The following is a 119037-nucleotide window of genomic DNA, read 5'->3' on the forward strand; positions in this document are numbered from 1 at the left end:
CCATTTATCACTGTTATTACTTTTCTTTGGTTTTCTGTTAGAGATTTTTAGATTTGATAGGGAAGCTGAGAGGTCAAATATACTGTTTAGGTTTTCTACTGCCAAGTTTACACCTTCACTATTACAGTGGAACGTTTTGTCCAGGAAGTTGTCTAGAATGGATTGAATTTGTTGTTTCCTAATTGTTTTTTGGTAGGTTTCAACACTACTTTCCTTCCATCTATAGCATTTCTTAATATTATTCAGTTCTTTTGGCTTTGATGCCTCATGATTGAGTATTGCTCTGTTCAAGTAGACTGTGATTTTGCTGTGGTCTGATAGGGGTGTCAGTGGGCTGACTGTGAACGCTCTGAGAGACTCTGGGTTGAGGTCAGTGATAAAGTAGTCTACAGTACTACTGCCAAGAGATGAGCTATAGGTGTACCTACCATAGGAGTCCCCTCGAAGCCTACCATTGACTATGTACATACCCAGTGTGCGACAGAGCTGCAGGAGTCGTGACCCATTTTTGTTGGTTATGTTGTCGTAGTTGTGCCTAGGGGGGCATATGGGGGAGGGAATGCTGTCACCTCCAGGTAGGTGTTTGTCCCCCTGTGTGCTGAGGGTGTCAGGTTCTTGTCCAGTTCTGGCATTTAGGTCGCCACAGACTAGTACATGTCCCTGGGTCTGGAAATTATTGATTTCCCCCTCCAGGATGGAGAAACTGTCTTCATTAAAGTATGGGGATTCTAGTGGGGGGATATAGGTAGCACACAGGAGGACATTTTTCTCAGTTGAGATAATTTCCTTTTGAATTTCTAACCAAATGTAAAATGTTCCTGTTTTGATTAATTTAATAGAGTGAGTTAGGTCTGCTCTATACCAAATTAGCATCTCTCTCTCTCTCTCTCTCTCTCTCTCTCTCTCTCTCTCTCTCTCTCTCTCTCTCTCTCTATCTATCTCCTTCACTCCCGCCCTCTCTCTCTCTCTCTCTGTCTGTCTCTCTCTCTCGGTATCTCTCTCTCGCTCTCTCGCTCTCCCTCACACACACACCTCGGTTTGTGTGTGCCTGTGCACCCTCGTGCGTAAAGTGTGCGTTAATTTGTACTTGCACAATGATTGTTCTGTTTTTTTATGATTAAAACATGACAAATAGACTATGTGTCATGAATTATTATGTATAATTTATAGCAAATAAAATGGCAGGCGTTTTCTCAATTACAGTTAATATAAACCGGTTCCTTTTATGGATGTGAAGTTAAACTAATGGCATCTGAACTCAGATAAACACATTTGATTAATTAAATAGGAAATAATACAAAGACCTTTTATTCCAAAATAATATTGATTCTTTTTTATCTATCGTCCTTTCCTGAAAAGTGCATCATAGATTTTACAGTAAGCAAAATTCATATAAGACATGAATACATCCGCGCTACATTCACAATCATAATTTTGGACAGTGTGCCGCACAGGAGGAAACTTCTTGCAAGCAAATGTATAAAAATTATTTATATTCAGATGAAAAGGGGAGGTCTTGGGCAATATTGTTCCTTCAGGTGAGTTCTTGGTCAGTTGCTCTTTATTGCTTAACCAATACAGCGAACTCTGCAAAAGAAAAGAAAAAACATGAACCCTTTCCAGTGTCTTACAACATTAGTTTACTTTCCTAGCTTAGGCCTTAAAATTGATTGACACCAGGTCCTAAACATCGTTATTAATATGCAAGTAACATTGATTAACGCATTGATTAACCCATGTATGCTATGTTTCGTACCATCAATTCCAATCATGCCATCACCATCCGCATCACCAGCCGTGAGGAAAGCCTTTGTCTCGGCGTCGGTAAGTACCCTGGCATTGGGGCAAAAGTTCTGAAGGAACAGCCTGGAGACACAGACACAAATATTGGTTTAGTTTCATTCGAATGTATGCAGGCCAATGCACTAATGCACACTTACATTTAGAATGCATGCGCACCGATACAGTGACAGTCTCCTGCATTGATTTAATCTATTGTCTGTTATTTGTCCTGTAATGGTGCATGGCTCTTACTTCAGCTCCTCCACCTCAATAAAGCCACTTGCATCCTGGTCAATGATCTTGAAAGCCTTCTTGACGTCGTCGGCGGACTTCGCAGCAAAGCCAATCGTATGGAAGAAGGTCTTGAAGTTGAAGGAGTCGGCGGCTGTAACGCAAATATGAAGGATATATGCCTACTGTATAACCTGCAAGTAAACACATAATGCAACTACAGACTAGAGAGGTAATCGTGTGTTCATATAGCTAATTTGACGTTTATCATACCACATAGTTGGGTTAAAAAGGCTTTTTAGGTGGAGGAAAAAGTAAACAAACTAGAGTCTACCTTTGCACGCTTCCAATGCGGTTTTGATGTCAGCCTCCTTGCACAGATGGGCACAGGCCATTTTGAGCTGAATGTTGAAAAAAGGGAGAAATTGTTACTTGAATTCAACTCTGATTTAGCGTGTCAACGTTCAGTATTGAGCACTGCATTGAATCTGCATCATGTTTTGAGAGGTTATTACCAGGTAAGTACTAAGTTATTATTCTATTGTGCAATACCAGGGCACAAACATAATGCTAAAAAAGATGAACAAATCACCAAACACTCCGACTTTCTACCAGCCAAAATGTCAGCACGACTCAACCCATCTTATTACATTTATAATAGATTATCCACTGCATTACGCAGGATGTCAAACAAATATTTAAAATCGACCAGCCACTGTTTACTAGCATTTGGCTGGTGGTCTTTTGATAATAGCGGAGCCCCCTGCGCCATCCATGTTATTATAATGAAATTGGACAGATCAAATCGAATGTGTCAAGCGGCCCTCAAATGTTTCTGTCTCAACCAATGGGTGTAATTTGGGAATTCATATCAAATCCAATTGAAACGTTTTTAGTGGTTCCCAAAAGGAAAGCCCCGATAGGCCATGGTTAAGGCAGCCCACTGCACATGTGGGTATTTGATAAGGATGTTGATGTTGCATTCCAAACGTTCCATCTGAGAAACTGATTTGCAATTGTCGAAATCCATCCCGCTCCGGTGTGCGTCCAAATAAAGCCAAAAAGTACAGAAACAAAATCTCAGTCTTTGGGTGTTTTGAATGACACAACGGCTTGCAGTCCCACGTTTAAGGTAAATTGTAAAGTGCGCATAGGATAAAATGTACAGCAAAAGCCTGGATGTTGTTGCAACCTTTCTGGATCCTGGGTTATTGTACGTCCTTCGCACCGCACGGAAACTCACCTCTGATGTCTTTGGTGAACGGTTGATAGAGAAGACTTCAGGCGACTGCAGCGAGTGATGTTCCCATCGATACTGCTGACCTTATATACTTTCAGTCAACCGAAATTCGAGGCATAACGTAACCGACACCGGTCGGGGGGGGTATAATTGTCCACTGGCAAGAGACCCGATCTATTTTAAGTTTCATAAATGAAGATGCTTAAAAGGTGCGTTTGAAAAAAGTCCATAATATCCCCCAATGCTAAGAATATATTCTGCTGAGTGATAGGGAAGGAGTCGACGGTTGCTAAAAAGATTCCGACCGTTTATATTGAGAGGTTCATGTAGCCTATGGATATCAACGCGGTCATTGACGAGGTTTCTAAGGAGGGTTGTAGTTTTCATGTAATATGCACACATATGCTGGACTTGAGAGGTCTGTTTAAAACGATTTTGTGTTACTCTGAATGTCTTTGTCAGAGTTTCCAGTCATCCATTGCATTAAGGTGAAGTATTGGATGTGCGTAAACCGTGTGTAAATATAATGGTTTTCTAAATGATTTACAGAAGATATGATGCTTTTATGATTCAATATTTTGATATTATAAGATATGAGGCTACACTAAAGTTGTAATATTTTACATGAAAGTAATTTACTTGCAACATGCTTATGGTTGCCTAGATTTTATTATGCAATGTCTCGTGAAAGCAAATGTGATCCTAATCTTCCACATCCGTTGGTGTATACCGGACTAATTGTGCATAGCCAAAAAGTGTCTGCGGCTTCTGTAAGTCTATACAGTTAATGTGATCATGGGGATTAGCCTACAGTAAACTGTACTATACTTCATATCTAGCCTATACTGCACGCTCAAGTCCTTTGTATTTGTATATTTTTGTTGCCCTTTATATCGCTCAGAGTACTTGGGAAATAAACGAAATTATGACCCAAAACAAAAGTCGAAGTACTGATAATTGCTTTCACATGGTTTGGCTATTGGGTAGAAAACAATGCACCATTCCACCATAATGTTTAACTGTTCGTTAAGCAATTTTACAGCAAACGTTGTTTTTTTTTTACTTGTGGTCAAATACATGCTAAAATTTATAGCGAACATAGTATTTTTTTCCTGCAGGTGGCATCACTGTCCTATCTCTGACGGGGGGTATACTATCACAACATATTTTTCTGTTAGGAAAATTAATTGATTGCGGCATGCTTATGTCACAAAAGTGTTGCGTGTTGTATTACGGATATATTGCTTAGTTGGGTAGTTACTATGTTGCACCAATGGGGTCAATGATACACTGATTGGCGGCAGGTAGCTTAGTGGGTAAGAGCATTGTGCCAGTAACCGAAAGGTCGCTGGTTCTAATCCCAGCCGACTAGGTGAAAAATCTGTCGATGTGCTCTTAAGCAAGGCACTTAACCCTAAATGCTCCTGTAAGTCGCTCTTAGCGTCTGCTAAATGTACGTGTTTTGACTGTGGAATTATCTCAGAAAAGATATAATAGGATCATTGTTAGTTAGCTACTGTAAATTATTTACTGTAAGTAACTTTTAAGTATATGTAAAATAAACAGCCTACAAATACATTGCAAGATGTGCCACAAGTTTTCACAAATGATACAGATAAACACAATCTTACATGACTGAAAATACCACAATCTCCTTAAGTATTTATAAAGGAACCCTACACACTCTGCTTACACTGTATTTAACATGTATTTAAAATGTCCTGCTGACTCAACATAATGCCACAAGGCTATTCTTGGCCATTCTGTTGCAGTGTCAGTTTGCTCCAGCACTTTGTCTCGTTGACCAAAGAGGAAGTGCCATCCAGAGAGTGAGAATCCATGAGGGGGCAGCAGGCGGGCAGACCTGCAAGGCTCTATTAGAGTAATGTGAAATATATCCTCTTCAAATCCCTTAGGAAGTATCCCAGTGATGCCCAAGGACTTCCCCCACACTACAAGCATGCCAGGACCTGGCCCAAATCCTACAGGACTCCCATCTGGGCATTATTAAAACAGGTGCACGCACGCACGCTCTCTCTCTCTCTCTCTCTCTCTCTCTCTCTCTCTCTCTCTCTCTCTCTCTCTCTCTCTCTCTCTCTCTCTCTCTCTCTCTCTCTCTCTCTCTCTCTCTCTCTCTCTCTCTCTCTCTCTCTCTCTCTCTCTCTCTCTCTCTCTCTCTCTCTCTCTCTCTCTCTCTCTCTCTCTCTCTCTCTCTCTCTCTCTCTCTCTCCTCATAACCCCTCACACTAGCAATGACCTCATAGATAAACACACAGGATACATTTGAACTCTCCTCAAATGTTCCCCTATAGCCTGAGTCCCAGATCTGTCTTGGTGTGATAGTGACATAGGAGTTCGCAAGACAGCACATGCAGTATACATCTGGAACTCAGGCTTATTTCTCCCCACATTGGTTTCTAAAGCATTGAGAGGCTAAGCTGGAAAGACAACGTTTACACCAAAAAAGTTATTATTACTGGGTTTTCACTATTCCTCGAAAGTGCAGATACGATTGTACAATTTGCACAAGCCATTTTCAGATCATTATAACATATCCAAATAACATTAACAATACACTATAAGGACATTGTGCTCCGTGTTGAGAAATATAGTCTGCAGGCAGTTGATAAATAAGTTAGTGAGTCTTGATAGGAGTTCTGGTTCTGTGAAAAATTGTGGATCTTGGTCAATGGACAATTATGCCTTTATAAGGGCAAGAAACTCTGCGAAAAGTAGTACTGTGCAAAATATGCCGAACCAAGAATATTGACCTTATTGTTCATGTTTGAATAATATGATGTAGTCAACAAATCAAAAAATCAATGTACACGTTCTGCAGTAGTACTGAAATAAAATAAAACCTCTTGCTCTTATACACACAAGGCAGTCAATGTAGCAAATCTCCTCTAGTGTCATTTTTCCTTGTGGTCAGGAAAAACTCTGGGTCCCAGCTATATGTCCAATTTATTTGTTACCAGTACACCGACATATCATCCCTGCAATGTCCCTCAACCATGATGAGCTGGGTTAAGGTTCTCTTAATACCGTCAACTCCAATCTTGCCATCACCATCCTCGTCCCCGGCTACCAGGAAAACCTTGGTCTCTTTGTCTGTGAGTACTCTGGCGCTGGCAGAGAAGTTCTGCAGGAACAGCCTGAGAGAGAGAGGGGATGAAGGGAGAGATGTTGGATTAGTGTAGCTTTTAAAACTTAGACTAATCAGACCATTATTACTGTTCCAGCTGGCTGATAGCCGTTGTTACTTAGTGTAATGCATTGCACAGAGAATTTTCAACAAAACTTTACTTGGCGATACTTCCTCAATTCCAGACTTGGAAGACAACGCATGTCTTCTAAACTTCCATGTCTAGTTGCAGGTGGTTTGTTTGAATTGAGAAAATGCTCCATTATTAAATAAAATAAATGTTTTGCTCCATAAAGTAGTCCAACAAGACGCCATCTTGTCTATTTCAAATCTTCTCTCAGGTGCCGCATGTCGTGAGTGCGACTCAGAAATCAAGCGTTGCGTTGAATGACACTCCCCTGTCTTGATCAATGAGAAGATTTGAAATAGACAAGATGGCGGCGCACACATTGTTGGATTACTTCATGGGAGAATTGTATTTATTTATTTTTATTTAAGAACAGATCCAAATTTCTGGGACGCGTACAGAGCCACCCCCCGCCCCCACTTCGGCCAATCAGATCACGTCTCCCTGTTTCTACTCCCTGCATACAAAAACCTACTGCAGAGGGACCCACCAACAGACAGAATAGTGAGACAAAGGATGGATGGAGCAGACTCAATACTCCAGGACTGTTTTGAAAACAGCTGCAGGACCAGATGGCATCCCCGACCACGTCCTCAGAGCATGCGCTGACCAACTGGCAGGCGTCTTCACAGACATCTTCAACATGTCCCTGTCTCAGGCTGTAGTCACCACATGCTTCAAGTCAACCACCATCATTCCAGTGCCCAAGAAAACTTAAGGTGACATGCCTAAATGACTACCATCCTGTTGCACTCACCCCATCATGATGAAGTGTATCGAGAAGTTGGTCATGGCCCACATAAAGGCCAGCATGCCCGGCACACTGGACCCACTCCAATTTGCCTACTGATCCAATAGATCCACGGAAGATGACATTGCTATCCATACGGCCCTATCACACCTGGACAAAAGGAACACCTACAGTATGTGAGAATGCTGTTCATTGACTACAGTTCAGCATTCAACACCATTGTTCCCTCCAAGCTCATCACCAAGCTCAAGGCCCTGGGTCTGGAAACCACCTTCTGCAACTGGATCCTGTAAGGTCTGGTATGGAAACTGCCCCGCTCTCGACTGCAATGCCATCCAGCGGGTGGTGAAGACGGCCCAGTACATCACAGGTACCGTGCTCCCACCCATACAGGACATCTACTCCAAGCGATACCTGAGGAAGGCCCGCAACATCATCAAGGACCCCTCACACTCCAGCCATAGACTATTAACTCTGTTACTGTCTGGCAGACAGTATCAGAGCATCGAGTCTCGATCCACCAGGCTCAGAGACAGTTTCTATCCACAAGCCATCAGACCTCTGAACTCTTGAACTCTGACTTTATACACCTTACCACACATGCACTCACTCACACACACCTACACATAGACCCAAACACACACACACACACGCACACGCACACACACACACACACACACTCCCACTCACACACACGCTCACACACACATCCACACTACAAACACACTCCACGGCTGCTGCTACTGGACTCCTATTTATTATACTGAACAATGTCTGCTATTATTGCACATTCTATTGCACACTTCCACGGCACATGTTGTAAATATCTGTCTTAATTCATTGAGTGCCTTGTTGTATTATATTCTGATTTATAAACTGGGTGGTTCGAGCCCTGAATTCTGATTGGCTGAAAGCCGTGGTATATCAGAGTGATTACCAGGGGTATGACAAAACAGTCATTTTTACTGCTGTAATTACGTTGGTAGCTAGTTTATAATAGCAATAAGTCACCTCGGGGGTTTGTGGTATATTTCCAATATACCATGGCTAAGGGCTGCATCCAAGCACTCCACATTGCATCGTGCATAAGAACAGCCCTTAGCCGTGGTATATAGGGCCATATACCACACCCCCTTGGGCCTTATTGCTTAATTAAATTATTACTAAATTACTATTCTGTTTTTACAGCATAGAGTTTTGTAAATATTTCTATGACTGTTTCTTTAGCCATTTACTTTCTTCTATGTTTGCTGCACTGTCGATAGGTGAACCTGCAAGTAAGCACCCAAACGAGGGCATTGCGTTCATCCACCTCTGGCCTGCTGGCCCCCCTACCTCTGCGGAAGCACAGTTCCCGCTCAGCCCAGTCAAAACTTTTCGCTGCTCTGGCACCCCAATGGTGGAACAAGCTCCCTCACGACGCCAGGACAGCGGAGTCACTCAACACCTTCCGGAGACACTTGAAACCCCACCTATTTAAGGAATACATGGGATAGGATAAAGTAATGATTCTACCCCACCCCAAAGAAAGAAAAAAAAAAAAGAACAAAAACATATTGTAAAGTGGTTATCCCACTGGCTATGTGAATGCACCAATTTGTAAGTCGGATAAGAGCGTCTGCTAAATGACGTAAATGTAAATGTAAGCTTGTAGCAGTTAACCAGGGCATAAGTGATATGTGACTCTGTTTCTTATAGGGGTTCTCTCAGAATGTCAGTAGCCTAACTTTGACTGAGTTTCCAATATGAGCTAATTATTCACAATAATCTTGGCCACAGATTAATTGGATTGTCCTTCCTTCTGTATCTTATTGACTACTATTTCCATATCTGCCTATGCTGGTGATATATTGAAGATATGCACATGTACATATTTTCTGGCTCTATTATGCACTGTAGAATGTAGTATACTATACAACGAGTACTTTGTGAAACACACAAGTGAAACACAATCTGACGTAGTAGGTTTGCAGTGGAGAAAAATTGGACCTGCTGATTTCCGTTGACAAACTGGTGTAGTCTTCTTCACTGAGTAAGCAGCCAGAGCTGCGGTCACATCTGCCGCAGCGAGAAGTGCACCGACGGCCACTGTTTCTTTCTGAAAAAAGGAATAGATAGAATATCAAATACAGTGATTTGCAAATTTATGGAGAGATCTTGTATTCGCTGTCAAATTATAATGTTCTTACATTTAAGTGTTAGTACTGTTAACATTATAGGGATCACATTTAGACCATGTTATGTTATTTTCAAGAGTGAATAACCCACGAGGTTACAATAAGGTTAAAATTAAGATGAATAGAAAGACAAGATACTGAATTTTAACGTTTTAAATTAGTTTTTATTATATTTTATTTGCCACTGGGGAGAAGAAACAGATGCCAACTCTGTAAATCGATCCGAACGTGTGCGTTATGCGCACAACTCCAACTTGGCGCAAACCATGCAGTGCTAGTTACCCTCGCTTCACAGTCAATTCGGCCACAGATTTGGTTTGACTAAACACCAATTTCTCAATTTTTTCAGCGTGTAGAAGCACTTATAATGTAAACGTATTATTTTTTTCCATCATCACTTTGCCAAATTAGTGACGTGGGGAAATAATGTGTTTAAGGATACATTACATTGTAGCCCTTTACACTCATACCTATATTGGTTGAACATTTGAAATTTGGAAAGCAGTGGCTGTACAACATGCTATACATGACGTCAAAGCTCTGGCTCTGCGCTTCACAGCACTGTATGCTATTTTTATTTTTTTACTGAGAGCTGTTCTGAACTTGAGCACATAATGCGACAAGAAGTTGCCGCCTGGCCCCATCCCTCCTGCTAATTGGGCAACTTTTGCAAAGGTTTTGTTGTCTGAGTGAGGAAGATGCTGTAATTAAGAAGACTCTATGTCTTTTTGAAAGATGAGACGTTGAGTATTATAATAAATACCGCTTTGATGTCATACAAGCAAGCCAAACACCCATGAGTCCAAATGTGCACTACATTTCCATATCATAAAACCCATGTCATATACAGTGTCAACGTTTATGATTACTATGTTTGATGATGAGATGCCGTCTTACTCTGGGTTGTTCTGAACAGAATCAGCGTGAACTGAATTGCCTTGTGAAAGCCTAACTCTGAAAGACCGTATTTTATAACTTAGTCATGTCGGTAACAGAACAGGCTTTTAAATGATGCCCACCTGACCCAGATTGCGATGTATAATGGACCATTTTTGGATTGCATAAACAACAACAGTAATTGTGTGATGGCAGTGATGCAGGGTTGTGTTCCTAACAAAATAACTATAAGTGTACTTGCTCTAGGAGAGCTCAAACAAGCACCTTATAGTTGAAGACTCTTCTTTGAGTCATAAAAGTGAATTGAAATGACTTAGGAACTGTGCACACTTTGGAGAGGTGTGTGGCCGCTAAGAGACACTAGTTAGTCCTCTCACTCAAACCCTTGTCATTTATTTGTCTTATTTTGCACCTACCCCGCATTTTCCAGGAATATTCGTGTCATGTTACTGAATATATCCAGAGTATTTTCAGATTTCGTTATCAACAAATGCGGCGAGATGTACATTAAATGTAAAATGCACATAAAATCAACGATGTAATGTTTGGATTCAGTCTTGTGTCAGGTGAACCGTTGTGTCCTCACCTTTGGTCTAATCATTGTCCCATAATTTCCAAACTGTTCCCTTTCAATTGCTACCATTGTTATGCATATGTTTTTCATATTTCTTCTGTAAGAAACATTTCAATTTAGCCCAGAAACATTTCAATTTAGCCCTATCCATATCAGCCAATTTCCACGAGTGTAAAGAGTTAAATACACTATTTAAAACAATTATAGGCCTACTGTTTATGTGGTAAATATAGGCTACTGTTTTCATTTTCTGTTTGTAATACGAGTGTATGATAGGATTCAGTAAATGTATATTAATTGCATCTGTAACAGAATCACCCTGTCTTTCACGCTTATCAGAGGCAGCTAGACAATAACCCCCATCTCAGGAAACCCAACTTAAAAAAATAAAAAATAAAAATAAACTCTCCATGCAAGCTGCACGTGTACTTTTCTTTTATCTTCTAATTATCATCATCGTATTGTTTATCAAATAAATACAATGAAATAAAGAGGAGAACAAATCAGTGACTGTATTCTAATTTCTCTTTTCTAATTGTTATCCACATTCACAACTGCTGTCCATCAAAAAAATGATAATTCATGATCAAGTTTGCCTCAGCTGAAAATTGTCCCTAAAATGTTTTACATCCATTTTCACTGAGAGGTCCGGTGCTCCATGTAAGATTTTGGTTCCATATTCACTATTCTGATGTATTCCAATTCAATGCCTCCATCTGAGATCCCTTTGCACACTGAAGTTCCTCTGGAGGCGAGTGAAAAGCTGTGTATAACTCGAATTGGCTGACCCTAACCCCTTTCCTTCTGTTTTATATACCCGTGACCCGGTGACCCACACCATTTATAGGAGTTTGAGTCCCAGTTACTATATCAGCATCGGTTTTGCAAAAAAATTGCAGAAGTAATCGTGTGCTATTTTTAAGGTAACAAATGAGGATGCTCAGGGGCCCTGAGTGTGAGGGCCCAAAGACGTGGCAAGGTCATAAGCGCATTGAAACCAAAGTAGGCTAGGGAGTGACTTCATTTACCAACTATTCAAGCATCTGGGCAGATAAAAGAAAATCAGTTGTTTGGGGATATCAAATCTCAGTCTCAGGCCAACCCTATTGATACAATGTACAAATATTTTAAGCACATAGGTCACTGACCTCATAAAGTTACAAAATATTAGGTTTCTGTTTCCAGGGTAGAATGTCAATATCATTATAGCCTATATATGTAAGATATGTTGCTAAGGGTAGACCCAAAGCTATAAATGGTGGAAAGGAATACTTCAGCTCTTCATGACTTCATGCTTTTTCGTGATTGATCTGATTTATTAATTAATTGACACAAACACTACTAGGCATATTACGCACTAAATCTTTGATATACTGTAATAGCATTCTGACCCTTCTGCGACTCCCCTGCATAGAGGACCCCTAACAATCCAATGCGGGTTAACTGTTCACAGGTTCAGTCAAATTCAGTAAAATTAAGCCTCTTATCACCCGATCCTTCTTCTTTATAGACAATGAGTTTAAATAACGGCGGCAACCTTTACGTTCGTGTGTGAACTAGGCCTGGCTACATAGGTTGAATGCTATGCTCCTACACCAGCTATATAGCCCACTCCAATATGGGGGCTTGCGCTGCACTGCTTTGTGCAATGTTCGCACAACAGGAGCAGTTTATTAGCTCTCAAACAACTTCACCATGACATTGTGTTTACACCTGGATGGAATGGTAGAAAGAACGCCTTCCTTTCTCAATGCGACACTGCACTAATGGGAATAGCATGTCACCTGTGTGGTGTTGGATATAGAGTGTCGGCCAGTCAGTCAGTTGGGAGATGGAGACGGATAGAGAGGGTATGAATGGAATTCGACGTCAGTGTCCTCTGTCACCTTTTACCGCCTGGGAAAGAAAATCCTTCGATCAATACAACTATTTACGAAACTGGGATGCCATGCAGAGCCATCCCACAGGACACAGACATCAGTTAAACGTCTAGTTTCGATTTATATTTGGTTGAGTTGTCAACTAACGTGTATTGAACGTGAAATCAACAGCAAATGTCACCATGTCATTGGATTTAGGTTAACAGTTGAATGAAAATAAAGACGAAATTCCGTTACCTTGATGACTTTTATCAAATCCAATCAGTTTTCCAACTGATTCAATATCATCACATTGCATTTTATTTTGTTGAAATTATGTGGACACAACGTTGATTCAACCAGTTTTTGCCTAGTGGGATGTGGCTGCAGGGTCAGGGATAGGCCTATAGCGACGCAGAGGCTTACGCTTTTAACCTACGCATAAATTTCAGGCAAGTTTAGCCTATAGGTCAGGGATCATCAATTATATAGATTCTTCCACCTGGCCGATTTTTTCTTGAATGGATGGTCAGGGGTCCGGAGCATAATTACAAATAATTTGTAGACTGCAAATTGACCGCAATAAGCACAAACAGATATAATATTTGACTAAAACATAATAATTGAAAACCTTGCTTACATTTGTATACAATCACATTTATCTCTCGATTATGTGTGGGAATACTTTGGAACAAATTTCGGCCCGCGGGAAGCCAGTTGGGGAACACTGCTATAGGTTATAGCCTACCCAAATTACTTTATGTAGGCTATAAGTGTAGCCTATAGGCTATAGCCTACCCAAACATTACGCATAATTGTATGCATATATCAAAATGAATGCTCTCGGCTTTTTCGTTTAAAATAAATAATGAAATGTTATATTTTATTCACATGATTCTTCATGGGCAAAGGCAATCCCACCACATGTTAACCCATCTATCAAAATAGTCATTTTTAGGTCTGAAAATTATTAATTTGAATTCACTCCAGAAGAAGGCGGTGTTAGCCCTGATATGGACATGCACATTTTTCAGAAATATTTTATTTTGCCCACATCTAACCATATTTAACCTGTCTGGCCTCATTGCAGACTGACGTATCGCTGTCAGTACAGTATAAGTAAATTAAGATTGATTTAATTGATGCTTACAATAGGCTATTCATCTCACTGTCTTGATGAATGATCGCTCTCGTCGTCAGCTACTCAAGAGGTTACCATCACTCTGTGATGTACTGCAGTTGGCATCCTCCGGGCTCCGGGTCTTGTCCATGGTTGCGTGCTGAACTGTAGGCACGCAGCCTCTCGCTTGCCTGTTACCGCATCGGAAATGCAGCCTGTACAAGCCGTGGGCACTTTGCTTATATCATCACATTTAGAGCTGCGTTGTCTCTTGTAGGCCCATGCAGAGCACACAATTAAAATGCACTGGGGAAATCAGGCTAATAGCTTACGCTTTGAACAAACCGACTGTGTCATTGCGTTTTGATACACCAGAAGTAAGTTAATTTCCAATGGAACGCTGCGTTTGTCTTGCAGCATTGCGTGCAAGAGGTAGTTGCAGTGCGTTCTGTGTGGTGCATACATTGATTTTATCGAACGTATGCGTCAAACTGTACGCGTTAACAGCAATGGTAGCAGAAGGTGAATGTTGCACTTTTGTTGCACACATATCTAGATGATGCTGCATACTATTTTGCGCAATGAGACAGTTAGTGTGTTCAAAGCGTTAGACCCAAATACGCACTGAAACACCAACATAACCTGCGGGACTGTAGTAAGACACACGGACATCATATCTACGTTTTAAATCCTTTATTAAACCATACCAGTTACCCAATGGATAGACAGACACTCACATCTAATATCCCCGTTTATCTGGATGTCCGGCTACCAACTTATGTGCCAAGATGCACCATCAACCGGGGAGAGTGGCAGCAGGCATTTAAATAGAGTCGCTGAGGTGGGCATTTCCTTCCAGACATGTTGAAGCTGGGCGTTTTGGGTTCCAGACGTTGTAAAAAGTACCAAGAGAAAGCAAAAAAAGAGACAGCCCTTATGAGGAGTAAAAGCTTCATTTCAGCAAAGCGCAGAACTCTGCAAGAGAAGAGAGAAACAGAGAGATGAGAAAGAGATATAGTGATCACCTGATGTGTGACCTCACAGCCAAGTCACAGTGAATATTGCATAAGTTGAAAAAGCTTGCATTTATTTACTGTTTCTTCCACTTTGCCTTTGCAGTATTCCTTCCTTCCTTCCTTCCTTCCTTCCTTCCTTCCTTCCTTCCTTCCTTCCTTCCTTCCTTCCTTCCTTCCTTCCTTCCTTATTTACTTCCTTCAGATTCAATATCCCCTATCATCTGGAATAATATAAAATATAATGATATGAAACTGATGAAGATGAAACTATTATCAAGATGATATTTAGGCCTAAATTATGTCAGCATTGGACAGTCCCTCTCTTGCTCTCCTGTCAGGTGTGTGTAGTGCTGATGTGAGTGTACTGTAACCTGTACCTTCCATCCCTATCTTGCCATCTCCGTCTCCGTCTCCTGCCGCCAGGAGAGTTCTGGTCTCAGCATCAGTCAGCTCCCTGGCCCCCGAGGAGAAATTCTGCAGGAATAGTCTGGGGATAGACAAACAAAGAGAGGAGAGATGAGTGAAGAACTACATGTACATGTCATGTGTCAATGCTGCTTTATTGTATTGATATGTAATGTATAGTTTGTTTCAGCTTGAATACATCAGGCTCTTTCTATGTGCATGACAAACACACACACACACATACACAAATACACTGAACAAAAATATAAACGCAACATGCAACAATTTCAGTTCTTATAAGGAAATCAGTCAACTGAAATGAATTCATTAAGCCTTAATCTATGGATTTCACATGACTGGGAATACAGATATGCATCTGTTGGTCACAGATACCTTAAAAATAAAGGTAGGGGTGAGGATCAGAAAACCCCTCCCGAGTGGCGCAGTGGTCTAAGGCACTGCATCTCAGTGCTTGAGGCATCACTACAGACCCCCTGGTTTGATTCCAGGCTGTATCACAACCGGCCGTGATTGGGAGTCCCATAGGGCGGCGCACAATTGGCCCAGCATCGTCCGGGTTTGGCCGGTGTAGGCCGTCATTGTAAATAAGAATTTGTTCTTAACTAACTTGCCTAGTTAAGTAAAGGTTAAATATAAAATAAAATCTGGTATGACCACCATTTGCCTCATGCAGCATGACACATCTCCTTCGCATAGAGGTGATCAGGCTGTTGATTGTGGCCTGTGGAATGTTGTCCCACTCCTCTTCAATGGCTGTGCGAAGTTGCTGGATATTGGGAAGAACTGGAACACGCTGTCGTACACGTCGATCCAGAGCATCCCAAACATGCTCAATGGGTGACATATCTGGTGAGTATGTAGGCTATTGAAGAACTGGGACATTTTCAGCTTCCAGGAATTGTGTACAGATCCTTGCGACATGGGGCCATGCATTATCATGCTGAAACATGAGGTGATGGCGGCGGATGAATGGCATGACAATGGGCCTCATGATCTCGTCACGGTATCTCTGTGCATTCAAATTGCCATCGATAAAATGCAATTGTGTTCGTTGCCCATAGCTTATGCCTGCCCATACCATAACCCCACCGCCACCATGGGGCATTACATTCTCTGGCAACAGCTCTGGTGGACATTCCTGCAGTCAGCATGCCAATTGCACGCTCCCTCAAAACTTGAGACATCTGTGGTATTGTGTTGTGTGACAAAACTGCACATTTTAGAGTGGCCTTTTATTGTCCCCAGCACGAGGTGCACCTGTCTAATGATACTGCTGTTTAATCAGCTTCTTGATATGCCACACCTGTCAGGTGGATGGATTATCTTGGCAAAGAAGAAATGCTCACTAACAGGGATGTAAACATATTTGTGCACAAAATTTGAGCTAAATAAGCTTTTTGTGCATATGGAACATTTCTGGGACCACTAGTGTACATACTATGGGGCAACCCCTTCACGTGCACCTCCCTCCCTCCCTCCCTCCCTCCCTCCCTCCCTCCCTCCCTCCCTCCCTCCCTCCCTCCACACACAGCCACCCCCCCCAACTCATATCATACTTCAGCTCCTCCTCCTCTATGTATCCACTCTGGTCTTGGTCCAGGACTCTGAACACCCGTTGGCCCTCTGCCTCTGGCTTGCCGGTCAGTCCCACTTGTGCAAAGAACAACTTGAAGTTGAATGTGCCTGGAGCTAATGGAGAGATGGGGGAAGCGATCAAGAGAAATGCGGAGAGATGTCGAGAGGAAGTGAGAGAGTGTGAGGCAAGAGAGATCCGACAGCATGACAAGGAGAGAGAATGGAGAGGGGGATGAATAGAGAGATTACTTTCATTTGACTACTGCTGACATTCACAATTACAAACACAGACCCTCTAGCATTTTAATGCCACTGAGCCCTGACAATAATACGCTAGTTAAGGACATTATACAATCTAAACACACAGATTCACAGAACACCTCAGGGAACCCATTGTAATGTGAGTGTGTGACCATATGCAACAGATCAAATGTTTAAATCAATACATTTTTATTCACAGTTTATGCAATTACAGAGAGTCACTTAGGTCATTAGGAAAACCAAATGACTTATAAAGAACAGAGAAAGAGAATGATGAATCAAGTCTGTTTTGAATAATATATTATATACCACAAACAGTTATGCTGATGATATACTGAAAGTATGTTATGCTGAAAGTAATCCTTCTACCCCCCTTACCCCACCCCAAAGAGAAAAAAAATATAATAATAAATAAATAAATAACATATTGTAAAGTGGTTGTCCCACTGGCTATCATAAGGTGAATGCACCAATTTGTAAGTCGCACTGGATAAGAGCCTCTGCTAAATGACGTAAATGGAAATGTAATACTGAAAAGTGAGTATACAAGCATTTACATGTGGGTGTATTCTGGATGGTGTGCTTTTGTCTGCCCTCTGAAGCAGATGTAATGTGTAGCTAAATAATTAAATGCTGGTGGGCTGCGAATGAAGCCTGCATGACTGGCGTGTTTTAGTCTTCTCTTCAATGCTCAGCATTAACACTCTGGTATCTGGGTGGTAACTGCTCTGCTTCTCCCCAGCCCCCTGGCTGCCTGGTTACCAGGATCCACCCTCCAACCTTCCCCCAATATAGGACCACCCTTGGGAGTGTAGGCTATTGGGCGTGTGTGTGTATGTGTGCGCAATTGTGTGTGTTCACATGTGTTTGTGTTTGTGTGTGTGTGTGTGTGTTTGTTTGACTCACCTTGACAAGCCTTGACGGCAGCCCTGATGTCCTCCTCTCGCAGCAACCCTGTAAACGCCATGGTTCTCTGTGCCTGAGGGACACGTGCTCTCAAGAGGGAAACACATCACAATAAATGAAAGTGGCACAATGTGTTTTGCTGGCACAAACAGTCAGGGTGTGTTTTTTAAAAGCATCAGACAAATTCCTCATCAGCCTATCCACCTTTAGCTTCAAGGTACTATCTAGCTACTGTTTCTATGGCATTTATTCAATGACAATTGCTTGACTTTTCTATGAATAAAACAATAAATACATTTAGCTAAACATTTACAAATTTGTCCAAAGTCTTGACAATGCAACTTTAAGGACAATTTTTTTTGTCTCCAAGCAAAACCTTGAGAGGTCTGCTTCTTCACATAACCAATTTTTTGTTGCATTATACCAAACTACATTTGATCACCTTAATACTTTGTCAAAAACCCTGAGATGCACAAAAACACAAATGAATACACAGAAAGATACATACATCTCTACAGAACTGCATAAAAAACTATCAATGCATGGTATATCTCTAAAGCCTGGCTGGAACTAACCGTTATCTGGGTGAGGTGGTGTCCGCTCTGTGAGCCAGTGATGTGCAGCTCTCTGCCTCTCTTGATTTTTGCCTATTATCCAACACCACTCTCCTCCTGCAGCTTTGTGATCCAGAGAGCAAACATGATGTCTCTCTGTCCTCAAACCCTGGGAGATACAACGGAACTCCTCCTCCCCCCTCATTAGTTAATCAGAGCAGAACATTTCTCACAACTATTGTCACCTAACTTGCAGGGGGTAGAGCTTACAACCCAGCCAGTTAATTGGCTTGATAGGAATAAACAATGCAAAACTATCCCATATTCCATTATTGCATAATGGGGGTTTTCCATGTAAAAATATTTAGGGTTGACAATGATGCACAATGATGAGCAAAGATGGCAGGATATATTCGGCTCTTTGGGGAGATAAAAGTCCCAGTCAGAATTTCACATTTTCTACAGATGTGAATGGACAGAACCTGGGTGACTGCAGAGTACAGTCCTCTGCAGAGTCAACATCTACTCCATGTTATGCATTTTGTGTGGATTATAAATAACCACAAATGGTACATCTGAGAGAGCGTAAAGTAACAGACATGACATGGAATGAAAACACAGCAATAATATTAGGTTCTTCAAATACGTACTTAATGTGTACAGTCCATAAACCAACCTGTACACTGAATACTGTCAACACAGCATGTGTCATTAATAACTGATTTTAAAACTCACACCACACCCTCTTACTATAGGCTATATAAGCAGAGTTTCTAAGGTACAGTCAAAAGTAATCAATGTTATCCCTTTGCTTGGGTAAGAAGGATGTGTCCAACTCCTTACCTGGCTCCCCCTGCCATATTTGACATAGATGCAAAACAAATTGATATGAAAACATAATGGAGGCCTATAGGTCTACTTAGCTATATCGTGGCCTATGTGCCATCTTATCTCATGTCAATTGGTTTCAGTTAAAATTGTTGGTATTGGGACTATTTACATTGACCCCCTTTATGATTTATTTATTTATCGTATTTTTTTTGTTACACTGGCTCTATGCACACTCACTTCACTCTACCCACGCACTCACACATACTACACTGACACTCCAACACACATACACACACATACTAAATAAGCTCACACACACAAAAAACACACACGCATGATGATGACATACACTCACACATAGGACACACTTTCACACTCTTCACATACACTGCTGCTACGCTGTTTATTATATATCCTGATTGCCTTGTCACTTTTATCACTACATACTGTATTACCTCAATTACCTCAACTACCTCATACCCCTGCACATTGACTCGGTACTGGTACTCCTTGTATATAGCCTTATTGTTATTTTATTGTGTTACTATTTCCTTTTTTATTTAGCAAATATTTTTCTTACTTTTTAAATCTGCATTGTTAGGTACAGGCTCGTAAGTAAGCATTTCACTGTAAAGTCCACACCTGTTGTATTCGGCGCATGTGACCAATAACATTTGATTTGATAGGCATACCTTTCCAAGACCTTTGCACCCCCCAAGAAAGAACAATTCTAGGGGGAAACACGTATAGCCTACAAGTCCATTAAATCAGACAGGTTGAGTAGTTCATCTTTCACAAAGCACTGGAACATTGCTTGCTTACCTCACATGTCAAATTACTGGTCTAAAAACACATCTAGCTTTACGTTTGACACAAAGCAACGGATGTGGATGGGGAATACGAAGAAGGATAGTGATTGGTCGTATCTGTACGTTAATACAGATTAATGGGTTGTGATTCACTATTGTATATGTAAATCTATCGTGTCAATATACACGCCTCCATGCTATGACGTTGTAGGAACATGGCGCCTCGGAGAATAGCCTGACAGTTTGGACTATTGATAAAATATTACGTTTGAATAAATGTAGAGCATTGCCGGTGAAGCGTATTTATCTAAACGTGATTGTTCAAGAAAGGTAATATACCTTTTCTATTTTTCATTGATAATGAAACGGCATTGTTTGAGGCATTGATAGCTCACGTTAGCTTGTCGTTGCTATTGATGCTAGCTAGACCTGCGAGCATTTTTATTTAGCCTGTAGATATAGCTATATATTTAACTTATTATCAATGAATTAAAAATTGTATTTGGTTTATTAGTATTTAGTTGTAATTTTGGACGACGATTCTCATTAGCTAGTTAGCTAGCTAAGCTAAAAAGGATGGGGAACCGTCATGGATTTGTGTTGTTGCTGGCGACTGGAATTCTTCTGTCGGCATTATTTCTGGTCAAAGGTGCTCCGCTTCCGTATTCTGACACAGCAGGTAAGATTACTCTAAATTGTTTACCATGTCATTGAATGAACTGTTACCACCAGTTATTTCCAATTAGTTTCAGGCCAATGCCATTATGCTAGCAAGTTAGTTAGCAAGAGGAATAGCGTAACAACAAGCTAGCTGACTAGTAAGCCATTTCAGCTAGTTGACTAGCCCGGCTATATCAGGCTACAACAGGCTCAACAAGCCAGGGCCAGTAAGAAAGGCAGCTATTTAGATAACTAGCTAGTTAGCTTGCCAATGCTAACTAACATACAACATAGCCAAACAACAACAGCTGAGGGAAGAGCGACACGAAGGGGGTATTTTGTTACTTGTTATAGATTGGAGACGCATTGAGTTAACGTTAGCATGCCAATGCAATGTAGATGGGCTATTTTATCTGACTTGCTAGATTTGAAGAGTAGTACACTCAGCACTGACCATACACCTGGCCAGTCCATTTACAACAACAGTTAGTTTTATCCAGTGCAGTTGTGCTTAGTAGTAGTATCAGTTCTTAACGCTATTTGCCTTCAACAGTTCACTCCTTGCTTTGATAATATGACAACAGTAACACTTGTTCTGATGAAGTGATTCACGTAATGTCAATGTGTGTTGACAACCATAACATCTGAAGTTTTCCTGGAACACCATTTAAAGTTATGTCTGATGAACCAAACTAGCCTAATCAAAGAAATGCAGTGCATTCGGAAAGTATTCAGACCCCTTGACTTTTTCCATATTTTGTTACATTACAGCCTTATTCTAAAATGGATTTAAAAAATGTTTTCCCCCATCAATCTACACACAATACCCCATAATGACGAAGCGAAAACAACAGGTGTTTAGAAATTGTTGCACATTTATTAAAAATAAAAAACAGATACCTTATTTACATAAGTATTCAGAGCCTTTGCTATGAGACTCGAAATTGAACTCAGATGCATCCTGTTTCCATTGATCATCGTTGAGATGTTTCTACAACTGGATTGGAGTCCACCTGTGGTAAATTCAATTGATTGGACATGATTTGGAAAGGCACACACCTGTCTATATAAAGGTCCCACAGTTGACAGTGCATGTCAGAGCAAAAACCAAGCCATGAGGTCGAAGGAATTGTCCATAGAGCTCAGAGACAGGATTGTGTCGAGGCACAGATCTGGGGAAGGGTACCAAAAAATGTCTGCAGCATTGATGGTCCCCAAGAACACAGTGGCCTCCATCATTCTTAAATGGAAGAAGTTTGGAACCACCAATACTTTTCCTAGAGCTGCTCCAGAGCGCTCAGGACCTCAGACTGGGGCGAAGGTTCACCTTCCAACAGGACAATGACCCTAAGCACACAGCCAAGACAATGCAGGAGTGGCTTCGGGACAAGTCTCTGAATGTCCTTGAGTGGCCCAGCCAGAGCCCGGACTTGAACCCGATCAAACATCTCTGGAGAGACCTGAAAAAAGCTGTGCAGCGATGCTCCCCATCCAACCTGACAGAGCTTGAGAACATCTGCAGCGAAGAATGGGAGAAACTCCCCAAATACAGGTGTGCCAAGCTTGTAGCGTCATACCCAAGAAGATAATAGTATAAAAGTAATCCTTCTTCCCCCACCCCCCCATAAAAAAGAAAGAAAGTTGTTGTCCCACTGGCTATCATAAGTTGAATGCACCAAGTCGGATAAGAGCGTCTGCTAAATGACGTAAATGTAAAAAGACTCAATGCCAAAGGTGTTTCAACAAAGTACTGAGTATGTAAATGTAATATTTCAGTTTTTTTATTTTTAATACGTTTGCAAACATTTCTAAAAACCAGTTTTTGCTTTGTCATTATGGGGTATTGTGTAGATTGTTTAGGGAAAAATACAATTTAATCAATTTTAGAATAAGGCTGTAACATAACAAAATGTAAAAAGTCAAGGGGTCTGAATACTTTCCGAATGCACTGTAAGGGCTGGGGTCATTGTTATGGGATATATTGACTGATGAACGAGCAGAGTCAGTGTCATTACCAGTGTTTGACTTGGGCAGGAGCTCACCGGAGCTGAATACCAGCACCTCAAATGTTCTACTGCTTGAGCTCCTGTTCCTCTTATAGAATATTAGCTCAAAAGTATGGTGGAGCTCTTGCACTTAAATGTAAACAGTACCGGCACTTATTTCAGTCCAAGTCAAGCACTGGTCATTACCATCTGATACAGGCCTTTATCATTCACACACATAGACTCCCAATAGCCTACACCCCAAACACAGGTTTCAGTAGGTGAGGCTTTGATAGGAATCACTATGTTCTCTATCTATCCATGTTTTCATTGACTAGGCCTAACTGAAAATAGGCTTTAATATTGATAGAGGTTTTGTTGTTTTGTCTAAAGCAGGGTATTCGTTTAACCGATCACCAGACAAGACTTTGTTGACCTATGGCTTGGGAGTTCACCTGGGCTTTAGCCACCCAATATAGTAGTGTCTATTGTCATGGGTGAGCTCTGTGACAGGTGACTATTTGGCACAGGGAGTCTTTAATTGATTTTATTGAGTAGGTTACATTGGCTACATTGGCCATTGACGTGCCTCTTCTGCACAGTTTTCCGTAGGGATTTGCTTAGTAGCATGTTTTAACTGAACACACAACTTCTGCTCTGTCATGCAAGCGCCATTTAGACTGGATACTTTGATTGGTTTGACTGTCCTTGACAATGAAGAAAGCAATACTTTGAAATAAATAGTAGGGCTGCGCGATTAATCGAATTCAGATCAAAATTGTGATATTGTCATGTTCCATATCGCAAGAGGCTGTGATTTTCTCCTTTCTTTGACACTCCATTATTACACCAACTAGACTACGATACCTCCTCCAATGAGGCGCTAGACTCATTCACTCTTTATATGCACAGAGGATGCTGACCAATCACAAGCAGGCTTTCTCACTCTCTGCATGGCATGCACGTTGGCCAATCACAAGCGTCCCCGCTTAGAGCACACAGTTAGATGCTGGTGAGGAGAGAAAGGGCTTTACCAAAGACGGTACAGTATGAGGTTTAGAAACTCTGTGGCTTTATCTCAGCATGTGTGTCAGAAACATGAGTGCTGCTAGTGCTAACGAGAATGTCGATTTGGTGCCAAAGAAGGGCGCATCTTCAGTGGTATGGAAGTATTTCGGCTACAGGCAAACCGATGTTAATCAAATGCAAGTGTTGTGCAAAAAGTGCCTTAGAGTTGTGGCGACAACAAAGGCAACATGACACATTTATTAAATCATTTAAAGAATAGCCAACCCCTACTTTACGGCGATTGCATGGTAACAAAAAGCGCCCGACAGCAGCAAAGCCCCTCAGTCACAACCAGCCACCTATGTTAAAAAGGCATTGATTGCTGATGTGTTTTCAAATGTAATGCCCTACGAAAAAACAACCACCGCAGACACACAGAATTCAGAAGCTATCACCTATCACATAGCCAAAGACATGCTTCCTATTTACACAGTCAGCAAAGACGGCTTCAAGAAGAGGATAAACAAGCTGGACTGGAGATACAAAATTCCATCTCGCACATATTTCTCCCAAGTTGCCATCCCAACACTCTATAACAAAATTAAGGGAGAAGTTGGAACATGTCGAGTTAAATGACTGTACCGGACTCCAATGATTTGGACACAGGCTGCACCTTGCAATCGGTAGGCTACGTGTTACATGTTTTTAAGGCACTTTAACTTATAATTTAAATTAGAATAATGATTCAACCTACTTATACATAATTACACAATCATACGCTTTCTATTCCATCTGCAGCCTATGGCTGCCTGAATAAATCATTAACTTAGGTTATTTAAGAACTCATAATGGTGAAATAGGAACTCATAATGTTATTCTTTAATAAATAAGTGCTGCGCTTATAGCGCACTACTTTGTTAATATGTACAGTACCAGTCAAACGTTTGGACACACCTACTCATTCAATGGTTTTTCTTTATTTTTACTATTTTCTACATTGTAGAATAATAGTGAAGACATCAAAACTATGAAATAAAACATATGGAATCATGTAGTAACCAAAAAAGTGTTAAAATATATTTTGATTTGTTTATATTTTAGTTTCTTCAAATAGCCACCCGTTGCCTTGATGACAGCTTTGCACACTCTTGGCATTCTCTCAACCAGCTTCATGAGGAATGCTTTTCCAACAGTCTTGAAGGAGTTCCCACATATGCTGAGCACTTGTTGGCTGCTTTTCCTTCACTCTGCAGTCTAACTCATCCCAAACCATCTCAATTGGGTTGAGGTCGGGTGATTGTGGAGGCCAGGTCATCTGATGCAGCACTCCATCACTCTCTTTCTTGGTCAAATAGCCCTTACACAGCCTGGAGGTGTGTTTTGTGTCATTGTCCTGTTGAAAAACAAATTATAGTCCCACTAAGCGCAAACCAGATGGAATGGCATATCGCTGCAGAATGCTGTGGTAGTCATGCTGGTTAAGTATGTAACTCTGTTGTTTTTATCGCACTGCTTTGCTTTATCTTGGCCAGGTCGCAGTTGTAAATGAGAACTTGTTCTCAACTGGCTTACCTGGTTAAATAAAGGTGAAATAAATAAAATAAAATAAGTGTGCCTTGAATTCTAAATACATCACAGACAGTGTCACCAGCAAAGCACGATCACACCTCCTCCTCCATGCTTCACGATGGGAACCACACATGTGGAGATCATCCGTTCACCTACTCTGCGTCTCACAAAGACACAGCGGTTGGAACCAAAAAGCTCTAATTTGGACTCATCAGACCAAAGGACAGATTTCCACTGGTCTAATGTCCATTGCTCGTGTTTCTTGGCCCAAGCAAGTCTCTTCTTTATTATTGGTGTCCTTTAGTAGTGGTTTCTTTGCAGCAATTCGACCATGAAGGCCTGATTCATTCAGTCTCCTCTGAACAGTTGATGTTGAGATGTGTCTGTTACTTGAACTCTGAAGCATTTATTTGGGCTGCAATCTGAGGTGCAGTTAACTCTAATGAACTTATCCTCTGCAGCAGAGGTAACTCTGGGTCTTCCTTTCCTGTGGCGATCCTCATGAGAGCCAGTTTCATCATAGCGCTTGATGGTTTTTGCGACTGCACTTGAAGAAACTTTTAAAGTTGTTGAAATTTTCCGTATTGACTGACCTTCATGTCTTCAAGTAATGATGGACTGTCGTTTCTCTTTGCTTATTTGAGCTGTTCTTGCCATAATATGGACTTGGTATTTTACCAAATAGGGCTATCTTCTGTATACCACCCCTACCTTGTCATAAGACAACTGATAGGCTCAAACGCATTAAGAAGGAAAGAAATTCCACAAATTAACTTTTAAGAAGGCACACCTATTAATTGAAATGTGTTCCAGGTGACTACCTCATGAAGCTGGTTGAGAGAATGCCAAGAGTGTGCAAAGCTGTCATCAAGGCAAAGGGTGGCTACTTTGAAGAATCTCAAATATAAAATATATTTTGATTTGTTTAACACTTTTTTGGTTACTACGATTCCATATGTGTTATTTCATAGTTCTGATAACTTCACTATTATTCTACAATGTAGAAAATAGTACAAATAAAGATAATACCTTGAGTGAGTAGGTGTGTCAACTTTTGACTGGTACTGTAGGTGTAATAATCCTATATAACATTTGTTTTATTTGGTTTTGTATTCAGTTAGCACCGTATGTATTCATTTATTCATATGATCTCATTTTAGAGGTGATGTTCTCTACCCTGACACTTGTTTTAACCATGCCTGATGGAATTACCAAGTTTTCACCCAAGTGTTTGAAAATTGCGATTCATAATTGCAATATCTGGCCCAAAAAATGACAATTAGATATTTTTTCGAAGCATGCAGTCCTAATTAAATATGCTAAACTATTGACATTTGAACAACCATTAGGCCTAACAATGTAGTAACAAATCATTGTAATTATTGATCACTTGTGTTCTGATGGCATATTGGTAATGTCCATTGTTGCGTTTGGTTGTAAAGAATTCACACAATTCACTTGGTGACGTAAGAATTCAACAGTGGAGTGCTTGTGGTGTTGTACTTGTAGGCTATGTAGCAGCACAATATACATTAGCACTGCTTGTGCATTTATGACATAACCGAGTTAGAGTGGTATGGACGTGGTTAACAACCATTCAAAGGACAGCGGAAGAATGGCCTCACTGTTTTAGACCTTTCCTAGAGCACTGGACTGACAATGACTGGGCTATGAGTAGCCATATGGGAAAAGGTGAATGGTGTGTGCATTGCATTCTAGTGATGGCTATGTAGGCTAATATGTAACCTCACACATTCCATTCTTATCAGCACAGGTGAATCATTTACCTTGAGGTTGATGTTTTAGTTTTATTACAGTTCACACACACACAACGTACAGTAAGATGTGGAGCAACACTGGCTGCAGCATTGGCTTTACTGATGATGGAGACAAGGAAACTGCTATGGTTTGCACAAAACAATTTAAGCAACAGGGATCTTGATCCAGGAGGAGATTGAATGTCTCTGCTCTAACCAAGAAGCTTGATCTTGACATCTAGACACTTAATTGACCAATTAGCAAACCAAATGCATAGCTGGAGCCCTGAGCTAGAGGTCTTCACGGCTCCAAAAAGTTGGACCCATTCCGAAATGGACCTGGGGCTTTCCCACCCGGACCCGATATGCATAAATATATTTTTTAAATATAGAGACCCATTCCGAATGGACCCAAGGACAACTAGACCCGTTCCTTATAGACCTGGTCGAATCCAGACCTGGTTCGATCCGTTCTGAGTGAGGGAAGCAGCAGAAAAGTATATTTAAAAAAAACGACTTTATTAACCAGAGTTGATAAAGTGCGAGAGGGAGAGAGAAGTGCTGCTCTAGCAGGCGGGGGAGGGGCCGTACTCTGAGGGAGTGAAGCAGAGAGGATGGACACGAGATAATTCGGGTACAGGTGGATCCGTGAAGACCTCTACCCTGAGCTGGATATCATTTATTTGATACATCTTAGATGTATTATAGTTATACTTAAAGTTATAAGCAGTGGCATAGCACGCACCCCCGCAGCCCACATGAAGCGAGGATGCCCCCCATACCGTCGTTATTTCGAAATACCTCGGTATACGGTATGAAGGGTATATCGCCCAAGCCTATATCGTTCATGGCTATTCAACAGTCCAGGGTACCCAGCACACCATGCCACATTCAGCATCTGAACATTTCCTCTATCACAGGGGTGTGGGTGGGGGCCACAAGTAATCTGAACCCCCCTCCCTCCCCACTTGTGAGCAAAACATTTCAACTGCCCCTCTGTTGACAGCAGAGAGAGAAACTTTTACATTTTAGAGTTCATTTCCAGCAATTCTACACCTTTTTACCATGGGGTGTAGAGAACATATTACAGTTTTAAAGCAAGTTTGTTGCAGTTCTACACATTTTGCCATGGGGCAGAGGGAACATTTTGCAAATTGATTGAAAAAAAAAACCATGTTATTCTACTATTTCTTCCATGGGGCAGAGAGAAAAATGAGCAGTTTTAAAGCTAATTTCCTTCAATTCTACACATTTTGCCCTGACTTATTACATGTTAAAGGTGCAAAATGCTGGAATCGCACCACCATTTCCTGGATGCAAAAATTTGAATAGTTTGTGACAAAACAAGTAGTAATTGTGTAGAGAATTATTGTACCATCTAAACTGCTGTGTAATATATTTTCCATAACCAAAAATATTGTATTTTCAGCTGTTTGAAGCTGATGTACAGAACCGAAAGTAAACGACTAAAAAACACTAAACATAAGAACGGGAAGCATAGAAATAGCGCACATAGAACAGATCTACCGCTTCTTAGACTTGCTTTCAATGAGAATGACAGATCTATATCTCACATTTCTATGTGGATTTGGTTGGGTCGCCCAAAAAGTTACATATTGCAGCTTTAATATATCTGAGTGAGTGAAAACAAAATCAATGGGGCCCCCCGGTTGGTAATTCGACCATGATTACTAAAAGTTTTTTTACCCAAATAAAAATGTTTGCCCTACATGGGCTAATTGAGTGACTGTCAGTGACTGACTTAAAAAGAGGAAAACTGCTGATGCACAACCAAATTTCGAAATTGCACTTTGTGTACTATTCTAACTTAATAATAATAATAATAATAATAATATGCCATTTAGCAGACGCTTTTATCCAAAGCGGCATACATTTTTGTGTATGGGTGGTCCCGGGGATCGAACCCACTACCTTGGCGTTAGAAGCGCCGTACTCTACCAGCTGAGCTACAGAGGACCACAACTTTCAACAGTAAGTTGGGACCCCGACTGAGCCCCCCCCCCCAAAAAAATATGTACACATTTTGTCTTTTTTTGGGGGGGTTGATCCACAGGCCTACTAAAGGGCTGCCTTTTGCCCATCCCTGCTCTATCACAATCAGAAATGGTCTCCCTGTAGGCCTAGTACTGTGGCCGTGCTGGCCATGCCCTTCCACCCCACTGAGCACTGATTCACTGCCCATAGATAACCTGGGGTGCTAGGGGGACGCTACATCTGCCTTTACCATTATCCTCTACTCCCCAATGTCTCTGGAGCTACGCCTAAGGTTTTAATCAGGCTTTGCTCAACTGCTACAATGTCACAGCCGTTTAAAATCGAGATATGCTTACATTTCACTTTAGTTTACAACCAATTACATGGGGTGACCAGAGTAGGTTACATTTAAGAGCTACTGAAATGGTCCCTGCACAACACTGAACAGCTTAACAAAGCTACACGTTTAAAGTGGTGTGTTAATTTGTTATAGATTGTTAGTGTGTCAATGTTTTCAGCTTGGCTGGCAGGTTGGTATGTGCTGTAGCCAACCATGTGATTGCAATCGTTGTCATGCCATAGCCTACATGTTACATGTTTCTTTGTTGCCAATTAAATGTGCCAGAGCAGACTACCACACAAACACACAGCAAATGTTTTCTTTAATGGGAGTTGGCTAGGGCTAGGCCTGTTTTGCACCAGTGAAATTGTACATAGAGATGCCCCACCTGCACTGAGTCATGCTTCCTTGTATCTAGTTGGGAGAGGATCACCCCACCAATCTCTCTGTGCAACACACCGGTCTCTCATTTATGACCAATAGGACACAGGGCTGGGCGATATGGCCAAAATATCATATCACAATATATTTCAATTTTATGATTGTATTTGATGGTATTTTATTGTTTTTTAATAAGAAAAGTTCTAAATTCGCTTTATAGGTAGTGTGACCCTAGGGTGGCAACACATACATTCTAAGTGATTTCAACAGGACTTTCTCCATTCTTTCTGCATTTCCTGCACTCATTTGCGATCATTTCCACACTGTCACGTAGGGCTGCATGATATAGGCAACACATCTAGGCCAAATTTGTAACCAAATATTGCAGTTGCGTTTTGACTTACGATTTAGATCAAAACATTTGGGTGAACTGTTGGAAATCTGTTGGAAATATGATTATTCTAATTCTATAGTTAGAATATAATAGTGGGCACTTTGAATAAAGCATTGTTTGACATGACAATAAATTAAAAAGCCAGGAAGGAGTTATTGTGACAGGGTAGGAACCAAAGTTTTGGTCTGTTTCCTAAGGGACCCTATAACCTTTGGCTACATGTAGCTAACATATTCATGCTTCGCCTATTCCTCTTTGAGTTAGAAGGCCTACACCATCACTGGTATCATGCTGTATTAGCTAGCTATGTGTGCTCTGACTCAGTACATTTATTAGCTAGCTAGCAGCTAACTAACGATTAGCATTAGCGGCCACAACTTGCTAAGAAAAGACAAACTAGCTGTTTGCAGACAATAAAAACACAAACTAATAGTGTAATTGTATAACACTTGTGGATTTCTATTAAGAAGCAAAGTGGAAACAGCATCGTTGTCATCAACATTGTTGCATGTGCTGCATTCACCATGCAGACTGAACGCAAGTGGTCTCGTGGTGGAGCAACAACAACTGCGCTCCTTGATTGACGGGGTGGGGCTAGGTCTGTGTAGAGAGAGAGAGAAATGGGGAGCGGAGAGAGACCACTCAAGTAGCGGAGTGAACTATAAAAATGGACGTTACGCACGGCAGAGTAGTGTATCACATTTAACAAACCAAACATTGTAACACTGTTATAGAATGTAAAGTAAAAACCCAAACCGGTCCGTGCAGCAATACCGGTATATAGTAAAATACAGTAGACCGCCCAGCCCTAATAGGCAACAGGTGTCAAAGTCTTGGTCTCACTAGTCTTTTGCAATTCTTTATTTAGGCATAGCCTATCCATATTGTCTATGCAGTACAAATAGGACGCATACGGGAAAATTAGATAGAGATTGAGCCTAAAACATGTGTATAATGAATGGTCCTATTTACAGTCTTGATGTTACAATGGAGGTTATTATAAGCATGTGGTGCCCTCCTTCCAAACAAATGATCATATTTGTACCATGATGATATCAGCACTTAGCAGGGGAGCTGTCATCAAGGGAGATGTCATTTGTTGTGAAGCAAATCTGGTCTAAATGGGAAAAGGCCTAGGTTAACATCATGCATGCTCTGGTGGTCACACTAACCTAAGTAAGTGGTTTGATGCTTTGCCCTGTAGTGCAGTACGTCACATGACAATAGTTGGGTTGGGCTACTTCACCGTAGACTCTTTGCGATGTAGGCCTAAAGCAGACATAACCATCCTCCTCTTTAGTGCAGGAGCCCAAATCATGCTGCGTTATCAGCTGTAGGGACTGAGTGCATGGGAGAGATATACCCCTTGTGAAAATGGGTCAGCCCCTCTGTGTGAACAAAGATCACTGAAATATGCAGGGAACCGAAATAAGATCTGGCAGCTCCCTGCGTACGGGACTACGGGCTCTGCTGAGAACCGGTTTAATTTGGTGGTGCTGCCAAGTCATAATATAAACCCATGCCTCTAAGGTTAACGGAGGGAGAGCTGATCCCTATGCTGCTGCCAGTGTAGTGCTGCCCGGGCTCGCTCTCTGCTCCGCAGTCCTCACACGCGTACAGCAGGCCAGGGAGACATGCGCTGCCTGGAACCCCCTAAAGCGTGCGTGTTTGGTGGGTGGTTGCACTGACTGCACCCTGGCTGTAGTTTGCGGGTGAAACCGTGACACACCACACCAAACATGCTCAGCATAAGATTTTGCGATAGTGGATTAGACATGGGGGAAGACATTTTATGGGCTAATATGAAACAAGCCGTACTTGGACTTCCAATAACGTAATCACACTTTGAACCTTGAGTCAAGGTGTAGGCCCCTGACTCTGATTTGGATAGACTATAAACCAGGAAGGAGAAAATAGTTAGTGAAAAATTCCTTGACACATTAAAATGTTTTTGTTCTGGTTTATCATTAACCAACGTGGTGTTTTAAAGGGGAAAAATACCGTGCATTCGGAAAGTATTCAGACCCCTTTACTTTTTCCACATTTTGTTACGTTACAGCCTTATTCTAAAATGGATTCAATTGTTTTTTCCTCCTCATCAATCTACACACAATACCCCATAATAACTAAGCAAAAACAGGTTTTTAGAAATTTTAGCAAATGTATAAAAAACTAAACAGAAATATCACATTTACATAAGTATTCAGACCCTTTACTCAGTACTTTGTTGAAGCACCTTTGGCAGCGATTAGACTCAATTCTTCTTGTGTATGACGCTACAAGCTTGGCACACCTGTATTTAGGGATTTCTCCCATTCTTCGCTGCAGATCCTCTCAAGCTCTGTCAGGTTGGATGGGGAGCGTCGCTGCACAGCTATTTTCAGGTCAAAAGATGTTTGATCGGGTTCATGTCCGGGCTCTGGCTGGGCCACTCAAGGACATTCAGAGACTTGTCCCAAAGCCACTCCTGCATTGTGTTGGCTGTGTGCTTAGTGTCGTTGTCCTGTTGGAAGGTGAACCTTGCCCCAGTCTGAGGTCCTGAGGTCTCTGGAGCAGGTTTTCATCAAGGATCTCTCTGTACTTTGCTCTGTTCATCTTTCCCTCGATCCTGACTCCCAGTCCCTGCCGCTGAAAACCATCCCCGCAGCATGATGCTGCCAGCACCATGCTTCACTGTAGGGATGGTGCCAGGTTTCCTCCAGACGTGACGCTTGGCATTCAGGCCAAGGAGTTCAATCTTGGTTTCATCAGACCAGAGAATCTTGTTTCTCATGGTCTGAGAGTCCAATAGGTGCCTTTTGGCAAACTCCAAGTGGGCTGTCATGTGGCTTTTACTGAGGAGTGGCTTCCGTCTGGCCACTCTACCATAAAGGCCTGATTGGTGGAGTGCTGCAGAGATGGTTGTCCTTCTGGAAGGTTCTCCCATCTCCACAGAGGAACTCTGGAGCTCTGTCAGAGTGACCATCGGGTTCTTGGTCACCTCCCTGACCAAGGCCCTTCTCCCCCGATTGCTCAGTTTGACCGGGCGGCCAGCTCTAGAAAGAGTCTTGGTGATTCCAAACTTCTTCCATTTAAGAATGATTGAGGCCACTGTTCTTGGGGACCTTCAATGCTGCATAAATGTTTTGGTACGCTTCCCCAAATCTGTGCCTCGACACAATCCTGTCTCGGAGCTCTATGGACAATTCCTTTGACCTCATGGCTTGGTTTTTGCTCTGACATGCACTGTCAACTGTGGGACCTTTATATAGACAGGTGTGTGCCTTTCCAAATCATGTCCAATCAATTGAATTTACCACAGGTGGACTCCAATCAAGTTGCAGAAACATCTCAAAGATCAATGGAAAAGGTTTTATTGAATCCATTTTAGAATAAGGCTGTAATGTAACAAAATGTGGAAAAAGTGAAGGTCTGAATACTTTCCAAATGCACTGTATATTCAACTGCTAGTCAGCACCTCTCGTGAAACGGCAACATTTAGTCAAGCCTAGAAAACTGACTATGGTTACTGTCAGAGAAACTTCACATTCTTGATGAGGAAAACATCAGGCAGACAGCCAAATGCTGGCGTTTTCAAAGTCAAAGGCCTAAGTCTCAAATTAAATAGCAACAAACACTCTAAAAGCTAGATCAACCAACAAAGCTGAACTTTCTCTTCATTCAGTCATCAATTCTAGTCACTGATTTGCGCAAGCAAAGTATAGCCTGGTCCCAGATCTGTTTGTGCTATCATATCAACCCCTTCACTCATTGTCATTCCACTGGAGTTGACATGATAGCGCAAACAGATCTGGGACCAGCTAAGAAAAGGTCAGAATCACCTTTTACAGATTACAAACCACTCTTCTGCAGCACCCCTCTCCTCCAGGCCTGGCAGCTAGGCTACACCTGTTCACCTCACCTCACTAGCCTACAGACTGTATTTGTCAGGTGGGGGAAACACTTGTGTTGTTGACCTATACTCAGGATGTATGTAGCTCTAGAGCAACATCACTAGGGCCACTGTTTGGATGGCAGGCCCCTGAATCTTTTATTCACCCCTCATAAATGTTTCACTGCACACTGCTTCCTCGTGGCTGTCTTTAGCACTGTACCATAAACATGTCTTTCTCTCTGTGGATTATATAATACACTAAGACGTATTAAATTGTTTAGTGCAGTGTGGAAAATCACTGTCACTGACCGACAGAGTGGTGTTCTTCTGTAAGCTATTTTGCATGTAGCTACGACTCAACTCAGGTGGGACCGCTGGGATTGGGACCGGAGTGTAGCCTCTTGTTTCTGTGACCTATAAAGTTGAGGTGAGGTTAGATAAGAAGGGGCTGTGTTAGTTGATAGGCCTGTGTGCAGTCGTGCACTACTTCCTGTGCCTGGCTCATGCCATGCTAGATCTGAGAGGAAATGATCAATAGACACTGCCCAGGAGGTCTATGACTAGGTGGTGTCAGTGGTCTGTGGCTCACTCAATGTCCTTGTCACTTGCAAGGAGAGGAAACAAGGAAAGGAAGCCACTCAAGACAGCATGTGTAGACGGATTGGTACCTGACCCCTGCCGCCGCCTCTTTCATTCACCAACACAGTGGTTCTCCAACTGGGGTGCCGGCACAACACAACAAGCTGAATCCGAAGCTTAAACCAATCTATTGTCGATAGCTTTGTAACTGAGATGCCTTTGCCTTTTCATGTCCTTTCATTTTTTACATTACATTTTTACATTTTAGTCATTTAGCAGACGCTCTTATCCAGAGCGACTTACACTTAGTGAGGGCATACATTATTGTTAAAAAAAAATTTCATACTGGCCCCCCGTGGGAATCGAACCCACAACCCTGGCGTTGCAAACGCCATGCTCTACCAACTGAGCTACATCCCTGCCGGCCATTCCCTCCCATACCCTGGACGATGCTGGGCCAATTGTGCGCCGCCCCATGGTCTCCCGGTCGCGGCCGGCTACGACAGAGCCTGGATACGAACCAGGATCTCTAGTGGCACAGCTAGCACTGCGATGCAGTGCCTTAGACCACTGCGCCACTCGGGAGACCCATGGGGCGGCGCACAATGGAAAGTTTGGTAAACAAGATTGCACATGTACTAGAAGTGAAGTTATGTAATTTCTATTAGCAAAGTATACTGAACAAAAATATAAACTCAACATGCAACAATGTAAAATATTTTACTGAGTTACAGTTCATATAAGGAAATCAGTCAATTGAAATCAAGTCATTAAGCCCTAATCTATGGATTTCACATGACTGGGAATACAGATATGCATCTGTTGGTCAAAGATACCTTAAAGAAAGTAGGGTTGTGGATCAGAAAACCAGTCAGTATCTGGTGTGAACATTTGCCTCATGCAGCGCAACATCTCCTTCGCATAGAGTTGATCAGGCTGTTGATTGTGGCTTTTGGAATGTTGTCCCACTCCTCTTCAATGGCTGTGAAGTTGCTGGATATTGGCCGGAACTGGAACACGCTTCTTTGCTCTTATTTCAGCTCATTAAACATGGGACCAACTCTTTACATGTTGCATTTATATATTTTTTCATTATAAACGCTCCACTTTCTGACTGTTTGCCAAATAAGCTTACACAGTCGCTTCAGAGCGGAAGGACACAGTAAACAAACAACATTGGTTGATTTGCGTAGAACTCACGCCCCAGTGTTTGCATGTTTCTGTTTTGCCTGTGGTTTAGGCAACTTGCATTGATACAAGGTGCCCTTAATACATGCCTGTAGGCCTACTGGGCAATTACACGGTAACTGAATTATGCTTTGACTCAGATTTTTCACTTTAAAATCTATCTCAAACAAAAACCATTTGATTTCAAAGTTTAACAAACCATACATCTCTATGCACAAGGACTACTTTCAACAATTGACACAGAACATTTCACAAAAATACTGCAAGAACTGTGCAGATGCAAAGTTTGGTAAAAAATTTATCCGACCACGTTTTCCAAAAAACTCTGTTAAATATCTGCTCCGAATTAAGATTCAAAGATGTCTGCAGAAAGAATGGGGTGTCAGCTATGATATGACACCTTGAGTTTGAAAACTTGTATATTGGTTATTGAAGAAGTAGATTTACATCTGGTAGGAATTACATCATGGGTCCCTGATCTGTATTATACAGAAATGCATAATTATGGATATATCATTCTCTTCATGGTTGATGTATCCTGAATAGGTACACAAAGGTAGAAATATGTATTTGGGTATTATTCTACACACTGGCTATTATTGTAATGAGCTCCTCCCCCAAACAAGACCACATTTGGTTGGTCCACACTAGACCAAATCTGAAACAATCATAGACCTCTGTTTCATAAGTTTGGACAGCACAGTACAGCACAGTAGAGCTCAGTATATTTCAGTACAGTAAAGTAGATATGTATAGTATAATACAGTACATTATACTGTACTCTATTCCTAGTGTGCTTTACTGTACTGAACTGTACAGTACTGTACTGTTATCTACTGTGCTGTCCAAAATGTTGAAACATCGACATCTATGATTGCTTCAGATTTGGTCCGGCCAGGGTGGACTGACCAAATTTCAACTACTTTTCAAAGTCCATGGACGGTCGGTGCTCAGTGGGTGAGGATGCTTGTTACAGGAAATGGAAACGGCGTAGCTGGTAGATGTCAGTAAGAGCCGGGAGAGGTGACATTAACTGGGGAGAGAGACGAGGGAGGGTGAGAGGGAGGGGTTGTCCAGACTGTTTTCAGTCTTGCTTTAATCACCAGACGACAGAAAGAGGGAAACAATGTACTTATGAGCTGAACATAACAGTATGCCAGTGGAAGGGAGGACAGTAGCTGGTGACCCAACTGTGGTTTGTGACTACTATGATTTCCCATTGTAGCCAATTGAATTGCAGTAATTCCATTACTGATATTTTGGTAATTCCATTACCGATTTGGTACCAGAATTAGGAATTATTAAACAAACTTGATATCAGTAAAACAGTAATTGATAGGTCTACTTTTACTTGTTATTTCTGTGAACTTTCATTATCCAGAAAGATATGTGGGCTTTTGTAACAAAGGCACAAGGCAATTATTTTAAACTTACAGAAGGAAACTAATTTGTCCAAAACTAAATATGTCTTTAATATTATTTGGCAGGGGTCTTTAATTCACCATTTATTGTGTTTTGATGTATTTCTAATACCTTCTAAGACTTTTTCTGGTAGATGTTGTCTAAGACTCATTTTCTATCTGTTCGACCAGAAATCAAAGCCTTTGCTAATTCCTAATTCTCCTATGAACTTCACATGTTGGTGCTCATGGGTCCTAACGTGGAAATGCTCTTCTACTACACTCTCTGCCAACATAAGCCGTTCAGTAGATGTGGGTTAGGCCTACCTTTGAAATCACTAATTGTAGTAGGCTAGTCTTATTTGATTGGAATTCTTCTGAAAAGGCTACTGTTGGTGCAGATAGATGGAGGTGGTATATATTGGTTTCCACTGAGACTGGCTGCTGCTAGTGCGAGTAGCCTATAGCTAAGCCTACTGTACCATCAGTTGCAGCACGGTGAAGCGAACCAAACATTATGGCTGACACATTGAATCATATCTAATGCTCCCCAGGGCGCTGCACTGATGAGGCTGACTGGCCTGATTGAGTGCTCTGTGTACGGCAGCACCAGTTGTTTGACCACAGTGATGCTACTAGGGTTTCTGTTGGCGCGCTCTCCCACGCTATTTCCTCTAAGGCTTATTAAAGCTCTAGGGCTCACTTCATTTAAAAGAGTAGTGTGTAGTTAAACACAGAACCAAGACAATCGTAGCTAAACTGAGTGCATAGGCTATCCATGGTCCAACGTGTTCCCTTCCTCATCTATACAGAACAAAAATATAAACGCAACATGCAACAATTTCTAACATTTTACTGAGTTACAGTTCAAATAAATAAATCGGTCAATTGAAATAAATTAAATGGGCCCTAATCTATGGATTTCACATGCACATTTTAAAGTGGCCTTTTATTGTCCCCAGCACAACGTGCACATGTGTAATGATCATGCTGTTTAATCAGCTTCTTGATATGCCACACCAGTCAGGTTAATGGATTATCTTGGAAAAGGAGAAATCCTCACTAACAGGGATGTAAACAAATGTGTACACCAAATTTGAGAGAAGTAAGCTTATTGTGCATATGGTGAATTTCTGGGATTTGTTTTGTTTCAGCTCATGAAACATGGGACCAACACTTTACATGTTGCGTTTTATATTTTTGTTCAGTGTAATTTCCTTCATCTACTGATGTAAAAGGATTTGACAGGTGAAGGGAAAAAAAACCAACAGTAGGCATCCTTCATATTGCTTTCACCTGTCCTGTCTATATAGACCTATATCATCATGGCAGATGACAGGTAGGCGATGAGGAAGCCACTTCAGGCTATTGATATACAGTGAGAAAGGAGTATCCGACACAGGGCTGGGGCAGCAGTCAGTCAGACAGAGGGTAGCCTATGTTCCACACAGAATAATCAGATTACTGGTATAGAATCATTAGTTTATATCCTGTATCATGCTGGTGTGGTACTGGTTACTGAGATTGTAAACACTTCTCCATGTTATATGATCATCTACACAGACCTGCACTGAATTTGTGTATCAGGCCTAGATGATGTGCAGCAGAGTGGTTTGTTGTGTAAACATGTGTTTTGGGAGGAGGAGGATGGTGGTGATGGGGTCAGTCAGTACATCCACTGTTGATAGGGCTGTGGTGAGGGGGTGGAGAGAGGATCCTGTCAGCACACTTGACATCTGAACTGCTGGCCCAGCATCTTCAGCATCCAACACGTTTTACTGTTCTATGTGGACCCTGTCAGCCAGTTGATGTACTAATGGGAGGGGAGGGGGGTTTGAGATGGCAATGAAATGATAAAAAATAAATTGACCTCATTCCTCAGCTTGTTCTGGCCTCTGAGTTGTTGTAGAACGTGACACCAGAAACAGGATATGATCATCATAAGGAAACACCTAGGCCTATATGAATACTAGTCATGACAATTGAATGTACATTTAGCTTTATTTGTGGAAATGTCTATTACTGGCGAGGAACACTAGCCAATTAAATAGAGGCACATCTGTGCTTGCAGCTCTGCATAACACCCTTTCACTGTCCCAGTGTCATGTAGCATACTTGTTCTTGATACAGCTTGACTTTTGAGCTCTTCAGCATAACGCTGTATGGTGGAACTAATATTCTTTGTCCTCCTGTCTGTTTTCAGGGGAGACTGCAGGGGGCCAGGCATCTGTCTCTCTACACCTCTCTGTGGTTGTGTCGCTGACTGCCCTGGTGGCCTTGGTGGCCCTGCTGGTGAACTGTGTGACCTGCTGTAAGGAGCAGGAGGTCAATTTCAAGGTGAGAGACTCGCAGGCACCTGACAACAACAACACGTATTAGGCTTAAGTCACTGTCGGGACATTCTGTGCGTATCTAATTTGCTCCAAAGGGAAGCTAAATAAAGTCATGGTATCATTTGGTGACGTACATTACACAGACCTGTCTTGCAGTACTCTGTAGGTCGTTGAATGACCCATGATTTTAGAACCCTTGCTTTGAGATATTGGCTATGATTAATGTAATGAGTTAAAGGGATAGTTCACCCAAATTAAAAAATGACATTGGTTTCTTAAGCAGTATGGACAAAGTATGACAGCAATCAATGCTTTGGTTTAGTTTCCCTGGCACTGTTTCCAAATGCTAATGTTTTAGCATTTGTGGCACAAATCCAAATCCCATTCAAGTCATGGGACCGATATTAGCATTTTTCTTGCGTCATGTCCAAATCATCCGAAAGTATCTAAAATTGATTTTGAAGTCACTTATAGATGATTTCAACATGATGTGCGAAAAAAGTTAAAGGACCCGGATGTATTGTTGCCATATTAACTTCCCATTAAACATGTTAACTTGACTCATCTCTCACGCATATGTAACACACATACAAGTATAAGGTACGCTGGTGTCTGAAGTGGTATCCCTGTGTATGGTGAACACCGTTGTACCATTGTTTTTCCAGGAGTTTGAGGACAATTTTGAGGATGAGATTGACTTCACCCCTCCAGCTGAAGACACCCCCTCTATGCAGTCCCCTGCTGAGGTGTACACCCTGGCAGTGCCCCCCGTGGCCCTGCCCGGACCGCCCCACCTGGAGACACCCCCCCGCATCTCAGGTCAGGGTCAGGGGTCAGACGCACTCCTACTTTCCTTAGATGCATGGTCCTGCCAGCACACTACACATAGGGCCTAGATTTTTATCCTGACCCTTTGCCTTAACTTGGCACAAAATAGACTGAAACAGGGAGCGATAACCTGGAAACGCACAGAAGAAATCCACATCTTTCATTTCCTGTTGCGAAACAGTTTCAAATGTTTTCTGTTGCGTGCCGGAATTAATGTGACCCAGCTCTGTTACTGTATCAGTCAGGTGGAGTTTACCGTCATCATACCCTTTGGACTTGCTCCTCTCTGCTTTTTGCAGGTTGATGTTGATTGGGATGAGTCTTGTCCTGGAGGCAGAGATAAGCAGTTTCCGCTACTGTAGATGGACCAGCCGCAAAGTCAAAATTGGCTAAATCTTGAAATCATGAACACAAAAATGTATCTTAATATAAGGTTAGCAGTGTGGTTAAGGTTAGGTTTAATCACACTTTATGACTTTGTGGCTGTGCCAGCTAGTGACCACCCTGCAGAGCTGCCTCGAGTACATGAGTCATCCCAGTAAATGCCAACCTGCCTGCTTTTTATACTTTATTTGGGGCACTGTCATGCGCTGCCTAGGGACAACAACACATCTGATGATCTAGCAGCCTATAGCGCTGGGTTTACTACTCTCTCCTCACATGACCAAGACCTCTGGTTCTACTGTAGCATTATATCAGCCCTGCTGCCAGTCAGTGACTTTATAGTGGGTTTATAGTCTGGAAACATTGTCACAGGCTCCTTTTGAAGTAGACATAAAAACGAAACATTTATGGCCTCCATCAGACGTTCAGTATTTGTCATTCTCTTAGTTGGAGTGTTTTCTCTGCTTCCCGTATGCAGTGTGATAGCTGTTGAGCTGTTCCAGTCAGTCATTGCATAACAGGGCTGTGCTATATTCTCAGTAGCTCCCCCTTGGGGTGTGGACAGGTGCTAGTCTCCAAACGCTCCCGGATGCTGTTGTATCAGGCACAAACAATGTTGTGAGAGCAAATCATTCGCTTTTGGTTCATTGCATAGGGGCGTGGCTTATGTCTTTTGTGCTTTTTATGGATTTCTGACTTAATTTGATGGCTAGATGTGATCACTCATTTAAAGGAGTGCCAGGCTGATTATCATAGGGGCCCTTTGAAAAAGAAAACGTTCAGCCCACACTAAGATCAAGATTAGGTCCACAACTGATGCCCTGTGTAGCTCAGTTGGTAGAGCATGGCGCTTGCAATGCCAGGGTTGTGGGTTCGATTCCCACGGGGGGCCAGTATGAAAATGTATGCACTCACTAACTGTAAGTCGCTCTGGATAAGAGCGTCTGCTAAATGACTAAAATGTAAAAAAATTATGCAAAAACATGACTGCATTATCACACAAAGGCTGTTTGTCTGGGGAGTAGGTAAAATGTTAGAAATTGATTTGCATTTTAATGAGGGAAATAAGTATTTGACCCCTCTGCAAAACATGACTTAGTACTTGGTGGCAAAACCCTTGTTGGCAATCACAGAGGTCAGACGTTTCTTGTAGTTGGCCACCAGGTTTGCACACATCTCAGGAGGGATTTTGTTCCACTCCTCTTTGCAGATCTTCTCCAAGTCATTAAGGTTTCGAGGCTGACGTTTGGCAAGTCAAACCTTCAGCTCCCTTCACAGATTTTCTATGGGATTAAGGTCTGGAGACTGGCTAGGCCACTCCAGGACCTTAATGTGCTTCTTCTTGAGCCACTCCTTTGTTGCCTTGGCCGTGTTTTTTGGGTCATTGTCATGCTCGAATACCCATCCACAACCCATTTTCAATGCCCTGGCTGAGGGAAGGAGGTTCTCACCCAAGATTTGACGGTACATGGCCCCGTCCATCGTCCCTTTGATGCGGTGAAGTTGTCCTGTCCCCTTAGCAGAAAAACACCCCCAAAGCATAATGTTTCCACCTCCATGTTTGACTGTGGGGATGGTGTTCTTGGGGTCATAGGCAGCATTCCTCCTCCTCCAAGCACGGCGAGTTGAGTTGATGCCAAAGAGCTCGATTTTGGTCTCATCTAACCACAACACTTTCACCCAGTTCTCCTCTGAACCATTCAGATGTTCATTGGCAAACTTCAGACGGCCCTGTATATGTGCTTTCTTGAGCAGGGGGACCTTGCGGGCGCTGCAGGATTTCAGTCCTTCACGGCATAGTGTGTTACCAATTTTTTATTGGTGACTAAGGTCCCAGTTGCCTTGAGATAATTGACAAGATCCTCCCGTGTAGTTCTGGGCTGATTCCTCACTGTTCTCATGATCATGTGGTCCTCTGTAGCTCAGCTGGTAGAGCACGGCGCTTGTAACGCCAAGGTAGTGGGTTCGATCCCCGGGACCACCCATACACAAAAATGTATGCACGCATGACTGTCCACAGTCGCTTTGGATAAAAGCGTCTGCTAAATGGCATATTATTATTATCATTGTACCTCCACGAGGTGAGATCTTGCATGGAGCCCCAGGCCGAGGGAGATTGACAGTTATTTTGTGTTTCTTCCATTTGCGAATAATCGCACCAACTGTTGTCACCTTCTCACCAAGCTGCTTGGCGATGGTCTTGTAGCCCATTCCAGCCTTGTGTAGGTGTACAATCTTGTCCCTGACATCCTTGGAGAGCTCTTTGGTCTTGGCCATGGTGGAGAGTTTGGAATTTGATTGATTGATTGCTTCTGTGGACAGGTGTCTTTTATACAGGTAACAAACTGAGATTAGGAGCACTCCCTTTAAGAGTGTGCTCCTAATCTCAGCTCGTTACCTGTATAAAAGACACATGGGAGCCAAAAATCTTTCTGATTGAGAGGGGGTCAAATACTTATTTCCCTCATTAAAATGCAAATCAATTTATAATATTTTTGACATGCATTTTTCTGGATTTTGTTGTTGTTATTCTGTCTCTCACTGTTCAAATAAACCTACCATTAAAATTATAGACTGATCATGTCTTTGTCAGTGGGCAAACGTACAAAATCAGCAGGGGATCAAATACTTTTTTCCCCTCACTGTAGGCCTAGAGTTTATATTCCACTTCCTGGTCCGTAATACGTTCAGTGCTCTAAATTAATATGTTTCATTGGTAGCAGTGGTGCTCTCAATTTAAAAAAGTTAGGAGCACCACATTACATTTAGGAGCACCAGAAAATATGATTTTTTTTATTGATTGAGAGACAGCGTATATTGGGCCTATTATGAATTCTAGCAGCTTTTGAAGCACATGTTGTGCACTAGAAACTCATATGTAACACTGTAAAGACATTAGTTTATTAAAAAATATAAAATGTTGATGAATACCTGTCATTGAAATTACAAAGTCATTTGTGGAATATTAGGTTTTTCTACATTGTGAAAAGCACTATTTTCATATTGAGATGCATTACATTGAAAATTGTACACTGTCTCTTTAAAAATGTTCAGTTTGTGATGATGACATGCAAGAGGATCTGTCATTCATTCATTGGTATGAAGAAGCTATCCCCTTTTCTTTCTGTGCCCCAAAGTGTTCGGATATACTGGTAGTTACCAGGTTGTTAGCTAGCTAGCCAATGAGGTGACATGACTGAACAAAGTACACTGCTCAAAAAAATAAAGGGAACACTAAAATAACACATCCTAGATCTGAATGAATGAAATAATCTTATTAAATACTTTTTTCTTTACATAGTTGAATGTGCTGACAACAAAATCACACAAAAATTATCAATGGAAATCAAATTTATCAACCCATGGAGGTCTGGATTTGGAGTCACCCTCAAAATTAAAGTGGAAAACCACACTACAGGCTGATCCAACTTTGATGTAATGTTCTTAAAACAAGTCAAAATGAGGCTCAGTAGTGTGTGTGGCCTCCACGTGCCTGTATGACCTCCCTACAACGCCTGGGCATGCTCCTGATGAGGTGGCGGATGGTCTCCTGAGGGATCTCCTCCCAGACCTGGACTAAAGCATCCGCCAACTCCTGGACAGTCTGTGGTGCAACGTGGCATTGGTGGATGGAGCGAGACATGATGTCCCAGATGTGCTCAATTGGATTCAGGTCTGGGGAACGGGTGGGCCAGTCCATAGCATCAATGCCTTCCTCTTGCAGGAACTGCTGACACACTCCAGCCACATGAGGTCTAGCATTGTCTTGCATTAGGAGGAACCCAGGGCCAACCGCACCAGCATATGGTCTCACAAGGGGTCTGAGGATCTCATCTTGGTACCTAATGGCAGTCAGGCTACCTCTGGTGAGCACATGGGGGGCTGTGCGGCCCCCCAAAGAAATGCCACCCCACACCATGACTGACCCACCGCCAAACCGGTCATGCTGGAGGATGTTGCAGGCAGCAGAACGTTCTCCACGGCGTCTCCAGACTCTGTCACGTCTGTCACATGTGCTCAGTGTGAACCTGCTTTCATCTGTGAAGAGCACAGAGCGCCAGTGGCGAATTTGCCAATCTTGGTGTTCTCTGGCAAATGCCAAACGTCCTGCACGGTGTTGGGCTGTAAGCACAACCCCCACCTGTGGACGTCGGGCCCTCATACCACCCTCATGGAGTCTGTTTCTGACCGTTTGAGCAGACACATGCACATTTGTGGCCTGCTGGAGGTCATTTTGCAGGGCTCTGGCAGTGCTCCTCCTGCTCCTCCTTGCACAAAAGCGGAGGTAGCAGTCCTGCTGCTGGGTTGTTGCCCTCCTACGGCCTCCTCCACGTCTCCTAATGTACTGGCCTGTCTCCTGGTAGAGCCATCCTGGATGAGGTGCACTACCTGAGCCACTTGTGTGGGTTGTAGACTCCGTCTCATGCTACCACTAGAGTGAAAGCACCACCAGCATTCAAAAGTGACCAAAACATCAGCCAGGAAGCATAGGAACTGAGAAGTGGTCTGGGGTGTCTTGCTAATTGCCTATAATTTCCACCTGTTGTCTATTCCATTTGCACAACAGCATGTGAAATGTATTGTCAATCCGTGTTGCTTCCTAAGTGGACAGTTTGATTTCACAGAAGTGTGATGGACTTGGAGTTACATTGTGTTGTTTAAGTTTTCCCTTTATTTTTTTGAGCAGTGTATAAACAAATGGTTAGCGAGTAGTTTTACAATGGCATGGTTTGAATGTAAAATATGGTCCCCGCTATAGGAAGATAAAAATGTTTTGCCGGTAATATGGGTCAGATCATTTGACCTGGTTGGGCTACAAGCAAGCAGTTTTTTCTGTAGTAATGGTGCAACCATGACGCTATCAAATCAGATTTTTTTCTCTAGGGCACTCGGAAACAACATTACAGCGAAGCCTTATCATTAGGCTACAACAATTATCTGGGAGATCTTTTCCTAGTCGCACAGTGCTGCCAAAATAACATCTTTGGTTGCACAAAAAGTATTTTGTCGCATATGCAACCAAATTGGTTGCACTTTAGAGCTCTGAATACATTTGATGTTAAGTCCCCTACACAAGGTTTGTTGATCTGATTGTGTGGGCAATCAATTGGCTAACTTGGTTTAGTGAGGCCACATCTGCGGGCTGTTTTCCTCATGTACTGTAAGACATTTCTAAGTAGATTAAGTGGTGTGTGACAGAAATACTGACCCTTGGATATTTCCTTCTGTACTAGTTCCAAATGGGCCCTATGTAAGGTCGAAGGTTAGCCACGGTTTACATGCTCAGGCTACATATGGGAAGGAACTAGATTAACATCTTTATCTATGAAGCTTTTGGTTAAACACTCCTGTACCATTTTCCTGGGATTCCATAATGTCTAACCCTACCATTGTTTTGCCATGAGTAAATACAGCTATAACATCATGCCCTGAGCATCTGATCTGAATATAATCCTGGTACTGTGTTTGGATAACTGACAACAGAACTGCTCCAGTAGTCTGTATTGATTGAACTATCTCTTCAGAGAGGAAAAACCATACACATCACAGATTAACATTGTTTTCATGCAACAGGTCTCATTGTGTCTCCATGGTTTGGTCTGGGACCAGAATGCTGTGTACTACGACATCCCTGCAGATCACACACACTAACTCTGGGTTATTTTGTTGTTGGCCACCGCAGAGGGATCCACTGGCTCTCAGGTGGTCCGTCACAGTCTCAGCTACATCCAGGAGATTGGAAACGGCTGGTTTGGCAAGGTAAGAGATTTCCTCCTGACCAGGGTCACAAAATTCTGCTACCTTTCCCAAAATTCCAACCCTACTCCAGATGATTTAGTCAGTTGTCTCCAGTAGCCTGTACAGTGTGTTTGAGAGGGAGCGAGTGACAATGTGTTGTTAATGTGTACCTGAATTTGTCTATTTCTTTTTCCTAAGTTTGATGAATTTCACCCGGTGTTGAATTTGGGTGTACGTAATAACAAAAGCAGACAGCTGCTCACTTAGTCACGCATGAACCTCATCCTTAATGTTTTAACATGCTAAATATGACCAGAGTAGCCCCTCGACCTCTGGTCCTACACCACCTGGCAGTGTTCTATGTTGTGATTCCTCTGCTGTCTCTCCATGGCTCCCCTGGCCTTGACCCATCCCCCTTCCACCCCCTAGCTACATCCCCGCTATCCTGCCCTTGTTTTCAGGAAGAGCTGCCTTCCTGCCCTGCCTTTCTGCCGACTTCCAGTGTTTCGGCTCGACCCATAACTGACATCTCCCATGCTTCCTGTGTGTTTCCTTCCCCTCACTCTAACCTGTGTGTGTGTGTTCAGGTCCTCCTCAGTGAGATCTACACAGACCCTGGTGGGGCCAGGGTGGTGGTCAAGGAGCTGAAGGCTAACGCAAGTGCCACGGAGCAGAATGACTTCCTGCAGCACGGAGACCCTTACAGGTGAGCTACTGGCATGTCTGCTGGGAGAGGCCAAAAAGGAGGGGCATTTTGGCCATTTTTCTTTGTCATGGCAATTTCAGGGTAATTTTCTGATTTTCAGGACAATTTGCCAAAGGCCCAGTTCTAACAATAGGCTAAACGGAACACACAAGATTAATTTAGAAAATGCATTATAGCAAGAATCTAAATAACAGAAGAACAGATCTGTCAGTATTTGAATAAAGTAACAAAGTTATTAATTGACAGCTACGCCTCAGTTGTTCTAGTGGAGCAGCACCCTCTACCTTCTACCTAGGACACTGCAGAGTGTTCTTTAATAACAGAAAGGGACTGGAAGAGATGCCAGCTGTAGTCCTCCAGCAATAACATCAGTGATAAAGCCTACAGTAGATTTTCTTAACCAGAGTTTCTTCTCTTCATAGAGTTCTGGTGCACCCTAACATCCTGCAGTGTCTGGGCCAGTGTGTGGAGGCGATCCCCTTCCTGCTGGTCTTTGAGTACTGCGAGCTGGTGAGTGTCCTCATTTACTGTGCAACCCAAAGTTTACTATCATTTATGATAGTATGAGTCAATATACAGTACCTATTATAGTTTATCCGTGAAGCCTTTTAAAAGTGAAAACATCAAAACATATTTTTGACGGATCCCACAGCTGCCACCAAATGATATGTCAACATGCCAGGCATTTTTCATAACTCATGATCAGTGTTGATGCATTGTGAAAGTGGATAATTAGATCATCCCTGTCTCTTTGTCGGTCTGACTGTGGTAAGCTCAGCTTGTGGGAAGCTTAGACTCCAGTTCCAACGCCATCCAATAAGTAGACATAATTTAGCCTCCCTATCACCTGGCATTACAAGCTCCCCAGTTTAGCCGTGCATCTTAAATTAGCTGGCCGTCTTGGGTTATTGGGGAGCCGCTCTCCGTCAATGCAGTCCATCATGGCCTGATTTATCCAGTGTGTTTCTTTATCTATTCTGGGCCCTTCTTGCCCCTGTGCCTGCCAAGGGCCAGAGAGCCGCATAGCAGCAGGCTTCATCAGGGACCTGTCTCAGCTCACATTCCCCCCCTCAACCAGCAAAGCAACAGGTTCCGTTTACCCCCCATCAGCCCACTGAGCCCGGTCCTAGTCCCACATCTTGCTGTGTTTGTGCATTTTCTCTCCACACCGGCAATATGTTTGTCCTAATAGTGCTTTTTTGTCAACTCGCGCTGTGTGTGTAGGTGTGTGTGTGTGTGTGTGTGTGCATGTGTGTGTCAGAGAGAAAGTTCAGTGTTGGTAGAATATAACATTACCCTGTTGATTAGTTCCTGCCTGTCTTTAAGGATTAGCTGGGAGTTTCAGAGGTATTTATTTCGATGTGTTTCCATTCCCCCTCTTGGGGTTAGTGTTTCGGCTGAGTCTGTTTCTGGATGACAGGCTGGAAGTCAGGCATGTGGATGGTATGTTCTGATTCAGTTCGGCCAGAGCTCATTTTTCAGTGCATCTGAAATGCTCTTACCCGCAGTGGCATCAACCCGCAGTTTAGTGTGTGTGCTTGTGTGTAAGAGGGGCATGGGTGGGTGTGTGCGTGTGTCATGTGCATGCTTGTGTGTGTGTTTGATATGGTGTACGTGTGTGTGTGTGTCTTGAATGTGTTTACTGTTGGGTTTCATGTTTGTTTGCATAGATGGTGTTTTATTTTGTATGTGTGGGTCAGACTGTGTGTGCATGTGTGTCAGACTGTGTGTGAGTTTGTCAGACTGTGTGTGTGTGTTTGTCAGACTGTGTGTGTGTGTTTGTCAGACTGTGTGTGTGTGTTTGTCAGACTGTGTGTGTGTGTTTGTCAGACTGTGTGTGTGTGTTTGTCAGACTGTGTGTGTGTGTGTGTGTTTGTCAGACTGTGTGTGTGTGTGTTTGTCAGACTGTGTGTGAGTTTGTCAGACTGTGTGTGTGTGTTTGTCAGACTGTGTGTGTGTGTGTGTGTTTGTCAGACTGTGTGTGTGTGTGTTTGTCAGACTGTGTGTGAGTTTGTCAGACTGTGTGTGTGTGTTTGTCAGACTGTGTGTGTGTGTGTGTGTGTGTTTGTCAGACTGTGTGTGTGTGTGTGTTTGTCAGACTGTGTGTGTGTGTTTGTCAGACTGTGTGTGTGTGTGTGTGTTTGTCAGACTGTGTGTGTGTGTGTGTTTGTCAGACTGTGTGTGTGTGTGTTTGTCAGACTGTGTGTGTGTGTGTGTGTTTGTCAGACTGTGTGTGTGTGTGTTTGTCAGACTGTGTGTGTGTGTGTTTGTCAGACTGTGTGTGTGTTTGTCAGACTGTGTGTGTGTGTGTTTGTCAGACTGTGTGTGTGTGTGTTTGTCAGACTGTGTGTGTGTGTGTTTGTCAGACTGTGTGTGTGTGTGTGTGTTTGTCAGACTGTGTGTGTGTGTTTGTCAGACTGTGTGTGTGTGTGTTTGTCAGACTGTGTGTGTGTGTGTTTGTCAGACTGTGTGTGTGTGTGTTTGTCAGACTGTGTGTGTGTGTCAGACTGTGTGTGTCAGACTGTGTGTGTGTGTCAGACTGTGTGTGTCAGACTGTGTGCACTGTGTAGGCTACATCTTGTGTGTTTGTATGTCTTTGTGTGTTCATAAGTGGGAGCCCTCAAGTGACCCTAACCCAGATCTAGCCTCTACAAATCAGACCCTAACCCAGATCTAGCCTCTATAAATCAGACCCTAACCCAGATCTAGCCTCTACAAATCAGACCCTAACCCAGATCTAGCCTCTACAAATCAGACCCTAACCCAGATCTAGCCTCTATAAATCAGACCCTAACCCAGATCTAGCCTCTACAAATCAGACCCTAACCCAGATCTAGCCTCTATAAATCAGACCCTAACCCAGATCTAGCCTCTATAATTCAGACCCTAACCCAGATCTAGCCTCTACAAATCAGACCCTAACCCAGATCTAGCCTCTATAATTCAGACCCTAACCCAACCTCTATAAAGGGAGGAGAGATGATCCCCCCCATACCTCTGACAGAGCTCTCTCTCTGTCTTCAATTCAATTTGCTTTATTGGCATGACGTAACAATGTACATATTGCCAAAGCTTACTTTGGATATTTACAATATTAACATAATTCAGATTATAATAATCAATATTGTCAACGGGACAACAGTAACAACAATAACCAAGGGTCAAAATAACCATTGAACAATAACAATATATGTGCAGGTTGGTTGGTCTGTCAGACACTGTCCCTCATCTTATGGCAGGCAGCAATGAAGTGCGCTGCCAACCCACAGCTCTCTGCGTCCTCCCCCAACAGGATGGGTAGCCTATCCTCATCAGAGAGGTCTTTGAAACCTTGAATAAGGGTTTCAAAATTGGGAAACTCTCTAATTGTTTTATATTTTTTACATTTTATCAGGAAATGCAGCTCTGTCTCAGGTTCTGCTGTGGTGCAGTGGTTGCACAGCCTTTCCACTACAGGGAGCCAGGTTTTCCTGTGTATACCTTTCTCAATGGCAAGGCTGTGCTCACTGAGCCTGTACTTTGTCAAGGTTTTTCTAAGGTTTTGATCAGTAACCATGGTCAAATAGTTAGCCACTGTGTACTGTCGATTTAGGGCCAGATAGCACTGCATTTTACTTTGGGATTGTGCTTGTGTTTCCCAATAAGCAATGTAGTTTTGTTTTGACTGTGTTGTAATTTGTTTTATTCTGATTGATTGGATGTTCTGGTCCTGAGGCTTCAGTGTGTTAGTAGAACATATTTGTGAACTCAGCCCCAGGACCAGCTGGATGAGGGGACTCTTTTCTTTGCTCAGCTCTTGGCATTGCAGGGCTTGGTAATGATTTGAGAGGGGGTCACTGTATTTCAGATGTTTCCAAAACTTAATTGCTATTTTTTGAATTTGTATTATTAGTGGATATTGGCCTAATTCTGACCTGCATGCATTGTTTGTAGTTTTCCTCTGGACATGTAGGAGAATCTTACAGAACTCTGCATGCAGGGTTTCAATGGGGTGTTTGTCCCATTTGGTGAAATCTTGTTTTGCAAGTGGACCCCACACCTGGCTGCCATAAAGTGCAATTGGTTCAATAACACATTCAATTAGTTTTAGCCAAATTTTAATAGGTATTTCAATTTGAATTTGTTTTTTTAATGGCGTAGAATGCCCTGCGTGCTTTCTCTCTCAGTTCATTCACTGCATCATTAAGGTGTCCAGTTGAGCTTATTTTTAAACCTAAGTAATTGTGGTGTGTGCTGTACTCTAGATATTTATTTATATATACTTTTTATATATATTCTCGGTCTCTCTGTGTGTTTGCCTGTCTGCATGGTTCTCTGGTACTGTGCCTTGTGACCGACTGGCCGCTACTATAGCAGATGCCTCTAACTGGTTGTAGAGGACGGAGATGGGGTTGGGCTAATGACTTAATGTTATTGTGGTTGTTAAACAACTTCAGGCTGGAGAGGAGGGTGTGAGTGGACGTTGTAACGGAGTGGGTCATCTTGGCCGGAGGTGTTAACTTGATGAGGTAGCTCAGCTCGGATGTCTCTGCAACAGTTGTTGCATCTGGTCTATGGAGGAGCTTTGAGGAACCCTACAGACATTTTATTTTGTGTCATTCACCCTATGGAACGGTATGGTTGGGGTGTTTTGCACCTTTTTTATGGTCAAATTCTTTTAGGTGACATTGTATTTGTATGGAAAAGTAAAGTAAAACTTTTTTTAAACTAAAACTCAAAAAGCTTAGCGTCAAAATTATGTACACCCCTGTTTTCAATACATTTTAATACCTCACCAGTCTAGCATAACGGCACTTAGCCTTTTTCAAAAATGTTTTATGAGTTGGAGAAGACATTGGCAGGGATCTTAGACCATTCCTCCCTACAGAATTCTTCCATATCCTTGATATCCTTTCTCGAACCACAGGTTTTAAATGGGTTTAAAGTCCGGAGACTGAGATGGCCATTACAAAATGTTGATTTTGTAGCCAATTAACCATTTCTTTGTGGATTTTAATGTGTGCTTGGGGTTATTGTGTTGCTGGAAGATCCATTTGCGGCCAAGTTTCAGCCTCCTGACAGAGGCAACCAGATTTTGGGCTAAAATATCCTGCTACTGGTCAAATTCATGATGACATTGACCTTAACAAGGGCCCCAGTGGAAGCAAAATAGCCCCTAACATCAAAGATCCACCACTATATTTGACAGTAGGTATGGGGTTATTTTTTCTCATACATTCTGGTACATGGCCAAAGAGCTCTATTGTCAAGTCATCTGACCACAGCACCAGTTCCAATCCAAGTGCCGATGCCGTTTAGCAAACTCCAGGCGTTTACATCTGTTGGATGACATGAAAATAGAGCTCTTTGGCCACACACACTAGTGGTGGGTTTGACGTCGAAATGAGAATGTATGAGCAGAAAAGAACCCCATACCTACTGTCAGTGTTTCCTCTGGGAAAAAGTTGTAGCAGTGGGGGAAAAAGTTGCGGAGGGGGTCTATATTTTTTATATAGAAGGACTGAGAAGCTAAGTTCTGGTGACTTTTTAAAAGGACATTCTATTCCAAAATGAATGAAAAATAAATTAATGCTCACACCATCTAATATATAATTTCCGTCTCCAGAAATGAGCCCAATAACATACTGGTAAAATTATTTTAACATATTGGACCTATGCATGGTCCATATTTTTTTAGGCATGCTATTAGCAATAAGCATCATCACGTGTAGCCCAACTGAAAGCAGCATAGTGGCTATAAATAGGCTGAAGCTTGGGGTTGCTTATCTGCATTTACCCTTTTGAGGTAATCATTAGCTAGATCCCAAATGTGCACTTTTAATTAGTTAGTATCATATTGATGAATTTGATGTCCCAAAAAACATGCATAAGCACAGTGAATATTATGTAGGCCTGCCTGCCTACCTGTTAGGGTAACTTTGGGTCATACGCCACATGGGGTAAAACGCCCCTTGCCTGCACTTCTCACAGAAACCACTTCATATCACCATTTCCCCCCCAACGCTATCCCTGGTTGCCACTACTCTTACTCAACTAAAAATGTAATCTGTCTCATCACAATTTAAGTCACTCCAAAAAAAGTATCTTGCGGTAGGGAAGTGTGTTACCCCAAGTTACCCGACAATTGACCCGTGTTACATTCTGCCCCACACTAATGTGCTCAACCATGCCGCTGCTAAAAACTCTGGGTTTAAAATGGTGCAGTTCACGCATATTTTGGACATGAGAAAGAAATAAAGTAGGAATGGAAAGCTGGGATCCCCCTCTTTTTAACAAATGCTATTAACTGCTGTTTCCCCCCCGATTGCATTATGAATTGTTATACATTGACTGCTTGTCCCTTCCTATGGCACTCGCAACTTGAATGCACCTTGAGAGGAATATTTATCTTGCATAGAACACACAAAAACAAGCCGACTAGGTAAATAGATAAAATATTCTACTATGGGGTTGTCTGGTTTTTCTAGTCATTACTCATTTTGTTTGCAGAGAAAAAGTAAATGTGGACTGTTATAGCATCTTCAAAGTGCGCCTCGGCAGAAAGATGCTATATTTTTTGGTCGTAGCGGCAATGATTTTGCTGTGGCGCTGTGCAGAAGCTAAATAATTGCAGCGGAAACACTGCCTACTATCAATTATGATGGTGGATCTTAATGTTATGGGGCAATTTTGCTTCCACTGGTCCTGGGGGCCCTTGTTAAGGTCAACGCTCAACGGCATCATGAACTTTACCCAGTACCAGGATATTTTTGCCAAAAACCTGGTTGCCTCTGCAAGGAGGCTGAAACTTGGCCGCAAGTGGTCTTCCAGCAAGACAATAACCCCAAGTACAGCCTTCGGAGGAATTGTCTAAGATCACTACCAATGTGTTGTCCAACTAATAAAACATTTTAGAAAAAGGCTCAGTGCCATTATCCTCGCAAGGTGAGGTATTGAAAACAGGGGTTTCAATAAATTTGATCCCTACCTTTTTGAGAAAGAAATTACTTTTTATTAGTATAAAATAATTTCCCAATTTTTTGGAGCATACAATAGAGTTTATAGAATTTATTTTATAGTCATTTTTGCTCATCTTTATCAAGGGTGTCAATCATTTCAGACCTCACTGTATCTCATGCAATGGATGCTTTAAACAAGCACTTAACTTCCTCATTCAATTCTAAATGACTGACAAGCTCTCACAATTCTGTGAAAGACATTTGCACGGAAGGAATTCATTAATTTACAATACGATATCATAGTAAAACCCATAGGGACTTTTATTAGCCCTCATCAATTGGCACAGTTAATGCCCAACACCTCTGTACATGTAACAGTAAACTGCCCTGGATCAGCCGTAACCCTGACTGACTCCTGACTCATTGCATTTCGGACACCCAAATATCACTACGTCGTGGTGCGCAACTGGAGCAGGGTCCCACAGATTGCCAGTTGCTGTGTGAGTGAATGAGTCTCTCCTGCAGGGAGTCTTCAGTATAGTCCAGCCACCTGCCCTAGCTGGACTGGGGTTTAGGAGCAGTGGTTGTAAGACTCGGGGCCTCTAGTGGACATTGAACAGACCACAGGGGCGTTATGGTAACCAAAGGGCATGTCATGCCAAATAATGTCCCCCGGCCAAATAGTGTCCCCCTCTGCGTCACAATGGGATTCGATCAACTATTAGCGTCCGTTGCAATACAACGGTGTGATGACCTAATGATTAGAAATTTGGAGATCAGTACAGCCTAAATTACATTATTTTCATCATCGCTATGCAAACAAGGCTGATTTACACCACAATTTCACTGTTTAAACTAGTTTTGTTTAGCTAATAAAATGAAAACATTACTTCAAACTACTTTTGAGTACCTTGTTAACCGTTACAACATTAAATCCAGACATTAAATGTCTTAAACGTTACTACGTTTGGGAGGTCCTGCCTGTCACTTGTTCTCAACAGGCAGCCAGTCTCGGAAGGGGGACTTGAAGAGGGAGACTGCAAAGTCCAGGCACTGCTGCTCTCATTGTTCAGAGTGTTTGCAGTGCTAGTGTTTTTAGTTAATCTGTGTATCTCACATATTATGTGCCCAGTATGATAGAGCAAGAAACATTTCTTAGCAGATAATGACAACATGATAATAACAGTAGCTGTAGCTCATGTAATGAAAAGTTGGAGGGGGGTTGGTAATGGAGGACATCAGGTGGATCCACGTCTGGGTGTTAGTCAGAACCCCTAGGTCCTGGAGAACAGGAGCACAGTTAAAGGGAACAGGGTAGGAGACAGAGACGTAAACAAGCAAACACACAGGTTACACTTTATTGTGAGAAAATGTGATGGATTAGGGCAGTGTTATAAATGGGAGATATGTATTTTTCAATACTTTTGGAAGGTATAGCCTACCTCAAGCTGGTCCCCCTCCAACTCAGGGCACAGAGAATCAGACCGATCCAAACTTACTGGTTCTGGTGGATGGGATACCCTCTGGGGGGCTCGGACAGTCGATGGTCCTAAAGTCATTTGGAGAGGTAAATTGAATAGGTAAATTTTTATAAACTCAGCATAACTACCATTTCTTGCTTTCTAAAATGTCAACCAAAGCTTAAGATACTTTGTCTATTGGGCTTCACAGAAGTGTAGGGCGTCAGTGCTTTCAGTGGTCGACCGTCCAACTGCTCCAACTGGAGAATATTGTTTGCTTCCACCGAGGTAACCCTAGGAAGACAAAGAGAAAAATATCAGTGTTAGGCAATCTAAAACTAGCTTCAGGTTATTTTGTGTGCAAAAGTTATCTGAGATGTTTTTATATTCACCTTTAACAGATGGTTCCCCAGCTCCGGTAGCTCTCCTTCGGTTTCTCCTGCGCCTTGTCCATGTTCAGTCTAGGGCTGCACCATATGTCGTTTCAGCATCGACATTGCGATGTATGCATCCGCAATAGTCACATCGCAGAACGTGCGATTAAGGTAAACATATATCAGTCTACAATATCTATTTTTTAAATGTTAAACTTGCATTATATCTGTCTGTTATAACGTAATTTACTCCGATTTATGGGTTATTGGATACACAGTTTATTATTATTTTAAACACGGAGTTTGTTGCTGCACGTGGTTGACATGCAGGCTCTGCTTGCGCGTGACGAAATGATGAGCGAGGAACAGGCAAAAATGACCGAAATTGAGAATTTGGTTGCAAAAAGAAATGCATCGTCAATTATATGGAAATATTTCGGCTACAGACAGGATGATGTTGACCAAAAACAGGTACAGTGAGGGAAAAAAGTATTTGATCCCCTGCTGATTTTGTACGTTTACCCACTGACAAAGACATGATCAGTCAAATTTTAATGGTAGGTTTATTTGAACAGTGAGAGACAGAATAACAACAACAAAATCCAGAAAAACGCATGTCAAAAATTTTATCAATTGATTTGCATTTTAATGAAGGAAATAAGTATTTGACCCCTCTGCAAAACATGACTTAGTACTTGGTGGCAAAACCCTTGTTGGCAATCACAGAGCTCAGACGTTTCTTGTAGTTGGCCACCAGGTTTGCACACATCTCAGGAGGGATTTTGTCCCACTCCTCTTTGCAGATCTTCTCCAAGTCATTAATGTTTCGAGGCTGACGTTTGGCAACTCAAACCAAACCTTCAGCTCCCTCCACAGATTTTCTATGGGATTAAGGTCTGGAGACTGGCTAGGCCACTCCAGGACCTTAATGTGCTTCTTCTTGAGCCACTCCTTTGTTGCCTTGGGCGTGTGTTTTGGGTCATTGTCATGCTGGAATACCCATCCACGACCCATTTTCAATGCCTTGGCTCAGGGAAGGAGGTTCTCACCCAAGATTTGACGGTACATGGCCCGTCCGTCGTCCCTTTGATGCGGTGAAGTTGTCCTGTCACCTTAGCAGAAACCCCCCCCCCAAAGCATAATGTTTCCACCTCCATGTTTGACGGTGGGGATGGTGTTCTTGGGGTCATAGGCATCATTCCTCCCCCTCCAAACACGGCGAGTTGAATTGATGCCAAAGAGCTCGATTTTGGTGTCATCTGACCACAACACTTTCACCCAGTTCTCCTCTGAACCATTCAGATGTTCATTGGCAAACTTCAGACGGGCCTGTATATGTGCTTTCTTGAGCAGGGGTCCTTGCGGGCGCTGCAGGATTTCAGTCCTTCACGGCGTAGTATGTTACCAATTGTTTTCTTGGTGACTATGGTTCCAGCTGCCTTGAGATCATTGACAAGATCCTCCCGTGTAGTTCTGGGCTGATTCCTCACCGTTCTCATGATCATTGCAACTCCACGAGGTGAGATTTTGCATGGAGCCCCAGGCCGAGGGAGATTTACAGTTATTTTGTGTTTCTTCCATTTGCGAATAATCGCACCAACTGTTGTCACCTTCTCACCAAGCTGCTTGGCGATGGTCTTGTAGCCCATTCCAGCCTTGTGTAGGTCTACAATCTTGTCCCTGACATCCTTGGAGAGCTCTTTGGTATTGGCCATGGTGGAGAGTTTGGAATCTGATTGATTGATTGCTTCTGTGGACAGGTGTCTTTTTTACAGGTAACAAGCTGAGATTAGGAGCACTCCCTTTAAGAGTGTGCTCCTAATCTCAGCTCGTTACCTGTATAAAAGACACCTGGGAGCCAGAAATCTTTCTGATTGAGAGGGGGTCAAATACTTATTACCCTCATTAAAATGGAAATCAATTTATAACATTTTTGACATGTGTTTTTCTGGATTGTTTTGTTGTTATTCTGTCTCTCACTGTTCAAATAAACCTACCATTAAAATTATAGACTGATCATTTCTTTGTCAGTGGGCAAACGTACAAAATCAGCAGGGGATCAAATATTTTTTTCCCTCACTGTACTTTGTCGAGAGTGCCTTGCAGTTGTTGCCACAACACGAGGCAACACGACCAATTTGTTTGATCATTTAAGGCGGCACCACAAGTCTTCGTATGACCAGTGCAAAGCATCTCAATGCCCTCCAAAGCAAAAATCTATTTCGGATGCCTTTGCCAGTATCACACCATACGAGAAAGGTTCCAAACGGCAGAGAGAAATCACAGATTCAATAACATTTCACATCGCCAAAGACATGGTACCAATTAACACGGTTACCAAAGAGGGTTTTAAAAACATGATCCGGTCGCTTGACAAGCGGTATGTAATGCCATCACGCAACTATTTTTCTCAAGTTGCCATCCCAGAGTTGTATGAGAAATGCAAGGCACAAGTTGAAACAGAGCTGTCACAAGTGGAATATTATACAGCAACAACGGACTTGTGGTCCAGCCGGACAACGGAGCCCTACATAAGTCTGACCGTACACTTTATTAATGAGGACTTCCACCTGAAAAGTCGCTGTTTGCAAACTGCATTTTCCCCAGAGGATCATACATTCATCCTGTATTTTTTCATATCGCAATATATATTGCAGAAAAACAAAATATTGCAATGTCAGTTATTTCCAATATCGTGCAACCCTAGTTCAGTCTCACCTTGATTGATAACAGGAATAAATGCAATTATATTTCATATTACAAATACATTTCTTATATATCTCTTGGAAGGCCAGAAAATAAATTAACAGAGGACCATAATTTTTACCTGGTCAAAAACCTCCACATCATTCTCAGTCCATGCCTGAAGGTGGTCTTCAAAGGTGTTCTGATCTGGTTCGACAACTTCCACCACATCAGACTACAGTATTTGCAATAATTGTATATACAATTGCATTGTTTACCTCCGTCAACAGCTGTGGCTCCCGTCCGTACTCAGTGGAGGCCTGGATGCTGCTGTTGTGTGCAAAGAGAATTACCTTCAGGTTGATCTCCCACCCTTCCTGGTACTCATCAAGGGTCTGGTTGGTCCATTCACCAAACCTAGAGGAGGGGTAGGAAAGCGATATCGATTGACAATGTAAGATATTGAAATATGTCAGATTTATGTACCATGGAAAAACAAAAATAAAACTAACCATTGGTGTTCCAGCGTTCATGACCTCGGTCACTCAAGATGACCTCAGGAGAACCGTGGGTGTTGAAGATGTCCATCATCACCTTGGAGGTGGCCTCGCCAGTCTCATCCTTGATGGGTATCATACAAAACGAAAATCTATTTTTGGTTCCAAGCACCCATTTTAATGGGTTACAGAAGGGAATTTAGAGTTAAGCACATACTCTTCCTTTACTGAACTTAATGGGTTTTGCCTCCACCCACTTGGTAAAGTGATCGGTCGCTGTCAGACACCAGCTGTTGCCATTCCTGGATTTCGTGAAGGGTCCGATGAGGTTCACCCCTAACATTTAAAGTATTAGAGAGAAGTTTACTTTATTGTTACCCATATCTGTCTCATACAGTATGCAGACTTTCATATTTGTAAGGATACTGACACACACACACACACACACACATTCTATAATATTGAACTCTGCTGTGGTCAAATAAAGCAACCATTACAAAACAACTTATTAGGGCAGAATTTGAATTGGGACACTTACCGATCATGTGCCATGGTGAAACAACTTTGACGGGCTTCAACTCCAGCGCCACAGTCTTCGCCCTCTCAAACTTCTGGCTGGCTAGACAGGGTACTGACCTTTAAGCAAAAAGTTACAAATTGAAACGTGTGCTCTCTGATATGACTTTCATTGAAATCATAATAATTTCTGATATAATAGAATGTGATTGATAAACAAAAGGTTATTTCACTTGCCCAGCTGTCCACCTCCTTGACAATTCCCCTTCAGAAGAAGCGTAGGTTGATTTTGGCAATCATGCACTTCACTCCAAAATGGCCAGCATGCATCTTGGTCAGCACGGCCTCTTTCTCCTCCTTAGTAAAAATCACCCTTGTGTGTGGCTGGCCATCCTTGCCCCGTAGGTACATATGATTGCCTAACAAGTTGGAAGAGAAGAGTTGCGGAAATACTCAAGTCTAAGTACATTTGCACTGCTGTCTTTCTCTCTCTGTTTCTCTCTCTCCCTCCCTCACTTTAATATTTTCTTTCTCACCCCCCCTCTGTGTCGGTCTAGCGAAGACACCTCGTTAAGGGCATTTGGATTTACACCTATCCATTTGATTGATCAGGTTTAACTTATAGCTAGATACCTCAATATGACAGACATATAACTATATCAGTGGAGGCTGCTGAGGGGAGGACGGCTCAGAAAATGTCTGGAATGGAGTCAATTGAATGGTATCAACCACATAGAAAACACGTGTTTGATACCATTCCATTTACTCCATTCCAGACATTATTATGAGCCATCCTCCCCTCAGTAGCCTCCACTGAACTATATGTATAGCTAGCAACATGTAGATGACCAACTAGCTAGATGGAAAATGGTTGTTGAAAAATGATTGTACATAGCTAAATCCATCCAGTTATCTAATAGAAGTTAACTGCTTAATGTGTCCCTAAATTGTGAATTTCTCTGAATGTTGTGCCTCTTGTCGATCAGTGGTGCCTTCATAGTACTTCGCCTGGTTGGAAAGATAAAATAACATATCCTCGAGGGATGCCATTAAAGTGCAAGCTACATAGAAACAGAAAGCGACAATAACAGTTACAGTAGTTAGCTAGCTAACGTTAGCTAAATAAAACTGTAGCTGGCTAGCTGACTAGGCAGGCTGAGGTATATAAGTAAAGTTACAGTAGCTAGCAACGTCAATCTAAAAACAGCTTAAATTATTACTATTTAACAATATTTTCTTATATAAAGACAAATATATGGTAAAGAAAGAGTGTTCTCTTTCCAGTCTTTTCGATCCTCTGAAGCAGCAGGTAGTCAGCAGGTTATCACCATCAAAAACACAGTCCTTGGAGAGCAATTCTGAGGTAATAATTTTGCGCGAACTGAGCGAGCGCTTACGAGGTGAAATCGAACTTGAACTGCCCACGTCCTCTTTCCTTCGCTACGAGGTAAAATAGAGCCAAGCAACCAGCATAGCAACGGACGCTTTGGTTCATTATGTAATCCAGTCAGAATGTTGCAAGTTCTAGCAACAGCCCTAGCAACAGAAGCTAGAACTCATCGAATCCCATTGTGACGCGGGGGAGTGGGGGGACACTATTTGGCCGGGGGACACTATTTGGCATGACAGGCCCCAGAGAGTAACATGCTTTATGATGAAGACATGTCATTGTATGCAAGGACTCACTATCAGACATTGAACATGATCAGGGCCTAGAGTTTTTCCGGAACACATTAACTGACCAGGAAACACTTTTTACCCGTACCATGATAACTCACAACCTTTTTTCCTAATTAGTTCGCCGTGGTGTAATTCATATTTGTTTAATTGTTCTCATTAGGTTCAATTGACTACAATTACTTGTCTTGTTAGTAATTCCACTCTGTGCTAATAACTCAATCACCCATTAAGTCGTTAACTAAATGTAATGTGATATAATGAGGACACACTGTTCCATTTGATTCTTTACATTGAGAATGGGAGTTTGGAGAAGACACAGGCTGTCTGTTTCCACCCATCAGGACAGGACAATGGGGAGGACATTTGTCAGGAAGGCAGAACAAGACTCCCACAGTAACACAGACAGTCTTTCCATTACAGGACAATATTGGTTGGTTTTCACATTGACAGTGGTCAAAGCACCTCCGGTTAGAGTTTCCTTCTCAGTAAACCGTGTGTACCTTTTCAGTAGACGACAGTCAGCACGGTTGTTGGCGTTGTTGTTTTCGCATCATCAACAGCATCTCCTTTTTAAAAAATTTTAATTTTTACAAATGTTACTTCTAGTGTGCATGTGAGAAGATCAATTACACTTTATTGATGTCCAAGGTATCACTAACCATAGGTTTAATATATATCTTCTTCTATGGTTCAATATAGGTCTTCTATGAATTGTCTTTCTCACAGAAGGTGGTTGTTTATAGCTGGTATTGGAGAAAAGCAGCTCGACCGTGTCTGTTAGAAACAAGAGTTATGGTGGTTCCGTCAGCAGACTGGTCTAAGCTGCTTGTAGTCAGTAAGGGGACAGAGAGCTCTTAGTAAACAAGGCAGCTCCATTACCCTGAGTCATGTGGATTGACACTTTTACCGAAAGCTGGCCATATATTATATGACCCCGCGGAGTGGCTGTGTTCTCACTACCACATTCCACAGGAATCCTCTTAGCTCCTTGTGACACAGGAGTCACCTTCTCCAGAGCTCCCCCACTGTGGTGAACCTGATCCCCCAGGGCCCCATACCTACCTGGGCCTGCAGTCCTTCTCACTGACTGGCTGTGTATAGAAGGACCTGTTGGAATAGATCCTGTCCTTGTCAAGGACCCAGTTGACCTGACTGGCTTTGTATAAGGGACCTATCAGAATGGATCCTGGCGAAGGACCGCCTGGGGGCTAGAGGGATATCCTGTGGTGTTGTTCTGCAGGGCTCCATATTGGGGCCTCTACTGTTCCTCATATTTGTAGGATAAATGACATGTTAGTAGCAGAGAGATTACCAGAGGGTGTGTGTGATTCTAAAGTCCTTTGACATGATACATTATAATTCCCCCCATCAGTAAAATTCCATCTCGGAATCGTGGCGCAGTGTCAAAATAAGGGTGTGGCGTTGTTTATTGTGGTATTTTGCTCAGAATGTTCTTTCCGTGATTCGTTTTTCACAATACTTTTTTATTTTAATTTTATTTAAAAGTCTTACCCATTTGTTGTGACGGTTTTGCCCTTAAAAGAAGGCTGCACTTTGTTGTTGAGATGTAGATGAGAATGCAAGCCTTTCACTGGCAGTTCTCAGAGCTTTGTAAGCTGCATGCAGGGTGTGAACCACAGCCCCGGTTGACACAATAGTGCGAGGCAAGCCCCTATTACCTCAGGACGAGCCTTGTCAGTGAATCCATCAACTCAGACTTATTAGCCTTGCACTCATGCCACCTCTGTCTATGGACCTCAGCCTAACCCACATAGTGACTGTCTGTACCACTACAATCAGAGGGCTCTGGTGGGTTGGTGGCTGGTTACAATCTGGCATCAGCCTCAGCTGCCCTCCCCAACATCTCAGAGGGGTGGGAATAAAATGTGCCCCCCGACCTATTTCCCCAGACTCTGGGACTCGTTGTTCTCACACACCCCAGGTCGTTCACCTCCTCTCCCAAACAGAGCTTTTGACCGTGGGCACAGAAACGTGACCTGGCCATATAGACCTAGGTTTATTAAACAGCTGGGCCCTTGTTTGGGTCCACTCCCCCATCAGCAGTAAAAACCTGCTGGGCTGGACAGAGCTATGGAGTGGGAGGGAGTCTACTGCCACCGTGTGGATGACAGCTTACAATGCACCTTCAGATAGTCACTCACAAATCCATATTACAGGAGCTTCAAGATGTGTTTTGTCTGTGTGACATTTGATATTAAAATAAAGACTAAGTGAATGCTGTTTTTGGCAGTGAAACTAATACACAGATGTTATCCTGTGCGTGTGCGTGTGTCTCCATTTCAGGGGGACCTCCGGAGCTACCTGTCTCAACAGGATTGGATGTTCCGAAATGCTGAGCTGCTGCAGCTGCAGAAGATGGCCTGTGAAATCGCTGCTGGCGTCACCCACCTCCACAAACACAACTTCCTGCACAGGTAGCACTTCTGCTCCGTCTCCGTTTACACCAGTCAGTCAGTCACAACTAGACATTGCTTTAGCTAAGGGCACAGCCTTCAGATGTCAACCAACAAAGTCACGTTTCAAGGAATTAAGACTTCATCAAACATTTAAATAGTACTGTCTGTTTTTAGATCTTCCAACTTCAAAATGTTGCGTTACGATAGTATCAGACACAAGTGATATTAACGTGTCACAATTACAAGTCTGTCTCTATCTAATCAATTATGTGGTTTTGGCATCCCTCATGGCACCTTGCTCTTATGGATACATCCTGTTTCAGTATATGAAGCTGAAGATGTTTGTAGATGTTTGTTTTTACTCCTACTCCCAAGCCAACACTGGGCCAATCCAAAACAGGGCCACCGGGCCTCCCCAAAAAGGAGAGTGTGTCAAGGGCCCGTTTCTTTTCACCTTTTACCCGGCGAGTGCAGGACATGTAGGTGAGCAGGGCTATGGAGGAGAGGGGGGGGGGTTGTAGGGTAACATGCGTCGCTCAGCTCATCCATGTTTTGCATGCTCAGAATAAACCCAGAGGGCTCCAATTACCCAGCTCCCACGCATTGCCACAGTGTCAACTATCAGCCTGTCAGAAGGATATGATGATTCTGCTGTTTGTGTGTAAATGGATAGCTTCATGTTGGCCATTTATTATCCCGTGTTACAACTCAAAAGGAGCCCTAGTACGAGATTCCACCGTTAACAGGGTCGTAATGACAGTCGTAAAAAATATAGTGCACCGCTTTTCTTTTGGTTGGGTTGCAAAGTTGATTTACTACCAAGGCGTTCTCGCTGGATTCCCCGCCCACAAAGTACCCGATACGGGGGGCTGTGGCTAGCGCTGTGCCGCAAAGCCTTCTGGGACAGGGGCAGTGGCATGAACTGGAACTGTAGCCAAGGCTCAGGGTATGTGGTTTCTGAGCCCAGCTCGTTATTGTGATGGGGCGGCCACAGCGATAAGAAATCAAGCTGGCAGGGCGGTGCAGGAGAATCACTCTAACTGACATTACGTAACAACACTGGGGAGAAATAGCATATGGGGCAGTGGAGGAGAGGGAAGTGTGTACTCCAGTTTTCAACCAGTGTGACAACCGTAGCATTGAAAAGTTTTTTCTTATTTTTTTGGCTTCCAGAACATATTTTAATTTGGTAATTTTACTGAATCTGATAGTTCCACTTGACCTGAAAATAATGTTTAGAATCAGTTGATCTCACTATTTTTGTTGTTGTAAGGTCTTTGTTTTTAACTCGCTAGGTTGCTGAGCTATTCTGATTTTCTGTGGAAGAGGTTAAGAATCTGCTGACGTGTCTACACCAAACAGCCTTCAAGCCATGGCGGTGTCGACCACCCACGCCATTTGCCTTGTAGGGATAGGACGTTGAATCTGATTCTCTCTCCCTGACCCGCCAGCAGTACTGTAATGCACTGTGTTCGCCAACAGCAGGGAACAGCCAGGACAGAAGAGGTTTAAAATATCTCTCCATTTATCTTGCCGAGGTTTCAGTGGGCCTGACAGTAACTCCTGGGGTGTGCGAGCACAGACCACTAGTGTCAGCGATGTCCACAGATAGACGGGGTAAAGAGACGCGCTCTTGGAACGGGTTGGTGGTGAAATGTTGCCAGGGCCAAGGGGAAACCAGAGCCTCTCCCTCCATGAGGGTGCCAGTCTGAATGAGCTACCATCTGTCCACTCGGGCGGCCCAGTCCACCTTTATCGCCCTCCCCTGGCCACCCGCCTCACTGCCACTCTGTGCCCGCCTGTGAGTGTTCTTTCCTGGGAACAATATCCTGGTGCTGTATGAGTGAGTCGGGAAAAGCTCCAGCATCAGTGATTTTGTTACTAGGGGCGGAACAGAAGCGACTGGAGGAGGTTTCCCCTAGTGATACAAGCTATAAGTCCAAATGTGTTTCGGTCACTCAAGAGTCCAGTCTTTGTCTGGCCCTGTCCTGACCTGGGTCTGTGGTGGTTGGTGGTTGGTTGGATTTAGAGGCAGGTTGAAGGGGTCTTTAATCACCTGAGACATGGCATGGCTGGGCAACACATTCAAACAAACGAGGTGGGAAGAGAGGCAGTCACAAGTGTAGAGACACTTAGATGAACAAAGAATGAGTTCTCTATCACCCTGAGGTTGGAAAACAGAATTTAAACAGATATTTGATCCTATTAGGGTGAGGAAAATGTAATTATTCAAAAAAAAGGTCACTGGGATATTAATTATGTAATCCTGTCGTAGGCCTGTACAGTATATTTAAGGCATGCAAATACACTCAGTGGCCAGTTTATTAGGTACACCACCCCGTTCACGAAAACAGTGGGCGTGGCTGGCTATATAAAGCCGGCAGACCGGCATCAGGATATTCAGTTACTGTTCAATTGAACGTTAGAATGGGCAAAACTAGGGACCTATGTGACTTTGAGCATGGTATGATCATCGGTGCCAGGAGCGCCGTTTCAAGTATCTCAGAAACGGCCGGCCTCCTGGGATTTTCACGCACGGCAGTGTCTAGGGTTTACCAAGAAAGGTGCGACAAAAAAAATACAATCCAGTCAGCGGCAGTCCTGTGGGCAAAAACAGCTCGTTGATGAGAGGGGTCGAAGGAGAATGGCAAGAGTCGTGCGAGCTAACAGGCGGGCCACAAACAGGCAAATAACGGCGCAGTACAACAGTGGTGTGGAGAACGGCATCTTGGAACGCACAACTCGTCAATCCTTGTCACAGATGGGCTATTGCAGCAGACGACCACACCGGGTTCCACTGCTATCAGCTAAACAAAAGAAGAAGCGGCTCCAGTGGGCACGCCATCACCAACACTGGATAATTGAGGAATGGAAAAACATTGCCTGGTCTGACGAATCCTGGTTCCTTTTGCGTCATGCTAATGGCAGAGTCAGGATTTGGCGTAAGCAGCATGAGTCCATGGCCCCATCCTGACTGGTGTCAACGGTACAGGCTGGTGGCGATGGTGTGGGGAATGTTTTCCTGGCACACGTTAGGTCCCTTAATACCAATTGAGCAACGTTTGAATGCCACAGCGTATCTGAACATTGTTGCTGACCAGGTGCATCCCTTCATGGCTACAGGGGGGGTCCGACCCGGCACTAGATGGGTGTACCTAATAAACTGAGCATATATTCCACCGTTTCAATTAGTTATTTCCATTGCATGACCACATGCCAATCTAAACGTCTCCTGCAGCAGCACTGAGTTCCATCTTCTCATATGTGTGATGACCAAGAGACGGTTCAGAGGGTTGTTTTATCTTCAGAGACTACAGTTGTGTGTACTGCAGTGTTTGTCCCACACCGCTAACTTGTGTTCAAACTAGGGTTGGGCCAATTATATGATTACATTATTTACATCGAATATTGAATAAATAGCTCTCATTTGTTGGGTCTGAACTAGGGTTGGGCGATACTTGAGAAGACCTCTTCTACGATATGCTACTCCAAATATCACGATATCCGATATAATCGTTTTGCGCTGTTAATGTATGGCTGGTAGACTCAACTGGACCTGTGGGTTGGCACCAGAACAACTGGACCAACCGCCTATTATTTGCAGCCCTGTGATCCATTCACCGTTCTATGACCACACCAGACCGTATTGAACACATATTAAACTCAACCGTTCTATGACCACACCAGACCATATTGAACACACAATGAACTCTGTGTAAATCCTCATGGTGTGAAACAACTGCAGTCTCATGTTGTTTTTGAATCTCTTCTTTAATGGGTTTCCTTCTCCTCCTCTTTTCTCACAGTGACTTAGCCCTGAGGAACTGCTTTCTGACCACAGACCTGACCGTCAAAGTGGGAGACTATGGCATCGGCCCCTACAGATACAAGGTACCAGGACACTTTCCAACTGGTTCTCCTTCAAATGGAATCAGGGGGATTTGGTTTAGTTTTACTTTCAGGTGACAAAAGGAAGTGGCATCTGTATGTGTGCTGTTACAATAGTTTAGGTTCATTAACCTATAACCCTTTCCACACTACTGAGCTGAGCCCAGCTGAACAGAGGTTACGCATCCACCAAAGTTTCAAAGGATGATGTGAAAGAAAATATCAAAGCCAGTACATTATAGTATAGGCTTAGTCCGTATAGTCAACACAATAGTGTGAAAAGTTTTTTTTTTAAGCCTTTACAAAGCAGCAGAGTCCGCAAAGAGAGGGTAAGTGCTTTCCAGTAGGGGGTTTATATACAGTTCTTAGTTTTTGACCCGTCTGGCAGAACTCTGTGAAGCATTAAAACCTTTATACCAAAGTGTAATTCCCTACTGCATTTGGCCCTGGCCTGACTGTGGAGTCACTAAGGCAAGCTCCGCCCGCTGCATTCCTCAAATAATGTTGAGCTCTCTATTTAGCACAGTCAACAAGTGTGGCCAGAGGTGTTTTGGGTGTATTTATGAGCTTGATTAAGTGCTTACTAGGAAGTCGGACAACAACTCTAAGTACAGTAATGTGGGTTAGAACTGAAGGAAAGGTTACCAAACATATCCAAAAGCTTCTTAGAAGCCTTGGCAAAACACATCACTGAATTGATTGGATAAAAGAAGGCGAATGAGAGCCTACTGGTTGTTTGTGGAAGTGGCATTCTGAGATAGACATCCTATTAAATTACACATTTATTTGTTCTGCATGTAATTACATGGATGCTCCATGCTTGACTCTGTCCCTCTCTCATGATGTCACAGGAGGACTACATCATCACGGAGGACGACGAGTCGGCACCCCTGCGCTGGATGGCCCCGGAGCTGGTGGGCGAGCGCCATGGGGGCGTGATCACCCTGGACCAGACCAAGTCTGGCAATGTGTGGTAGGTACCTCCACCTAGTCACTGTGCAATTCGCAGGTGGCACCTTAATTGGGGAGGACAGGCTCATAATAATGGCTGGAATGGAATAAAATGGAATGGTATCAAACACATGGTTTCCATGTCCATGTGTTTGATACCATTCCATTCACTCCATTCCAGCCATTATTATGAGCCGTCCTCCCCTCAGCAGCCTCCTGTGCTGTGCATCTTTACAGGGTGTTGTGCTACAGTATGTTACAGTAGTTGCATTTCTTTTTCTCACTGTGTTGAATAAAATATACTAATTAACACAGTGAGTCAACCTGTGTCCTGTTGGGCTGTTGCTGGCCAGTAGGCCAGGGTCTCCTTTGAAGATGATAGACGATCTCTGATTCTTCTGTCCAGATACCCTCTCTCTCTGAGGCTGTAAATCTTAGCAGCCGCTCAGTCTAGCTGACTTCTAAAGGGAAGAAGACGCTGACCCTGCACTCCAACTCACTCCCACCAGGCAGCACAGCAACACTGTAACCTATCCCTCCTAGTCCCTCCTAGCCCCTCCCCTATGACCTCATGGCTCCGTGCCAGTCTGTGTCACGGCTGTAAATCACAACGTTGCATAAGGAGGCTCTCATTGCAGTACCACATTTACCCCTAAATAAGGATATGTTTAGTTGTCAGAATATGGGTCATTCCACCAATTGAGTGCATTTTGGGTAGTGTAGCGTAAGTGTTCCTATTAAGGCCACCAACGTCGAAGTTACTACATTTCTAACATATACTGCCCTAGTCTCTGTAGGAAAAGTGGAGATAGAATGAAAGATGAATCTCTCATGTGATGTTTTATGATTTAAAATGTATGTGAAAGGTCCGGACTGGGCTTAATGGCTACCGAATGTACCTGTTAAGCCCATGGGTGTTCCAAATAAGCCCACCTCTTAAATACAAAGGGACAGCTGGTGGACCAAAACACGGAATCACCTGGATGAATGAAGGACAACAATATGACAATGCCCCCACCCAAAAGTGCATGAGTAGTCGCCCAATAGTCATCTTCTTGTCCCTCATTTGTTGGCCTTTTTGTCCACCTGATATCCCTCAACCCTGATCCTATTGTTCTCTCTCTGTGTCAATTACTTCCTGTCCACTCCAAATGTCTTGGAGAGTACAGTGGTTTCTAATTGTTTCTAATCTTGGTAAAGGCACCATGGCTAGATGCATAACTGTAATTTGTGTATTTTAATCAACTTAAATCTGAACAAAACCCATATTTATGTTAATTGAATATTAGGAATGTCAGCACACTATCCCTATGTGTTTCAATGCAAACCGGGCTTAATAGGAACCACAGTGATTTATGGTGAAAAACAGAATAGCAACATCAACTCCTAAAATATTTGGAAACGAATGGTTTGGGGTAAAAATATACACTAGAATACAATATTATGCAAAGTTAATATTGATCATATTGAACAATATGTATTTATTGCCATTGTATAGAGGGAGTGCTGAGAGAAATGTCAAATTTACAAAAATTGCATCTATGAATAACAATGCAATTTTTATTTAACAGGAAAATAAGACAAAATTATTTTAAAAATGGAAGCTGTAAATACCTGGTCTATTATAGAGGTTAAACATAAACAATACTATAGTAACTGACAAATAAAGTAGCAGGGTGGACCGTTTAATCTTGAATCGGCCATAAATCCCCATGTGACAGGGGGAATGGAAGCTTGTGCGCAACAGGGAGTGGGAATTGAATGCAAGCTTCACAAAAACATTGAAATTGTAAAAAAAATCTAGCCTATCTATGGGTAACAGGGTTGACGTTATGTTCGACCCGCTTAGTTTTCCACCACAAAACACCAGATAATGGCTAAAAAGAGTAGCACCAGCTCACCTGCTTTTACACTATGATTTGACTATAAGATGTTGAATGTCTGTTTAAAAAAATTATTTTGAAAGGAATAGTTTCATTAATTAAAACGAGAGTTCAGTTCACATAACAGGGTTTACCTTAAAATGAATGACAAACGTAAATGAATCACTAATCACGTGAAATAAATATGAATCCTCAGAAAGCAACAAAGTAACTAGGGCTTTAAAATGATGGTGAAAACTTGGGGACATTTTTGGGTTAAGTGGGTTAAAATCTTCCTAGAAGTTGAAAAAACATGAGATGGGACATGCAGGTTGTTGGCACTTTAGCAAGTCTTTATTCATATAAAAAAATATGTATTGAATGTTCCATGTGGTCTGTATTAAAGGGTACTTCATTTAATATAACATGCTATTAAAATGCAATATTGGTGCACAATGTCTACTTAAAATTTTGAATAGACGCAAAAGGAACCCATATACACGTAGGCCTATATACTGAGTATATTAAACAATAAGAACACCTGCTCTTTCCATGACAGACTGACCAGGTGAATCCAGGTGAAAGCTATGATCTCTTATTGATGTCACTTGTTAAATCCACTTCAATCAGTGTAGATGAAGGAGGAGACAGGTTAAAGAAGGATTTTAAGTCTTGAGACAATTGAGACATGGATTGTGAATTATGTGTGCCATTGAGGGTGAATGGGCAAAACAAAATATTTAAGTGCCTTTGAACAGGGTATGGTACAGTGAGGGAAATAAGTATTTGATCCCCTGCTGATTTTGTACGTTTGCCCACTGACAAAGAAATGATCCATCTATAATTTTAATGGTAGGTTTATTTGAACAGTGAGAGACAGAATAACAACAAAAAAATCCAGAAGAACGCATGTCAAAAATGTTATAAATTGATTTGCATTTTAATAAGGGAAATAAATATTTGACCCCCACTCAATCAGAAAGATTTCTGGCTCCCAGGTGTCTTTTATACAGGTAACGATCTGAGATTAGGAGCACACTCTTAAAGGGAGTGCTCCTAATCTCAGCTTGTTACCTGTAAAAAAGACACCTGTCCAGAGAAGCAATCAATCAATCAGATTCCAAACTCTCCACCATGGCCAAGACCAAAGAGCTCTCCAAGGATGTCAGGGACAAGATTGTAGACCCACATAAGGCTGGAATGGGCTACAAGACCATCGCCAAGCAGCTTGGTGAGAAGGTGACAACAGTTGGTGCGATTATTCGCAAATGGAAGAAACACAAAATAACTGTCAATCTCCCTCGGCCTGGGGCTCCATGCAAAATCTCACCTCGTGTAGTTGCAATGATCATGAGAACGGTGAGGAATCAGCCCAGAACTACACGGGAGGATCTTGTCAATGATCTCAAGGCAGCTGGGACCATAGTCACCAAGAAAACAATTGGTAACACACTACGCCGTGAAGGACTGAAAGCCTGCAGCGCCCGCAAGGTCCCCCTGCTCAAGAAAGCACATATACAGGCCCGTCTGAAGTTTGCCAATGAACATCTGAATGATTCAGAGGAGAACTGGTTGAAAGTGTTGTGGTCAGATGAGACCAAAATCGAGCTCTTTGGCATCAACTCAACTCGCCGTGTTTGAAGGAGGAGGAATGCTGCCTATTACCCCAAGAACACCATCCCCACCGTCAAACATGGAGGTGGAAACATTATGCTTTGGGGGTGTTTTTCTGCTAAGGGGACAGGACAACTTCACCGCATCAAAGGGACGATAGACGGGCCATGTACCGTCAAATCTTGGGTGAAAACCTCCTTCCCTCAGCCAGGGCATTGAAAATGGGTTGTGGATGGGTATTCCAGCATGACACTGACCCAAAACACACGGCCAAGGCAACAAAGGAGTGGCTCAAGAAGAAGCACATTAAGGTCCTGGAGTGGCCTAGCCAGTCTCCAGACCTTAATCCCATAGAAAATCTGTGGCGGGAGCTGAAGGTTCGAGTTGCCAAACGTCAGCCTCGAATCCTTAATGACTTGGAGAAGATCTGCAAAGAGGAGTGGGACAAAATCCCTCCTGAGATGTGTGCAAACCTGGTGGCCAACTACAAGAAACGTCTGACCTCTGTGATTGCCAACAAGGGTTTTGCCACCAAGTACTAAATCATGTTTTGTAGAGGGGTCAAATACTTATTTCCCTCATTAAAATGCAAATCAATTTATAACGTTTTTCTGGATTGTTTTGTTGTTATTCTGTCTCTCACTGTTCAAATAAACCTACCATTAAAATTATAGACTGATCATGTCTTTGTCAGTGGGCAAACGTACAAAATCAGCAGGGGATCAAATACTTATTTCCCTCACTGTAGTAGGTGCCCCGGTTTGTTTCAAGAACTGCAACGCTGCTGGGTTTTTCATGCTCAACCGTTTCCCCTGTGTATCAAGAATTGCCTACCACCCAAAGGACATTAAGCAAACTTGACACAACTGTGGGAAGTATTGGAGTCAACATGGGCCAGCATCACTGTGGAACTCAGTGTAATCTTTCGTTTAAAGGAATATTTATGTTTTGGGACCTGTTTTGATACTTTTATTAAGAACATTATTCATTGCGATGTAAATATGGTTATTATTACGCTGCAATATTTAAATAGTTTTCCTTCATCTCATTGAGCATTTAATCACAGACCAATGTTTCCATCATACATGCAGGGTACAGTAGATTGTGAGTTCTAATTATCCCTCCACTAGTCATAATAAGTGTTTCTGTGATCCCTGCGTTTGCAGGGCCCTGGGGGTGACTCTGTGGGAGCTGTTTGAGAATGCAGCCCAGCCCTACCCAGACCTGTCTGACCGCGAGGTCCTGAACCACGTCATCAGAGACCAGCAGATCAAACTGTTTAAACCACAGCTGGAGCTGCCCTACTCCGACAGATGGTCAGTCCCTCTCTTTCCAACCATACTACACATGATACCAACTGGATCTAGTTGGAGTACATTTTATTTATGGGATGTCTCCTGAATTGTTAAAATACTTGTATACATTATCATAAAGATAGGTGGATCAAGAATTGCATACCTGACATTGAAACGATATGTTATCTTTTGAAGTGAAATTGTATTTAAAAATCCTCTGCTCATGCCATAAAGGATAATACCTCAACTCTCTCCCCTGTGCAGGTATGAGGTGTTACAGTTCTGCTGGCTGGCTCCAGACAAGCGGGCCACGGCCGAGGAGGTCCACCGGCTGCTCACCTACCTGCGTATGCAGGGCCAGAAGGATGTGGAGGACGACTTCCAGCAGCGCTGGGACTCCCTCAAGCCCAACCCTGTCACGCGCCAGACCACCGTCAGCCACTCCTCCTACCCCATTCTGGAGCAGTTTGCAGACGACGCCCTGCGGGCCGAGGTGGACGAGATGCTCACCATCACTGAGACCAGCCGCGGCCTGAGCTTTGAGTACGTGTGGGAAGCGGCCAAGCACGACCATTACGACAGCAGCAGCGGCCATGGCCGCTCGGCCATGGACACCAAGCTCAACTACCACAGCATGTTCTTCCCTGTGCCCAGTGAGGACATTCAGGCCCACTTCCCAGACCCCGTAGCCCCCAGGACGGGGGGCACCGACAGCAGGAACACCCATTCGGCAATCCCTGGGATCCTTCCCGTGTTTGACGCTCACAAACCAGCCAATGGGAACGAGTACTACATCCAGTTGGAGGAGCAGGGGGAGAGCACCGTGGAGGCAAAGGAGAACAGGGGTCCAGAGGTAAACACAGTGTCTGACAGGCAGCAATTTATCACCCTCCAAGATGTCCGCTTGGACGAGTCCAGCACCGACGCAGACTTCTTCCACCGCAGCATAGACTCCAAGGACTCGTACCTCCAGGACAGCCACATCTGGTCATCCAGTGAGCATGACAGCCCCTACCACACCAACATCTTCAGCGAGGGAGACTCCAGACAGGACTCCCATTCCTGGAACAGGGGCTTCATGGAGCTTCCAGAACTCAACGGAAATGGTTTCCAAAGAGGGGAGTCTGTAGAGGGGCAGGCCCAGGGAACAGAAAAGAGCTTTGGGAATTCTTTTTTAGGGGAGCGCCAATCAGAGGTCATCCTCCAGGACTCTTTAGAGGAGGGGGAGGAGGAGGAGGAGGGGGAGGGAACCCCGGATGTGATGAGGCTTCTGAACACTGAGAAACTAGCGGACAACTTCATGTTCCTCAAAGAGAAGAGCCTGATGAAGGAGGGCTCTGGTTTATCAGGGAAAAGTAGTGGGAGTCTACAACCGGACTTCCTCAAACCTGGTCTGACCCACGTTCCAGAGCACAGCTTCAGAATGAACTCTTGGGATGATGTTGATGATGAGACCATAGATGGCTTAAACGTAGCAGAGATCCACATAAAACCTGTAGAGAGCAACATGTCCCCAGCAGAAGAGGAACTTTTTGACTTTATGAGTCCCAGTTTTGTGGATTTCCTGCAACCTCTAGCAGACCCTAAAACACTGGTGCCTTCAAATACACTGGTAACAGAGGACATCTGTAGCAACCAGCTGCCAGTTAGAAATAGCTCTTCCAGCGAAGACTTTGGTCTGCTGCAGCAGTCCTCTGATATGGGGATGGACTCTGCTTTTGACTCTACCTCTGAGAGGGCCGAGGTCCCTGTCATAAGTCCAGCAAATATCCGCCAGTCTCTCACACTCCTCTCTGAAAGTGCCACTACAGACCCCCTGTGCATGGATGCCAAAACCCCCAGCCTTGAAGACCGCCTCGGAGCCCCAGAGGATGACTGTGTTGAATCCATAGGAATCAAAGAGCCGACAGACGACCTGCTAAGCCATGGCTCTCCCCCAGCCTATGTCAGTGAGATTGCTGTTGACAATGGCCTGACCAGCGAAGGCCTGACCAGTGATGATCTGCTGAGCGACCTGGTTGAAGATAATACAGAGGCAGAAATGGACACCGTCCTCTCTGAGCATGAACATGATGACGACGGGACTTTTGAGGTGGAAGACGCGTCTCACGACAGGTCCTCTCTGCTGGTCTCCGGTCCTTCCATGGACCAGATCAGCCAGGACAGCCTACTGGAGGACAGCATCTCCACCACTCTGCCCACTGTGGAGAACTCAGCCGAGACGCCAGACTCTCTGGACTCCCTGGACATCAGCCACAGGCTGGAGGGGTCGGTCGAAGAACTAAACACCCTGGCCGCACCTCACAAGCTCCAGCCCCCGTACAAAACAGCCGACAGCGGCTACGAGACTGAGAACCTGGAGTCTCCAGAGTGGAACTCTCAGCCCATCATCAAAGACCACTTCTCAGAGGAAAACGGTCTGAGGTTGGCCGAAGAAGAAGAAGAAGAGGAGGAGGAGCCAGCAGCTGCTACCACGCTAGTTCCCCCCGAAATCATTGTCTCGGAGGTGGAGAGTGTGATGGATGCTCAGGATGGTGAGGACCAGCAGGCAGAGCCCATCGCCCCTGGCGAGGAACCTTTAATGGGAGGCAACTACAGAGACTCTGCTTACTTCTCCGACAACGATTCCGAGCCTGAGAAGAAGTCTGAAGAAGCCAACTCGCCAACTGGGGACGTCAGTGGCGGTGTTTCTGGAGGTCCATTTGTTCTTCCTGAAGTCACAGAGGAGGAGCATGTAGGGTCTTCTGCTGTGTCACAGTCTGCCATTGCTCGAGAAGCTCTGGTTGATGTTGGAGTAGAGAAGATGAAGCCTCAGCCCTCGGAAGGGACCAGTCTCCCTGTGCTGGTCCTCACCACAGAGGAGGACTGGGAGAAGACGTCACCTGTGTCCATCGACGGCAGTGTGGACGAGACCAGGACACTGGAGTTCTTCCCCGACTTCAGGACTTCTAGTCACTCCGTGTCCAGCGGAACATCCACAGAGGACCTGGAAAAGCCTCAATTGCCTGCTGTTGCTACCTCAGCAAAACCCTTTCCTGAGAACATACCGGTCCACGCTAAGCTAACCAGGACCTACGCCAGTGAGATCACCCCCAAGCTCAAGGAGCCCGACATGGAGGGGAGGTACCTGGGCAGGCGGGACGGCTCCGATGGGGACGGGCAGGAGGACGGAGGGGAGGCGGACGAAGAGGACGATAACAGCGACGACTCGGATGATGACATGCGGGCGTACCGGTTGCACAGCTCCAGCGAGGACAGCGAGGACGACACGGTGCACCCGGTGCCTGTTATAGTCTCGGATGACAGTAGAGCACGGAACCTCAAGAGCCTGCTGAAGCCCACGCCGCTGAATGTCACCCCCAGCGCCAAACCCTCCATGCAATCAGGGGGCTGCGATGCAGACAGTGCCAGTAGAGCTGTGTCGTTCTTCGACGATGTCACGGTTTTCCTTTTCGACCAGGTACAGTACCCACTTGTCATCTTTTGCATGCACACATCAAACAGACATTGTTTCACTTGTATTGAACAATTATATCAAAACAACTCAAAATACAAATTGGACAACGATTATGGCTATGCATTAGAAATGGTTTGAATGTCATGTGATATTGCAGGTTTTTTTGTAACATTCACAGGTTCTAGTCTAAATATTGTCATTAGACTGAACTTTAACATTTGCACTTATTGGTCTCCCCATCTGTAGGAGACCCCCACCAAGGAGCTGGGAGACCATTCGTCAGGTTCCAACAGCCAGGTGTCCGAGTTCAGCAGCCCTGTGCCCTCGGCCAGCTACCTGAATAGGTTCACCAACTCTACAGAGAGCTCCACAGATGAAGAAGGTAACTCATCACGATACGGCCAACATCAATCAGCATTATCAAGGCAGAACCTAAAGGGCTCCATGAATCCTACCTGACTAAATGTTCTTAATCCAAATGAATACAGCATGGTAGCTGTATATGCAGATGTTTATAGTTTGACCATGTACCAAAGATACACCATGGAAGTTAATTTGCTAATTGTTTACGTACATTTTGGTAATTTAGGGGGGCCCCTTTTGGCTAAAGAGCACCTCCCAGTGGCAAAAACGTTCTGTATAGCCACTAATTGTACCAAATCAAGGTATTAAACAGGTGTCTCTCTCCTCAGGCGGTGGGTTTGAGTGGGATGACGACTTCTCGTCCCCAGAGCCCTCAGCGTTCCTCTCCAAGGCAGCTACGGACCTGGTCGTGTCTAAGACCATGTCCCCTTCGTCTACGGCGTCGCACTACTTCTCCCCTCCCCCTCCCGGGGGCCGCGCCCCGGAGCCCAGCTGGAGTAGCTCTAACTCCAACTACTCCCGCTTCTCCATCTCCCCGGCCAGCATCGCCAGCTTCTCCCTCACACACCTCACCGACTCGGACACCGAACAAGGAGGCAAGTGGGAGTGCACTAACACACAACACACTCAAACAAACTACAGAAAACAGACAGGCGTGCGCATGTGCTTGATCTCCCCCATACATAGTAATTGAATAGGATCTCTATGATCTACCCTCTAACTCTATTTGTGTATTTCTGCCCCCCCTCAGGAAGCAGTGAAGAAGGAGAGAAAGACTAAGGTGCACATGGAAGGGACAGTTTCCCCCAACTTCTCTGAGGGGAATGGACCCAGAGCCTCGCACGACGTCAGGTGAATGAAGGAGAGCTCCACATACAGACTAAAGACAGACGGACAGATGACACAGTGTTATGAAGGCTGTGGATGCTTCTCTTCTCAGGCAGAACTGCTCCCCCCCAAGAGGAGTCCATGAAGAGAACTAGAAACAGACTGAGCCGACAGCCAACAACCCCCTCAACAAAATCCCCTTCCTTCCACTGAAAGCCTCTCAGCAAATATGACAGACGAACAGTCGAGGCCCAGTCAGGCCTCTGAGCCATGTTCTCTCCTTCTGCTTTTTCCTCTCTCGTTCTCCTTCTTACCCCCTCCATCAGTGTGTGGTGCCCCCATCAGTGCAATTCAGCAGGAAGAACAGACAACAAAATTGACCTAACTTCTTTGGTTGCTTTAAGACTTGTTGAGCGCATTCCAAGTGTTTGGTTAATGTCCTCATTTCTTGAGGGGATTCTGTTTCACCCAAAAAATACACTTGTATTTTGAAGACCTGAATCATTGACTGAACCACAAACTACAATTGAACCACAGCCCCACTGGCTGCTGGGGCATCTTGTGTCTGCAATCAAATAGGAATAATAAGCTCTTTGCATCAGGCTGACTAAAACACCAAGGCCCTTGGGTGCAACACTGCTCAGTAACATTGTTCAGTAGCACCTTTGCTACAATGTGCGATTATTACAGGAGTTGCCTTTTGGAAACTATTTATTTATTGTCAGGTCTACTCATGAAGTGTGTATGCTTCAACAGGAGATGGTCAAGAGTGGGAGAGGTATATTAGGAATTTAAGGAACAAGTTTTGGTGATCGACTCATTCACCGTCCACACATCCCATCTGTATAATTGGTGTCACTTTCTCAGTCATCTGTTCTAGTGAGAACCATAGAATAAGAATGTGTTCTACGGTGAGAATGGCTTAGTGTTATGGAACAGGAGAGGTCTGACAAAGCCTTACAGTTCAGATTCATATGATTCAGTTGAACACCATCAGTAGAAGTTTGGATAAGGTAACATTGTCACAAGCCATGGTTTGAATTAACAGTATGTGACTTCACGGTTTGTCCAGTTTCTTCACCAATCAATGGGTCTTATCACAGTGCCTATTTCATATTGATTACACTGTATACACAAATATCCTCTCCCCTTTCACTGGAGGAATCACATGATTAAGGAGTCAATACATTTTGTCCTGACACACAAGCCTAGTGACTCTGTGAGTTTGCATCAGGAGACATAGGAGTAAAAAGTTTGTTTGAAATGTAATGTAATACGAATTGTCGAGGTGTTTTGTGAAACAAATGTGCAATGAGTATGTTTTGATGAGATGTGGTTTTTGGGTATGAGTTTAATAGGAGGAGCCAGTTGTGATGTGGTAGCGTCCCAAACGGCACCATAAAGGGAATAGGGTGCTATTTGGGACGCAGATCATTTATCTGGTACTGTGCAGGATCTTACAGGAACTCAACCCCTAGTTGTCATTGGACTGACTACCAAGACAGACATGCCTGTTCTTTGTTTGGTTTACTATGTCAAACCAATTCTACACTCATACTGAGTTTTATTTTCTGCACGGGTTATTCTCCTTAACTACTGCATGTGACACAGCCGAGGTAAAGATTACCTTAAGGATTGTGGACATTGCCATAGCAACCCGGCTGTTATGCGCCACTCAACGGACTGTCTCCAGTATGATTTGTTTTGGTGTGCAGCATGGTTGGGGTCTGTATCACCACATCAATGATGTATAGAAACATAATATTATGATTCAGCTGGAGCAGCAAGGCCAGCTTTTCATGGTCTTTCTGTTCCTGTAGTTCAAACAGTTCTTCCAGACTCAATGGGTTCAACACAGATAATTATATATAGCTCTTGGTTTAGTGACTTGTCAAGGTTCCCGTCATTGGTGACGTCATTTGAACATGTCTTCAGATACGTAGTGGACAGAAACTCTCTCCTCACCTGCAGTATTCCAGACAAGGTTAACCTCTTTACTACCAGCAGCCTGTGTGTTCTTTCAGTTACACTTGAAATGTGTTTTATTCTACAGTATATACATTTGCTTAATCTTGCACATTTTAAAAGGCTAACTTAATGTTGAACTGTACTGATGTATATAAATGTTTAAATTTGTCTGTACATGGGGAATGATGTAATCAAGTCCTAGGTACGAGGTTTCATTTTGTAATTTAAAGCAGCGTTTAAAAAGAGCAACATATCACAGTAAAAAACAAAATGAGGAACGGTTAAATTAAAGGTGCTACACAAGATTTGTTGAAATTTTTCATTGTAATTTCAGAAAATGTCCATATCTGCAGTAACAGTGGAATGATAGTTTCACAGTATTACCTACCCCGCTAGTGATGTGATATCCTACTATTGATTTCTCCCGCCAGAGCGGCATCGGTTGTCAAAATGGGAAAGCTGTTCTGACTGTGGCTGTACCATCTAGTGGAAATCGCTAATTTCCTGGTTGCTAACATTCTATTCTGTTTGCTCAATTTCAGTTTGAGAAAACAAGCACTGAATAGTGTAGAGAATCATTGTACCATCTAAATTGCTGTGAAAAACATTTTCATTAACCAAAAATAGTTTTTACAGCTGTTTGAAGCTGGTGGACCAAAATCTAAAGTTACTTTTGGTTTTGGTCCACCAGCTTCAAAAACGGCTGTAAAAATGTTTTTGAAAAGATGTCACAGCAATTTAGATGGTACAATGATTCTCTACACTATTCACTGCTTTTTTTCTCAAAGTGAGCGAAGTGTAGAATTTTAGCAACCAGGAAATTAGATTTCCACTAGATAACAGCCACAAAGTCAGAACCAATCAATACGAGAAGATCACAACACTGGCAGGTAAGTAATACTATTCCACTATTAGCACCAAATATTATGGACATTTCCTGAAATTACAATGTAAAAATGCCAAAAAATCATAGTGTAGCACCTTTAAAGACAAACAGATAGGAAAATCCATTCTGTCCTTTAAATTTTACAAATTGTAATATTTTTACTTCATATTGATGATGATCATGCTTAGTGTATTTGAATGATGTTTATAATTACACTGTTTAATATGGAAATAAATGTACATTTCCTTCTATAGCTTGTCTGATTGTGCTCAACACCTAGAAGTACCCCATGTGTTACTTACTCAACCAGCCAACCTATTTTGGTAGAACAAAATGTTAAGTGGTGTAACTAAGTTATTTACATAACATGCATTATTAAAAGTTAACACCAACTCCATCTCACACCTGTACAAACATGAAGTATCACTTTAGTGTAGTGAAATTCAACTTTAACTCCCAAGTGATAACACAAGGCCCATACAAAGAGAACACCCAAGGTTGCAGAGCTGTTTTGGAATTTATTTCAGTTGTCTGTCCTTGTAAGAGGACATCCATAACATTCAAACCTGCTGTATTCACAGCTTCAACAGTCAAGGCCACAGCAAACTCAGACAGGAATTCAAACAAAACAGCAGTGCGCAGACATTACGCTGCACTTTTAAAGGTAGTTTACACTTGAGCTGACATCGCCAAACATCCAGGAAATTGCCTTTAAAGTCAAGTGTAGTGTGATGTAGGCACAGTGCTGTTTGTTTGAATCCCGTCTCCGTATCTGCATGGAATACTGAAGTAACAAACACTGAAAACTAATCCACCAGGGATAAGTCAAAACTAGAGCCTGGAGTTTCTGCTGATCATGTGATCTGAGCAGGAAGAACTCCTATTCATAACATTCTGGATGTTAACAATACCTAACACAGCAAATAGATGCTATTCATTCTGAATTCAGGTCCGTATTATTTACTACCCTTGATGTTTTTACCATCTTAGGAAAGAACTGGTGTTAAATTGACAGTGATGTTCTTAAAATAATCCTTGTTGTCATGGAAGCCCAGAGCTATTGCTAGAATTGATATTTTTTGTTCTGAAGAAAAAAAGCTACTTCAACCACTACATTCCAAACATCATGCAGGCCAAAACATGAATAAACCAAGATGACAGCCAAAAAGCTATAAAATAAATAATTCCAAAGCACACAGACCTTGATGAAAAAGTACTGTTTGTCAACTAGGTAAATGAGAAAGCAAAAACAACGACAACAAAACAAAATCATACAAAGCAAGACTATACTGTGAGGTCCAAGGGAGTGGAGTAGGCAGTCAGTGTGTTGGTTGGTACAGAACCCTGGTATGGGACACAGGCATGCCGAGGACTCTGTTCCATTTCTCACCCTAGCAACTTATCCTAGCACCTGCCACTAATGTTCACAGACCTTAATGGACTGGATGAAAACTGACAGAAGCTCTAATACGTCTACTGCTTACAGACATATGAACACTGAAGGGATGGTCTCGGTCAAAGGTGGCCAACTCGCATTGGTAGCACACATTTCAGCCTAGCACTAACTGATTTAAATATCCAACTAAATCATGGTCTTTCCATTTAGACCAACGTTACCATGTTTGTGCTGGGTTGGAGCAAAAATGTGCAACCAGGGTTGGAAATGGAACCAGGCACACACAGGGCTGTGAGTAGAGATGGAGGAACGGGGCGGGTTAGTAGGGGCCCTACAGACCCACAGCGTTCCCGTTCTCCTGTGACAAAGGTATCCTGGCAGGGAGTGGACTACAGGGGGTGGTGTCAGTAAGGGCTGGCCTGGCAGGTAGTGGACTACAGGGGGTTGTGTCAGTAAGGGCTGGCCTGGCAGGGAGTGGGCTACAGGGGGTGGTGTCAGTAAGGGCCGGCCTGGCAGGGAGTGGGCTATGGGGGGTGGTGCCAGTAAGGGCCGGCCTGGCAGGGAGTGGGCTACAGGGGGTGGTATAAGTAAGGGCCGGCCTGGCAGGGAGTGGGCTACGGGGGGTGGTGTCAGTAAGGGCTGGCCTGGCAGGGAGTGGGCTACGGGGGGTGGTGTCAGTAAGGGCAGGGTGGGGGGCACGCAGAACCTCTGTGGAGTTCCCTCTCACACTGATGTGTTCCCATCCTCCCTGAAAGACAGAGTTCCTTACATTAACATGACATCTCTTCCATAACCATCTTCACAACAACGGAGGTATTTCAGATACTGTACAATGTCTGCATCCCAAATGGCACCTTATTCCCTTTGTAGTGCACCATTTGTGACCAGGGCCCATAGGCCTCTGGTCAAAAGTAGTGATTTGAATATGGTGCCATTTTGGACACGGCCAATGTATTTGGAGCGGACATCAAAACCCAGTTGGTAATGACTCACCCCGATGCCATAGTCCCAGGATTGGCCCTTGGGCTGCATGGGTCCCACCCCCAGCCTGTGACAGACAGCTCCATGGACAGACAACTCACTGGGGCAGCCTGGGACCCAGTCTGCTATCACCCACACCTGGACAAAACAACACCACATGACCAGGTGTTGGAAGTAGAAAATAAGTCACTAATAACTTACTCACCACTGTAAAATGAGCTTTAAAAAAAACAGCACTTTTTAAATGTAAAAATGATTTCACTTTTTGGGAGCGTTGTACTAACCTGGTCTAGAGGTCCTACTGAGACTTTAGTCACGTTGTTGGAGATGAGCTCCCAGGCTGAGCCCTGGGGGTAGCTGGGAGTCAGGCCCTGTCTGTACCACAGGTTACCTACACACACAGCAGGGGAGAACAGCGGTCAGGAGAGACTTTCCTAACTATTCCATTAGTTAGGAAACAATGATCTTGCTTGTCGATTCATCCATCTAGGGACTACGTCTGAAAGTGCAGATGGAAATGAGTGTTTTCCTTACCCCGGCACATTTACATTGATGTGGACAAATGTTGATTAATGTGCACTGTCCCTGTCAATTAAATACATTCCTTCATTGACTTATCAGAGAGCTCTCCTGCAAAGCAAGCATCGAAAGAGCTGACCCACAGGTTGTGGATAGTCCTGGGTACTCACTGTTTTCGTCCACAGCGTAGACAGAGGTTCTCCCTACAGACAGCTGTCTGAGGCTCTGTCTGGGCGGGGAAGGGATGTGGTACCAACACTCTCCTGCAGGATGATGACAAAGAACAAAAAAAACGAGTTGACTAAGGTTCAGTATGGGCCAGGAAATGGGAAATACACAGATTAAGCCTAGTCCTGGACTAAAACGTGCTTTCAATTGAAAATCTCCAATGAGGGTTATTTTTTGTCCAGTACTAGTCTTACAGTGATCTGTGTCTAGAAACGGGCCATTATGTGCTTTCAAAAAGAAATGTATTAGCATTCGTTGTGTATTTCAGTCATAGAGCACTGTAGGCCATCCATATATATCCAGCATCTCAGAAGGACCCAGATGTTTGTTTGGTTCCTCCCCAGGGTGTGGGTCTCACCTGCAGGGTTGCTGGCGGACACTGAGCCCCTGTAGAACACGGCTCTGTCCCTGGCGATGGCCCACACCTGGTGACCACCCCCGATGGAGATGGACTTGAAGGGCTGGTCAGTACCCACGTGGAGCCACGAGGAACCCTGGGGTGGTATAGTCAGAGATGGCATGAACAATCAACAGCACAGCACCATAGAATGTAATACAACATATTACATACTTACGGTATTAGCTATGTATATATACATTTTTAAATGTATTACGGTCAGAATTATTTATTTTTTCATTGTCATACACTACATGGCTAAAAGTATGTGGACATCCCTTTAAAATTAGTGGGTTCAGCCACACCTGTTGCAACAGGTGTATAAAATCACACAGCCATCCAATCTCCATAGACAAACAGACAGTAGAATGGCCCGTACTGAAGAGCTCAGTGACTTTCAACGTGGCACCGTCATAGGATGCCACCTTTCCAACAAGTCAGTTCGTCACATTTCTGCCCTGCTAGAGCTGCCCCGGTCAACTGTAAGTGCTGTTATTGTGAAGTGGAAACATCTATGAGCAACAATGGCTCAGCCGTGAAGTGGTATGCCACACAAGCTCACAGAACGGGACCCCCGAGTGCTGAAGCGCGTACAAATCGTCTGTCCTCGGTTGCAACACTCTCTACCGAGTTTCAAACTGCCTCTGGAAGCAAACTCAGCACAAGAACAGTTCACCTGGAGCTTCATGAAATGGGTTTCCATGGCCGAGCAACCACACACAAGCCTAAGATCACAATGCGCAATGCCAAGCGTCGGCTGGAGTGGTATAAAGCTCGCAGCCATTGGACTCTGGAGCAGTGGAAACACGTTCTCTGGAGTGATAAATCCCGCTTTACCATCTGGCAGTCTGATGGACGAATCTTGGTTTGGCGGATGCCAGGAGAACCTGCCCAAATGCATAGTGCCAACTGTAAAGTTTGGTGGAGGAGAAATAATGGTCTGGGGCTGTTTTTCATGGTTCGGGCTAGGCCCCTTAGTTCCAGTGAAGGGAAATCTTAACGCTACAGCATACAATTAAATTCTAGACAATTATGTGCTTCCAACTTTGTGGCAACAGTTTGGGGAAGGCCCTTTCCTGTTTCAGCATGACAATGCCCCCATGCACAAAGCGAGTTCCATACAGAAATGGTTTGTCGAGATCGGTGTGGAAGAACGTGACTGGCCTGTACAGAGCCCTGACCTCAACCCCATCGAACACCTTTGGGATGAATTGGAACGCTGACTGCGAGCCAGGCCTAACCACCCAAAATCAGTGCCCGACCTCACTAATGCTCTTGTGGCTGAATGGAAGCAAGTCCCCGCAGCAATGTTCCAACAGCTAGTGGAAAGCCTTCCCAGAAGAGTGGAGGCCGTTATAGCAGCAAGGGGGGACCAACTCCATATTAATGCCAAAGTGTACGTCCTAGACTCGTAACATATTCACTTGGGAACGGAAGAAAGCTGGATACTGAGGTTTGGTCAGAATTGATTGTAAAAAAAGTCTGACGAAAAGGGGGTGCTGAACTCTGTTATATAGAAGAATAACATTGGAGTGAGCATGTTGTTTGATCATAGTTTAATCAAAGAGGATGTTATTCTGTGATGGTAGTAATGAGTGTCTTTGGTTAAAGTCCCAGGTTGTAGGGTTTGGGGGTGTTCCTCACCGCAGGGTTTTGGGGGGTGACCCCAGGCGACACAGGACGTCCCCCTTGTCACTGAGGCCCCAGACTGGGACCTGCTCCATACTGCTCTGAGCCAGGCACGGCAACACTGTGATGTCACTCAGGGGGATGGGCGGGACTTCCTGCCACGGGGCAGTCAGGGTGATTTTACACTTCCTGTGTGGAAACGAGAAACATCATCATCAAACTCTTCCTACTGAAATGTTTGAGTGTGAGTGAGTGAAAGAGACTATACCTGAACCAGCGCCTACGTCTGACAAAGTCCTTCAGGCTCTTGTTGCCATGAAACGTCCTACATGACGGAGACACAGAACACAGTCAATCAACACAAGACTAAGATAAGTGTAAGCCATGATATAGGGTTGATCAAACATGAATGGACATATGTATTTCTTACACAGGGAAGTCTGCTGCATACTGCCATCCTTCTTTGTCTGTCCCTCCTGAGAAAGCGAAGTCGACTGCCCACTCTGTCACCTGGCATAACAGAGGCATGTTTCATGTTGAGATGGAGGGGGAGACAGAGTACAAGTACAACATTAACAACTCAAGATACAGTTTGAAAAAAATAGAACATTGAACTCTGTGTTAGTTGTAATAAGAGGTTTTAGGGTGTAGGGGGTTTAGGGACTAGGTCTACCTACCCAGCTCCACTGAGGCGAGGGTGGGTGGGTGGTGGACTTGGTGCACTCTGTAAAGCCATTGTCATCACTCCACGGGAACCGGTCTGTGGGGAGAAGCCTGGAAGGGTGGCAAAGTGGATATTACACACACTGACCTATATAGGAGCAGTCGGAAGTGTCTAGAACATATTATTGCAACGCACACACACACACACACACACACACACACACAGTTGCACAGTCGCGTGAGAGAGATGTAGTACTTGTCTGTGTATCCGGTCATGGGATTCCATCGCTGGTTCTCATAGATGTACACAGTCCTTACATCTGTCTGTGTGTGCAGGCTACCCGTGTCTCCTACAAAACAGAGAAAAGTCACAACTCTGCTATAATAAGTCTAATGGTGTAGCAGGACCATGCAAAGTCTATGGTTGCATCCCAAATGGCACCATCTTCCCTTTATAGTGCACTACTTTTGACCAAAGCCCTGGTCAAAAGTATTGCACTATATTAGGGAATAGAGTGCCATTTGAGACGCATACTATGAGTTTATCCCATTGCAACGACTTCAATCATGCTCAGGCAATCACCCACTCAGTTAGCCAAGCAGTAAGTTATTAATAAGTAATAAGGCTATTCACTTTTTTAGTTCTCTAGCTGGAAGGTTCACTAATACAGTACTTTGAATCGTTACTTTATACTTGGCTACAACACTTTGTAATTTGGGTGAACTATTCCTTTAACCATATTGACTGTATAAGCAGGTTGAAGGCTAGGTTGAAAATGACAAAAGGTAAAAACAAGAGGATTCTAATGGGACCAGCTATGCTAGTTAGCAACGGCGCTGGTAGTTAGCAATGGCACTGGTCCCATGAATCGTTTTTTTTTCTAAAAGCTTCCACATGGAATCAAAACTTGTCGTAACCTCCTTTACCTTCAACCTAGGTTGAAGGTAAAGAAGCTTAAAGTGTAAAGATTAAAGAAGCTTACAGGGTGGACTAGTAAAGGCACGGTGTAAGGCAGGGGTGAACAACTTGAGTCCTCAAGAACCGCAGTCACAGTGCTTGCTGGTTTTCATCTTTAATTAAGGTCAATCAATGACTTAATCAGCTAAATGGAAGAAATGATTGAAAACCATCACAGGTGTGTTCATTAGGGCAAAATGTTTTTTTTGCAACGGAAAATGAGTGTTTCTTATTGGACAAGTCCGGGTAGTCCATTTTTGTCTGTTTGGTGCCTAATGAACACAACCCAGGACTGTGGTGGCCTGGAAGACTGAGTTGTGGGGTCATTTATTACCCTGAGGGGGCTCTTCCCCAGCAGCGCTGCCCGAGCCAGAGTAGACCCAGGCGGTGCCGTCACACCCGATCCCCCACACCACACTCAGACTGTTAGACTCTACACAGCGCAGGTGGCCCGGGACCTGCAGCCAAAACCTGCACCAGGACCAGACAGTACAGCTAGTGGTTAGCGGATCTAGTGGTTAGCGCCCAGACAGCGTTAGCATCACAGGAGGCTGGCGAGGGAAGGACGGTTTATAATAATGTCTGGAATGTAGTGGTGTTAAACACATGGAAACCATGTGCTTGATAACATTCCACTTATTCCGTTCCAGCCATTAGTATGAGGCCGTCATCCTCAATTAAGGTGCCACCAACCACCTGTGGTTAGCATCCAGCAAAAGAGGCAGAGAGGCACTAGCACCAATTGCCAACAGTAAGACAGACGTTAGAACTTAGCACTATGCTTAAGATTACCAGAGATAAGACGATCATTGTTTTAGCAGGTTAGTAGTAGCTAATAGATTGAAGTCAGCTGAGTTACGTTAGCCAAACAACAGTGGACATCCCAAGTGTTAGCATGTTAGCTATATGAGTGCAAGAACAGAGAAAATAACAAGGGTACATGGTTGGTTGGCTTCAAGGCAGTGAAGGAACATGCTACAGTGTGTAATAACAGTGCGTGGTATGTTGGTAAAGGTAAAGCTCAATGTGTGGTATGCTGGTAAAGCTCAATGTGTGGTATGGTTGGTAAAGCTCAATGTGTGGTATATTGGTAAAGCTCAATGTGTGGTATATTGGTAAAGCTCAATGTGTGGTATGTTGGTAAAGGTAAAGCTCAATGTGTGATATGTTGGTAAAGGTAAAGCTCAAAATGTGATATGTTGGTAAAGCTCAATGTATGGTATGTTGGTAAAGGTAAAGCTCAATGTGTGATATGTTGGTAAAGGTAAAGCTCAATGTGTGGTATGTTGGTAAAGGTAAAGCTCAATGTGTGGTATGTTGGTAAAGGTAAAGCTCAATGTGTGGTATGTTGGTAAAGCTCAATGTGTGATATGTTGGTAAAGCTCAATGTATGGTATGCTGGTAAAGCTCAATGTGTGGTATGTTGGTAAAGTTCAATGTGTGGTATATTGGTAAAGCTCAATGTACAGTATGTTGGTAAAGCTCAATGTATGGTATGTTGGTAAAGCTCAATGTATGGTATGTTGGTAAAGCTCAATGTATGGTATGTTGGTAAAGGTAAAGCTCAATGTGTGATATGTTGGTAAAGGTAAAGCTCAATGTGTGATATGTTGGTAAAGGTAAAGCTCAATGTGTGATATGTTGGTAAAGGTAAAGCTCAATGTGTGGTATGTTGGTAAAGCTAAAGCTCAATGTATGGTATGCTGGTAAAGCTCAATGTGTGGTATGTTGGTAAAGCTCAATATGTGGTATTTTGGTAAAGCTCAATGTGTGGTATGTTGGTAAAGCTCAATATATGGTATGTTGGTAAAGGTAAAGCTCAATGTGTGATATGTTGGTAAAGGTAAAGCTCAATGTGTGGTATGTTGGTAAAGCTAAAGCTCAATGTATGGTATGCTGGTAAAGCTCAATGTGTGGTATGTTGGTAAAGCTCAATGTGTGGTATATTGGTAAAGCTCAATGTGTGGTATGTTGATAAAGGTAAAGCTCAATGTGTGGTATGTTGGTAAAGGTAAAGCTCAATGTGTGATATGTTGGTAAAGGTAAAGCTCAATGTGTGGTATGTTGGTAAAGGTAAAGCTCAATGTGTGATATGTTGGTAAAGGTAAAGCTCAATGTGTGGTATGTTGGTAAAGCTAAAGCTCAATGTGTGATATGTTGGTACAGCTCAATGTATGGTATGCTGGTGAAGCTCAATCTGTGGTATGTTGGTAAAGTTCAATGTGTGGTATATTGGTAAAGCTCAATGTATGGTATGTTGGTAAAGGTAAAGCTCAATGTGTGATATGTTGGTAAAGGTAAAGCTCAATGTGTGATATGTTGGTAAAGGTAAAGCTCAATGTGTGGTATGTTGGTAAAGCTAAAGCTCAATGTATGGTATGCTGGTAAAGCTCAATGTGTGGTATGTTGGTAAAGCTCACTGTGTGGTATATTGGTAAAGCTCAATGTGTGGTATATTGGTAAAGCTCAATATGTGGTATGTTGGTAAAGGTAAAGCTCAATGTGTGATATGTTGGTAAAGGTAAAGCTCAATATGTGATATGTTGGTAAAGCTCAATGTATGGTATGTTGGTAAAGGTAAAGCTCAATGTGTGATATGTTGGTAAAGGTAAAGCTCAATGTGTGGTATGTTGGTAAAGCTAAAGCTCAATGTGTGATATGTTGGTAAAGGTAAAGCTCAATGTGTGATATGTTGGTAAAGGTAAAGCTCAATGTGTGATATGTTGGTAAAGCTAAAGCTCAATGTGTGATATGTTGGTAAAGGTAAAGCTCAATGTGTGGTATGTTGGTAAAGGTAAAGCTCAATGTGTGGTATGTGGTAAAGGTAAAGCTCAATGTGTGGTATGTTGGTAAAGGTAAAGCTCAATGTATGGTATGTTGGTAAAGGTAAAGCTCAATGTGTGATATGTTGGTAAAGGTAAAGCTCAATGTGTGATATGTTGGTAAAGGTAAAGCTCAATGTATGATATGTTGGTAAAGCTCAATATGTGGTATGTTGGTAAAGGTAAAGCTCAATGTGTGATATGTTGGTAAAGGTAAAGCTCAATGTGTGGTATGTTGGTAAAGGTAAAGCTCAATGTGTGGTATGTGGTAAAGGTAAAGCTCAATATGTGGTATGTTGGTAAAGGTAAAGCTCAATGTGTGATATGTTGGTAAAGGTAAAGCTCAATGTGTGATATGTTGGTAAAGGTAAAGCTCAATGTATGATATGTTGGTAAAGCTCAATGTATGGTATGTTGGTAAAGGTAAAGCTCAATGTGTGATATGTTGGTAAAGGTAAAGCTCAATGTGTGGTATGTTGGTAAAGGTAAAGCTCAATGTGTGGTATGTGGTAAAGGTAAAGCTCAATGTGTGGTATGTTGGTAAAGGTAAAGCTCAATGTGTGGTATGTTGGTAAAGGTAAAGCTCAATGTGTGATATGTTGGTAAAGGTAAAGCTCAATGTGTGATATGTTGGTAAAGGTAAAGCTCAATGTATGATATGTTGGTAAAGCTCAATATGTGGTATGTTGGTAAAGGTAAAGCTCAATGTGTGGTATGTGGTAAAGGTAAAGCTCAAAATGTGATATGTTGGTAAAGCTCAATATGTGGTATGTTGGTAAAGGTAAAGCTCAATGTGTGGTATGTTGGTAAAGGTAAAGCTCAATGTGTGGTATGTTGGTAAAGGTAAAACTCAATGTGTGGTATGTTGGTAAAGGTAAAGCTCAATGTGTGGTATGTTGGTAAAGGTAAAGCTCAATGTGTGATATGTTGGTAAAGGTAAAGCTCAATGTGTGATATGTTGGTAAAGGTAAAGCTCAATGTGTGATATGTTGGTAAAGGTAAAGCTCAATGTATGATATGTTGGTAAAGGTAAAGCTCAATGTGTGATATGTTGGTAAAGGTAAAGCTCAATGTGTGGTATGTTGGTAAAGGTAAAGCTCAATATGTGATATGTTGGTAAAGCTCAATGTATGGTATGTTGGTAAAGGTAAAGCTCAATGTGTGATATGTTGGTAAAGGTAAAGCTCAATGTGTGGTATGTTGGTAAAGGTAAAGCTCAATATGTGATATGTTGGTAAAGCTCAATGTATGGTATGTTGGTAAAGGTAAAGCTCAATGTGTAATATGTTGGTAAAGGTAAAGCTCAATGTATGATATGTTGGTAAAGGTAAAGCTCAATGTGTGATATGTTGGTAAAGGTAAAGCTCAATGTATGATATGTTGGTAAAGGTAAAGCTCAATGTGTGATATGTTGGTAAAGGTAAAGCTCAATGTATGATACAGTGGGGAAAAAAAGTATTTAGTCAGCCACCAATTGTGCAAGTTCTCCCACTTAAAAATATGAGAGAGGCCTGTAATTTTCATCATAGGTACACGTCAACTATGACAGAGAAAATGAGGAAAAAAAATCCAGAAAATCACATTGTAGGATTTTTTATGAATTTATTTGCAAATTATGGTGGAAAATAAGTATTTGGTCAATAACAAAAGTTTCTCAATACTTTGTTATATACCCTTTGTTGGCAATGACACAGGTCAAACGTTTTCTGTAAGTCTTCACAAGGTTTTCACACACTGTTGCTGGTATTTTGGCCCATTCCTCCATGCAGATCTCCTCTAGAGCAGTGATGTTTTGGGGCTGTCGCTGGCAATACGGACTTTCAACTCCCCGCCAAAGATTTTCTATGGGGTTGAGATCTGGAGACTGGCTAGGCCACTCCAGGACCTTGAAATGCTTCTTACGAAGCCACTCCTTCGTTGCCCGGGCGGTGTGTTTGGGATCATTGTCATGCTGAAAGACCCAGCCACGTTTCATCTTCAATGCCCTTGCTGATGGAAGGAGGTTTTCACTCAAAATCTCATGATACATGGCCCCATTCATTCTTTCCTTTACACGGATCAGTCGTCCTGGTCCCTTTGCAGAAAAACAGCCCCAAAGCATGATGTTTCCACCCCCATGCTTCACAGTAGGTATGGTGTTCTTTGGATGCAACTCAGCATTCTTTGTCCTCCAAACACGACGAGTTGAGTTTTTACCAAAAAATTATATTTTGGTTTCATCTGACATTCTCCCAATCCTCTTCTGGATCATCCAAATGCACTCTAGCAAACTTCAGACGGGCCTGGACATGTACTGGCTTAAGCAGGGGGACACGTCTTGTACTGCAGGTTTTGAGTCCCTGGCAGCGTAGTGTGTTACTGATGGTAGGCTTTGTTACTTTGGTCCCAGCTCTCTGCAGGTCATTCACTAGGTCCCCCTGTGTGGTTCTGGGATTTTTGCTCACCGTTCTTGTGATCATTTTGACCCCACAGGGTGAGATCTTGCGTGGAGCCCCAGATCGAGGGAGATTATCAGTGGTCTTGTATGTCTTCCATTTCCTAATAATTGCTCCCACAGTTGATTTCTTCAAACCAAGCTGCTTACCTATTGCAGATTCAGTCTTCCCAGCCTGGTGCAGGTCTACAATTTTGTTTCTGGTGTCCTTTGACAGCTCTTTGGTCTTGGCCATAGTGGAGTTTGGAGTGTGACTGTTTGAGGTTGTGAACAGGTGTCTTTTATACTGATAACAAGTTCAAACAGGTGCCATTAATACAGGTAACGAGTGGAGGACAGAGGAGCCTCTTAAAGAAGAAGTTACAGGTCTGTGAGAGCCAGAAATCTTGCTTGTTTGTAGGTGACCAAATACTTATTTTCCACCATAATTTGCAAATAAATTCATTAAAAATCCTACAATGTGATTTTCTGGATTTTTTTTTCTCATTTTGTCTGTCATAGTTGACGTGTACCTATGATGAAAATTACAGGCCTCTCTCATCTTTTTAAGTGGAAGAACTTGCACAATTGGTGGCTGACTAAATACTTTTTTTCCCCACTGTATGTTGGTAAAGGTAAAGCTCAATGTGTGGTATGTTGGTAAAGGTAAAGCTCAATGTGTGGTATGTTGGTAATGGTAAAGCTCAATGTATGATATGTTGGTAAAGCTCAATATGTGGTATGTTGGTAAAGGTAAAGCTCAATGTGTGGTATGTTGGTAAAGGTAAAGCTCAATGTGTGGTATGTTGGTAAAGGTAAAGCTCAATGTGTGGTATGTTGGTAATGCTCAATGTGTGGTATGTTGGTAAAGGTAAAGCTCAATGTGTGATATGTTGGTAAAGGTAAAGCTCAATGTGTGGTATGTTATAATAATAATAAATAAATAATAATATGCCATTTAGCAGACGCTTTTATCCAAAGCGACTTACAGTCATGTGTGCATACATTTTTACGTATGGGTGGTCCCGGGGATCGAACCCACTACCCTGGCGTTACAAGCGCCATGCTCTACCAATTGAGCTACAGAGGACCACAATGTTGGTAAAGGTAAAGCTCAATGTGTGATATGTTGGTAAAAGGTCAAGCTCAATGTATGGTATGTTGGTAATGCTCAATGTGTGGTATGTTGGTAAAAGGTCAAGCTCACATCATGTCACAGGGCAAGGTGTGTGCCGGGGCCTCCAGAAAGGGAGAGGGCTCATGTACCATCACGTCCCCCTTGGAGGTGACTGACCACAGGGCCTGTCGGGAGGGAGTTCCCCTGATCCCTCTGGCCTCACAGCAGCACCCAGCCAACAGGGACAGCTGCATAGGAAACACAGACACCCCTTCAGCGATATGGCCAATGGTACAGTCCGGATGGATAATAGTAATAATACTGGACTACATTTACACAGCAGGTGGACAACATTGAAACATAAACTTTCTAGAGAGTATTTGGTATCCTCTCTTATGATAAGTACTGAGGCAGCGCCCCACATGGCACCCTATTCCCTATGTACAGTTGAAGTCGGAAGTTTACATACACCTTAGCCAAATACATTTAAACTCAGTTTTTCACAATTCCTGACATTTAATCCTAGTATAAATTCCCTTTCTTAGGTCAGTTAGGATCACCACTTTATTTTAAGAATGTGAAATGTCAGAATAATAGTAGAGAGAATAATTTATTTCAGCTTTTATTTATTTCATCACATTCCCAGTGGGTCAGAAGTTTACATACACTCAATTAGTATTTGGTAGCATTGCCTTTAAATTGTTTAACTTGTGTCAAACGTTTTGGGTAGCCTTCCACAAGCTTCCCACAATAAATTGGGTGAATTTTGGCCCATTCCTCCTGACAGAGCTGGTGTAACTGAGTCAGGTTTGTAGGCCTCCTTGCTCGCGCACGCTTTTTCAGTTTTTCCCACAAATGTTCTATAGGATTGAGGTCAGGGCTTTGTGATGGCCACTCCAATACCTTGACTTTGTTGTCCTTAAGCCATTTTGCCACAACTTTGGAAGTATGCTTGGGGTCATTGTCCATTTGGAAGACCCATTTGCGACCAAGCTTTAACTTCCTGACTGATGTCTTGAGATGTTGCTTCAATATATCCACATCATTTTCCTTCCCCATGATGCCATCTATTTTGTGAAGTGCACCAGTCCCTCCTGCAGCAAAGCACCCCCACAGCATGATGCTGCCACCCGCGTGCTTCACAGTTGGGATGGTGTTCTTCGGCTTGCAAGCACCCCTTTTTCCTCCAAACATAATGATGGTCATTATGGCCAAATAGTTATATTTTTGTTTCATCAGACCAGAGGATATTTCTCCAAAAGGAACAATCTTTGTCCCCATGTGCAGTTGCAAACTGTAGTCTGGCTTTTCTATGGCGGTTTTGGAGCAGTGGCTTCTTCCTTGCTGAGCAGCCTTTCAGGTTATGTCAATATAGGACTCGTTTTACTGTGGATATAGATACTTTTGTACCTGTTTCCTCCAGCATCTTCACAAGGTCCTTTGCTGTTGTTCTGGGATTGATTTGCACTTTTCGCACCAAAGTATGTTAATATCTAGGAGACAGAACGCGTCTCCTTCCTGAGCGGTATGACGGCTGCGTGGTCCCATGGTGTTTATACTTGCATACTATTGTTTGTACAGATGGACGTGGTACCTTCAGGCATTTGGAAATTGCTCCCAAGGATAGACCAGACTTGTGGAGGTCTACAATTATTTTTCTGAGGTCTTTGCTGGTTTCTTTTGATTTTCCCATGATGTCAAGCAAAGAGGCACTGAGTTTGAAGGTAGTCCTTGAAATACATCCACAGGTACACCTCCAATTGACTCAAATGATGTCAATTAGCCTATCAGAAGCTTCTAAAGCCATGACATCATTTTCAGGAACTTTCCAAGCTGTTTAAAGGCACAGTCAACTTAGTGTATGTAAACTTCTGACCCACTGGAATTGTGATACAGTGAATTATAAGTGAAATAATCTGTCTGGAAACAATTGTTGGAAAAATTACATGTGTCATGCACAAAGTAGATGTCCTAACCGACTTGCCAAAACTATAGTTTGTTAACAAGAAATTTGTGGAGTGGTTGAAAAATGAGTTTTAATGACTCCAACCTAAGTGTATGTAAACTTCCGACTTCAACTGTAGTGCAATACTTCTGACCAGGGCACTTAGGGTGCCATTTGGGACAAATCCCTAAACTCTTATCTCTGGCAAGGCTACTTTAATTGGGAAGTTAACTTGAGGGCTGTTGTAACCTGTGCCGAATTTGGATTTTTAAAATGTAGGTCCCCCCCAAAAATGGGCATTACAATATCTATCCATTCTCTATTCAAAACATTAGATATGCTGTTTCTATCTGAATGGAGGCCAACCCAGACCTACCCAGTCAGCCATGTCCTTCTCGGTTTGTGCAGCCAGGACCAGCGGCCATCTTTGTTTCGTACTATCTGACGTGTACACCGCAAAGGCATGATGGGAGCTTTCCCTGAGCACAGGAACCAGCACTGTCACGTCACTTATAAACACATGGAGGTACTGAGAAAGATAGAGAAACAGAGGGAGAGAGGGAGATGTGACAACCAATCTAGAAATGTAGATGATTGAACAATTCAAAGCAGTACAGTAGCATAGCGGTACATTATGAGTAGTAGGTGTCTACTCATTCGATTCTGTACGTGAGAAAGACATTGGCCCGTTCAAATTCCTGATTGGACAGGTAAATGATTTCTAATCAGTGATTACTTCAAGGAAGAGAGGCAGGAAGGATGGATGTTTAAGGAATTTGAGTGTGATTGAGTCTCCCTCACCTTCTTCTCGTCATACTGGGTGAAGTAGATGAAGAAGATGGCATCCCTCTTGCCGTTGCCGTTGGTGGATTGCTCCAGGGCCACGCCCACATCCACCCAGCGATAGGGCTTCCAGTCCCTCCACCAGCGCATGCTGCCCTTCCTCACCCACACAGACTGACCCGTACACAGTGTCTATTAGACAACTCTCCATTTAAAATCACGGTTCCTACTTCTAGCACCCCCTCAGCAAAATCATTATTTTTATGAATCATCAGTGACGTTAAACTATTAACAGTCTGTCACAAGACTAAACCTGAGAAAGTGAAACTAGCTTGTATTGTGTGTGTTAATCTTACCGTGCTCCTCTCCACTGGCTCCTTGCTGGTGGTGGTGTTCTCTGCCTTCCTAGCCGTGGAGGCTTCTGGTTCAACAGGGGCGATGGACAGGGCAGTGGAGCATGGGTCTGGTGCACACACAGTTAGATAACAGACAGCATATACAAATTATAAAAGAGTTCGATAGAGATATCAGGACAAGGATTTTTCCCTAACCATGTGACCCCACCAGGAAAAAGTCCAGGTACTAGAAATAGCCTGTTTAATTAGTTCAGTAAAGTTAAAGCTCAGACACACCGGTAGCATTGTTAAACGTTTGCCAGTGTCGGCAGTCAATCTCTTTTAGTGTTCACACAGCAGACCTTGGAAGTTGTAAGCCACTCTGCCTTGTTAAAATACTCCTAACCAGGGGGTGGCAGTAGCGTTGTTTGGCAATGCATATCTGTGTGTATTGTTTATGGTCTACATTCCAAGCTATCTGCTCTAATGTTGCTATTTTGTAGAACGCCCTCGATGATACTAGCCAGATGGCCACAGCTAGATAACTACCTAGCAAGATGATGAAGAAACAAGCTCCTACAAAACATTGCCGGTTTTAGACATTTATCACGCTGAATAGCCACCACTAGTCAGCTAGCGGCTCATCCGTGGATGTACAGAGAAAATGCCTTCTTTTTTCATTTTTTGGTTGTTGGCTCCCCCACGTGGAGGTTCGTGCTCTCTGATTGGCTCAAAGCCAAGTTGTTGGCCACTGACGAGCATTGCGATTCTACAGGTAGAATTGGTAGGTTCGTCGCTACCAGGTCAGCATGCAGCAGGTACCGCTTTTGTTCTAGCAAGAGAAGGAACGGCCTCCCACTGCAATAAGTACCTATCAGCAGTGAGACTTGTGTGTTTCATGCTTTAGGTAGTAGTCTGAAAATGGTGAGGCTGGTGAGTGTTCCTACGTACCTGCAGGGCTGAGCCAGCTCATCTGAGCTGTATGGTCCACATCGCAGCCTCCGCCAGAGATCCAGGCCCATACTGGCCCGTCCTCCTCCCCCAAACCCAGAGAGGGCTCCAGACCCAGGGGGTAGGTGGCCACCGAGGTGGAGGGTCCCACATCCCCTGCCCTGCCTAGAGAAGATGCCTCTCCCTGGGGGCTCTGAGCTGCCTCCAGGTCCACATTGCACATGGGGGCTGGGGTGGCCTCGCCGTCCTTCCCCTGGGGTGGCTTTTTGGGGGTGGGTGTGGGGGTTCTCAGGGGCTCGCGGTCAGCCACCAGGCTGGAGATAAAGCTGTCGCTGGTGGGGATGAAGGGTTTGGGGGTGTCCCGTGGCCCTGGGGTGGTGGTGAGGAGGGGCTCTGTGTCCCCTGAGTCCTCGCAGGTCAGAACAGAGCCCTGGGAAGCCTTGGTCACCTGTCCCCCATACTCACAGCCAGCACTGGACAACCGAGACAAAGCAGAGGGAAAACTCCATAAGGACACTCATATTATGTGTATAAATATGCCACTTAAAGACACACATACAGTATGTTTGTGACAGCCAAAGAGTTCAGTAAATCAGTTGGTAACATGACAGACAACTATCAAAATAAAACTGCATCTCTATCTTCTATACAGTAATTGTTAAGCCTAAATGTAGTCTTAGGAACATATACACCAGCGTTCCCCAACTGGCGGCCTGCGGGTGGTTTTATTTGGCTCCCCAAGTTCTGAGAAAAAATAAAATAATAATAATATTTATTGTTGGACAGAGACAAAAAATACCAGGAAATCAGCTCCAAGTGATTTTAACTGAAGAAATCGGTTCCTAAGTATTCCCTCGCATAATAGAGAGAAACGTGATCATATAGAAATGTAAGCAAGGTTTGAAATGATTATATTTTAGTCAAACATTATATCTGTTTGGGCTTCTTGCGGTCAATTTGCCGTCTACAAATTATTTGTAATTATGTTTCCGGCCCCCTGACCATCCGCTCAAAATGTTTTATTAAATATTAAAAATATTAAAAGAAAACGGCCCACGGCTGAATCTAGTTGATGATCCCTGATATACACACTGAATGCAGGTTGGATGAGAATCTGACCACTTACTAAACGTATCACATAGACACCTAATCACCACCCAAACATTCTGGTCCACCCAATATGGTCCATCTACAGTTGAAGTCTGAAGTTTACATACACTTAGGTTGGAGTCATTAAAACTCGTTTTTCAACCACTCCACACATTTCTTGTTAAAAAAATATAGTTTTGGCAAGTCGGTCAGGACATCTACTTTGTGCATGACACAAGTAATTTTTCCAACAATTGTTTACAGACAGATTATTTCACTTATAATTCACTGTATCACAATTCCAGTGGGTCAGAAGTTTACATACACTAAGTTGACTGTGCCTTTAAACAGCTTGGAAAATTCCAGAAAATTATGTCATGGCTTTAGAAGCTTCTGATAGGCTAATTGACATCATTTGAGTCAATTGGAGGTGTACCTGTGGATGTATTTCAAGGCCTACCTTCAAACTCAGTGTCTCTTTGCTTGACATCATGGAAAAATCTAAAGAAATCTGCCAAGTCCTCAGAAAAACAATTGTAGACCTCCACAAGTATGGTTCATCCTTGGGAGCAATTTCCAAACGCCTGAAGGTACCACGTTCATCTGTACAAACAATAGTACGCAAGTATAAAGACCATGAGACCACGCAGCCGTCATACCACTTAGGAAGGAGACGCGTTCTGTCTCCTAGAGATGAATGTACTTTGGTGCGGAAAGTGCAAATCAATCCCAGAACAACAGCAAAGGACCTTGTGAAGATGCTGGAGGAAACAGGTACAAAAGTATCTATATCCACAGTAAAACGAGTCCTATATCGACATAACCTGAAAGGCCTCTCAGCAAGGAAGAAGCCACTGCTCCAAAACCGCCATAGAAAAGCCAGACTACGGTTTGCAACTGCACATGGGGACAAAGATCGTACTTTTAGGAGAAATGTCCTCTGGTCTGATGAAACAAAAATAGAACTGTTTGGTCATAATGACCATTGTTATGTTTGGAGGAAAAAGGGGGTACCTTGCAAGCCGAAGAACACCATCCCAACCGTGAAGCACGGGGGTGGCAGCATCATGCTGTGGGGGTGCTTTGCTGCAGGAGGGACTGGTGCACTTCCCAAAAATAGATGGCATCATAAGGAAGGAAAATTATGTGGATATATTGAAGCAACATCTCAAGACATCAGTCAGGAAGTTAAAGCTTGGTCGCAAATGGGTCTTCCAAATGGACAATGACCCCAAGCATACTTCCAAAGTTGTGGCAAAATGGCTTAAGGACAACAAAGTCAAGGTATTGGAGTGGCCATCACAAAGCCCTGACCTCAATCCTATAGAAAATCTGTGGGCAGAACTGAAAAAGCGTGTGCGAGCAAGGAGGCCTACAAACCTGACTCAGTTACACCAGCTCTGTCAGGAGGAATGGGCCAAAATTCACCCAACTTATTGTGGGAAGCTTGTGGAAGGCTACCCAAAATGTTTGACCCAAGTTAAACAATTTAAAGGCAATGCTACCAAATACTAATTGAGTGTATGTAAACTTCTGACCCACTGGGAATGTGATGAAATAAATAAAAGCTGAAATAAATCATTTTCTCTACTATTATTCTGACATTTCACATTCTTAAAATAAAGTGGTGATCCTACTGACCTAAGACAGGGAAGTTTTACTAGGATTAAATGTCAGGAAATGTGAAAACTGAGTTTAAATGTATTTGGCTAAGGTGTATCTAAACTTCCCGACTTCAACTGTAGCTGGTCTAACCACCACCGTTGTATATTGCTTTGAAATGCATGTCTGTTTATGAAATTGAAGGAGTGTCCAGGTATTTACAATAAGATATGCCTATTTACATGGAAATACATTTTGTGATGTCACCATACAAAATACATGCAATCAATACACTATAAAACTATCTAATACAATGCAAAAACACTGGAAATTGAGCATTCTCTGTGTGTACTCTACATGTAACTGACCTGGGTTGGACCATCTCTTTGCTATGACCCCATTTGGCAGAAACAGGTATCCAGCCCCTCCCACTGGGCTCCGATGGGGTGACACCCTTCCTGAAGTACAGCCCACGGTCCTCTCCAACTCCCCACACCTTAATTAATTAAGCATTTATGAACATTTATAATGGCTTATTCATAAACATAGTGTTATCCTAAACATCACACCCCCCACTGTGGCTGGACTACATATTAATTCTTTAAAAAGTATATTTTTGTTGGCACAAAACTACCTCCATACTCCCATTCATTTGTATGGGTTACCTTTAGACGAGACCCGTGACACCATCGTGTTCGTGAGAGTCTCCCATTTCTATAGAGTGGTGATATTAGTTTATAGGCCAAACCGTTCGGATGCTACAGACATTTTCTTGAGAAGACCGATTTTCAGGATGTCTCCTGGTCTGACAAACAGCGCTGTAGCTCTGCCACTTTCCACCACAAATACGGAAGGGCGACAGGCGGATGCGGTGGATTGAGACACAGCACATGCAGATATCTCTTGCTTAAACTGACAGATTTTGATGGGGATTTAAAAAAAAATGTGTTACTTCGATTGACGCAACGATGCGTCAATACACTCTAGGGGTCTGAACGTCAGGTTGGACATATGCCAGAGAACAGATAAAAACGATACAGTAAAAATACAATATGGCTACAGTAAAAATACAATATGGCACCAGTAAAAATACAATAAAAATACAATATGGATACAGTAAAAACCAATATAGACCGACCCGAATGCCTGCTGTCAAGTGCTACTTTAAAAGGCCATTTAACCCTAGTGTCATCTAATACAAGTGGCATCCATAACTCTGGGACAGGACTGAAATATGAAATATGGGCTATGATGTATTGCCCTACTCAAATTAGCGAGTGTCCCATATGGCACTCAGAATATAGGCCAAGGATATATAAGGCTGGGCTGGGGCCGCTGCTGACAGTGACTAGTGGTTAGTGTAGCGGAGAGACAGGCTCCTGTTTCAGAGAGAGGGGGGAGGAGAGAGACAGGAGAGGAGGGGCGAGGAGAGAGACCGGAGAGGAGGGGAGAGGAGAGAGACAGGAGAGGAAGGGGGAGGAGAGAGACAGGAGAGGAAGGGGGAGGAGAGAGACCGGAGAGGAAGGGCGAGGAGAGAGACAGGAGAGGAGGAGGGAGGAGAGAGACAGGAGAGGAGGGGGGAGGAGAGAGACCGGAGAGGAAGGGGGAGGAGAGAGACCGGAGAGGAGGGGAGAGGAGAGAGACAGGAGAGGAAGGGGGAGGAGAGAGACAGGAGAGGAGGGGGGAGGAGAGAGACAGGAGAGGAAGGGGGAGGAGAGAGACAGGAGAGGAAGGGGGGAGGAGAGAGACAGGAGAGGAAGGGGGAGGAGAGAGACAGGAGAGGAGGAGGGAGGAGAGAGACAGGAGAGGAGGGGGGAGGAGAGAGACAGGAGAGGAGGGGCGAGGAGAGAGACAGGAGAGGAGGAGGGAGGAGAGAGACAGGAGAGGAGGGGGGAGGAGAGAGACCGGAGAGGAAGGGGGAGGAGAGAGACCGGAGAGGAGGGGAGAGGAGAGAGACAGGAGAGGAGGGGCGAGGAGAGAGACAGGAGAGGAGGAGGGAGGAGAGAGACAGGAGAGGAAGGGGGAGGAGAGACAGGAGAGGAAGGGGGAGGAGAGAGACAGGAGAGGAGGGGGGAGGAGAGAGACAGGAGAGGAGGGGGGAGGAGAGAGACAGGAGAGGAGGGGAGAGGAGAGAGACAGGAGAGAGAGGAGAGGAGAGGAGGGAGTAGGAGAAGGGAGACAGGAGAGGAGGGAGGAGGGAGGAGACAGGAGAGGGGAGACAAGAGGAGAGGGGAGGAGCAGGGAGACAGGAGAGGAGGGGGTAGGCTTGGGCGGTATTCCGTATATACCGGGGTATTTGCAGTCAAATGGTGCAATACGTTAGGAGCTAAAGAAGATCGCATTTTTCATTTCACATAATGTCACAGAATTGTTCATTATGAAGCTTACTGGTAGTTCCCAGTCATGTGTTGTTTGTTTACAAGCACAACGACCAGAGACCGGAGCCTTGTGAGTTATTCACTATTGTGCAGCACGAACCAGGTGATCTAGTTACAGTATGTATGGAATTTACAACTACATATCTTATAACTATTAAGTTAACCATCTAAAATGTGCTAAATCAGTGGTCACCAATCTTTTCTGAGTTAAGATCACAGTCAAAATGCAAGCAGAGATGTACCGCTCAGATTTTATTTTTAAACATGACTTAAAAACTTAAGTCTATGCAACATTAACCAATTAAAAACAGTTCTGTAGCAATGAGGTTTGTGCAGTAGGCTATAGGCCCAATACATCATCACTGCATATTGGCTATGCTTGAATTGCCATGCCAATGTTGTTCTTCTCAGACCATTTTGAAATTATATTTTTTTACTGGCCTGCATCTGACGGTCAGTCTGAGAGGATGGAGCAGCGGTGAGGCTGCCTCTCACCCGACTCACGGTGCCTCCGCTCTCCCTCACTCCGCTGAGAAAAGGGGACACAGTCTTCCAGCTGATGGCGAAACTTAAGTCGCATTGCATTATTTCTGCCTCATGCACCAATTTGTTGTTACTCTTATGACCAGAGAAAGTTAAATATTTATTGATATTAAAAAAGACAAGCTGCTAATAATAACAACGCAAGCTTATTGAAACACTTTGCTATACTCATTCATTGCAGCTGCAGTGCTGGTTGTAGTAGTGAGAACGTTCATTTTATGGCTTATAAAAGTGTTGAGCAAAGTGTTGACAGTGCTGAGTAACAACTTAAACATGAACTTACTCATGAAAACAGCAGCTCTTTGCTGTATTCGTTGAGTCTCTCTAGTCATTGTTTTAAAAGTTTTGAAATCTCACTGTAGCAACTTTGCTGTGCGTTCGAGGCTTCTTTTTACAGTCTATGGCGCAAAGAAAACTGTGCAGACACAGTGATCTGAGATATCTGATTGGCCAGCGGTGGGCCAATAAGTGCACTTGATTTGCCCTCTGGGCCTGCCGGGTAGGCAGAGTTCTACCTTCAGACACATTAAATGGTTCAAAATGGGAACACTTTGCCTTCCTGGCGCTAGGGTTGCTGAATGAAGTGCACCTACCGCCAACAGCATGAAACAAATAAAAAAATAGGAACACAAGGCTTTATCGTTGGCTTTTTTACAGAAATGTTTGGTGATCGACTAGGAATGTCTTGGAGATCGACCAGTCGATCGCCATCCACTGGTTGGTGACCAATGTGCTAAATGCTCTGCAGTTGTACATTTGGTTTTCTAATTTAGTAGTTAGCTATCTAGCTAAGTGGTTAGCTTCTTCCAAAATCAAGCTTAGCTTGGTAACAGCAGAGAATTCCCTCCTGGATCAAGAGCGTTGCTGTCTAATATTTGTTTTGTGCGTACAATGCGCTCGTTAGAATTCTCTATGGGATTTTACATGTACTTATTAGCATTGCTAACCTTTGGATTACAAAGGTTCACTGGGGTTTGTAAATAGGTCAGTATGAAGGTATGACAATATGGATACCACCCAAGCCTAGGAGAGAGGAGACAAGAGAGAGACAGGAGGAGGAGAGGGGAGGCTGGAAATTAGAGGAGAGGGCAGACAGGAGAGGAGCGGGTGGAGACAGGAGAGGAGAGGAGGGGGTAGGAGACGGTAGAAAGGAGGAGAGAGAAGAGGGCAGAGGGGAGAGTTTGCAGTACTAGCAACTCCTCTCTTAGACTCAGCAGAGGGAAACAGAGCCAGCAGCCCCTTCAACCTCCACCCTGACTTCAACTCCAGCCCAGCCCCAGTCCTGTACAGAAATACACCACCAGGGAAATGTGAATCGGTCAAGACTGGGAGTGCCAGAACCTGGGCTAGGGAAGAAGGGGGAGGGAGGAGGTGAAGGGGCAGACTGGGGGTTGAATGGTATGTGTGCAGGATCTAATTATGCTTAAATCGTCAAACAGACATGAGAGAATGGCCATGTAATCAGAACTTGGTTGTCACAGAGGATGAGAGCCCCCCTCCAAACACACACATCTCTTCTAAGGTTCTAACCAGCACTCTCCATTAAGAGAGGAGAACCAGCAAGTCTTAGAAAATATGACAACGACAAGATACTGATCATTACAAATCTACCTACAGTGCTGTGAAAAAGTATTTGCCCCCTTTCTAATTTTCTCTACTTTTGCATATTTGTGATACTGAATGTTATCAGATCTTCAACCAAAACCTAATATTAGATAAAAGGGAACATAAGTGAACAAATAACACAACAATTACATATTTATTTCATAAACAAAGTTATGCAACACCCAATTCCCCTGTGTGAAAAATTAATTGCCCCCTTACACTCAATAACTGGTTGTGCCACCTTTAGCTGCAATGACTCCAACCAAATGCTTCCTGTAGTTGTTGATCAGTCTCTCACGTCTCTGTGGAGGAATTTTGACCCACTCTTCCATGCAGAACTGCTTTAACTCAGTGACGTGTGGGTTTTCAAGCATGAACTGCTTGTTTCAAGTCCTGCCACAACATCTCAATTGGGATTAGGTCTGGACTTTGACTAGGCCATTCCAAAACTTCCAATCTGTTGCTTTTTAGCAATTTTCATGTAGACTTGATTGTGTGTTTTTGATCATTGTCTTGCTGCATGACCCAGCTGCGCTTCAGCTTCAGCTCACAGACAGATGGTCTGATATTCTCCTGTAAAATTATCTGATACAGAGCAGAATTCATGGTTCCTTCTATTAAGGCAAGTCGTCCAGGTCCTGAGGTAGCAAAGCATCCCCAAACCATCACCACCATGCTTGACCTTTGGTATGATGTTCTTACTGTGGAATGCAGAGTTTGGTTTTCGCCAGGCATTACTGGAACCATGTTGTCCAAAAAGTTATACTTTTGAATCATCTGTCCATAGAACGTTCTTCCAAGAGTCTTGATGATCATCCAGATGCTTTTTGGCAAACTTTAGTCAACATTTTGGATGAGATGGGTCCCATTATTTGATGTGATGTGTGTTGTCCAATGATGTATATAAACCCTGGATTGCAGATCCTATGTATTGGCCATTGAGAGGCTTTGAAGCCACCGGTCGGCCATATTGGCACTCCCCAGTATGAGCAGTGCTTCATAGGAATGAATGGAATTCTACAGTATTTCAATTAAAGGTTTCAAGGACAAAATTACATGTATTTAAAGTATTTTTTTTTGTTTTAGTGGGGGACAGTAACATCAGTAATCTCTAAAAATGTTACTTTAAGGGGAAATGTTTTTATATATTTTTAGCTTGCATAATATATATATAAAAAGTATGCATTAAGGGGACTTTAATAGAATAACGTGGCAAAAACATTAATAAATGCATTTCTATACCTTCCAAAATATATGTTTACAATGGTGGGGGAGTGTCAAAATGGAGGCACGGTGGCTTCAACACAGCACCCCATATCAGTCATCTAGTGTATATACAGTTGAAGTCAGAAGTTTACATACACTTAGGTTGGAGTCATTAAAAGTTATTTTTCCAACAATTGTTTACAGACAGATTATTTCACTTATAATTCACTGTATCACAATTCCAGTGGGTCAGAAGTTTACATACACTAAGTTGACTGTGCCTTTAAACAGCTTGGAAAATTCCAGAAAATTATGTAATGGCTTTAGAAGCTTCTAATAGACTAATTGACATAATTTGAGTCAATTGGAGGTGTACCTGTGGATGTATTTCAAGGCCTACCTTCAAATTCAGTGACTCTTTGCTTGACATCATGGGAAAATCAAAAGAAATCAGCCAAGACCTCAGATAAAGAATTGTAGACCTCCACAAGTCTGGTTCATCCTTGGGAGCAATTTCCAAACGCCTTAAGGTACTACGTTCATCTGTACAAACAATAGTACGCAAGTATAAACACCATGGGACCACGCAGCCGTCATACCGCTCAGGAAGGAGACGCATTCTGTCTCCTAGAGATGAACGTACTTTGGTGCGAAAAGTGCAAATTAATCCCAGAACAGCAGCAAAGGACCTTGTGAAGATGCTGGAGGAAACAGGTACAAAAGTATCTATATCCACAGTAAAATGAGTCCTATATCGACATAACCTGAAAGGCCTCTCAGCAAGGAAGAAGCCACTGCTCCAAAACCGCCATAAAAAAGCCAGACTACGGATTGCAACTGCACATGGGGACAAAAATCATACTTTTTGGAGAAATATCCTCTAGTCTGATTAAACAAAAATAGAACTGTTTGGCCATAATTACCATCATTATGTTTGGAGGAAAAAGGGGGGTTGCTTGCAAGCCGAAGAACACCATCCCAACCGTGAAGCACGGGGGTGGCAGCATCATGCTGTGGGGGTGCTTTGCTACAGGAGGGACTGGCGCACTTCACAAATAGATGGCATCACGAGGAAGGAAAATTATGTGGATATATTGAAGCAGCATCTCAAGACATCAGTCAGGAAGTTAAAGCTTGGTCGCAAATGGGTCTTCCAAATGGAGAATGATCCCAAGCATACTTCCAAAGTTGTGGCAGGACAACAAAGTCAAGGTATTGGAGTGGCCGTCACAAAGCCCTGACCTCAATCCTATAGAACAATTGTGGGCAGAACTGAAGAAGCGTGTGCGAGCAAGGAGGCCTACAGACCTGACTCAGTTACACCAGCTCTGTCAGGAGGAATGGGCCAACATTCACCCAACTTATTGTGGGAAGCTTGTGGTAGGCTACCCGAAACGTTTGACCCAAGTTAAACAATTGAAAGGCAATGCTACCAAATACTAATTGAGTGTATGTAAACTTCTGACCCACTGGGAATGTGATGAAAGAAATAAAAGCTGAAATAAATCACTCTGCTATTAGTCTGACATTTCACATTCTTAAAATAAAGTGGTGATCCTAACTGACCTAAGACATGAAATTTTTACTAGGATTAAATGTCAGGAATTGTGAAAAACTGAGTTTAAATGTATTTGGCTAAGGTGTACAGTTGTGGTCAAAAGTTTTGAGAATGACACAAATACTAATTTTCACAAAGTCTGGTGCCTCAGTTTCGATGATGGCAATTTGCATATACTCCAGAATGTCATGAAGAGTGATCAGACGAATTTCAATTAATTGCAAAGTCCCTCTTTGCCATGAAAATGAACTTAATCCCCAAAAACATTTCCACTGCATTTCAGCCCTGCCACAAAAGGACCAGCTGACATCATGTCAGTGATACTCTCGTTAACCTCGTTTGACCTCACCCTCACACCATCCCCCCCCTACTCACAAGGCAGGCAATACGCTTGACCTCATCTTTACTAGAGGCTGTTCTTCTACTAATCTCACTGCAACTCCCCTCCAAGTCTCCGACCACTACTTCGTATCCTTTTCTCTCTCGCTCTCCTCCAACACTACTCACTCTGCCCCTACTCAGATGGTAATGTGCCATCGCAACCTTTGCTCTCTCTCTCCCGCTACTCTCTCCTCTTCCATCCTATCATCTCTTCCCTCTGCTAAATCCTTCTCCCTCCGATCTCCTGATTCTGCCTCCTCAACCCTCCTCTCCTCCCTCTCTGAATCTTTTGACTCTCTATGTCCCCTATCCTCCCGGCCGGTTCGGTCCACCCCTCCTGCTCTGTGGCTTGACGATTCATTGCGAGCTCACAGAACAGGGCTCCGGGCAGCCGAGCGGAAATGGAGGAAAACTAGACTCCCTGCGGACCTGTCATCTTTCTACTCCCTCCTCTCTACATTCTCTTCCTCCGTTTCTGCTGCTAAAGCCACTTTCTACCACTCTAAATTTCAAGCCTCTGCCTCTAACCCTAGGAAGCTCTTTGCCACCTTCTCCTCCCTGCTGAATCCTCCTCCTCCTCCCTCTCTGTGGATGACTTCGTCAACCATTTTGAAAAGAAGGTTGACGACATCCGATCCTCATTTATTAAGTCAAATGACACTGCTGGTCCTGCTCACACTGCCCTACCCTATGCTTTGACTTCTTTCTCCCCTCTCTCTCTCCAGATGAAATCTTGCGACTTGTGACGGCCGGCCGCCCAACAACCTGCCCGCTTGACCCTATCCCCTCCTCTCTTCTCCAGACCATTTCCGGAGACATTCTCCCTTACCTCACCTCGCTCATCAACTCATCCTTGTCCGCTGGCTATGTCCATTCCATCTTCAAGAAAGCGAGAGTTGCACCCCTCCTCAAAAAACCTACACTCGATCCCTCCGATGTCATCAACTACAGACCAGTATCCCTTCTTTCTTTTCTCTCCAAAACTCTTGAGCGTGCCGTCTCTAGCCAACTCTCCTGCTATCTCTCTCAGAATGACCTTCTTGATCCAAACCAGTCAGGTTTCAAGACTGGTCAACTGAGACTGCTCTTCTCTGTGTCACGGAGGCTCTCCGCACTGCTAAAGCTAACTCTCTCTCCTCTGCTCTCATTCTTCTAGACCTATCTGCTGCTTTTGATACTGTGAACCATCAGATCCTCCTCTCCACCCTCTCCGAGTTGGGCATCTCCGGCGCGGCTCACTCTTGGATTGCGTCCTACCTGACAGGTCGCTCCTACCAGGTGGCGTGGCAAGAATCTGTCTCCGCACCACGTTCTCTCACCACTGGTGTCCCCCATGGCTCAGTTCTAGGCCCTCTCCTATTCTCGCTATACACCAAGTCACTTGGCTCTGTCATATCCTCACATGGTCTCTCCTATCATTGCTACGCAGACGACACACAATTAATCTTCTCCTTTCCCCCCTTCTGATAACCAGGTGGCGAATCGCATCTCTGCATGTCTGGCAGACAAATCAGTGTGGATGTCGGATCACCACCTCAAGCTGAACCTCGGCAAGACGGAGCTGCTCTTCCTCCCGGGGAAGGACTGCCCGCTCCATGATCTTGCCATCACGGTGGACAACTCCGTTGTGTCCTCCTCCCAGAGTGCAAAGAACCTTGGCGTGACCCTGGACAACACCCTGTCGTTCTCCGCTAACATCAAAGCGGTGACCCGATCCTGTAGGTTCATGCTCTACAACATTCGCAGAGTACGACCCTACCTTACACAGGAAGCGGCACAGGTCCTAATCCAGGCACTTGTCATCTCCCGTCTGGATTACTGCAACTCGCTGTTGGCTGGGCTCCCTGCCTGTGCCATTAAACCCCTACAACTCATCCAGAACGCTGCAGCCCGTCTGGTGTTCAACCTTCCCAAGTTCTCTCACATCACCCCGCTCCTCCGCACACTCCACTGGCTTCCAGTTAAAGCTCGCATCTGCTACAAGACCATGGTGCTTGCCTACGGAGCTGTGAGGGGAACGGCACCTCCTTACCTTCAGGCTCTGATCAGTCCCTACACCCAAACGAGGACATTGCGTTCTTCCACCTCTGGCCTGCTGGTCCCCCTACCTCTGCGGAAGCACAGTTCCCGCTCAGCCCAGTCAAAACTGTTCGCAGCTCTGGCACCCCAATGGTGGAACAAGCTCCCTCACGACGCCAGGACAGCGGAGTCACTGACCACCTTCCCGAGACACTTGAAACCCTACCTCTTTAAGGAATACCTGGGATAGTATAAAAGTAATCACCCCCCAAAAAAATTTTTATATCTAAAAAGAATAATAATAATAAAAACTACAAAAATAATTGTAAAGTGGTTATCCCACTGGCTATCATAAGGTGAATGCACCAATTTGTAAGTCGCTCTGGATAAGAGCGTCTGCTAAATGACGTAAATGTAAATGTTAACACAGGAGAGAGTGTTGACAAGGACAAGGCTTGAGATCACTCTGTCATGCTGATTGAGTTAGAATAACAGACTGGAAGCTTTAAAAGGAGGGTGGTGCTTGAAATCATTGTTCTTCCTCTGTTAACCATGGTTACCTGCAAGGAAACACGTGACATCATCATTGCTTTGCACAAAAAGGGCTTCACAGGCAAGGATATTGCTGCTAGTAAGATTGCACCTAAATCAACCATTTATCGGATCATCAAGAACTTCAAGGAAAGGTTCAATTGTTGTGAAGGCGGCATCAGGGCGCCCAAGAAAGTCCAGCAAGCGCCAGGACCGTCTCCTAAAGTTGATTCAGCTGCGGGATCGGGGCACCACCAGTGCAGAGCTTGCTCAGGAATGGCAGCAGGCAGGTGTGAGTGCATCTGCACGCACAGTGAGGCGAAGACTTTTGGAGGATGGCCTGGTGTCAAGAAGGGCAGCAAAGAAGCCACTTCTCTCCAGGAAATACATCAGGGACAGACTGATATTCTGCAAAAGGTACAGGTATTGGACTGCTGAGGACTAGAGTAAAGTCATTTTCTCTGATGAATCCCCTTTTCGATTGTTTGGGGCATCCGGAAAACACCTTGTCCAGAGAAGACAAGGTGAGCACTACCATCAGTCCTGTGTCATGCCAACAGTAAAGCATCCCGAGACCATTCATGTGTGGGGTTGCTTCTCAGCCAAGTGAGTGGGCTCACTCACAATTTTGCCTAAGAACACAGCCATGAATAAAGAATTGTACCAACACATCCTCCGAGAGCAACTTCTCCCAACCAGCCAAGAACAGTTTGGTGACGACCAATGCCTTTTCCAGCATGATGGAGCACCTTGCCATAAGGCAAACGTGATAACTAAGTGGCTCGGGGAACAAAACATCGACATTTTGGGTCCATGGCCAGGAAACTCCCCAGACCTTAATCCCATTGAGAACTTGTGGTCGATCCTCAAGAGGCGTGTGGACAAACAAAAACCCACAAATTCTGACAAACTCCAAGCATTGATTATGCAAGAATGGGCTGTGGCCCAGAAGTTAATTGACAGCATGCCAGGGCGGATTGCAGAGGTCTTGAAAAAGAAGGGTCAACACTGCAAATATTGACTCTTTGCATAAACTTAATGTAATTGTCAATAAAAGCCTTTGACACTTATGGAATGCTTGTAATTATACTTCAGTATACCATAGTAACATCTGACAAAAATATATCATAAAGCTGAAGCAGCAAACTTTGTGAAGACCAATACTTGTGTCATTCTCAAAACTTGACCACGACTGTATGTAAACTTCCGACTTCAACTGTAAATCCTTGGTGTTGTCTCACCTGGTCATTGAGTCCCACATCCACCATCATCATCTCCCCTCCGATGCTGATCCATCCTGAGCCACAGGGGTTATGGGAGTTCACCCCCCGCCGAAACCACACCTGGACACACACACACACACACACACACACTCACTATAGATCTGCTCTGTAGGGTAGGCTACTGTACTGCTCTACAGACTACAACTAGGTTCCAGAGTCCTTCCTGGTCAGGAGACAAGTTCAGGAAGGGGTGGATGTAGTCTCACTTTGTAGTCCTTAGTGACAGCCCACACCACGCTGACCCCCACACCAACATGGATGGCTCCGCCCTCCTTTACTGGGGGAGAATCCACCACCACCCAGGAAGAACCTGATAGGGTAGTAGAGAAACTATTTGTACGGTAATTGTTTGTGTAAAATCAATACAAAGACTAAACAAAAATAAAGTTGGCCTAACAAGGTCCTCTGTAACTAAGTCAAAAGCTTGTGAAGCAAAGTTTGCCAATCTCTGTAGTACTACCAATGTTTTCAGAGTAAACCTGCCATATAGGACAAAATAATTAACCTAGCTTCACATCTAACTCTGGCACCACGTCGTTGTCTACATGATCCCTTACACATTACCAAATATATCATCAGTATACTATGAGATGGTTGTGTGGACCAAATATCACCCCATACCTGTAGGACTGTCCAGGCAGATGCCTGTGCGGACCAGTAGCTGTCCGTCCCAGAGTACAGCCCAGAGCAAGTCCCCTGGTCCGGCAGAGATCTGGGCCACCTCCCTGGGGGCCTCCACCTCCTCCCAGCACTGGCCCTCTGGGACCCGCGGCAGGATGCCACTCCTGAACCACACCTGAGGAGAGAGAGGAGGCAACACCACCATGGTCCGTCTCTCAACTGTTCTTGATTATCACACTATTGTGTGTGTGTGTGTCCACATCACCACTCAAGACTTGCGTTAACTCACAACTCTTAAGGGTTGCAAGAGTTAGAAAACATTCTGGTTGAAATGCAAATTAAGTTCAGTTAATGTGTGTGCAGACTTTCATTATAATTTGATGTGATCTTCACATCAGTCAATTAAAAAGATGACTGAAACATAACATTTAGTGAAGGTAGGAATGCAAAGCATTCACATATAGGCACCTCACATGACAAACTTAGAAAACCGCTGCCTTGAGAGTCTCACATTCACTGAAGTAAGTGAGGTTGACCTCAGTCCATTATATTTATAGTGGTGTAAATGGAAGATATATTCACATATTATCCCTATAGAGGATGGTATGCTGAGAGATTCCTGGAATAGCAGATCAAGACTGGATGTAAAGAGGAAGAACAGTCTAAGACCCCTACGCAATGATGGAGTAATGCTGCTCTCTAGTGGCCAAATGTTTGAACTGCACAATGATCTACTGTGCTGTATTAATATTCTTGTTTTTTATTACCCCTTTTTCTCCCCAATTTTGTGATATCCAATTGGTAGTTACAGTCTTGTCGCTGCAACTCCCGTACAGACTCGGGAGAGGCGAAGGTCGAGTGCCATGCGTCCCCCTAAACAAGACCCTACCAAGCCGCACAGCTTCTTGACACACTGCTCGCTTAACCCGGAAGCCAGCCGCACCAATGTGTCGGAGGAAACACCGTACAAGTCAGCTTGCATGCACCCGGCCCACCACAAGTAGCTAGAGTGCGATGGGACAAGGACATCCCGGCCGGCCAAATCCTCCCCTAACCCGGATGACGCTGAGCCAATTGTGCGCCGCCTCATGGGTCTCCTGGTCGCGGCCTGGGATCGAACCTGGGTCTGTATTGACGCCTCAAGCACTGTGATGCAGAGCCTTAGACTGCTGCGCCACTCGGGAGGCCTCTAGTGTGCTGTATTTGACACCGCAGCAAGTTGCCAACACTTTGAGGCTCTATGTTATGGTTTTAGGTTGTCATTGTCATCATTAAGATATGCAGGCCTGGAGTGTGCGAGTTTGTACAAAACATGAAGGTGAACAATATTACATTTGAAAGGTATTTTGTAATTGTGTGTGAAGAATCTGTTTGTATGCAGGTGAATTAAGACACAGGAAACATCATAGCAGAAGAACCTGTGGTGGATCCACCACACTGACCTGTCCTTGTTGGGACACACCCCACAGGAAGTGATATTGCCCAGGTTGGTCGCTCATCTCCCAGCCTCCACAGCTGATGTCACTGAGGGGGAGAGGGAGCCGATTGGGATGTTCCAAGGGGATCTGAGGATAGAGGGACTGTTAATACGAGGATATATTCACTGTAGGTATTGTAATACCTACAGGGGTGCATGTAGCCTTCAGAGGGGATCTCCTAGCCTGGTCCTAGATCTGTTTGTGTTGTCTTGCCAAATTTTACTCATTGTCACACGTGAGTTGGCAAGATAAATAGACCAGGCTCGGAAAAAGATCTCACACAGAAATGAATGAGGTGGGGAGTCATGGTAGACGACATATGCTCACAATTACGTCAAGAGGACCAAATCAAGTCATGTGTGGGCCTACGTACTGTACCTTGGTCCAAGAGCCTCTGGCTTTGTATCTCCTGTCTCTAATCCATCGCCTACGACAAACACACGAGTTCCACTTCTTCTCTCTGGAGAAGTTAGCAGGAAAGTCCACTGCATACTCCCAGCCCTAAATACACAGATGCACGCACACACATACAAACGCACACAATTAAGCTGACAAGTGAAAGAGTTTAGAGGTCAGCAGTTGGCTCATCTTGATCAACAGCAGTTTGTTTAATGTCTCCAAGGCTTTATAGTGCACTACTTTTGAGCAGGACCTATAGGGCTCTGGTCAAAAGTAGTGCACTAGGGAATAGGGTACCATTTGAGATGCACTCTATAGATTTATTGAGCGCCTCAAAACCTTCCAATCTCTCACCCCGGTCTCAGTAGGGTCTCCTCCAGCGCAGACCTGGTCCACGTACCAGTCCCCCTCCCACTCCCAGCTGTCTGAGGGCAACTGGAAGCTGTGCAGTGGCTGGGCGGTCACCCCTGTGAGGTCACTCCAGGCCCAGCGGTCGGTGGGCAGCAGCACGTCAGTGAAGCCATCCACTGGGTTCCACCTCTGAAACCACACAAACAGTGTTGTAAGGTACAATTGAACACACGGACACTAAGCATGCATGTGCATATGCAGGCACGCACGAACACAGACATTTTGAAATAAGTAAATGTTGGCAGAGGTGAGATGGCATGATCACAATACCTGGTTCTCATAGGTTTCCTCCCGATAGCGAATGGGCACCTCCCCAGGGTCGATATTGAGGTAAACATGGTGGTCGCAGCCAATTCCCCAGCTGCACCTCTGTCCAGCGGTAATGCGCTTTAGCTCCAGGAGGGTGTCCTCGTCACGCTCCCAGCGCCCTCTGGTGGTGGATAGGCTGTACACCTTCCCGTACACGTCCACTGCCCATAGGAGCGAGCTGGACATGATGGGGCCTGATGTTAAAACACAGGCAGTTTATAATCCACTCACCACACTGACCCAGCCATTACCGCAACACAACATTGCTCTGTGCTGAGCGTTGTCTATTCTCTAGCAGACTGTTTTAGTAAAAGCTTAGCCACAGATACAACAATGAGCCTGAAGCATCAGGTTGGCGTTTCCACTCACCACCAAATGTGGTGATGAGAGGAAGCCAGGTGGCCGGCTGTGGGAGAACATGGAGCGAGATGCATTTTGGCCAACATTCTGCTAATTTTCTCATTGATTAAACATTTGATTTCAATACAGTTTTCTGTTCCCAAAACTAGAATCTGTTAAGAACAGAGTGGACTAAGTTTTGTAGAGTTATTGCACACCTACACTTCACAGAATAGGCGTTCCCTAACGGAAAGATGCAAATACATGCTAGAACACGCCAATAGGATCTCGCTAGCTCATGCTTGGCTCCGCTCACCTCCTTGCTTGTTCTGCCCACTATGATTAATTTGCTTTTTGGAAATGACAGTGTGTCATCTAACTTGGGTTAGTTATACAAATCTTTGGCTTAGCTGCCAGTAGATTTGTTTTCTACACACTGTCAGTTTTGTTTTCTTTCCTGTAGCCTACCTACTAGCCCAAGAATGTACTCTTAAGGAGTGTAGGCGAGCCTACCGTTACTCCTTAAGGTCCAAGGACTTTGTTATTTTCAGAGGTAACGTTAGACTGACTCTGGCAGCCAAAACAGCCAAATGTGAATCGATTCTCAATTGTGATACGGTTCTAGAAACATAAAGCCATTTACTATCATATCAAAAATATTTTGACTAATGCAAAATATACACTTACTGTACACTGTTTTAACCGGCTTTATCACAGTTGCAGCCTACAGTATTGTTCTGTTATAACACGTTTCTCGAGGCCTTCTTCCGTTAGGCCTACACACAGGTGTTTGGAGCACGCTAGATAGCTAATTAACACAGGTGGTCTCCGCGCTGTAACGTGGAGATATGGCCGTGTGGGAACACTAACCCTAACCCTATAAATATTGGAATGGGGAAATTGGATGTGCCATCCGTCCCAATGATATCCCTGCCAACGGTGTCCGCAGGCTGCTTAAACATTTTTGGTCCCTATTTTAGAGTAGCCTGGCTATGTGGGTTTCAGGACATTTATCTAATTGATATAGCCTAGGCACCGAGGAATAACGGGGTAAGGACCGGCTTGCACCTGAATAACGAAAACCGATCAACGGTTGTCAAGGGACACTGATAAGACGCGTCATGATATCAGACACCCAGGTGCGTTAAAACCGGACACCTGCCATGCATGTTGATGCGCCCCAGCATGGAAAGAAATTCAATATCAATAGGAAAATTAAAATAGGAACATTTAGGGCAACTGACTGTGGTTTGAGGTGATGACAAACAGCAAAACATGACCAAACTTCAATGTATCTCTGTCCTGTCCTGCAAAGTGTCACTGACTTGATAGACTCCACTTGCGTTCTGTCCCCGAATAGATCATCCAATATTCCGTTATAACAGCGACATAGAGAGGTTCAAATGCCTTACTTACTCTCTATCCCCCTTATTGTAGGTTTAGGAGCATTTAGTTGGGCAAATCATCCATCCGATTATTCTATTATGTCCGCTTTTTATTCCCATTCTGAAGGTATAACGTCTCATTCCAAATACACAACAGGAAATGGAGGAACTGTTACTCGGATTGGCTGACATTTTGCAGGTGTCCCGAATCTCGTCCTCTGATTGGGCAAACTGCGTGGGCTCGTATATTTTTCCGACGGCTGCAGCTGTTTGACGGAGAAGTGGAGAGACTCACACATATAGCCTACTACCGGTATCTTAATTATTAATTCCGCGCCAGTTAGGTCTAAATAATTAAACAGTAGGTAGGTTTTAGTTGACTCAATAATTATCTATCATAATCACGACATTTGCATGCCTTCGAATAGAACATGGGCCAATATTTGTTATTGTCAGTGAGCTACTACAGTGACATGATAGTTATTTTGTTTTAGGCTACACTCTTTATCAAATTGGGAGGCTATATCAATATCTTAATAGGAAATGTGACAACACAAGAAAAGGGCAGTGGAACTGGCGTCGAGGTCCAGACTTAAGTTTGAAGGCTGTATTGCATTTTTTACATTTAACATTTTAGTCATTTAGCAGATGCTCTTATCCAGAGCGACTTACATTAGCAATTAAGGTTAAGTGCCATGCTCAAGGGCACATCGACAGATTTTTCACCTAGTCGGCTCGGGGATTAGAATCAGCGACCTTTCGGTTACTGGCACAACGCTCTTAACCACTAAGCTACCTGCTTGATATAGGCCTAGTGTTGTCATTCTGCACGCAATTAATTCAATAGGGCATGCCTATTATTTATAAATATCATAACCATTATGTATGACTAGCGTTACATTTGGTATACAGCATGTCATAATTGTTGTGCAGAAGTAGGTTTAGGTGAGATAAACCAAGACTGTTGTGTCGGTCTAGTTTAATACAACGTTTGAATGATAGCCTAGTATGGATGCATTTTCAAATACAATTAGAGAGAGGTTCTTGCTGCAGCACAGCACTGGACGTTTTTTAATTGATGGACTGCCACTTTAAGAAGCGCTGGGCGCGTTTAAGTGGTAAGGCTAAAGCAACCGACTGTAGACGAAAGTCGAGGAGTGAAGTCGGGGGAGGTGCATCTGCGAAAGTTTTCCAACAGCATCTGTAGTTTTCCAACAGCAAGGCTCAGATCAACATGGAAGTGTTGCCATTGTTTAAAAAATGTTTTCTTTATCATGTTGAAATAAACATGTATCTAACCCCCATATCACACACTGAAATCATAATAAAATATATTATTTGTGTAGTGAGAGAGAGACTCAAATATCACATGTATTTGTATACTGTGAAACTTCAATTAAACACATCCTCAAATAGCCACCTGTCCCTTTTAATAGCCAGCAGGGCAACTACACACATTAGAGCAAATAAACGCCAGGTCTAAATGAATTGTTTACTAGTTTACCATGAATTGTTTGAGTTTTAATGTTTAATTTGTTACATTAAATAAATCAGTAATGACTCAAAAAAATTATGGCAATCATCTGTTTTTATCACCAGTAAGAAACTGTTAGCCATTAGCTGCTAACAGCTGACAATTGCTAGCTAACTGACAAGCACAAAAACAGCCAACAACTTCGGAAA

General features: G+C 43.5%; 4 protein-coding genes and 2 long non-coding RNA genes across 8 annotated transcripts; 2 read left to right on the top strand and 4 right to left on the bottom strand.

Moving 5' to 3' along the window:
- Positions 1-1292: 1292 nt before the first annotated feature.
- Positions 1293-3359, bottom strand: LOC121568802 (parvalbumin beta 1). Its single transcript, XM_041879236.2, has 5 exons — positions 3257-3359; positions 2348-2414; positions 2035-2167; positions 1757-1866; positions 1293-1587 (listed from the first exon to the last, which is right to left on the bottom strand). Exons 2-5 carry the CDS (start codon positions 2406-2408, stop codon positions 1562-1564), a joined length of 330 nt encoding a protein of 109 aa, XP_041735170.1. The 5' UTR covers positions 2409-2414; positions 3257-3359; the 3' UTR covers positions 1293-1561.
- A 167-nt stretch (positions 3360-3526) lies between these two features.
- On the top strand, positions 3527-8584 carry LOC121568805. The gene is made up of 3 exons (XR_006001292.1): positions 3527-3741; positions 5170-5269; positions 8542-8584. It is a non-coding gene; the product is annotated as an uncharacterized LOC121568805 (long non-coding RNA).
- Positions 8585-14581: 5997 nt separating this feature from the next.
- On the bottom strand, positions 14582-18790 carry LOC121568803 (parvalbumin beta-like). Of its 3 annotated transcripts, none has more exons than XM_041879238.2 (5): positions 18663-18790; positions 18088-18160; positions 16902-17034; positions 15297-15406; positions 14582-14878 (listed from the first exon to the last, which is right to left on the bottom strand). In XM_041879238.2, exons 2-5 carry the CDS (start codon positions 18146-18148, stop codon positions 14856-14858), a joined length of 327 nt encoding a protein of 108 aa, XP_041735172.1. In that variant the 5' UTR covers positions 18149-18160; positions 18663-18790; the 3' UTR covers positions 14582-14855. The 3 variants fall into 3 exon arrangements, with proteins under 3 accessions (XP_041735172.1, XP_041735171.1, XP_041735173.1); XM_041879237.2 differs by having other exon boundaries at positions 18088-18176; XM_041879239.2 differs by lacking the exon at positions 14582-14878 and adding an exon at positions 15081-15140 and having other exon boundaries at positions 18088-18176.
- Positions 18791-20495: 1705 nt separating this feature from the next.
- On the top strand, positions 20496-81329 carry LOC121568806 (serine/threonine-protein kinase LMTK2-like). Its single transcript, XM_041879242.2, has 15 exons — positions 20496-20611; positions 20832-20960; positions 39615-39748; positions 40410-40563; positions 46640-46716; positions 47283-47401; positions 47824-47911; positions 63856-63986; positions 67775-67859; positions 68708-68829; positions 73450-73599; positions 73843-77038; positions 77282-77417; positions 77728-77994; positions 78150-81329. Exons 2-15 carry the CDS (start codon positions 20858-20860, stop codon positions 78176-78178), a joined length of 4791 nt encoding a protein of 1596 aa, XP_041735176.1. The 5' UTR covers positions 20496-20611; positions 20832-20857; the 3' UTR covers positions 78179-81329.
- LOC121568807 lies at positions 54637-56265 on the bottom strand. The gene is made up of 4 exons (XR_006001293.2): positions 56192-56265; positions 55990-56093; positions 55782-55888; positions 54637-55620 (listed from the first exon to the last, which is right to left on the bottom strand). It is a non-coding gene; the product is annotated as an uncharacterized LOC121568807 (long non-coding RNA).
- Positions 81330-81582: 253 nt separating the features above from the next.
- LOC121568808 (tectonin beta-propeller repeat-containing protein 1) lies at positions 81583-117529 on the bottom strand. The gene is given in 26 exon segments (XM_041879243.2): positions 81583-83224; positions 83470-83595; positions 83742-83848; positions 84147-84239; positions 84563-84698; positions 86246-86271; positions 86274-86419; positions 86499-86555; positions 86661-86740; positions 86908-87004; positions 87150-87243; positions 88186-88322; positions 94294-94451; positions 96525-96677; positions 96950-97105; positions 97288-97394; positions 98218-98690; positions 101277-101404; positions 112371-112472; positions 112619-112722; positions 113034-113208; positions 114476-114598; positions 114890-115012; positions 115265-115450; positions 115592-115824; positions 117386-117529. Coding segments are annotated over 25 exon segments (3729 nt in total). The 5' UTR covers positions 115817-115824; positions 117386-117529; the 3' UTR covers positions 81583-82807.
- Positions 117530-119037: the final 1508 nt, after the last annotated feature.

Source organism: Coregonus clupeaformis, chromosome 7, assembly GCF_020615455.1.
Source record: "Coregonus clupeaformis isolate EN_2021a chromosome 7, ASM2061545v1, whole genome shotgun sequence".
Lineage (NCBI taxonomy): Eukaryota > Metazoa > Chordata > Actinopteri > Salmoniformes > Salmonidae > Coregonus > Coregonus clupeaformis.

Bases quoted from the DNA above. Each gene is read 5' to 3' on its own strand.
- LOC121568803 (XM_041879238.2), bottom strand. From the start codon at position 18,148: ATGGCGTTTACAGGGTTGCTGCGAGAGGAGGACATCAGGGCTGCCGTC. The intron at 17,035-18,087 runs GTGAGTCAAACA...TCTCTCCATTAG, and splicing joins TGCCGTCAAGGCTTGTCAAG to CTCCAGGCACATTCAACTTC. The intron at 15,407-16,901 runs GTATGATATGAG...GTCTATCCCCAG, and splicing joins ATAGAGGAGGAGGAGCTGAA to ACTATTCCTGCAGAATTTCT.
- LOC121568802 (XM_041879236.2), bottom strand. From the start codon at position 2,408: ATGGCCTGTGCCCATCTGTGCAAGGAGGCTGACATCAAAACCGCATTG. The intron at 2,168-2,347 runs GTAGACTCTAGT...TTTGCGTTACAG, and splicing joins CGCATTGGAAGCGTGCAAAG to CCGCCGACTCCTTCAACTTC. The intron at 1,867-2,034 runs GTAAGAGCCATG...CTGTGTCTCCAG, and splicing joins ATTGAGGTGGAGGAGCTGAA to GCTGTTCCTTCAGAACTTTT.
- LOC121568806 (XM_041879242.2), top strand. From the start codon at position 20,858: ATGGGGAACCGTCATGGATTTGTGTTGTTGCTGGCGACTGGAATTCTT. The intron at 46,717-47,282 runs GTAAGAGATTTC...GTGTGTGTTCAG, and splicing joins GAAACGGCTGGTTTGGCAAG to GTCCTCCTCAGTGAGATCTA. The intron at 77,418-77,727 runs GTAACTCATCAC...CTCTCTCCTCAG, and splicing joins GAGCTCCACAGATGAAGAAG to GCGGTGGGTTTGAGTGGGAT.